The sequence below is a fragment of the Myxine glutinosa genome, chromosome 2 (genome assembly GCF_964187855.1).
Source record: "Myxine glutinosa chromosome 2, kmMyxGlut1.1, whole genome shotgun sequence".
NCBI classification, from domain to species: Eukaryota; Metazoa; Chordata; class Myxini; order Myxiniformes; family Myxinidae; genus Myxine; species Myxine glutinosa.
In genome coordinates this window covers 78,737,414-78,878,121 of record NC_136262.1, presented here as the reverse complement: position 1 = coordinate 78,878,121, position 140,708 = coordinate 78,737,414, and the positions used below count along the sequence as shown (strand labels likewise).

The 140,708-nt window shown below is 44.7% G+C and overlaps 2 protein-coding genes and 1 long non-coding RNA gene across 9 annotated transcripts; all 3 read right to left on the bottom strand.

Moving 5' to 3' along the window:
* Positions 1-19,118: 19,118 nt before the first annotated feature.
* On the bottom strand, positions 19,119-24,707 carry LOC144890897 (uncharacterized). Of its 2 annotated transcripts, none has more exons than XR_013622568.1 (4): positions 24,577-24,707; positions 23,907-23,984; positions 23,318-23,426; positions 19,119-19,661 (listed from the first exon to the last, which is right to left on the bottom strand). It is a non-coding gene; the product is annotated as an uncharacterized LOC144890897 (long non-coding RNA). The 2 variants fall into 2 exon arrangements; XR_013622569.1 differs by having other exon boundaries at positions 23,907-23,966; positions 24,577-24,700.
* Positions 24,708-28,789: 4,082 nt separating this feature from the next.
* On the bottom strand, positions 28,790-62,847 carry SMAD2 (SMAD family member 2). 4 transcript variants are annotated; one of them, XM_068107936.2, is made up of 9 exons: positions 62,355-62,847; positions 41,038-41,231; positions 36,719-36,841; positions 35,994-36,068; positions 35,708-35,764; positions 32,356-32,571; positions 30,763-30,900; positions 30,335-30,479; positions 28,790-29,850 (listed from the first exon to the last, which is right to left on the bottom strand). In XM_068107936.2, exons 1-9 carry the CDS (start codon positions 62,576-62,578, stop codon positions 29,727-29,729), a joined length of 1,296 nt encoding a protein of 431 aa, XP_067964037.1. In that variant the 5' UTR covers positions 62,579-62,847; the 3' UTR covers positions 28,790-29,726. The 4 variants fall into 4 exon arrangements, with proteins under 4 accessions (XP_067964037.1, XP_067964039.1, XP_067964040.1 ...); XM_068107938.2 differs by having other exon boundaries at positions 62,370-62,847; XM_068107939.2 differs by lacking the exon at positions 62,355-62,847 and adding an exon at positions 60,765-60,838.
* A 2,068-nt stretch (positions 62,848-64,915) lies between these two features.
* LOC137421663 (zinc finger and BTB domain-containing protein 7A-like) lies at positions 64,916-81,216 on the bottom strand. Of its 3 annotated transcripts, none has more exons than XM_068107933.2 (4): positions 80,948-81,216; positions 72,547-72,632; positions 71,168-72,382; positions 64,916-66,189 (listed from the first exon to the last, which is right to left on the bottom strand). In XM_068107933.2, the coding sequence occupies exons 3-4, from the start codon at positions 72,284-72,286 to the stop codon at positions 66,067-66,069; spliced, it is 1,242 nt and encodes a 413-aa protein (XP_067964034.1). In that variant the 5' UTR covers positions 72,287-72,382; positions 72,547-72,632; positions 80,948-81,216; the 3' UTR covers positions 64,916-66,066. The 3 variants fall into 3 exon arrangements, with proteins under 3 accessions (XP_067964034.1, XP_067964035.1, XP_067964036.1); XM_068107934.2 differs by lacking the exon at positions 80,948-81,216 and adding an exon at positions 80,316-80,887; XM_068107935.2 differs by lacking the exon at positions 80,948-81,216 and adding an exon at positions 80,378-80,469.
* Between the last annotated feature and the right edge of the window lie 59,492 nt (positions 81,217-140,708).

Here is a 140,708-nt window from a genome sequence, read left to right as displayed (position 1 = left end):
GTGTTAGCTCTTACACGAGCCTCGACCTTGTATACAACAAAGAAAAACAAAAAAACAACCCGTTGGTCCGATTGATATGAAATTTTCACCATGGGAGGGCCTCCTCCTGTAGAATATTTTAATGATTATTATGACGTCATAGGTCACCTGGTACAGGCGCCATCTTGGAAAAACTTCGCACCTCCACATCTCTGAAACCACTGAATGGAAAAAATTGAGACCTGACTCATTGTCAAGTTCTCCCAATGAGGAATAAGATATGTTAATGATGATGACATCGGTGCCTTTGTTATGACGTCAAAATTCGACAAATACAACACTTATCCATCCGATCATTATTTTTATTTTTTTCAGCAACTGTTGGTCTGATGGACACTGAATCACCATAGGAGTGCCTCCTCCTTTAGAATATTTTAATGATAAATCATGACGTCATAGGTCATGTGTTACAGGCGCCATCTTGGAAAAACCGAAAAATGTTGCACCTCCATATCTCCAAAACCGTTGCATGGAAAAAATTGAAACATGGCTCATTGTAAAGAACTTCATAATTATGGGGAATAGGTGTTAACGATGACTTCATTTGTGCCATAATTATGACGTCATAATTCGACAAGGACACTTAGTCTGATCAGTTTGAAATGTATTGTGTGATCTATGCAACAATTATTTAAGAGAATATTAATTTATGACGTCATCGCTCGTGGTCTGGCAGCCATATTGGAAAAAATAAAAAATAAATGTTTTAAAACAGAAGAGTTGGTTCATAAGTTCACTGCGCAGGGTAAGTATTCCATGAATACCATCTTGTTTACCATGAAATGGCCCCGACATAACGACATTAGATAGACAGCTGAATCGTACGTATCTCCTCCCCTCCCTGTTTGCCCATTTGGACTTGGAGTCAGCACCGCCCACGGCAGAGCGAGGATCCCGCACATCCGCAGCCATCAGGTTCGCCGCATCCGCTGTAATTAAAATCTCTCGGAGGCGACACGAGGCTCCGAGGCACGTAATTACCTGTCGAATGTGGAGGCGGCGGGAGCGCAGCCGAGCTATCGATTGCGCCTCTCAGGCTGGGGGCAGAATCTCCCGCATTAACTCCCGTCGCGCCGCGACTCGTGCGCGCCATTTAATATCAGTAATGAGTACCTGTGTGGGATCGATTTCGGGGAAAATAAGACGTTCGTACACTTTTACAAAGTCGTTCTGACGGCATTCTCTCAGGAACACGTATTTAAAGCTCAGTGTAAACGAGGTATATGTGGGGGCGAACGTGTGCGGCGTCAAACCGCAAAAATAACCAACCGACTGTGAAAACAATAAAAAAAACCTCCCCTGCATATACACCGCTTCATTAGTAGTTTTCGTTTACCACCGCTTCATATACACCGCTTCATTAGTAGTTTTCGTTTACCACAACCCATTCGCCGTGTAAACGCGGCAAAACTCGATTTGTAAAGCGAATAAAACAAGGACGTGCATTTTTCGTGCAGGTCATTTTCCTCTCGTGACGAAAACATCCATTTATAACCCTGATTGACATTCCCCGCAACTGATCTGGGATGCTTCTGAGGTAATAATTCCAAATGTTGTTTTGATTTATCTATTCGCTACTAATGTCCTTAAAGTTGTTATTTATACCCTGCAATGCATTATTGGTGTCCGTAGAGATTTCCCTCCATCCCTCCTCCGAATCCCCGGCCACAAGCGCCGATTAAACCCAGACGAGCCCAGGTCACGGCTCGGAGTTCGCCCCGGGCCTGGGTGCGGTGTGTTATGGTGCTGCACGGGCTGGTCTCGCCAGGGTCGCGCCCGAGAGCCGTCTGACATTGCCGCCGGTGTAAAAACAAACTGGGGGCGGATATTCAGTACCCCCAGATAATATCAGGTTGATTCACACCTGGAAAAACCGAACCGGCACCTCCGGGCATTTCACAACAAACAGGTAAATGAATAAATAAACAAGAAGACGTCATGCAGAGCACGATACTTTCAAAATCCGCCCCCCTCCCCCAAAAAGTATTCCATTGATACAGCAAATTGTCCATTTCATGAATTTTAAAATTTACGATCTTGATCAAAGCTCGGGTCAACAGGATGAAAAGTGACGATTTTTCAGATGGAAATTTATGATTTTAGAAGTTTGACCTTGAGTTGACCTTTGACGTTTTGACCTCATTAATAGTTGATTTCCCAATTCAGTAAGGCAATACGCAAATGCTGTTCTATTTTCAATTCAATCGATGAAAATTGATGGGTTTTCAGATGAAAATTGATTATTTTTAAAATTTGACCTTGTTGACCTTTGACCTTTTGACCTAAAAAAATAGTATGTTTCCCAAGTTAATGACTGGATATGCAAATGCTGTTCAATTTTCAAGTCAATCGGTTGAAAATTGACGGCTTTTCAGATGAAAATTGATGATTTTGAAAATTTTATCTTGAGTTGACCTTTGACCTTTTGACCTCAAAAATAGTTCATTTCCCAATTTAGTGACTCAATATACAAATGTTATTCAATTTTCTAGTCAATCGCATTTAAAATGGCGATTTTAGAAATGTGACCTCCAGTTGACCTTTGACCCCAAAAACAATAGGCTTCTCAACTATTGGGACGACCTATACAACTTGGTAAAGTTTCGTGACGATCGGTTTAGAATTGTGACCTGTAGGCCGGTGACAAACAGATAGACAAACAGACAAACAGACAGAACCACAAATGCAACCGACCAATATACTTGAAAAATCTTCGATTTTGCAAGTAACAAATATGTTAAACGTTGATTGGTCGAGCGAGAATACCGTATGTTCGATGTAAATGAGGTTCCACCTGCAAGGTGTGAAAAGAGATCGCTTTCTTGTACAGTGCATACTGTATAATGACAGGTAGGTATATCCAAAGCCCAATATTTACCTTTGAGCTCTCTGCGTTCGATTCCCAAACTGTCGGAATGATGCTTCGCAGGTAGGACAGTTACGTTACTGCTGAGAAGGCAAAAGCAAACCCCTCAGTGTATCCCGTGCCGCGGGGCTTCTTTGGCAGCATCAAACCTGTTACCTGTCTTCTGGCATATGACGCCAGAAGGCATATGACGAACACCTCCACTCCAGGCATATGACGTAAAAGGACGAGCGATCGTCACAGATGTCACTGAAACGTCACAACCGCAGATTATTTCTGTACACGCACCACTCGGAGCTTTAAATAGGTGATGATTTGTGATTCCGATCTGAACAGGTGATGATTTGTGATTCTGATCTGAATAGGTGATGATTTGGGATTCTAATCTGAACAGGTGATTATTTGTGATTCTGATCTGAATAGGTGATGATTTGGGATTCCGATCTGAACAGGTGATTATTTGTGATTCTGATCTGAATAGGTGATGATTTGGGATTCCGATCTGAACAGGTGATGATTTGGGATTGCGATCTGAACAGGTGATGATTTGGGATTCCGATCTGAACAGGTGATGATTTGGGATTCCGATCTGAACAGGTGATTATTTGGGATTCTGATCTACACAGGTGCTTATTTGTGATTCTGATATGAATAGGTGATGATTTGGGATTCCGATCTGAACAGGTGATTATTTGGGATTCTGATCTACACAGGTGCTTATTTGTGATTCTGATATGAATAGGTGATGATTTGGGATTCCGATCTGAACAGGTGATGATTTTGGATTCTGATCTGAACAGGTGATTATTTGGGATTCTGATCTACACAGGTGCTTATTTGTGATTCTGATCTGAATAGGTGCTTATTTGTGATTCCGATCTGAACAGGTGATGATTTGGGATTCCGATCTGAACAGGTGATGATTTGGGATTCCGATCTGAACAGGTGATTATTTGTGATTCCGATCTAAACAGATGATTATTTTGGATTCCGATCTAAACAGGTGCTTATTTTGGATTCCGATCTAAACAGGTGCTTATTTGTGATGCCAATCGACACAGATGCTTATTTGGGATTCCGATCGAAACAGGTGCTTATTTGCCATTCCGAGCTACACGAGAGCTTATTTGTGATGCCTATCTACACAGGTGCTTATTTGTGATGCCTATCTACACAGGTGCTTATTTGCGATTCCGATCTCAACAGGTGATTATTTGAGAGGAGAAACAACAGTATGGGGGTTAGAACCTGAGATATCGTCATGGACTCAGATGGAAACCCCAAACAGCCGGACTGGCCAAGTAGGGTGTTTTCCCAAAACAGTAGACTTGTCACGTGATGCAGGTTTTTATTTCGTCATATCCGTTTCCTTTGAACCGAAATTCCAGTGGATCTTACTATAATTCACCAAATGTCCATCCGTCCGTTCGAAGGTACCACAAAAACGGCTCAACCGATCACAACGATATTTTGGGTGGGTATTCCTGTGACCCCTGGGAGTAAAATCGGCCAAATTGTTTTTCCAATTTTCCAGTTTTTCCAAACACGATGGAATAATATTTACCGATATGAACAGTGATGTGGCTTTTGTTGAAATTCTACAAATACTGTTTAGATTTTGATGAGAATTGCGAACCTGCCACGAATGCGGAAGTGGACAGATGACGGCAATGCGTGGGTTTGATAATATCCCAATACAACTGTCATTCAATTGTAATGTTTAAACGTTAATCATGTTAATCGTTTTGTTAATGTATCAATTGATGATTGGAATTGAGTGAATACAATTACGATTTTGAATTCGTAATTGTGTTCACCCAACCGTATGGAACTTCACATCAGGATTTAAATATTTGTTTATGTCACGAATGTTGTTAAAAGTTTATTATATTAATGTGTATTTGTGATTGGAGTTATGCTGTTTGGAATGATAAAAGAGATATCGAGTTCAAGTGAATGACGAAATGCGTGATGGTTTCCACTTTCTAAATGTGAAATTCGCGGATCGCCACATGCAGATTCGCCATTGACTGGGTGTGGAACACACGTATCTGTTTGTTTGCGAACGGGTACGTTTTTCATGGAAGTCCTTCACGAACTTGCTGTCCATGTCTGACGTGCGACTGAAGGTGCTACAGGAATGTGGAATTTATTGGTTTCATGCTTTAGCATTCGCCGTTTCTGCATTGTTAGCTTGCTTCTGGCCTCTCACCCGTGCGTAGCACGGGTACCTCACTAGTATGCACTAATAAGAGATACCCCGAGAAACAGGTAGGTATCTGAAGACAGGAGCTGTAAACTACCACTCTGGTATTTCATATGCAGGCGAGGTGTGTGTGTGTGTGTGTGTGTGAGTGTGTGTGTGTGTGTGTGTGTGTGTGTGTGTGTGTGTGTGTGTGTGTCGTCCCTCGGATGGATATTCAGCCGAAGGACCCATCTGCGAGCAATAGTCATTGGTGGAGCTTAACGAGATTGTCATTTGCTCAAAGTGCGGGTGATAAACTCCTGCCGCCCCCAGTCCAAAGGCAGGCCTGGTCAACCAGTTTGTGAACGGCCTGGAACAAAAACGTTCCCAAGGCAACCCATAAAAGTGCCGGCACGCGAGAATTATTGACACCCTTTGAGTAGAAGTGGTAGACTAGTAGTAGCAGCAGTTGTAGTAGTAGTGGCAGCAACAGAAGTAGTAGTCGTAGACGAGTAGTAGCAGAAGTAGTAGTCACAGAAATAGTAGTCATAGACTAGTAGTAGCAGAAGTAGTAGTCATAGACTAGTAGTAGCAGAAACTCTCTCTTTCAAAAAAAACCTTCTTTCTCCATCTCCTCGCACTGTCCTCTCTCCACCCCACCCCAGGAGTACCTCTGGCTACGGCTTCCTCTCCACTCCTACCTTTTGTTCATATGTGTTTTGTGCTGTCCTCCAAACAGTGATGACTCCATTTACATCTCCCTGTCTGACAACATGGACCAACTTATATCCACTCATCCCAACTCTCTCTTCCTCATATGTGGCCACTTCAACTGTCATCATGCCAGCTGGCTGGGTGTGGGTACCTCTCTCACCAGCCATGGCACCTCAGCAAAGGTGTTCTGCGTCTCATTGGGACTGACACAATCTGTCAATTTCCTGACCCAGATCTCAGTCAATGGAGCATTTTCTCTTCGAGACTTGGTTATGACTAACTTCCCTGCAAATGTCTGCTGCTCTTCTTCTGCTCCAATCGGTTCTTCTGATCATTTCCTTGTTAAAGTGGACATCTCTCTGACCATTCTCAGCCTTTCAGCATCGACAAGTCTGGCATTTCACTCAGGCTGACTGGCACGGTCTTCAAGCAGCCACCAATCATCTGAACTGGTCTCCCATCACTACTGCCTCTGACATCAACTCTTCCTGAGAATTCTTCCAAAGTAAACTGCTCTCTCTCATGCACAGTTTTATCCCATCTCGTTTTCAGGTGTCATACCCTTCCTCCTGTCCATGGTACACTGAATCTTGTGGTGAGGCAGTTGCCATGAAGCAACTTGCCTTCACCTCATGGAAGGCTCATCCAACTGAAGGCAATCTCAGTTCCTTTCACAAAGCTCGAAACAAGTGTGTGTCTACCCTCAGGAGAGTCAGGAATCACTACCTCTCTACTCTCAAGACTGAACTCTCAAACCTGTCTCCCTCCTCCAAATTCTGGTGGCGTCTGGTCAAATCTGTTTCTGGTGTTTGTTCCCCTTCCATCCCCTCCCTTACCTCAAACGGCTACACAGCTGATTCCGCACGTGAAAAAGCTGAATGCTTAAACTCTGTGTTTGCCTCAAAATCTTGTGTTCCGAACCCATCTCTCTCTGTACCCACCTTACCCAGTCTAACCCAGCTGCTCCTGGACTCTGTGTCCTTCTCTCCTGACAAGGTGGAGAAATTTCTGTCAAACCTCAACTCTGATTCTGCCACTGGACCAGACGGCATCAGACCATGGGTCCTAAAATCCTGCTCTGCCGTTCTATCTCACCCTCTCTCTGTTCTCTTCACCCTCTCTTTTGCTTAAGGTCATCTGCCAACTGCTTGGAAATCAGCCAACATGACTGCTTTACACAAAAAGATGCTAAAACAGATCCTTGCAACTACAGACCAATCAGCCTGCTCCAAATAATCAGCAAGGTCATGGAATCAATCATCGTTTCTGACATCAAATCCTTCCTCTTCTCCAATGGCTTGATCTCGGATCATCAATTTGGAGTCAGACCAGGTCATTCTACTCTGGACATGCTGCTTTAGCTGTCAACAATGGATGGAGGTCCTCAATGCCAAACAGGAAATCAGAGCTGTCTCCCTTGACATATCACATGCCTTCGATATGGCCTGGCACCCTGCTCTGCCCACCAAACTCTCCTCCTATGATATCCATGGAAATCTCCATGCATGGCTTACGGACTTCCTCTCTGGTCGTAGTCAACGTGTGGCCCTGAATGGATTTCTCTCATCTCCCCTGCCTGTTCAGGTTGGAGTTTCCCCAAGGTCGTGTTCGTGGCCCTGTGCTTTTTCTGGTCTCCATCAATGATCTCTCCGACTCTCTGGAAAATCCTCTCTATCTCTTTGCTGATGACTCCACTCTCTGCCGCTCCATTACTCATCCCTCAGATCAGCAGTCTGCAGCCTCCTCACTCTCTGCAGACCTGCACAAAATCACAGACTGGTCAAACAAGTGGAACATGTCTTTCAATCCTGACAAATCTCACACTCTCACTATGTTTCTCCGAAAAGACAGAGTGGACAACCCTCCCATGTACTTTCTGAACAATCCCCCCCAATAATCCAAGAAGTTCTGTCACTTAAGCTTTTGGGTCTCACTATCTGCCATTATCTTTCCTGGGAAAACCACATTTTCAAGCTGGCCCACAAAGCCAATCGCCGACTGGGCATCCTCCATTGTGTGAAGTCCTTCCTTGGCACATCTGAGCTCCTCACCACATACAAGGCTTTCATCCGCAGCTCAATGGATTACTGCTCTCCCTTCTGGGCCGGTGTTCCTGCCTCACACCTAGCTTGTCTTCACGCTGTTGAAACCAAAGCTTTTGGAATCGTTGGAATCTCCCGCGATGAAGCTAACTCCAAGGGCCTTTCACTCACTCACCGCAGGCAGGTAGGTGGTCTTTGTCTTCTACCGACTCCTATCCGGCCTAGCGCCCCCAGTTCTATCTGTGCTCTGTCCCCCAAATACTCCTGCAGGTCGCACAAGATCTGCCTGCAACCCTCTTATGGTTAAACTGCCAAAATCAAGACTCTCTGCTCACCTTCACTCCTCTTTTCTCCCGCCTCTGGAACAAACTCCCTCACTCTCTTCAATCCCACTCCTCCCTCCAGGTCTTTAAAACAGCTGTTCACCACCATCTCTTATCTTCCCCCATCCAAAACCTTGATATTTTCTGCCCCTGCTAATTCACCCCAGATCCACTTTTTTGAAATACCAACTTCATTCCTGGAACTCCTAGCTGTGTCCTTGTGTTTTATACCTCTCCCACCCCACCCCCTTCCCGTTCCCCTTCACCCCAAACCCTCTCCCCCCCACAGATCTCCCGATGTCCCTGCTCTCAAATGCTGTACTTGTGTGCTTCCCTCTCTCTCTCCCCATCTTGTCTCTCGCTCTCTTTATCTTATGTTTTATGTGTCCGTTTTTATATATTTTTAAATAAAATGTTAGCTCTTACAGGAGTCTCGATATTGTATACAAAAAATATATATAAACTCTGGCGTCCACCAACTTCCATTGCTGGTCGACTGGTCTTCCGGCTTAGCGTCCGTTGGAGAGACGGTGCACACATTGTCTCTCCCTCCAGGTAAAGCACAGTTTCGAGATGGGTCGGGATTCGAACCCAAGCGAGACGGCTTCGACGCGAGGCCACGTATACCTGAAGATCATCCCGCCAGCCCACGTCGTTGTAAAAAAAAAGATTCATTTATTAATTTTATTAATTTGTTTACTTGAACAGGATGTGAGTCAGCGCTGTTACCATACAGAACAAATTCCGTCGCTGTTACTGTTACCCCAGAGCGAGCGCAAAGGTCTGGTGGGTGTGACCGGGGAAACTCACCTGTCTCGGAATTCTTGCGACACCCAACGAGTTCGACCAAGCGGAAAAGTATTTGTGCAAGCTTGCTTTTAATCTCCAATCTGCAGCCGTGTTTATGGTGTCGATGGGTTGGGGTAAATACTTATTTTTTACGGTACCAAGTTGGGGTAACGGTTGGGGTAAATTTTACGGTATTTTTTACGGTTTACATGTTACCAAGTACATTTGGTGGTAGTTATATTGCATGATGTTAAATGAAGTCGGTAGTCGGTATATTCGACGAAGTTATCGCGTCTCATGTTTTTAAAAGGCTGGTATCATATTCTTACGTTGGAGGGCTCCAGAATTGCGAATAAAACAGTTCGTTTAAAAAATCTACTTTTACTACTACTGCTTCTACGACTACTGCTACTACTACTACTAGTCTACTACTACTTCTGCTGCTACTACTACCAGTGTACGACTACTACTACTACTACTGCTGCTACTACTACCAGTCTACGACTACTACTGCTGATACTACTACTACTAACCTACAACTACTACTGCTGCTACTACTACTTGTCTACAACTACTACTGCTGCTACTACTACTACCAGTCTACGACTACTACTGCTGATACTACTACTACCAGTCTACGACTACTACTGCTGATACTACTACTAGTCTACAACTACTACTACTGCTGCTACTACTACCAGTCTACGACTACTACGGCTGCTACTACTACCAGTCTACCTACCACTACCAGTCTACAACTACTACTGCTGCTGCTACTACTACCAGTCTACGACTACTACGGCTGCTACTACTACCAGTCTACGACTACTACTGCTGATACTACTACTACCAGTCTACGACTACTACTGCTGATACTACTACTAGTCTACAACTACTACTGTTGCTACTACTACCAGTCTACGACTACTACTGCTGCTACTACTACCAGTCTACGACTACGACTGCTGATACTACTACTAGTCTACGACTACTACTGCTGATACTACTACTAGTCTACAACTACTGCTGCTACTACTACTACCAGTCTACGACTACTACTGCTGATACTACTACTAGTCTACAACTACTACTGCTACTACTACTAGTCTACAACTACTACTGCTGCTACTACTACTACCAGTCTACGACTACTACTGCTGATACTACTACTAGTCTACAACTACTACTGCTACTACTACTAGTCTACAACTACTACTACTACTACCAGTCTACGACTACTACTGCTGATACTACTACTAGTCTACAACTACTACTGCTGATACTACTACTAGTCTACAACTACTACTGCTGCTACTACTACCAGTCTACGACTACTACTGCTGATACTACTACTAGTCTACGACTACTACTGCTACTACTACTACTAGTCTACGACTACTACTGCTACTACTACTACCAGTCTACGACTACTACTGCTACTACTACTACCAGTCTACGACTACTACTGCTGATACTACTACTAGTCTACGACTACTACTGCTGCTACTACTACCAGTCTACGACTACTACTGCTGATACTACTACTAGTCTACAACTACTACTACTACTACCAGTCTATGACTACTACTGCTGATACTACTACTAGTCTACAACTACTACTGCTACTACTACTACCAGTCTACGACTACTACTGCTGATACTACTACTACTAGTCTACAACTACTACTGCTACTACTACCAGTCTACGACTACTACTGCTGATACTACTACTAGTCTACAACTACTACTGCTGCTACTACTACCAGTCTACGACTACTACTGCTGATACTACTACTAGTCTACAACTACTACTGCTGCTACTACTACCAGTCTATGACTACTACTGCTGATACTACTACTAGTCTACAACTACTACTGCTACTACTACTACTGCTGATACTACTACTAGTCTACAACTACTACTGCTGCTACTACTACTACTACCAGTCTACGACTACTACTGCTGATACTACTACTAGTCTACAACTACTACTGCTGCTACTACTACCAGTCTACGACTACTACTGCTGATAGTACTACTAGTCTACAACTACTACTGCTACTACTACTACCAGTCTACGACTACTACTGCTGATACTACTACTAGTCTACAACTACTACTGCTGCTACTACTACTACCAGTCTACGACTACTACTGCTGATACTACTACTAGTCTACAACTACTACTGCTGATACTACTACTAGTCTACAACTACTACTGCTGCTACTACTACCAGTCTGACTACTACTGCTGCTACTACTACCAGTCTATGACTACTACTGCTGCTACTACTACTAGTCTACGACAACTACTCTGCTGCTACTACTACTACTACTGCTGCTGATACTACTACTAGTCTACAACTACTACTGCTGCTGCTACTACTACCAGTCTACAACTACTACTGCTGCTACTACTACCAGTCTACGACTACTACTGCTGATACTACTACCAGTCTACGACTACTACTGCTGATACTACTACTAGTCTACGACTACTACTGCTGATACTACTACTAGTCTACAACTACTACTGCTGCTACTACTACTACTACCAGTCTACGACTACTACTGCTGATACTACTACTAGTCTACAACTACTACTGCTGCTACTACTACCAGTCTACGACTACTACTGCTGATACTACTACTAGTCTACGACTACTACTGCTGCTACTACTACTACCAGTCTGACTACTACTGCTGCTACTACTACCAGTCTATGACTACTACTGCTGCTACTACTACTAGTCTATGACTACTACTACTGCTGCTACTACTACTAGTCTACGACAACTACTCTGCTGCTACTACTACTACTACTGCTACTACTACTAGTCTACAACTACTACTGCTGATACTACTACTAGTCTACAACTACTACTGCCGCTACTACTACTAGTCTACAACTACTACTGCTACTACTACTACCAGTCTACGACTACTACTGCTGATACTACTACTAGTCTACAACTACTACTACTGCTACTACTACTACCAGTCTACGACTACTACTGCTGATACTACTACTAGTCTACGACTACTACTGCTGCTACTACTACCAGTCTATGACTACTACTGCTGCTACGACTACCAGTCTACGACAACTACTCTGCTGCTACTACTACTACTGCTGCTGCTGCTACTACTAGTCTACGACAACTACCCTGCTGCTACTACTACGACTACTGCTGCTACTACTACTACTAGTCTACGACTACTACTTTTTTTTTTACTTTTTTTTTGTATACAAGGTCGAGGCTCGTGTAAGAGCTAACATTAATCACAAAAAGACAAACTGACACATAAAACATAAGATGGGGAGAGAGAGGGAAGCACACAAGTACAACATTTGAGAGCAGGGACATCGGGAGATCTGTGGGAGGGAGAGGGCTTGGGGGGAGGCGGGGTGGGAAGGGGGGGGGGGGAGGGGAGGTGGGAATCCCGCGGGGTGGGAAGGGGGGGGGAGGGGAGGTGGGAATCCCACGGGGTCCTTCACAAAGAGTAAGCGAGTTATCTCTGGCACCATGAACAGATTCCAAATCACTGCCACCTTCAGTTGACTATCGTGGGATATAACGAGGTGGGGCTGTTAAGGTAGTCTGGTTCTTTCGTGTGCAGCACAAGGCTGCGGGGTAGCGTCATTGGCTCAGCTGTGCCGTTAATGCAGCACCTCCTGCAGCCAGGTGTTGGTATGCAGATAGATGGGACGTCCAGTTTAACGTTTAACGTTCATCGTTCATTCGAGGGAAGGCACACACATTGATGAATCACCTTGCCTGTGACCCACCGGGATGACAGTTTGCAGCTGGTGTTGGGATTCGAACCCAGGTTAGACAGCTGAGGCAAGTATGCGTACCTCTTGGCTTTCCTGCCAGCCCATTGAAGTAGTCGTAGTAGCGTAATTCCAACTGGCAGGAGTTTGATAACTTTGTTTTGCTGCCAGAGCAGCAGCAGTTGAAATTAGAAAATTGTAATAAGTTTCCACAACTTCGGAAGCTGCAATTTCACAGGGAATGCACAAAACTGTTTATCCACGGCCAAGTGTGCATTTTATTTGGCTCTCGCTTGTCGGTGGCTAAGCAAAAGTTTACAAAAACGAAATAACCAGACTTGTAAAACGTACCTTTTTACCAAGTACAGAAAAACGCATTTGACTTTAAATAAATGAATAAAACGCTTTATTGGGGGAACAACAGTTTTGCATCGCCTCCCAAATCACTGGTCGCAGCACGAAGTTGAAAATGGCACTACAGTATAACATGAATCACCAAGGACCTGTATAGTGCTATCACCAAGGACCTGGGAAGGTGAAGAACAATTGATTTAGGCAAAAACATTGCCATTACTACATAGACATCGATAAATGCTCAAAACATGCGTACGTAATTTGTAGACGAGTCAGCTATATGTAGACGCCCACCAAGATTGCCAACGCAAGGCGTCTTCGAGCGCTTTGCCGTTTGCTCTATGGGGTTAAAGCAGAGTTGTATGTATTAAATAGATTCACAAGGAACTTAGCCGCAGGAAGAGGCCATTTGGCCCATCAAAGCTGTGCTGCATCACCACTAGTTTAATTCAATATCAAAATTTATCAACTTGGATTCACTGGGGATGGAGGAGTGAGGAGCACAGTGTGGTTCACCCACCATGGACACCCACCCTCAGGGTGTTTGTAGTAGCAGCAGCAGTAGTGATGGTAATAGTAGACTAGTAGTAGCAGCAGGGTGTTTTGTGCATAAGATAAGCATGGACACCCACCCTCAGGGTTTTTTTTTTTTTTTTTTTAACATATAAGAGGATCCAGTGTCTGCCATTTTTACCCTCGCCAGAGAGGGTATTGCATTTGAGTCCATTTGTCTGTTTGTCCGCACAGAATAAATATGATCTTCTCTGCAACCGTTTGTCCGATTGACAATAAATTTTCACCATAAGTGCACCTCCTGTAGATTTTTTAAATGATAATTATGACGTCATAGGTCACGTTGTATGGGCGCCATCTTGGAAAATCTTTGCACCTCTATCTCCGAAAGCGCTGCATTGAAAAAATTGAGACATGGCTCATTGTAAAGAATTCTCCATGGGGAACTAGAACGGCCCTCAGTGGAGAGCATACCTGCGCCTGGTGACCAGTTTACATTTTGTATCTCACAGTAGACCAGAAAATCACAATACAGAATCACATTTAATCAAAATCAATCAATGGTGAAGAATCACTTTTAAATTCTCTGATCCGCATCCGGACCCAGATCTTCACCCAAATATAATCATTTCATCTGTCACATACCCAACTTATCACCAAATTTCAACTTTTTGAGATAACCTATTCACAAACAGACAAACAAAAACAGACAGGGGCGAAAACATAACCTCCATCCACCTTCGGTGTCGGAGGTAAAAAAAAAAAAAAAATGTGTATGGACAAAAACATTTTCATTATTCACATTGATAAATGCACAAAACAAACCACGTGATTTGGCGACAAGTCGAGAGATGCTGCCGATTGGCTGTGCGAGGCTAGATGCACAAATCGACTCCTGACATGTCATACATCAAAATACATAAATTAGAGCTACAAACAGCAACAAAAAGTGGGCCAGGAGCCCATGGGCTTGCTCGTAAATAAATATTCACCTCCACACACATATTCACACACGGATGATACACAAGCATGACACTAGGTCCATATCAATATTTTCGCACAAAAAAAGAATGGAGCAATTTTTTTAAAAATAATCAAATTAATAAATAACAAGTACAAAAAGTTTTAATTAAAACAAAAGCTGCGTCGATGTTACACAATGCCTAGATGCAGCTGTGCCTATAACGTCGATGTTATAGGCACAGGACATTCCTATTGATTCGATTACTTGATGTTATTTTTGTGCAAAGTGAAAATATATCTCGGCAATTTCCCGTGTGTGGCGACGAATTTTTAATATATCTCGGCATTTTCCCGTCTGTTATTTCAGGCGGTGTATGACTGACCATGCCGCGATTTAAAAAAAAAAATCTCGCCAATTTCCCGTGTGTGGCGACACGTGAACGAAGCTATGCTCCTCTCTCCACATTATTGTGACGACGTATAAATTAAATATTTAATCGTGACGATTGTCATCAAATGGACGAATTTTTAATATATCTCGGCATTTTCCCATCTGTTATTTCGGGCGGTGTATGACTGACCATGCCGCGATTTAAACAAAATATATATATCTCGGCATTTTCCCATCTCTTATTTCGGGCGGTGTATGACTGAGCATGCCGCGATTTAAAAAAAAAAAATCTCAATGGACTTGAAGTTACAGGCCTTTGAGAATTCATTTCGTTCTATAAAGGGCAACTTTCATCAGATTTTCTTCCCGTTTTTTTCAACCGAGTCTAAAACTATGTTAGCGACTGTGAAAAATGAAATGATATATCGAATTTGATTTGAAATAAAACTGTGTGAGAGAGGAAGACACCACGGGCCTACAAAACAGGCCTCAAAGCTATGCGAGTTAATAAAATCGTGGATATTTGTTTATATGAAGCCTCTCCCACAATGGGTGGATGGTTCCCAGAATGGGTGGAGCTTTGAGGTTTTGTCTTCTCTGCAAGAACAAGAACAAGAAGAAGAACAACAACAACAGCAGAGGGCACTCTATGACCAGCGTCTTGCGACGCGGCTAAAAAACATTTTTTAAAAGAAAATTTGCATCAGGTGATCACAAAGTGTCACGTGACCAAGGACAATGACACTACATGATCTTGCATGAGCATGATCTCTTGCAGGTGTTTATAGGTTTTATGGTGGTACGATTAGAGAAGTGTCTGCAGGTTTTTTTGTCATTTATGGATGGTGTACAGAAGTAGGAAGTCAAAAAGATCGATTGTTCACAGACAGTGTATTGATATATTATGTTAGTGCATATTTTAAGTAACAGTATTTCATGTTTACATATTCAGTCGGACATCTGTCTAAGGCACGATGGTTATAACTAGCCCCCACTTATGATGATCACGTCATTCAGAACATGTTTTAGTCAATGGATATTTACCATGTTCAACAATCGACATTGCAGGAAAACCCCAATTTAACAATCGCTTTGTCCCAACAAGTTGAACGCAAACACAATGTCCTATGTTAGGAAATCGTCCAAATACAGATGAGATTGCCAAAAATGATTAAACAAAAACCCACACACACTGATGAATCACCCAGCCTGCGAAACACCAGGACTCAACGGTTATGGTTGTTCATGTGGTTGTGGTTGTTCATGGTACCGGAACTGTCCCTCGGATGGACGTTGAAATTGGGCGTCTCGTGTCCCATCTACCGGCATTAGTTGGTGGACGTTAAAATATCCCACGGTAGGTGAGCTATCGCCGGCACCATGAACAAATTCCAAATTCCTGCCAAACCTTAGTTGAACGTCAGCCCTGGCCAGCCGGTTCGTGAAAGACTTGGGTCAATCTTTCACCAGTTAACCCCAGAAGAACGTGGGAATAACTATCTATTGAAGAATTAGAACTCGATTATAAAAGCTTCTATTTATTATCTGCACGTAGGATAGTTAATGATTTTATTTGACATTTTGACTTTAATTGTCCTTTAAAGAGCATTCGAGGTTTGAGCCCAGAGAGGAGTGTGGCTTCATCAGGCGCGTCCTGTTTTGAACCCCATATGAACATCAACTGCAAATTGGTTCACAAGTAAAGTTTACGTGTGATTACGTGAGAGGCAATGAAGTGACGACACAATGCACAATATGGAATTTGTTTCCATGACAACGGGGTGGTCATCGTTCTCAAAAATACAGTCACAAAGGTAGTTTCATTACGATGGTGACTGCAGTAATGTCTTGTTTCATCATGGTGCTCTTGGGGTTCTTGGGGTAAATAAAGGTCTTGAGTTTGGAGGAAACTTGAGAGAAGTTCATCAAGTACATTAATGAAGTGTGTTTTTGAGTTTGGATGTTTGATTGTTGTGCTCTTGGAGTTCTTGGAGTTAAATATGGGTCTTGAGTTTGGAGAAAACTTGATAGAAATTCACCAAGTTCGTCTCATGGAGTTTGGGTGTTTGATTGTGGTGCTCTTGGAGTTAAATATGGGTCTTGAGTTTGGAGAAAACTTGATAGAAATTCATCAGTTTGCGTGTTTGATCGGTTTGATCCGGAGACCGCGAAACGTAGAGGTCAGTTTGGAGGAGAAAGGGTGAAAGATCGAATTTTGTACAAACATAAATAATAGACAAAAAGCAGATTTATATGTTCATAAGGATAATTTATTGTTCCGACCAAACGATACATTGATTCCTGAGAGGAGGTAGTTAGATCCGGTACGAGCGATCTGTGGATGGCCCACCATTAACCGTCACCCCTGTGGGTTAAAACCTCAGGTCTAAACATCGGATTAGGATCCTTTCAGTAAAGGAGAAAGACATGTGGATTCATCACCACGACAATTTTTTTTTTTTTTTTTTTGTATACTGAATCGAGGCTCGTGAAAGAGCTAACATTTACTTCACAAACAAATCAACCAGACAAACAAAACACACAAAAAGAGGGAGCGGAAAACAAGATGGGGAGAGAAGGGGAAGCACACAAACAACATTTGAGAGCAGGGAGATGTGTGGAAGGGAGAGGGCTTGGGGGGAGGAGGCGTGGGAAGTGGGGGGGGGGGGGGGGGTGGAGGGAGAAGTATAAAACACAAGGACACCAAGGACTTCCAGGACAGAAGTTGGTATTTCAAAAAAGTGGAATTGGGGTGAAATTAGCGGGGGTAGAAAAGATCAGGGTTTTGGATGGGGGAAGATTTGTATTTCCGATCCGATTTGTATTCGATCCGATCCGATTCCGATTTGTATTTGTATTTCCAAACAATTATTTGTATTTCCGATCTTATCCAATCCTCGTCTGCAGATCGTTCACCAGGTGTATATTTTTGGGACCGTGCATGTTGCAGGTGTCATGGGGACTCTACAGGGACTTGAATTTGCGATCCATTATATCGCTGCATCCCTGAGACTGGCCGACCTACTCTGGACAATAATTTCCAGGTTATATAAGCAGGACAGCCAGCTTAACGGGTACACAACCAAATCGGATTTTAATTTTTATGACAAATCCATTTCAGTTCTTTTAGTTCCACTTCAAACATTTCTGCTGCAGCCCATTCCGAAGCTCAATAACACGTGTTCATATTCTTCATGCATTTTAATTTTACTGATCCGTTTTTGTTTTTATTTATATATTTAACTAACACACAAACATAAACACGTTTAGGAACCTTTGCAGTCTCCAGTCCGGCCAGACGTAACATCAAAATATATGAACACGAGGACAAGTACCTGTCCCAAGTGATGAGAAAAACTAGCAAAAGTATCCCCCTTTCGTTCTCTCTCTCCCCCACTCCCCTGTCCCTTCCACCATTCCCCTATCCTTCCCCTGTCTCCTCCACTCCCCTCTCCCTCTCTTGTCTCCCTGACTGACTCTCTCCCCACTCCCCCATCCCCATCTCTCCCCCACTCCCTTGTTACAGAATGTTACAAAATGTCGGTGCCATCAAAGCAGCTTCCTGAGCAAGGGTTTTACTGGGTGGTTTGCCATTGCCTTCCCAGCAGGAGTTCGGGCAGGAATTTGTAATTTGTTCAGGGTTCCGGCGATGGCTCAACCAATGACGTTACCCCACGTGAAATGATGATGCACCCACCTTGTGTTATTTACGATGTCAATGGAATGACAGGGGCTTGAACTCAGGACCATAAGATCTCAAGCCAGACCACCTGAACCGTTAGACCATATGATTCCTATCATTTTCGGCCCGATCACTCAATGGTGAAGAATCACTTAAAAAAAAAAAAAAAATTCTCAGATCCAGATCTTCACCAAAACCTAATTATTTCGTCCTTGTCACATACCAAACCCCTCCATAAAATTTTGGCCGCATCCGTCCACAACTTTGAAATACGACAGGGGTGAAAACATAGCCTCCATCCACCTTGGATGGCGGAGGGAAAATACGCCATAGACAGCACAAAGATATGGATATGGGGTAATCTATTCGGAATAACATGTTCTCTGCAAGTATAATATATTATTTGAGTCTTTTATGTGTTAAACAGAAAATTCGAAACAAATGTGAAAAACGTTTAGCAGATCCAAGTCACTTGAACATTCATATTTTTTTATTACCCAGGACAATTACAATGCAAAGATGAGATCAATAAGTCCAAATTGATGGCAGTTAGCATGACAATGCTCAAATCAATTGTGTTAATATTACGTTTGAACGAGTATTACATAAAATATCTCACTAAGCTTCCAAAAGAAGCTGAAAATACTTGGAAAAGTACCTGAGAGAGTGAGAGAGAGGGAGAGAGCTGGGGTATGCACGAGGGATTGCAAAGACACCAAAGGAGAGTGAAGACGGTAGAAAAACAGGAGTCTTTAGCTCAGAGTAGTTGGTGGTTTGTATGCAGCATGTGCAGCTGCTGGTTGCATCATTTTCTGGTGGCGTGTTTGTGCCACTGATACAATGCCTCCATTACCAGTAAGCTGGTACTCATTTTGCCAACCATGGAAGGATGACAGGGTGTCACCCAACCTGGTGTTACTTCAACATGGCAGGGGCTCAAACTCAGGACCCGAAGATCTCAAGCCAGCCACCTAAACCGTTAGCGACTGAGCCTGGTGTTCGCTTAACACATGGAATGGTGTTCCTGGAAAGGCAGTGGCAGCAATAACAGTAGATAAGGTTAAATTGAAATTCGATAGGTACTGAGGTATTGGAGATAGAAGGTATAGGAATATTGGGTTTTAGGTAGCTTGAGTATGGATGGGTGACTGTGTGCATGTGTGTGGAGTGTCGTGTCTGTAGGGTCTTGGCAAGGAGTGGTTAGCGGTTGTCGTTTCTCACACAAGAACCACCTTCGCCCAACCCCCTCCCCAGAAAAAAAATTGCTTTTTTAATTAAAATAATTTAAATATATTTCCCCATTTTTATATTGACACCCTTAGGATATGCCTGGGCATGCCAAAGTCTCATCCACATTCCTCCAATGAAATTGCATTGTTTTAACATATAACTGGTCTGGTGCTGATGCAGCACAGGCATGATGGGCCAAATGGCCTCCTGCGTCTAGTTTCCTTAGTTCTTGTGAGTTGTGTAACATGAATTTTGAGGAATTAGCCCAGTTAAATTGGTCCCATTTGAACTCTCCACCTATGATGTACACCATGCGTTCCTGTCCACAGTCTACAAACGTCGTTATAATTCATGCGAAAGTACACCGATATCTACCAACGCTTGTCATGCATGCGATTCGTGTACAACCTCTGGCAAAATCATGAGGCTTCCATAAATCTGAAAAATAAAATAAAACAAGAGACTGAACGATGCACAGACGACACATGCTTTTGGGAGTAATCAATTTAAAGTCTTAGTACACCTACAATACCTACACCTGCACACCTGCAGTACAGTCACAAATGTTTAATTTTTTTTTGTTTACAGAGTCGAGGCTCGTGAAAGAGCTAACATTTATCAAACAAACAAATCAAACAAACAAGTAAACAAACAAGTAAACAAAGTATATAAAAAGGGGAGCGGTCGACAAGATGGGGAGAGAAGGGGAGGAAGCACACAAACACAACATTTGAGAGCAGGGACATCGGGAGATGTGTGGGAGGGAGAGGGCCTGGGGGGGGGGGGGGCAGGATAGGTATAAAACGCAAGGACACCAAGGACTTCCAGGAAAGAAGTCGGCACCTCAAAAAGTGGATTTGGGGTGAAATTAGCCGGGGTAGAAAAGATCAAGGTTTTGGATTGGGGAAGATAAGAGATGGTGGTGAACAGCCGTTTTAAAGACCTGGAGGGAGGAGTGGGATTGAAGAGAGTGAGGGAGTTTGTTCCAGAGGTGGGAGAAAAGAGGAATGAAGGAGTGAAGGTGAGCAGAGAGTCTTGATTTTTTCTTTTTTGTATACTGAATCGAGGCTCGTGAAAGAGCTAACATTTATTTCACAAACAAATGAACCAGACAAACAAAATATACAAAAAGAGGGAGCGGAAGACAAGATGGGGAGAGAAGGGGAAGCACACAACCACAACATTTGAGAGCAGGGAGAAGTGTGGGAGGGAGAGGGCTTGGGGCCAGGAGGTGTGGGAAGGGGGGGGGGGGGGTGGGAGAAGTATAAAACACAAGGGGACCGAAATTAGCGGGGGTAGAAAAGATCAAGGTTTTGGATGGGGGAGGATAAGAGATGGTGGTGAACAGCTGTTTTAAAGACCTGGAGGGTGGAGTGGGATCGAAGAGAGTGAGGGAGTTTGTTCCAGAGGCGGAGAAAAGCGGAATGAAGGAGTGAAGGTGAGCAGAAAGTCTTGATTTTGGCAGTTTAACCATAAGAGGGTTGCAGGCAGATCTTGTGCGACCTGTAGGAATATTTGGGGGACAAAGCCCAGAGAGGGCTGGGGGGGCAAGGCCAGAGAGGAGTCGGTAGAAGACGGAAAGACCACCAACCTGCCTGCGGTGAGTAAGTGAAAGGCCCTCGGAGATAGCGTCATCGCGGGAGATTCCAATGATTCTGAACGCTTTGGTTTCAACAGCGTGAAGACGAGCTAGGTGTGAGGCAGGAGCACCAGACCAATCAAATTTTGGCAGTTTAACCATAAGAGGGTTGCAGGCAGATCTTGTGCAACCTGTAGGAATATTTGCGGGACAGAGCCCAGAGAGAGCTGGGGGAGCAAGGCCGGAGAGGAGTCGGTAGAAGACGGAAAGACCACAAACCTGCCTGCGGTGAGTAAGTGAAAGGCCCTCGGAGATAGCGTCATCGCGGGAGATTCCAATGATTCTGAACGCTTTGGTTTCAACAGCGTGAAGACGAGCTAGGTGTGAGGCAGGAGCACCAGCCCAGAGGGGAGAGCAGTATTCCATTGAGCTGCGGATGAAAGCCTTGTATGTGGTGAGGAGCTCAGGTGTGCCAAGGAAGGACTTCGCACGATGGAGGATGCCCAGTCGGCGACTGGCTTTGGAGGCCAGGTTGGAAAAATGCATGGAATTATGCATCAATTCGGATTTGTCAGCATCAAATTGCAATCCAATGTGCAATCAAATATAAAAAACCACACAATTAATGCCAAATGATCAATGGAAAACTACACTATAATCCGTATAGCTTGCCCAATTGAGATGTACATTCAAAAGTAGTCGGCAACATCACAAATGCCATTTTTTGTTTTGGATACATAATCGAGGCTCGTGAAAGAGCTAACATTTATCACACAAACAAATCAAACAGACAAACAAAGTGTATTAAAAGGGGAGCGGTAGACAAGATGGGGAGAGAAGGGGAAGCACATAAACACAACATTTGTGAGGGACATCGGGAAAGTGTGGGAGGGAGAGGGCTTGGGGGGAGGAGGCATGGGAAGGGGGGGGGGGGTGGGAAAAGTATAAACACATGGACACTGCAAGGACTTCCAGGAAAGAAGTTGGTATTTCAAAAAAGAGGATTTGGGGTGAAATTAGCAGGGGTAGAACAGATCAAGGTTTTGGATGGGGGAAGATAAGAGATGGTGGTGACAGCTGTTTTAAAGACCTGGAGGGAGGAGTGGGATTGAAGGGAGTGGGGGAGTTTGTTCCAGAGGCGGGAGAAAAGAGGAATGAAGGAGTGAAGGTGAGCAGAGAGTCTTGATTTTGGCAGTTTAACCATAAGAGGGTTGCAGGCAGATCTTGTGCGACCTGTAGGAATATTTGGGGGACAGAGCCCAGAGAGAGCTGGGGGAGCAAGGCCGGAGAGGAGTCGGTAGAAGACAGAAAGACCACCAACCTGCCTGCGGTGAGTGAGTGAAAGGCCCTCGGATGTAGCTTCATCACGGGAGATTCCAATGATTCTGAATGATTTTCTTTGCTATTTCAAATGAAGAGTGCCAATAAGACCTGAAATGAATTAACAAACACCTGCAGACCTCGATTTTAAATTCACCAGAATCCAATTTATGTTGGAACTAAAAGCAACATCATCGAGCGGATAGACCGTGCAAATTTCGTACGAATTTTTGATAAACTACAAAATCCAGATCTTGAGGAATTTGTTTTTGGCACAACTATCATCAAAACTGGGATTATAGCAAATTGCTCGCTGCCTTGTAGTCGTCATCCATGGTTGACCTCCGTAGTTGAAGATAGCCACTCACAGGTAATGTATGAAACACCTGGGCATGTGCATTTGTTTATAGTGTAGGAGAAGCTGCCCAGCCAACTACACACAGAGATAAGCAAGCAATGTCAGCTGGTGTCAAGTGTTCAAGAGCAGGACACTTGCTGCTGGTAGTTTAGGAATAAATTGCAATTTATTTCCAGGGTGTCTGCAATCTCACCTCTTCTTTGCAAAGAAAATCTTTGGAGTCCACAAACAAGCAGTACTCTTCGATGTGGCCTCCAGTTGAATATCAATCCGATGGATGGTGCACATATTGATACATTGCCCTGCATGGGAAAGACTAGGGTGAGTTCAACATTTGAAACCAGGCTAGATAGCACAGAAGGAAGTAGGCCAGCCCATGCCTTCTGATTGTCCTGTAGTCCACAGGAGGGGGAAGAGGGTAACAAGTACCAGTGAGTGTCTACGTAAATATGACAAGTGCAAAAAAAATAAAAAAATTACACCCACCCTAAAAAGGGGGCAAATTACTTCCCAGTACACCTATTCCCCTGCCCCCCCCCCCAAGAACATTTAAACCCACATTATTCCTTTTCCAGAAGGAATTGTTCTAATTTTATTCCCACCAAACTCCTTGAGGATACATAAAGGAAACAAAACGAAGAAATCCCATAATTCGTCTATCATGCAGTCCATCACTTTTTGGTCAAAACCGTCTTAAAGTCTTTACCAAGAATGCAGAGTGCACACAAGGATTCATCCAGACAAATCCTCTAAACCCACTTGCTTTAAAATGTCTCACTCACATTCAGCAAGATGTGCAAGGTGTCCTCGAGCCAAAACACGCACCTCACGACTCCCGATTCCTGACAAAGCACAGGAACCTATAGATGGGTACACAGGTGTAGCAGCCCCGAAGTTGGGTACAGGTGTAGTGGGGAAGAAAAAAAAAAAACTCCAGCAGTATCAGCAAAATGTAGTGAGAAACAAAAATCAAATTGGCTCCAATAATTTGAATTGGTGCCGGATTACTGGAGATCTGAGATCAGAAACTAGAAGTCTCCTTGGTGACATTAACTTTGATCCCAGACATTCCCAAAGCATCAATTTCCTTAACAGAATCCCTGCCCTGTTTTAAATTAATCCAAAGTTAAAAGCAGTAATTATTTTTTCAGGATGTTATCAAAACCCACTTGTACTGCTACCCCCTCTGCCCCCAACCTCCCTCAAAGGCCTCAGTCACTTCTGGCAGCAAAGACAGAATAATAAATTGGCCATTTTCAATGTGCAGCCCTAGAATATAAGTAACTATGAAGCATCTCAAAATTCCGGGACAAACAAATCGAAGCTGGTAAACTAGAATGCACTCAAGTAAAGCGCGAACCTCCGCCCGGCTGAACATTTTGTATCCCATTGATGGCTGGATATTCATCTGGAGCTGAACCAAAATCGAATCGGCTTGTTCTCGTCACTTACCCAACTCATCCACCAACTTGTTAACTCGTTCACAGCGTTTTCAAATTCCATGCTATGTATCTGAAGGTTCGGATCGGGACACCGGGATTCATTCCGGTCGCCCGGTCGGCCCGGAGGTGGGGGTGCGGGGCCTGTCACGGAACGTCAAAACAAACTCCTCCCTCCCATCCCATCACCCTCCCATCACCCTGCCCCATCACCCTCCCCCATCACCCTCCCATCACCCTGCCATCACCCTCCCATCACCCTGCCATCACCCTCCCATCACCCTCCCCCATCACCCTCTGCCATCACCCTCCCATCACCCTGCCATCACCCTTTATTGGACCATTTGACTTCTGTAGGGTTGGTTTTCTAAGGCTTATATCAAAATATCAATTTATATCAAATAAATCTTTTAAGGTGAAAGCGCGATGACGTCACCACGTCACGCGGCACGAATGCGCGCCTGTGTCGTTGGAGGTATTGACTTATATAGGGTTGGTTTTCTAAGGCTGTAGGCCGCACCTCATTTTGTCGAATAAAGTGGCATGCGGGTGGTTCCGGTATTTGGGACCGCAGGGACGGAAAGTGCAGCCAGCCCGCTCTGAAGGTTCGGATCGGGACACCGGGATTCATTCCGGTCGCCCGGTCGGCCCGGAGGTGGGGGTGCGGGGCTTGTCACGGAACGTCAAAACAAACGGCCTGCCGGGGCCGCCCAAAAGTCGGGCATGAGGGGCGCGTCCACTAATGGAACGCCTCTCGCTTCCCAGATCGAGGGCCACGTGGTCAGGAGAACCTCGTCCCTTCTGGTTGCCCTGCCGTCCCACCGGGAGCGCTGGCAGGGTGTACTTCAAACTAAGCTTAAGTGTCAAGTGTTAAGTTCCTCCTTGCCCTCGCAAGGGAAAGGCTAGGGTCAAGCTCTTCCAAATACTAGGAATCGGACATCTCAAATTAATTAATTAATTTGTTAAAACATCTCAGTCGCCCGTGACCTCTCTAGCGCGGGCGTCGAACCAGTTCATTCCCGGTGCGGCCGGGCCGAATATCGGCCCGGACGTGGCTGAAGCCATTGATCCCGCCGTAGCCCGCTAACGCGTAGGCTCGCGCGTCCCCGGTCCGCCTGGGCTCCGCGGGTGCCCTACCGTGCCCGGCACTGCTGATCTCTCTTGCTTCCGGGAGTAGGTGCCGGTGCCCGGGGACGGAGTTCGCTGTCTAAACATGGTAGCGCTAGGCCAGTGGGACCGCCGGGACCCACGTGCACTCACAAGTTGTTCTGCGCGTGGGCGGCAGTATCAGACTGGGGCGCCCAAACGCTCCCCGGCTAAAGTTCATCCTGAAAGCGCCCACATTGTGCGGACAAACCAAGTCAAGGGCCACGTGGTCAGGAGAACCTCGTCCCTTCCGGTCACACTGTGCCTATCGGCCGGCCTCGAAGACCGAAATTGTGACGGTGGCACCCGAAAAAGGATTTGGTCTTTGGCCCCATCTCTGGAAAAAAAAAAATTCAGATCCGGATCTTCACCAAAATCTAATCAATTCGTCCTTGTCACACACCCAACCTGTGTAACAAAGTTTCGTCCGAATCTGTCCATAACTTTGATACCCTGTTGACAGACAAAGACAGAAGTGAAAACATAAGCTCCATCCACCTTCGGTGATGGAGGGAATAAATGGAGATACTGAAGCAATTAAAATGCCATCCATCTTGCGCTGATGTGCACATAGGGGAAGGGCAGATAAGCCCCATTTCTACTTATGGACTTTGCCCTTTGACATTTTGACCCAATTATTCGTCTTCTCCATATTGTGCCTTTTAATTAGGGTTCCATGAAAATGTGATAACAGCCCAATTTGATAATAGCCCAAGTGGCTGTTTTTCGGGAAAAATTAGATGGACAGACGGACATGCAAAACGCCATATCCCACATGGACATGCAGTTGCAAAACCCCATGTCCCACTCTGTGGGAGGATAAATCAATACAGCCATATTAGAGGTTTGCCTCTTCACATCAGTACCATGCTGGACCCTGCCCAACACACTGTAATAGATCGGACACTTGGATTTGAGCAGTCGAGTCTGCGTTTGATTCTTGACTGAAAATCTCACTCACAGGCAAGACATCGACAATACATCAAAGAATGAGGCGCTTCGTGGTTGGACATCAACCTTAGGACCTGTGCGCTTTCATTTATGGATGTGAAAGAGCCCATTGTTTTTAATTGAGTCAGAAAGTTGTCAACGCCACCGATACAAATGCCAGTACAGCACTCATAACATCTTCACAAATCTGGGAAGGATCAGAGCAGATGCTGTTCTCAACTGGCAATTACCACCACAATGCTTTTATTCGGCCGAGGCCGAGCAAAGAGGTCATTTAATAAGCTGTGGGTGAGCCCGTTCACTCCTGATAAATAAAACACCCTGTAACCCATGCTTACAGAAAACTAACACCAGACCTTTTGTAATGCTGGTCGCATTTCCATCCAAGCATATAACTTTGCTAAAACATATTCTCCATGGGTAAGCACTCATTTGTTGAAAGTCTCGTGTCAATCGATCAAGCGATTGTGGAGAAAACAAATTTAAAGCAAATACAGGCGTAAAAATGCTCAGAAAAAAAACAAAAATAAACAAGCATTCTGAGTATTGCGCTGCAATACATGTCCCCTACCGGCAGTCTGTCGTCCGGAAAACTGTTGGGGAAATTAGCAAAGTTCAAAGTGCCATAACTGTCAAAAATGATCGAAACGTCGTGAAGTTCGAACTTGATCTGTAACTTATCATGAGGAAACCATGCACCAAGTTTGAAATCATTAGCATTAACAGTTTAGAAAAAAAGTCCGGAAAACTGTTCTTTGTGTGACGGACGGACAGACTGACAGACGGAGGGACGGAGTGCAAACCTATAGTCCCTTCCGGTGTACACCGATAGGGGACTAATAATAAGTCAGCCCTGGTCGCTGCCTTGTTCCACAACATGGTCATGGCTGGTTGTAAACGCCCATTACTATTTATATTAATAGATGCTTCAATGACAGGTATTATTCTTTATTCACAACACAAAACATAATTGACATGATACGCATCATCAACATAGTCAGATCGTTTGGTTGACAAGACGTGATAAAGCATCAGTTTGGCCCAGAAATAACAAATATCTTAAAATCTCCTTTTTAAACAGTAATGAGGTCAACAAAGCAAACTCCACAAAGTTCGCATCTCACCGATTCAAAAGTTCAAGAGCCAATGTTGTGGCATCCACAAATGCAAAGCATTTACAGTGATCCTCCAATGCATATAAACATACAACATGTTATCTTAAACTGCATATTATCGATGAAGTAGTGAAATAAAGCCAATACAACAAAACATTTTGATCACGTTCATTTTGTTGCCAAAATGGTCATTTGAATCTGCTGCAGCTTCAACTCCTCCAACCTCAGCCACACACGATGGCCTTGAGAAGGCACAGATGTAATTAGCGAGATCCATTCTCAACTTTTCTTTGGGGAAAAATGTGGTTGGGGCTAATGTATCAATTCTGCAAGAGTTGGGGAAGAAGACAATAGCTCCTCCAAGCCTCCAATGGTATGCCTGCTTCTCTGTGTATGATACATAGGATGGCATCGTTTGTATGGTAAAAGCAGCCAGAAGTCAAACTGGATGTTTTTCTTTTCTTCGGAGAATTTTCCGAACAGTTAATAATGGTTAATAATTCAAATTCCAACAAGCGATCACTTGTATGCTTAGGTTCATTCAAAGAGCGTCTGCTTTCAATCCGGTAGGTCGGAGGTTCAAACCCAAATCCGATCCCGGCTGAGTCATACCAAAGACCAAAATTGGTACGTGCTCCTTTCTTGCTCAACCCTCAGCATTAAAAAAGGAATAGAGCACAGGCAAACCACCATAGGTTGGCAGTCATTGTGCAGGCTTGATGGGCATACTGGCCTCTTCCTGTATTGAAGTTCCTTGTGAGGGGACTATTATTATTATTATTATTATTATTATTATTATAATAGACTCTCCCCTCTAAAATTCTCTCCCAAGTGATTCCCAAAGCCTCTGGAACCAACCACCCCAACAGAAAAAACAAACAAACCATAAAACCTGAACAGTTATAAATCAATCAATTATCAAATCTTTTGTCCTTATACACTATACATATATAGTATTAATGAAAAAAAAAATGAAAAAATAAAAAAATGAAAAAAAAAAAATGAGAAGAAAAATGCACCAGAAGCACTTTTATTATTATTTTTTAAAATTGCCGCAAATTAAACTGTGATAAAACAAATAAATGCTTTTAACATCATTCCACAGTCAAAGTACAAAAATATTTACAAATTAAAAAAAAAATTCCAAGTGTTTTACTTTTTATAACTTTCATTTTCGGTATCAAAAATTTATTGAAAAACCTACTGATTATAGTACCGGTAATTGGGCAAAGGCAGTTCCTCGTAATCGAACATGAATTGGAGTCAGGCATATTGGCAACAAGCCAATTATGATAGATTATAATCAAGGTTTCCATCACCTATTAGGCCATCCAATGTCAGCTTCAGTAGCACGAAGCCTTCCCTACAACCGAGGGCAAACGGAATCCTTCAAATGTTTGCACGTGACTTACGCCTTGAGGAAAGTAGACGCTGGAAAACGAGAATCGGGATACAGCTTTTAATGAGAGATTTTTGGGAAAGCATTGCCAATTGGAAGGGTGATGATACAATATCCGAGTGATGATAGGCACCCATAAACCTAATACAGCAAGCCGGAACCTTTCAAATAGATTACAAAATGCAGGATCGAAAAATGGTTAAAATTATTTACATTATCTAAACAGCAAAGGAAATGTCACTACGGCACAACGGCACATGCCATAAAAAAAATTATATAATTGCTCCACCATTGATACCACAAACGGCTTCAAGAGTGGCCAACGGATTCCCCGACCAATCCTTTGTCTAATAATTCAGATATCAAGTTTTTCAGGAGAAAAGATCAGAAAAAACCGTGTCGGACGTTCAACCGCATTCAATATTTTGCAACTCATTAGGTAACGACAGAAATGAGCAAACGAGTGAGCAAACGGGGCCTCTGCATCGCATAATGGTTGTCGTCGTCATCGCCGCAAACTTATAACCTGGCCTATGAACATGAAACAGAGGTCTACGAAATGCTTGAACATCGAACAGAGGGCGAGCCCATCTGTGTAAGCACACGGTCCAGCCACTGAAGGGGGCCGTTGAGATGAAGCTCAATCCAGCATGGTGTACTCGTGATGGTCTGGCGCCTGGGAATTGGGAGAGGGCATTGGCACGGAGGCAAAGGAAAACTTACAAATGGTATTTTACATCCATACTTGGAAGCATAAAACAAAGCTGGATGACATCAATTTTCTTGATCAAGCATAATGCCATACTGCCTAATGGATCCTCGAGATGTGTTCTCATTCATAAAAAAACGAAAGTGCACTTTAAAATGCAAGTATCACTCCCGAAACAATAATACGATTTATTTATGGCAAGATAAAAGTGAACGGGCTGATGAAGCAGTTATCTTTCTTAAGAGTATGAAACTTAACGATAATTGTCAAAAAAAAACAAAAACCTAATAATAATAAACTACAGTGACCAAAATCTAAGGCCCTTCCATATCACTCATGATTCACCGCAAGTGTCACCATAAACAACCACTGCCGAGTTATGACATCATAACCTTTGCTCAAATTAGTCACACAAAACTCCAAAAATCAGCCCTCCAACGAGCACACCCACCTGTACTCCGCTCCCCAGCCCTTGACGAAGCTCATTCGAATGGTGCACATGCGAGTCAGCTGGTACACGGCCTCAAATCCTTGGTGAACGGACTGTGCGAGCAGGGCTGCAAACTCTTGGTTGTTGAATATTTTGAGGTTGCAACCTGCCCGGAAAGCACAACAATTGCGCACTAAGCTCACAGTGCATTTCATCATCCTCCTTGCACCTATCAAGGCAAGTGCACCTGTTTGTTAAACAGCAGGAAAAGGAAATGCAAAAGCACGGATCAATTGAAGAGACATTTCGAGCAGCTAGCACAAAACAAGACAGTTATGAATAGTTCCAACATCAGCGTTTTTCGTTTCCACAACTCAAAATGTTTATTTATTTATTTATTTGGACTCTTGCAAGCACACAACGCTGTCAGGGCCACAGCAGGAGCATACCTGGAGGGATCTTGCACACTGTGGCAGGATGCCAGCCATAGCGTTGGTTACAGTTGGGACTCTGTACAAAGATGGCGCTCTCACTGAGGCACTCGGCGAACACCTCACCCCCGATGTAATACAACCTCACACCTCGACCTGAGGAAAATTAGTAACAGATGCCATGAAGGTCGAAGGTCGAAAACATACAAAAAATGTATGTTTCAGGATCGTCCCGTTTTTATACTTTCCAGGGACGCCATTTGTGTCTGGTTGTGCTGCGTCGTGTACGTGCCATGACCCATGACCCATGTCTTTGCCCCAGTGGAGGGGGGAAATGTGGTGTTGGGTGTGGTGTTGTGGCAAGGTGAGATCGGTCTTTGCCCCAGTGGAGGGGGGAAATGTGGTGTTGGGTGTGGTGTTGTGGCAAGGTGAGATCGGTCTTTGCCCCAGTGGAGGGGGGAAATGTGGTGTTGGGTGTGGTGTTGTGGCAAGGTGAGATCGGTCGCTGGCAGGCCAACACAGGTGTTCGATTCACCGCTCGAATCGTGAGCTGGTAGCTCAACAGATTGTGCTACAGTTTTGAGTGACAGCTGTTTCTTCCCCTTAATCATGTGGATGGCATCCTCAATTGTGGCATATAACCACAACATCTATAGCCATCTCTGTCGTTTCATAACAGTGCTCTGTAAAATGTCACGAGCACAAAAGCAAACATCTTGTACGCCCAATGCACACTCAGGCAACAAACCTCGTACAATTTCTGGAAACGCTCGGATCTTTCAGCCATTTCAGATGTAGCATGGAACCATCTCGGTTTGTATTACTACAACCACCAAGGATGCATTGACCCAGCATATTTGTAGAAATTCGAAAATTATTCGCCGTTTGAGTTAAATTGTATCACGCTGTAACCCGTACACAGTACGGATTTGGCGGGGAATTCATGGTGTGACCTCACAGCCAATCGCGAGGGAAAAGAAAATTTACTTTTAATCACAAAATTACCGACTTTATAAAATGAATTCACTTTCGAAAAAGATATCTATTTTGTAGGCCATCAAGGGATAGATTAGCATCAGTCATCTGAGCATTTGGGTTTCCCTTTAACACCAAATATGTGCAAAGGACTAGCATTAGAATACATGTAAAGAAAGAAATTGTTCGCCACAGAACAAATGTTAACAGATTTTACCACCTGACTTGGCACCAGAAAAATTAATAAATAAACCATGCTGCATTACAAAAAAATTAAGAGAACGGCACATGGTAGAGTACCTGCACCAGGATGAATAGTTTACACTTTTTAATCCCACCGATTAGCAGGATGTGGACCTTAGCCAAAATCTAATCAATTCGTCCTTGTCACACACAATCTGTCCACCAGGTTTTATCCATATCCATCCATAACTGTTTGAGATATCGTGCTCACAGACAAACAGATAGACAGACAGATAGATAGATAGATAGATACAGACAGGGGTGAAAACAACCTCTGTCCACTTTCGGTGGTGCAAGTAATAAAAACAAATAAATAAATAAGAAGTAATGGTGTAACAAATCAAAATGCACCATGAAAAATCTTTCCCCACTCTGGAGAAACCACAAACATACCAATGTGTCGCCGCGTCATCTCGACGACTTGATTGCGGTTGACATTGGAAAGCAACCCCAGGCAGAAGCGCTCAGAGTTTGAGGGGTCTGTGAAGCCGTCGACGGTGAGAGATGGCTGTGAGGCGTGGAACGTCTCCCCAACGCGTTGGTTCAGCTCGTAGTAACCAATCGAGCACCAGAAGGCCGGCTCACAGTACATCACAGGCTGCAGGTCACCTGTTCGGCAATAATCATCGATCACATCAGCTACCTTGGCCAAATAAAGCTCCCTTCCCAAGAAACCAGAAGATAGGATTATGTGAACATCTCAAATATTTAAATATACACATATAAAAAAATATTGGCCATGACCGAGCCAGTTGAACACACATACTTAACCAGAACAACACTCCTTAGAGAGCACACCACCACCAAGCTGAACAGTTTGTTTTGTATCCCACTGAGAGGCCAGATCTGGATTCAGACCTGAATAAAAATCTAATCGGCCTGTTCTTGTTGCCTAACCAACTCATCCATCTAGTTTTATCACAAGTCGTCCACAACCTTTTGAAATACCATGCTAAATATCGTTTTTGGCCCTATCACTCAATGGTGAAGAATCACGAGTCAATTCTAAAAATTCTCGTATCTGGATCCGTATTCTGATATTCACCAAAATTGAATCGATTCATCCTTGTCACACACCCAACATGCCCACAAAGTTTTGTCTGAATCCATCAATAACGTTTTGAGATATCCTGCTATATATCAGTTTTAGCCCTATTACTCAATGGTGAGGAATCACTCAAAACTAGAACAGCACTCTTCAATGTCACGATTTCGACCGATATGCCTTCGTCCACATTATTACATCATTATACATATTTGCGCCAAGTTTGATTCAAATCCCTTCAGCTATTTGCCAGTATCGCATTTTTACCTGGCATGACCTCTAACCTTTGAGCTCTTGATGACGAAATCTAATCAGTTCAACTTTACATCATAATATACACTTCTACCAAGTTTGGTCAAAATCCCATCACGATCAAAAGTTAGCTCTGTAACAGAATTTTTTACCCAATGGGACCTCTTACCTTTTGACCCAATAATCTACTCAGTTCATCTATGCATCATTATAATACTTGTATCAAGTTTGACTTGGTTCCCTTCAGCTGTTCTCAAGTTATGGCGGTAACGAAAACCTGCTGCAGACTCTGACCTCTTGACCCCAAAATTAAATAGGTTCATATTGGCATCATAATCCATACTTGTACCAACTTTGGTCAAAATCCCATTACTGGTTCACAAGCTATCGCAGCAACAGGAATTTTACCCAACATGACCTCTGAACTTTGACCTCCACCTGAAAATCGAATCAGTTCATCTTTACCTCATTATACATAACCGCACCAAGTTTGACCTGGATCCCCTTATCCGTCCAAGTTATCGTGGTAACGAAAACCTATCACAGACGGACGGACAACATGCAAACATAATGCCTCTGGCAACATCCATCGGCAGTGGCATAACAATTCTTTGATCGGGATCCAGATTCGAATTTTCACCAAAATTGAATCGTCTTCCTTGGCGCACATCCAACCTGTCCACCAAGTTTCGTCCGAATCAATCCACAACTTTTTGAGATATCATGCTATATAAGTTTATCGGTTTTAGTCCTATCTCAATGGTAAAGAATCACTTAAAAATTCTCGGATACAGATCCGACTGGCAACGGAACCAGATCTTCACCAAAATTTCATCATTTTGTCTTTGTCACATACCCAACCTCCACCAAATTTTGTCTGAAACCTTGCACAACTTTGAGATATCCTGTTCACAGACAAACAAACAGACAGGGGTGAAAACAACCCCCATCCATCTTCGGTGGCGGAGGTAATGAAAGGTTTGAATGACACGCTTTATGATGAGCTCCTCAAACATATATTTTTCAATAACGTCGATTTCCAAACAAAATCATTCGTAATTCCTTGACTATCGGAGGAATTCAAAACAGTATATTAAACAAGTAAACGAAAAAACCTGTTTTAGGGCTACACACTTCTATATATTTTTAAAAGTTTTAAAACCTTCTTTTTTTTTTTAATTGTTTATTTTTTAATTAAATTTTGATCGATGAAAATGTACCAGAAAGAGGGCCGTGGGCCAAATTTCAGCTCTCCAAGATGTATGGAACCTATAAAACAAATGGCTCAAAGATTTGAAATGGGCCAAAAGCAAAGTTCAGATGAAGTTAAATAAAAGTGTGTAAAAAAGAATATGCACTGTACAAGAAAAAAAAAATTATATATATATATATATATATATATATATATATATATATATATATATATATATATATATATATATATATATATATATATATATGAATGAAAAGAAAAAGGCACCACTACGACCACTACGACTACCATTCCCACTTTCTTGTTTGGTTAGCTTGAACCGACTGGCAACTGGCACACGTTCAACTGGAATTTGGGCAAAAATTTAGAATTTGTTCATGGTGCCAGAGATAACTAGGCCTGCACTTGATATTTAATGTCCACCAGTTATTGTGAGCACACAGAACATCCAGCTTAATGTCCATCCAAGGGACAGTGTACTTTGTGATGCAACACCTCATCCACTAAACACCAATCAAGCAGTTTATAGTCCCGTCAAGAACCAAACCTTGACTCGACCACTTAAAGGTAAATTTACGACCTCCACCATTGTGTGTGACAGGGGCATTGTTGTTTCCAAGCAGGGGGTAAAAAAAATCCCAAGAAATCTGATGGCACATCAATAAGCGTGGAAGGCAGACCTTAACAACCCTTCGGGATGAGACCAACCACCCATCAACTCAAATATGTTGGGAAAACGTCACAGCCAAAGGCCATGATAATAACCTCATTAGGGGCCTGTGGTCAGGCTTACCAGGCAGAGTGATTACATGCCCTGTGTCTGGACAGACGTGTCCCTAATTGTACCAGACCAACTTACCAAGCCTGGCTTGGCAGAATCACATCAAAGGCTACAAATTAGACAGGATCAAGGTACTGTTGACCCTTTTATCCTTGTTACCCATTTATCACCCAACACCATGTGGTGAGCATAGATGCAGGCTGTGGCTTTTTAGATACAATTTTAGCATCGATTCAAATGCACATAAATCACATACAGGACAGACATTAGTGTTCAATGAAAAAATAATATAGTACATGGGGTTTGAATCTGGCTACCAAGCATCATGAGCAATCAGTCGCAATGTGAACACAAAACCAGCAAACCAAAAAAATAAAATAAAAAGTGGCACAGGTAAAGGTTAGGAAGGGAGGTAGATTTTGGGGCACAGGGAGGAGATTGCATGAGGACTTGCCTGTATTGCCATTTGTTTGTGCTAGAGGTTCCGGAGAAATGGCATCCGAAGAAGGACCTGATGACAAAAAGAATCCAATAGTTTGGCCAAGCAAAGCAGCAGACTTCAAAATTGTGCCGATATATAAAACTCAGGATAAGCATTTAGCAAATGAGAATGTTAAATAATACAGAGGTGGTGTGGAAACAAGAAATAAATCAAAACAGCTTAAAATTTTACATTAAAAAAGGCAAAGACATTTTAATGGGGGTAAAAAGGGCAATGAAGTGCGTAGAAACCGACGTACTCGAGTCCATGCTCCGAGGCATCTGTATGTCACTACCTTCTCCATCTTCACTCAAATATCCAGGAGGTGGTGTCTCTGTTGGATGGGAAGAAAACTTTAGGTGGAAAGGTAGTGGCGGCAGGGAATTTTAACAGAAGCCAACTATAACAAAGCAACATTGGCATGGTAAAAGAGGATGTTTATGGTTCTGTTTCCAAGAATTGGGCATCTGTTGCCTCATTGCACAAGAGTTTGCCGATTTATCTTGGTTAGTGGCATGTGGTTAGAGCATCCTGAAGGAAAGGACGTATGGGGAGGAAGGAGGAATGGAAGGGCGAGTCCAAAATAGCTACGACTTGCATTTCATGCAAACCAGGAAGCACAAAAATAATGCTCTCGCAACGTGCCTTCGAGCACGGGGAAGCGCAGGAGGTCAAATGCCCGAAAAAAAAATCATTCATTCCTACAGGAGTCCACTATGGGAAAACAAAACATGGCCGCAAGTATAAAATCCAATGTGTTGTGTGGGCTCAGAGGCCAAAGGACAAATGTCTGAAGTTGATCGGCGCAGTTAGGGCGCTACATTAGAATGGTAAGAGTACGCGGCGCACCAAGGCAACCAGTGAATGCACACCGCTATTATTGCTACACAACCGAGCTGTCATCGTAGGATTTAACAATTGCACGAGGAACAGTCCAGAAAAAAAATGTCCCGAGTGGTGTAGATGAGCACAACAGAAAAATACCTGGTATGTATGCACTCGGTATGCCTGTGGGGAAGTTTGTGTTCTCTGGCACAGACATGTAGTCATCCAGTGGAGGCAGTTCAGGAATGTCCATATGTCGAGGGACAAGCACGGGTGGGAGCACTGCGGTAAACACGATGGACAACGGTAAGGGTACAAGGTCCATCGTCATGCCCGGACAAGTCTTCAATCGGACGCACTTCGCTTTCTCCACAGAATCGTTTCGATTGGATACTGGATTACCTGTGGTTTACACCACATGGAGTTTGCAATTTGGTTTGAATATCAATGACAACCAATACCTTTTGTGACAACTCACTCCTTCAACAGAACCAAAAAACAAAATAAATAAATAAACAAAAGACAACCATATTCGTTTTTCTTGTAATTACGCAGTACGTCCAAAAACCATTATGTCATAACCATCGTATGCAAAGTTTTGTAAATTGTCCCCAGATCACGGCTAGCCCGTTATTTTATGCCTTCTATCATTTTGTATGCATTCATTTCATTATCATTTCTGGAGATTTAAACAAATAGATTACAAGACTGTTACTCATTGATGTGATGCCTCGCAGTCATTCGTTTGAGCGTTCAATGTGCTGTCGATGGTCTTATAGGAAGGTGCAGATTATGCAAGAACTCGTGTACTTATAAACTCCGGTAAATCAATATATACTCTGCAGCAGCTTTTGATATCTTCACCATAATTAAGGGCCAACAGGATGGCCAAGAGGTACGCACACTCACCTGTAAGCTGTCCAGTCCATGTTTGAATCCCCAATGGGGATCCCAGCTATGAACTGTTCACAGGCAAGGTGATTCAACAATGTGTGTGCCGTCCTTCGATTTGACGTTAAACTTGCGTCTCATCTGTCAGCATTCATCGATGGCTGTTAAATATCCCATGGTTTCCTTTGAGAAGAGTAAGCAAGCTATCGCCAGCACCATGAACAAATTACAACACCAGCAGTATATCGCTGGAAACTCGACAGTGTATGTCCCAATATGTTACAATTTTTTTTTGCAAGTGCACAATGTGTTCCAGCAGAAAGTATCACTGTGGCAATAGCACCACTTACAATTGCCCAACGAAGGTGGACCGAGACGGACACTCCTGCCCGGGCCTTCTGTACGTGAATGCTTATGCTAGTTTGTATAATCATACTATATTTTAAGTGTGTTTGTTTGATTTGCATGCACTCCTGAAGCACTGGACAGAAGGAGTTGAAAACGCATGGTTGTACTCACCAGGTGCACAAGAAAGTTTTAGCAGATTGAAAAAAAACATAGAACCAAATATTTAAGGTGAGGTTGGAGGAGGGGAGAAGACCCCAATTCTCGAGACATAGCCAGCCACCACGTGGTCAAAGCTGGTACTACAAGTCATAACAAGAGTTTTTCAGAATGTGAAGCCTGTCCACGTCCACTATGTACTTGAACTAAGCATGACAAACAACACCTAAATTATTTTTTGAGGAATAATTTACTAATCAGTGTTAGAACTTCATATTCTCATCATAAAGGTTTATTGAAAATTTGTTGACAAAAGTTAAAATTGTAAACTATAAAGCATCTCAAAAGGCAATGGATAAAACAAAGAAACAGAAGTGATTACAAAACCCGGCCATCTTGCACTGCGGACGAGCTAATAAAGGTTATTTGTAATTCTTGTAACTTTCCCTTTGACATTTTGAAAATATATATCAATTAGTTTTTTCCATGTTCTCATAATAAATGTGTTGAAAATTTGACGAAAAAAGTTCAAGTGGTAAAAAGGTTATGGCCTAGACCGAGAGACAGACAGACAAGCGATTGCAAAACGCTGTCTCCCACTTTGCGCGTGGACGGGCTAATAGAATACACCATATAGACATCATAAAAGTGGGGAAAAATCAACCTGTCAGGCAGGCGAATTACTTCCCAATAAACAGAATGGATTAAAAACTAAAAATTACGAATGCATGGAAGGCAATATAACATAGCCATAAATTGTAATATCATATTAAAGTACACCACTATTAATTTTTTTCTGCCATTTCCTATTTTATATATATATATATATATATATATATATATATATATATATATATATTGTTGCGGATATGGGATTTGGCCTCCATCCATATCCGCTTGTAAATATTCCCCTATTTCCCCAATACTCCCCAACTATCCCCAATCCCCCATTCCCTAGTCCCATTGTCTGTAAACAACACTCTGTAGAACCGACCTTCCCCTTTTTCCCCCATTAAATGTCGTGCCCAGGTTCACCGCATCTCACGTAGACAACTATAGGACATCTTGCTAGTTATTCTTAGTCTATGTCAGTTAAGGACTCGTTTCCATTAATTCTGACTCTTCGTTGCACCAGAATGTGATTGTATGGCACCAGTAGTGAGTTTAGGACCTCCCAATACCTCCCCACAACCTCATCTCCGCATCCTCCCATCATCTCATGGAACAACAACAACAACTACAACAACAGCGGGGGGGGGGGGGGCGGCGTCGGCGCGGGGAGTGTGCGTCCTCACTCCGGCTTGGTTAGCCGCCATTGCCCATGTGCTCCGGCGGGGTTACCACACAGGGGCTGACGGTCAGCTCCTCGTCAAGGGCGGAGCCCGGTAACCCCCCGCACCCAATAAGAAGCGGCGGGCCGATTCCATCTGGGGCGGAGCTAACGAGCCGAGGGCGTGTCACTCCCCGCTGGATATACGCAGCCACTTACCGGAGGTGACGTGAGATGCGCCCCCAGCTTGGAGAAAGAACGTCACCTTCTAGCGCTGAGAGAGACCTCCCGCATCTCTGGACCGGACCGGGTCGATTCTGCCCCTGAGCCAAGGTGCACCTTGAGCCATCGATTCTGCCCTTCCTTGCCATCAATCCCTGTGTGAGTCAGTCTTGTCCCATTTATCTGTGGTCTGTCAGGGCTAATATAAGACCGTGTTTAAGTGCCCACCTTCCTATGCTGTACCTCTTGTCAGTGTAATCTAAACGTTCTGCAAATCCATATTATAACCTCCTCCGGAGGTCTTGAGAACTGTACCCCTGGTGTCGTGTCATTTAACCCAGCCGTTGTGTCCTTTCCTTCATTGATCTAGCGTAGCGCGATTTGGCCAACGTTCGAGTGGAATCGGGTAAACTGTGCAGACGCGGTCATACCAAACCGCTCGGTAAACTAACATCCAAAACCGCGTCTGTAACAATATATATATACATACACAAAATCTAAAATAATGTAAGAGCAAGTAATGACAAGAAAATGTTGTACGCATTAAACAAAATTAGTAACAAATCGCTGAAAGCTCCATTTATTCAGGCCCAATCGGTAAAGTTCACTGAAGTCAGAGTGGAAGGTTGTCAATTTCTAAAAGTAAACTTTTCACACTGACATTTATTTATAAGGTAATGACCAAAATTTAACAAATTGCGGCAGTGGAAGGTTATTGTTGTGAAAATAGGTTAAGCTTCACCATGTAATACGACTCGGGCAAAAACCAAATCAAAACTTCACATAGGCCCTAGCTCTCCCCAGCTGAGCACTTGGTTCGTTTCAGGGATCCAAGGATCAAACACCATAAAGCGTTGATTCCTCAGTCGTCGTCTTCTAATGCCCTTGTAATTAATATTCAAATATAATGATGTTCACCACCGTCCTTGTCCTCCATCCTGATATCACGTTTAAAATACAACATCAGCCACATGGGCATGCTTTGCTATGCTGCCGTACTGCAGAAGACAAATTCAGGTCCGATAAATGTACCCAAGATAACATGGCAATAAGATAGTTTTTTTTCAATGGATTTACACCCAGAGCTGATAAGAGCACATTAACTACCATTGGAAGCGTGGTGCTGCTCACGTTCCGAGTGTTCGCCCAACATTACCGCCACCGGTTACCACCAGATTGGGTGCAGCTGGTTCGACCATCCAATCTGAGTACAGGAGGTCGGTGATTCAATTCTGACTCCGGCTGAGTCATGGTCCACACTGCTTCTTCACTTGAACCTTAACATTTAAAGGATAGAGCACGGAAACTCCATGGTTTGCTATCCATGGGAGAGGGGGGGGGGGGGGGGGCTAGTCTGCCTAATTGCATCACCGATTAGTAAGCAAAGAGAACCAATGCCCTTTTTACTCCGATGAAGGGCAAACACTCGAAATGGCAGCCACACCTGACTTCACATAGTGTTTGACCTACTCTTATCAGCTTTCAGCTCATTGTTTAACTTGTCTGATGATGCTCGTATTAGTATTCCATTAAAGTCCCACACCCATCTTATCCGAACCCTCAAGACAATTATTGTTTCCGATGTACTGACCTGGCGTCTCGACACGCTGGTAGTGATAAGGATTCACACAAACTTCCATTTTCTTGAGATGGAAGGCATATTGGCAAGCTTCGATGGCACGCAGTTCATGGTGGCTGTGCAGGTCGGGCCAGCGCCACAGCCGACAGTATATGACATGTGGAAGACCTTTTCGGTGAGACACTTGAAGACGTCCATCCAGTGACCTGCAAAAATGGAGGTCAGTATCAAATCCAAAGCAAAGGATGCTGGGATGTGGGCACTAGTGTCACACATTTTGTGACCACGAATCATCAAATTGCTTTGTCAGGTTGTGAGGTATACCAAAGTAGAAGATAATTGTTGGGAAGCGTTGATAATGAAATAAAATAAAACATCCCACCAGCTGAAAGATCTAATTGGTAATAATGGACATAACGTTCCGAGTGACGACGACCACAAAACCAAAATTGCACCCGAAGCGACACACCTAGACCAAATTAACTAACGCACGACATAAAAATGCCCGTTAAGCAACCTAGTTTGTAAAAGTAGAGTTTAAAAGGCTTAAGATGTGACATGAAGAATTTCACAACCCACAAAGAAAATAAATAAAACCGTCCAAACTCAGCTGCAGTTAAAATAAAAAAATTAAAAGACCACAGAAACCACCCTATTCAGGCAGGTAGCATGCACGACCAAGATATCCATCTGAGGGCTTCAACTGACAACTTCATAAATCGGTAGAGAAATCTGCAAACAACTGATAACGCATGGTGGGTGCAGTGTGCATACATCAAATCTGTTGTTTAAGGAATCGGGTCAAGATAAATTGCAGGTTTTGTGACACAGGTCTAATGGCCTTTTAACAAGTCCCATTTTCCGGAACAAAACGAACTGCGGAGGATGTTAAATTGGTGTAGACCATGTTACAAACACGGAAGGTAAAAGGTAGTGTGCAATGGCCTGCGAGTGACCTCGTCCAGGTACGATTCCCATTGAGACAAGATCCGACGATGAACCGTCGGTCCGGGGTGATCTGAGGGTGGAGAGTGTCCATCATGGAGCGCACCATCCTTCAGAAAGGAGCACGTCCGGAATCACCAGGCCGGTGGACTTCAAACATACTGCAGTAGCTTGTGAAGAGCAAGCCATCGCATGACTGACAGTTTGTTTCCGCTTGCGGCCATGCCGATTCAACAGCATCTGCATCGCTGAAGCAGTGACTGCACAAATAACACACTGGGTGGTCTGTAGTCACCATACCCGGCAGTAGTGCAGGCATGAATATATAATTAATCGGACCAAAGTACCAGCACGCAATGGCCTACTCATGATATTGATATCAATGCAAATGAATGGAGAAACAAACAATAAAATAGTCAGATCTTCACCAGAATCGATTCTTCCTCGTCACACAACCTGTCCACAAAGTTTCGTCCCTATCCATCCACAACTTTTTGAGATATCCTGCTATATGTTGGTTTTTGCCCCATCTCCAAATGTTGAAGAATCACTTTAAAAATATACTAGCCAGATCTTCACCAAAATCTAATCATTTCGTCCGTGTCACATGTATTACCTCTGCTAAATTTCGTCCGAATCCGTCCACAACTTTGAGATATCTTGTTCACAGACAGACAGACAAATAAGAAATGTCATGCATAGCACGATACTTGCAAAATCCCTAAAATAAGTTGTTGGCCTATGATGACCTCAAAAATAATTGGTTGTTGAATTTAGTGACCTGATATGCAAATCCTCTTAAAAGTTTAGGTCAATCAGATGAAAATTGAGGATTTTAGAAATGTGGCCTATGTTGACCTTTTGGCCTATGTTGACCTCAAAAGTATTTGGTGGTTGAATTCAGTGACCTGCTATGCAAATCCTATTAAAAGTTGCAGTCAATGAGATGAAAATTGAGGATTTTAGAAATGTGGCCTATGTTGACCTTTTGGCCTATGTTGACCTCAAAAGTATTTGGTGGTTGAATTCAGTGACCTGATATGCAAATCCTCTTAAAAGTTTAGGTCAATCCGATGAAAATTGAGGATTTTAGAAATGTGGCCTATGTTGACCTTTTGGCCTATGTTAAGCTCAAAAGTATTTGGTGGTTGAATTCAGTGACTTGATATGCAAATCCTCTTAAAAGTTTAGGTCAATCAGATGAAAATTGAGGATTTTAGAAATGTGGCCTATGTTGACCTCAAAAATACTTCGTGGTTGAATTTGACTACAAAATGACCACAGGTGTCCACAGGTCATGCATGGTGTGAGACATGCAAATACTCTTAAAATTTCAAGTCAGTCGGATGAAAATTGAGGATTTTAGAAATTTGACAAAGTTGGTGACCTTTGGCATATGTTGACCTACTGACCCCAAAAACAATAGGCTGCTTGCTTGTGACCAACTCTACCATTTGGTGAAGTTTCGTGAAGTTGGTTGAAAATTGTGACCTGTAGAATAACGACAGAATAACGCACAAGACCAACCAATATACATGAAAAATCTTAGATTTTCGCAAGTAACAAACAAATTTGGTGGCGGAGGTAACTCGGCATTTACCATGCCCATGGTATTTGAAGTGTTTTGAAGATGTGTGAACCGAGTACTTCAAAATACTAACATTTTCTTACCGACTGGAAGCATTACCGACATTGTGCGTGGCAATAAGTGGTACAATGGTATCATTTTTATTTAATACATTTTCCATTTGAGGGCTCATTTTTAATAATACCAAACTGTTACGAGCTACACTTTTTTTTTAACCATAGTTAATGCATTATTTTTTCCCCACCAAACCCAACACCATAGGTGAAAAACATTACGTAAAAATGCACAACACCTCCACAATTTCCATCACTCCTCTGCACACAACTTCCGTTTCCTCCGAACACAAGAAAGGAGAATTCAGAATAACCTCGTCGTACGAGGGAATAATAGTTATCATGTCGTCCAGTGAGACCCGTCGGAAGCAGGCAGATTATCTAACCCTGAAGGTCGTTAATGAGCCGACTGGGTTTTTTAACTGACAATTCAATTGTTGTGCGGTAGTTCTCCTGAAGCTTGGCGTTTGAATCTTTAATATTTCTGCCTTCAGGTAGTTTGGATCCCACAATCTCTGGAATGTTAGTTATATCTGGTGACAGACGACACGCTCAATACGGCCGAAGACAATATGAACCCATTGACCGATGGACCACCAATACCACTGTATCCAAAAGTAACAGTTCTGGGGTAACAAGTGCACGCTTGATAAATTATACTGAAGCTTTCCAAGGTCCTGTGGCTCTCCAAGTTACAAAATTTACCCCATTCCAATAAAAACAAAAATAGGCCTGGAAAGGGCAGTTCAGGAAAATGCCAGTATTTCATGTGAATAAGCTAAAAAAAATTACTTAATTATCTGACCAATCACAGGATTTGTTGACATCAATAATGACTTGATAAGAATAAATGGCCCATGCGGCATCTTGGCCAAGCTCTTACGAAGCTGGCATGGCGAGACGGGCATCACTTGCCGAGACCAGTCGGATGCATTAACCCTCAAGTCACGTTCCAGCTCTCGATGCACATGTGCAGAAAGTACTCTCCGATGAATCGGATGGAAGGAAATGAGTTGCCTTTATGAAAAAGCACAACTCACCGGAATGTCACTCCTCAATCGGCAGCCAATCTCCGCAGGCTCACTAAAAGACTTGCGTAAACAAACAAATGGCAGAAAAGCTAACCAGACTCGAGTCATTTTCTTAAAACGTCCTTTGGAGAACCTAAAGCAAATATTTGTTTTGCAAACTACAATCTCAAACCCATTCATGTCATAATGATACACACAAGGAAAAGGAGGCCATTTGGTCCATCATGTCTGTGCTTTAACACCACATCAATCAAACCATCAGTTTATTTATGCAAGTTCCCTGGGGACGGGTGGGAGAAGAGCAGGGAGGTAGGTACTGTATATACCAACATCAGAAGGGTGTTTATTTTTATTTTTTTTCTTAAGGGTGAAGTGATTAAAATGGCAAAAGGGATATAGGGGGAGGGGTGGGGGTAAGGAAGGAACAAACCGACATGCACAGGGTACCCCTCCCCTCTTTCCACCCCAACCTTGCCTGCATGCCATGAGCACATCACAACGCCACATACACCACCTATATGCTGCATAGCAAATTAGTTAGACACATTAAAATCCCATCTGGTCTACCTTGCTCTTGCATCCTTAGCCTCTACTCAATATGAAAAAGGAGGGGGTGCATCACACGACAGGCAAATGTCCCAGAACCCAACTCAGCCTTGATGAGACAACCTTGAGTAACCAAAGATCTGAGAAACTCAACAGATGGCACAGGAAGTTGCCACGTCTAACGATTCCTCATGGAATGTCTGTATATACTCACCAAAACACTAATGTATAACTAAACGGTGATATAAAGCAAAAGGCAAGCAATGAGATCAATATTTTCAAACCATTTTTGAAAAAAGCAAAAAAAGTAAAGCACAAGACAAATAAACCACAAGAATGACATGTGGATGATTGTCAGAATTTTTTTTTTTTGTCTGCAAACATGAACTGTACAAGTGTATTCCCGTTTCCCGGCAGACATGAACAAGTTAAATTATAACTGCGCACCATATACATCTACCGTTACTATTCCTGATCAACTGCCATGGAACACTGGCTCACATTTATGGGTTTTAACTTTCATGCACAATCAAAACCAACGGTTTCTGTGAACAATAAATGAGGAAGAAAACCCAAACCTCGACTCATGTTTGTTGACGATACCATTCAAATACAATATTTCAATATACATCTAACTTCACATTTTGACAGTTCCTATTGCCTACATACAAAATAAATAAACTTATAGTGGGAGACAAAAAAAATGAAAGAGAAAAGGAATGAGAGAGAGGGAAGGACAGCGAGAGAGAGGGAAGGAGAGAGAGAGAGAAAGAGAGAGAGAAAGAGAGAAAGAGAGAAAGAGAGAAGGACAGAGAGAGAGAAGGACAGAGAGAGAGAAGGACAGAGAGAGAGAAGGACAGAGAGAGAGAAGGACAGACAGAGAGAAGGACAGACAGAGAGAGAGAGAGAGACTGACTTTAGAGAGAGAGAGAGAGAGAGAGAGAGGGAAGGACAGAGAGAGAGAGGGAAGGACAGAGAGAGAGAGGGAAGGACAGAGAGAGAGAGAGAGAGAGGGAAGGACAGAGAGAGACAGAGACAGAGACAGAGAGAGAGAGAGAGAGAGAGAGAGAGAGACGGACAGAGAGAGAGAGACAGAGATGGACAGAGAGAGAGAGACAGAGACGGACAGAGAGAGAGAGAGAGAGAGAGAGAGAGAGAGAGAGACAGAGAGAGACAGAGACGGACAGAGAGAGAGAGAGAGATAGAGAGAGAGACAGAGACGGACAGAGACAGAGACGGACAGAGACAGAGACGGACAGAGAGAGAGATGGACAGAGAGAGAGAGAGAGAGAGAGAGAGAGACAGAGACGGACAGAGAGAGAGAGACAGAGACGGACAGAGAGAGAGAGGGAAGGACAGAGAGAGAGAGAGGGAAGGACAGAGAGAGAGAGAGAGGGAAGGACAGAGAGAGAGGGAAGGACAGAGAGAGGGGGAAGGACAGAGAGAGAGAGGGGGAAGGACAGAGAGAGAGGGAAGGACAGAAGGAGAGGGAGAGGGAGAGAGAAGGAAGGACAGAGAGAGAGAGAGTGAGGGGGAATGACAGAGACAGAGGGAAGGACAGAGAGAGAGGGAAGGGAAGGACAGAGAGAGAGGGAAGGACAGAGAGAGAGGGAGAGAGGGGGAGAGGGGGAGAGGGAGAGGGGGAGGAGATAGAGGGGGAATGAAAGCGAGAGAGGGGGGGAAGGAGAGAGAGAGAGAGAGAGAGAGAGGGGGGAAGGAGAGAGAGCAGGAAGGAGAGAGAGAGAGAGACAGAGAGAGACAGAGAGAGAGAGGAGAAAGAGAAAGAGAAGGAATGAGAGATAAAGAAAGATTGAAAGACTTCACTGTTATTATCAAAGGGTATCTAGATAGAACAGCACTCGGAAGAGTGCATCCCTCCACCAGGCTGAACAGTTTATGTTTGGATCGCACTGAGATTTTGGGAGTCAGATCCGGCCGATTCAGCTTGTTCTTGTCACCTAACCAACTCCTCCCCCAAGTTTTGTCACAATCTGTCCAGTGTTTTGCGATATCATGATATATATATATATATATACACACACACACACACACACACACACACACACACACACACACACACACACACACACACACACACACACACACACACACACACACACACACACACACACACACACACACACACACACACACACACACACACGTTCAAAACACACCTGGTCACAAGTGTGCTGCACTGACCGGGTCCTCAGTCGAGGTCCTCAGCGTCATCCCGTTTCGGCCCTTCAACCTCGATACGGTCAGCTAAGGTTGGCCAGCAGGGGCACATACACAACCACATGCAGCAACTACACCTAGATGCGTACATACCCCCACCCACAGCCAGTGCGAATGCCGACTACAATAACAAAATCGCCTCCACATCCAGAATCCACAGCACCAAACAAACATGGTGGAACACTCAAACACCCACCTTTATACCTCCCTTTCTCCCATACCTGGCCATTTCACTCTCCTCCTCACATCCTTTCCCTGCTGAAGTACAACCCCAGGACATACACCATGGCTTGCTACCTGGCTTTCTCCCGGCCGTCTTACGTGTCCCCTTTTCAAAGGCACTGCGTTGCTATATATATATATATATATATATATATATATATATATATATATATATATATATATATATATATATCAGAATCTATAATTTCAGTTCTCCAACCTAATTAGCGCACGCCGTGACTTCACCGCCACATAAGTACGCCTTGCCTGCCAGGCTCCGGAGAAGCCATCTATCAGTGCGTCATAATTTAGATCTTAGTCCAGATACTGTCACAAGTGGTTTCAGTTTTGGTTTCAACCGACCTGGTTTCACCCTTGTTGGGGCTTCACCAGGGCAATGCAGTGAGTCTTCCATACACTTGTGAATCTGAAAACCTTTCGGTTATAATATAGGCGACTCCATATAATGAGTGGATACCAGAGGTAATGTACCGAGTGGCAGGCGGTGCTTATCGCTCCCATTAAGGTGCAGTGATAGCTGGATGGGACACCTTAATGGCAGTTCATCACTGATCATATGGAATCGCATAATGACCGATATGATGTATTTGTGTATATATTGTTACGCAACCGTGATTAACACCACAGTTATGGATGGCCGATTGCGAGACTTTACACTCCCGAGGCGAAAACTCAATAGCGGATTCCAATCAAGCACAAACGCGCGGAATGGCGGGACACAGCGAAGGCTCCGCAACCTTACCTATTAAAATCAAACACCCAGGAAACTGCGTTCAGATATATACAAAAATAATACAAGGATTTATTAAATAAAAGCAAAGACAGTGACAAAGCAGCGCCGGTAAATCTAATATCCTAGATCGGGACGTCCCCACACGACTGACAGCAAACACAAAACGAGGGAGATGAATTACGAAAAGAATACGTCACATCGTTCAAAATGTACGCGGATGCGGGCTTATCTTGTCTGTCTTTCGTCGTCTTTGTGGCGGCCGTCCAACACCGCTCCTTTCGGCCCGATCGCACACCACGAGGTCCCTCGCTCCAAGTCCCACAAGGCCGAGCACCACGCACCAAAAAGCACCATGCGTCGACGACCTCCAACGCGGGCACAAACTCCCGAACCAAGAGGAATGGCGAAAAGGAGGAGAGAGCGCGCAGGTGCAACTGCACGCCTCGTCCTTCCAACTCGCTCCGGGACTGGTCTCGCCTGCACTCGGTTCAGCGCGCCTCCGAACTGCTCTGCTCTCAACTTACACCGGGATTGCTAGCAGCCAACTGCCAACGAACTGCCCACGAACTGGCGTCCGACCGTCGCTAATATCTCTGCCCGATGACGTCACATTGGCGCACTCCTCAGCCAATCAAAAGCCTCCCAACTCGCCGGCTCACCCAGGTCACGCCCTCTGCACAACCACTCCACTCTCCCGTCCGCGACCCCCGCGGTCCTTGTCTTATAACACGTGCCAGGCGAGGTTTGTAGGCCTTGGAGGTGTAAACGGTGGCGGCCAATTGTGGCGGTGTTTTTGGCCTGGTTTCCTGTCCATTTGTTCCGAAGTCATTGTCAGGGAAAGGAATTATTTAATGTTGCGCTAAGGACCTAACTAATGTTTATGTGGTTTGCAGTGCCATAATGGACAAAGGTTTGACTACTAGGTGAAACTCACAGGGGCGTTACCTTTAATCCCTCACTATTTAACACTCGAACCTCCAGGTAGATCCACAATCATACATCTTCCCCCGACAAACGCCTAAACATCAAGAACTTATTACATGTAGAGTCCCTGTCACGACAGCCGAATACCTACCTATTCAGATCTACCTAGCTCTAGATGTTGCTCTACCAAATTCATAACAATATATATATATATATATATCGTTACAGTTTTTAGAACCTTCACTTGTAAAATAATAAGCCTTGTAAATAATTCCCTGTAAATATCCCCATCTTCCCAAAGGTCAAAGATCGCACCCTAGCTGGGCCACAAGCAACACGTAGGACACCATAGGAACCTCTTCAGTTATTTCATTGGAATGTGTTTCAGGTAAGGATCTGTTCCCAATAGTTGAATCTATGTTGCATTAATGAAATAAGAGTAGGCCCCAAAGTCCCCTTCAAAAGCGGTGCGAGTGGTTTTCTATCTCCCCACAAGACGCCATTGCCCATGTGCTTCATCTCGGAGAAGAAGGGGGAGGAGTCCTCAGAGCTCCAGGAATAAGGCGTGGCCCGGTCAACGCACCATTAAGGGGCGGAGCTGGTGAGCCCTCGCGACCAATCCAGGCCAAGGCGTGTTCACCGGTAGGCGGAGCAAAGCGGACACGGCTTGATACACGAGGCATGTAATAAAAGCGCCGCCACGGACTACTTAGAGGGAGGAGCCGCAGACGAACAAGAGAGCCAAGGAGATGTCACGGCAGATGAGCCAGAGAGCCACGGAGGCGAGCGGCAGAGAGAAAGCCACGGAGATTGACCGGCAGAGTTGAATTACGTATGCAGCATACCAGCTTTCCCCCGCTATATAATTGTCCGGTCGCGTCCAACGACACGTGGAGCTGTTTGCCGGGTTTCGCCTCAAACCCAAAGCGTGGACCGGAGCGCAAGCTTGGAGCCAGACCTCGACGCCTGCCATCTGCTTGGACCCTTCTCCTCCTACCATTACCAACTCCCATGTAAGTCTTTGTTCTGTCCTGGGCGTGATAAGTAAGACTGTTTAAGCTTGCCCTGTGTCCTTTTACTTCCTCTACTTGTACATGCTTTTCCTTTCGTTTCCTCTTTTAGTGTAATTAATAAATCATATTTGTTCTTCCTACTCTGGTTTCCTCTCATCCGATCGCTTTCGTGATTTCCTCAATTGAGTACCGGTGGCACGATCAAAACCGCTCAGAATCAGGATTAGTCTTTTTGTTAACGGCTCGGATTTCGGACTACTACCTCCTCGGCAAACCATCTTGTCCAGGTCCGAGCAGGGAATTATATCCCTGCTTTGCGGAGGGATTGGCAAAGGTATTTGGAACCCATTGACCAATCACCCTGGCCAATCTCACCCCGCAAAGGAGCGTGTAATTTCCAGGACTGGGAGGACCGGCCAGTGCAAAAGACAAGGGGATTAACCCCCCCCCCCCCCCCCCCCTTGGTAAGGGGAGCGCCGACCCCCGGATCCGCAATTTTATATTTATATATATATATATATATATATATATATATATATATATATATATATTGTTTTTGGCCCCATTAATGGTGAAGAATCACAAAATTTTAGTATCTGAATCTTCACCAAAATCTAATAGTCCATGCCACACACCGAATTTGCCCACCAAGTTTCATCCAAACCCCTCCATAACTTGAGATAACCTGCACAGGGACCGACAGACAGAAAGGGGTGAAAACAACCTCCATCCACATTCACTGGCAGAGGTAATAAAACAATGAGTAAAACAGACAGAACAAAAACAGCCAATGGTTGTGGCTGCAGGACACCGATGGTTTACATTATTACAAAAAGGTAGAAACAAGAACAAATCGATAAATTTCACATTCATCAAAAACAATCCAGATCAATCGTTTGTATTCCAGCTTGTCGAATGAGGAAAGCAGTGGGCCTCCAGGCTAAGTCCGACGGACCATAAAGAAGCTGCCAAATTGAAAGCCAAAAGCCATTGTCCTACACACACCATCTACTCTCTGTGCACCTTCCTCCAAAGGAAGGGTCAGGATCTAAGGTCTTCTGTATTTCCATCAGAAAGTGTTCAAGAAGTGGTCCAGCTATAATTTCATGCCACAGTGGAGATCCTGCTAAATTGTTGATAACCTGTACTCCTCTATCCAAATTCTGAGCCATATATAAACACAGGTGTCGAAAGTAAAACCGTTATGGAGAAAACGAAACAAAGGAGCCAACTGTTGGCATTCAACATAAATGTGAAATAGATTTTCAAGCTTCTTACAAAATGGACATATCTGCGAAGAGATTTGAAAACTGGTGCAACAAATGATAAGGGAGAATCCAATTTACTATCCTCCATTGGTGGTCACCATGTCATGACAGCAAAGGGGGAGTTAAAACAAAACAAAACAAAAAAACCTTTCAATGAAGAAAATAAGGGGGAGAACAAGGCAAGAGGTTTCTCCATGGAACCTCACTCTGTACTATTTGTTGTTAGAAAAGGAATTTAACACAACCCAAATAAAGAAACGTTGGTGGTGTAATGGCGTCCGTTCTGCGTCTGGGAGGTCGGTGGTTCAAATCCCGTCCGTGTCATACCAAAGACATTTAAAGTGGTACGTGCTGCTTCATTGCTTGATGCGAAGCATTTGAAAGGTTGGAGCACGGACAAACAACCACAAGTTGGTAATAATAGCACAGGCTTTGATGGGCCCAATGGCAGCCTCCTGCATCGAAGTTTCTTGGACGGGAGCTCGTATCATATTACGATTTTTCTGTTTGGGGAAAACTTGGCTGTGCATTCGAGCCTCCACCAAGAGGTACAAGGAGAACAATTTACAAGAAAACTTGCCTAAAAGTTCAGAAGTATAATACATAAGGTATGTACCTACTCCATTACTTTATGGCCTTGTTCCCAAGCAGGTGCAAAGCATACTACATAATACATGCGGCACAAGTCTCGATGATTGAATGCCAACCAGACTTGCTAGGACATCAGCTACAAGCCAACTGCCACCAAGACTTAGAAGATCTGCAACTAATTTGATGTTTTTAATCAACAAAATGCTGAATAAAACATCAGCAGACATGCAATTAAGATACGAGTTGTAAAACAGACGACACGGAACATGTGCTCCATGTATAAATGTGCAGCTCTTGTTATCATCAAAGTTTGCCAGGTGTTTAATACACTCTGATAAAACCCAGAAAGGAGCTCGACGTATCAAGTTGAGAAAGATCCATCAAAAATAGAGCATGGTCATAACCCAGTCTCCCAGCCTGTTGCAACAGGTGAGAAAAAACATTGATCCATGGTGGAGAAGGGAGCGTACATAGCATGTGCAGAGCAATCGACAGACGAAAGGCCATTTAAGTGTAACCACACCTAGCTCCAAGCTATCTAGAGGGAGTAATTCCATTCAGATCGAACAAACTGTCAAGTTATGGTGAAAAATGTTAAAATGTCTACAATTAGGTCATGACCTTAAAAATAGGTCAAGGTCAAAAAAATGGAAGTGTTGGGAATGCAGGAAGAATTGTTTTTTTTAAATAGTGTTTTAGTATCTTAGGGGTCAAAGAAAATCTCTGGTACCCTTAAAAATTGGGGCCACTAATTGTAGTCAACCCTACAACAGTACAACAGCAATACGCCTTCCCCTATGCTTGTAGGACGCTTAAATAAGAATGAACATAGATTTGGTCAAACCTAGCAAGTCTTGAGAAAAAGGACATGGGTGGGATCTGCATACTTCAAATCTGATTGGTCAAGATGATGCAAAATGCAGTAATATTCTAAGTACTGCTAAACGAAAGGTTTTGGAAAGTGCCAATAAGGCAATTTTTGTGTTATACATTGTTCAAGTACATATGGGTTTCCTTCAATTTATGTTTTTTCACAACAACAAAACTGAGCCCTCCATCCCTCTCCCTCATCCCAACCTTCCCCTCCCCCATCCCACCTCAACCCCTGCCTCCTCACATTCCATCCCCTTCCTCCGGACTCCTTCACCTTCCACGTGACAGCTGGTGGCTTGTGTGTTTCTAAGTTATGAACTGTGAGAAAAATTGTGTTTGAATAAAAACCCTTTTCGTAAGGTTATCATGGTAAAAACAATCATCCTGTAAAGTGTTGTCACGATTAACGTTCGGAGAACAGCATCACAAACAAACGTCTCATTCGCTTTTATATAGAAGACACGCGAGGTACCCGTGCTACATACAGGTGGGAGAGGCCACAAAACATGTACCCAGTCTGAATGTTTCTACAGGGTGAGTCAAGTCCCATCACTGCTGCGGGTTATAGATCACCCTGATAAATGGTATAAACAAATCTTGTATAAGCAGCTAAGACCATGCCCTGGAACTTATAAGTTATAACACACCCTGTACATCCAAGTCAATGGCGAAACTGCAAACGGCCAAACTGCAAAATGTCACGGATGGAAACCCTCATCATTTCCTTTAAACTCAATCTCTCTATATTTTCATTCCATAAATTTGAGCATAACTCAAATCACAAATCAATACCATATCATTAATACAACAAAACACAATGTTGCGAACACTCCTGAAATAAACCAATATTTAAATCCATTCTGACGTATAACCAATACAGATGCATCTGCCGACGAGAAAGGGTCGATACAAAACACCTCGTACGAGTGGGAATTCAAAATGATAATTGCATCAAGGAATTTATGAAACATCCCACCCACCTTTGGATGGATAAAAGCTTCATCATAAGATTTTCTTTCCAGTACCATACGTACCATAAGAAACCACAGTACCATAAGATTTTCTTTCAGGATTTAAGTGGAGCTGCAACAGTTCAGAGATGTCTTTTTTTTTTGAAAAGGGAAGGAGATTGGAGATGATTACCTTAACGGGCAGCATATTGAGAGGGGAGATGAGCACAAAATGTCTGCAATCTGTTGATAACCCATTTGCTACGATTTTGTGGCCAGTTTTAACCTCAGATACAAAAATAACCAGAGGTTTACTCATTTGCCCAGGCTGCACAAGCTTTACCAATACCGATAATGTTGCCTGTTACTTGTAGCAATAATGATCATATCCTCGACATTGACTTCATTTGGCAGAATGCAAATGCCATGTTTACATGTTAATGCCTCAAAGGCCACGTAACAGGAATAGGAGGTCACCCATCAATATATATATACTAGCGGGGTCACCCGTGGGAATCCCACGGGCATGGACGTGTGTGACATTTCGACATATTGAGTTAGATGCTGCACCTGCACATTCAGTTATATAAGATGGTTACTGGTAATTGATCACATCCACAAATGATGTAATCCACACAATTTATGTACTTTACATAACGTTAATAGGAATACATGCCCGTGTAGCTGGGAAATACAGTTTGTTTGAAATAAATCACAAATATCAGAAGAAAGTTTTTTAAATTTAGAACTATTCTCAGAGTTAAACATCACCGTAATATTATGCGGTTGCTTCAACGTTTTCGGTGAATTATATGTCATTCCCATCTACACGGGCATGTATTCCTATTAACGTTATGTAAAGTACATAAATTGTGTGGATTACATCATTTGTGGATGTGATCAATTGCCAGTAACCATCTTATATAACTGAATGTGCAGGCGCAGCATGTAACTCAATATGTCGAAATGTCACACACATCCATGCCCGTGGGATTCCCGCATGGATGTGTATGGCGAATTTTAAATATATGTCGACTGTTATTTTAGGCGGTGTATTTTCGTTTATCATCATGGCGCGATTTAAAAAAATATATCTCTGCATTTTCCTCTCCAATACCTCCTCACACTTTACACACACACCGGCCCATGTTTACATATACACACACACACACATATACACCCACACACATATACACATACACACACACGTACATCGACACACATGCATGCACACACACACACACACACACACACACACACACACACACACACACACACACACACACACACGTACAGACACATATACACATATGCACATATGCAAATATGTATACACATATGTATCCACATATACACATATATACACATATATACATCTCCACACACACACACACACACACACACACACACACACACACACACACACACACACACACACACACACACACACACACACACAAAAACAGACACACACACACACACGTACAGACACATATACACACAAACACACACACACAGACATGTATATACACATACAACAACAACATGCATTTTAAGGCCATTTTCCCTGCTAGAGCGGGGGTTAGCCTACATACACATACACACACATATATACACACACACACATATTCACGCACACACACACACACACACACACACACGTACACACACGTACACATGTCCCACATGTATATACATGTTTAAAGTGTACGTGCCCTTCCCCCCTCCCCCGCCCGGCAACGCTGGGTACTTCTGCTGGTAACGAATAAAATAAAAACGAAGAAATAGGTGGAATTGGCTGAAATTCGCTCGGTGAATTCACGCGGTGTATTCGGTTCGGCTCGGTTCACTCGGTTTAAAGAAAAAGCGATAATGTCGACATGTTGCTGTCTGTGTCATGTTGGGCGGTGTATGATACTCGTTGGCTGTTGGGCGGTGTATGATACTTGTTGGCTGTTGGGCGGTGTTGTGCGGTGATATGGTGTATTTTAAAAAATATATCTCTGCATTTTCCCGCGTTGGTGACACCGAGTCGTTCTTCATCGATCGTCTCATTCATTTTGGAAATGGAAGTTTCCATGCAACGCATGAATTGTCACGATCCTCAAGAGGAATTTGTCTCGTAATCATCAAATGATAAATGGCAAGTAAATTATATTGTGGAAAATTAAAGATTTCAAATAAACCTATTTAAAGTGTATTCGCACATAACTAATTTTAAAAAACGAAGAAATATCTCTCGGTAATTTCCTGAAACATATTTTACTTCCGGCTAATATGTTGAATGAAATAAAAACGAAGAAATATATGTCGGCATCATTGTTGACGTTTTTGTGACGACTATCATCAAACGAAATAGTAATATATCTTAACGGAAAAGCAAAAGCGAATTTTTAATATATATCGACACATTGCCGGCGGTGTCATGTTGGGCGGTGTATGATACACCATGACGCGATTTTAAAAAATATATCTCTGCATTTTCCCGCGTGTGTGGATTGTTCTCAATTATTGCTGACACCGAGTCTAAAAGTAAAACCATCGATAAAAATGAAATCATATGGTGAGTTAGAACTTAGATTGGAGATAAAGGCGTGAGAGAGACTCAATGGCCTTGAAGTTACAGGCGTTTGAGAATTCATTTCGTTCTATAAACGGCAACTTTCATCGGATTTTCTTCCCGTTTTTTTTCAACCGAGTCTAAAACTATGTTAGCGACTGTGAAAAATGAAATGATTTATCGAATTTGATTTGAAATAAAACTGGGGGAGAGCAAGACACCACGGGCCTACAAAACAGGACTCAAAGCTATGCGAGTTAATAAAATGGTGGATATTTGTTTATAGCCACTCCCAGAATGGGTGGAGCTATGGGTGGAGCTACTCTGCAAACCGAGTAAGCCACACCCCGGACAGACACCCAACAGATAGACAGACAGACAGACAGACAGAATCATCTACGGCTATTATAATATAGATATATAAAATAGTAACCCTTCAATTATCTGGACAAGGATTAACCACGAGTGAAAACAGTTATTTTTTTTTTTTTAACGTGCCAAAAGGCAAGGCAAAAAGGCAACAGCCACAGTGAAAGTTAAAAAAGATATCTAAAAAATAAAAAATATCATCACCCAAAGACTGGTCCACCAACTGAAATATGTCCACAACAAAGCTACGGGCTCTCTGTCTTCGAGGAAAAAGAAGCAAAGAAAGGGGAATGGAGGGAGAGAGAGAAAAAAAAAAAGTAAATGCGCGCACGCACATGCACACCCGCCAGGCTGAACAGTTTACGTTTTGTATCCCAGGCAATGATAGGCCAGTTCTGGATCTGGGCCTGAACCACAATCGAATCAGCTTGTTCTTGTCACTTACCCAACTCATCCACCAAGTTGTCACAAGTAATCCACAACTTTTTTGAAATATGCTATATTTCGTTTTTAGCCCTATCACACAATGGTGAGGAATCACTGAAAATTAAAACAACTATTTTCGTATCCAGATTCGGATCTTACCCAAAATTGAATTGATATGTCCTTGTCACACACCCAATCTGTCCAACAGGTTGCATCCAAATCCATCCACAACTGAGATATTGAGCTATATATCTGTTTTAGCCCTTTCACTCAATGGTGACAAATCACTTAAAAACATTCTCGGATCCAGATTCAGTTCCAAATCTTCACCAAAACCTAATCATTTTGTCCTCGTCACATAACCCACATACACCAAATTTCGTCTGAATCAGTCCACAACTTTTAGCTATTCTGTTCACAGACACAGACAGACAGGGGTGAAAACATAACCTCCATCTCCCTTCGGTGGCAAAGGTAAAAATGAGAAGGCGGAGGGAGGAAAGGCAAAAGGTTTAATATTTAATCCAGGGAAAGGAAAAGAATGAGGGCACAGATTAGGAGTAACGTGCAGCTGGACAAAATGGGGTTAGGGGGATGAAACAGACATGAAAAAGATAGAAAAAACGACAAAGCAGAGCAACTCGTGACAACGCAAACATTGAAGAGGGAGACAGACAGACATTTGGTTCCTCTTCATTACACATAATTCCATAAGATTACAGGCAGTTATGTTGAAAAGGAAAGGCAATATATATAAAAATATATAAATATATATTTTTTTTTTACGTGCTCCTCCCCAAACCCCCTGGTCACGATGTACCTCCGAGCCCCGAGAGGAGTCACGGCAGAAAAAGTGTTATTCTGTGTCAAAAATCAATGGTGAAACCACACCAATTGTTACCAACAAACAAATATTGTATTAAGATCACACAAGAATAACAGTACAAAAACAATAGTAATCAGTTGTACACTCACTGTGCTCCAAGTGAGCGAAAAGAAGAAGATTCCCAATGTCTCTATTCCCGCATCATGCCAAAGTCGTATTCCGGCATCAAGCCAAAGTCGATCCACTCCAGCGATCGTCAGAAAGATGTCTAATCGAGACCAGAATCCCGTTCGGATGACAGCCACAGCCACGCGGCCAAAGCTGCGTAAAGGTGCCCTCAAGGCGACGGGGAAATCCAAAGGCGCCCTCCGGGCGACTGAGAAATCACACCCTCGGGTATGGACGTTTCACGGCTCCAAATCGGCGACCCGCAGATTTACCTTCAAAATCCAAGTTACACACACACCAGATAAACGTCTGAATGCGGTGAAAATGGCTGAAGCGAAGCAAAGACCTTGCGCGATGCACAAAGCGCGCGAGTCAAAATGGCCGACGGCCCGTTCTCGAAGCGTAACGGCCCGACGATGATTCTCCTCGGAATCCACCGCAAAACTTGACACGCAGGTTGATCTGTCACAGCGATAACCACTCTGTCGCAGCAATCCCTTTCCTGGGAAACCCAAAGTTCACTCGTGACTGTTGCTCGCCAACGTTCGCTCCAGACCACAAAGCAACTATGCTTCGACTCACTCGCTCCGCCTTCTTTTTCCTCTTCGTCGTTGTCGTCGTCCGGTTCCCGATCCGGTTTCCGGTTTCTTTTAACACTAACTTTTTCACCTTTTGAAAACAGTTCATACACAATAAACCTTTTGAAAACAATAATAGTACATGGAACCAAAAATGTTTCAAGTGGATGAAAACCACAACAACGGAAGTGACGAATCCGTAACATAACAATATATACATTTTTTTTTTTTTTTTTTTTTTTAAATGACGCAAAGCTCATAGTGGTACACAAACACCACACACACACCTCGGGAATTTCCTCTTCCCCATTGATGCCAACCTATGGAGATTGTCGGTGCTCACAACCTTTTAAATTGTCAACGTCAAAAAAAGGAAGCTGCACGCATTGTTTTTAAAGTCTTCGGTACAACTAAGCTGGGGTTTGAACCGCCAACCTCCCAGACTCGGAGCGGATGCTCTAACCATCAAACCACAGCATCTGGTAACAAAACAAAAGTAATTCATTGAGACGTATGTTAGGCAATAAAGAGGTAACATGGCAATGATAAATTCATAAATTGAATGTGAACTCCAGCAGTTAGGCTGCTTAGGGATTCCCTTAACCACCACTGTTGTAGGAGAGATTGAGATAAATATATAGAGACCAGAATAATTGCAAAAGAGGTCTTTGAGAACAATAGCTTATTGTTAGTGTTGCCTAGCAACTGAAGTATTACTTTTATATCCACCACCTTGCACATTTAATAGAAATCACCACAGCAATTAACATTTAAAATGATCAAAACTATCATCCACAAGTTGAGGCTAAGCTTCACATGCATATCAGCCCTCCTCCCCAACTCATCCTGCCTTGCTCCCCTTTTGCCCAATAAATAAGCAAACTACATCATCACCGACCAAAAGCACAGACATCAATAGGCCACTCGGCCTGTAGTTTGATTTTCTCGCATTTTATCGCTGCTCAAAATGTCTGCCTTTCCTCAGCGCGTCGCCTGCTTTTTAAGATCCAACAGCACTTGGACAAACTTTACTCAGCACCAAAGCACCAGAATCTTTGGGAGAATATTTACATGACCAGACCTGTGGGTGACCAAACATCAAATGGTAGTCGAGAAAAAAAATTTCAACAAAAACGTGAGGCAAAAGTCAGAACTTGCTCGTTTGAATCTTTCAATACAGAATATACTCGTAGTATACATTTAAAATGTACGATTTAGAAAAGACGACTTTCAGAGTATGTGGTCCAAGTTCAATTCCAACCCACGAATAGAAAGACTCCATGGAGAGATCTCCCACACATGGCTCTCACAGCATCCAGGACCACCCACGTAGGCACAGCTGTTCTCTCTCTCTCTCTCTCTCCCTCCGCACAACCTGCCTGGCCTAGACAACACTCAGATCCTCCACAGATTGGCCAAGACCTTCATATATGATGGCTGTTCTGCTCGAACCAAAATCATAGGTCGCACAAGTAAATAGATACCAAGCAGTTCACATCGGAAAATACACATACGGAGGCTCGGACTTGAGGACTACAATGTACGTAGACCAAGCGGCCAAATCAAAATAGATTGGTGCAACTTATGTTCGAGCATCATCTACTTTCATTTCAGGCACTGAGAGGCAATGCTTTAAAAGCACAGTCAACTTGACTAATTCATATACAGACACACTTACAATGGCAGATGGTTCATGTATATGGAACCAGTTACAAACAATGCCTTGAAAGAAGAAAAAAAATATTCAAATGCCCCATGAAGTGGCTGACACTGTTAAGAAAGCCCTCGCACACATCCCTCCCCTTCTCGCACTTACAATCCATCCCTGCCACCACCAACTAAAGCTATTCTCCCATCTTCCCAGGCACAAAGCATGATCCAAATTTGAGACTACGATCGGATAGTAACGAGCTCACGATGGTGCTTCACGCTAACACATTGTTTGCATTAAGACTGCAGTTGGTGGAAGGGTAAGGGAGTTGCTGCAGTCACAGAACACTGCGGGGATTGTTCAAAAGAGAGACATGACTTGTAGCGGACAGCAACCAAATACGAAAGTGCTGAGCCAGCCGTGGACGTGTCCATGTTAACCGTGAACTTTCAGAGGTAATTGAGAAGTAGGATCAAGTCATGATGGCAGGCGTGAGGTTATCCTATTCAAGTCATCAATCGATGGAGCATGGTGTAAACCAGTATGCAGTGGTAATAGAGCACCCATGTATCAAATGCACATCTCGGTCTTGTCCACACATCCACCAGCAAACCCTCCAACCACCCTGCCCACTACCCAGATTTTTACCACCATTATCACAAAGCCCTCATTTGGCTGCTTAAAAACAATTCAATATTAGATTTATTAAAAACATAAATAGTGCAAGCATCACTACCATACCCAATGTCATGACTCAAGTACCACAGTCGACATTTCCAAATCACAATACCTATCCAACACAAGCAAATCACTGTCACTCCCAAACTAGTTACCTCTAGCCACACACTCTCCCAAACTTCTAGCTACAATCACTCTCCCAAACTAGTTACCTCTAGCCACAATCACTCTCCCAAACTAGTTACCTCGAGACACTCTCCCAAACTAGTTACCTCTAGCCACACTCTCCCAAACTTCTAGCCACAATCACTCTCCCAAACTAGTTACCTCTAGCCACAATCACTCGCCCAAACTAGTTACCTCTAGCCACAATCACTCTCCCAAACGAGTTACCTCCAACCACAATCACCCTCTCGAACTAGTTACCTCTAGCCACATACACTCTCCCAAACTAGTTACCTCGAGACACTCTCCCAAACTAGTTACCTCCAGACACTCCCAAACTAGGTTACCTCTAGCCACAATCACTCTCCCAAACTAGTTACCTCTAGCCACAATCACTCTCCCAAACGAGTTACCTCTAACCACAATCACCCTCTCAAACTAGTTACCTCTAGCCACTCTCCCAAACTAGTTACCTCTAGCCACACACACTCCCAAACTTCTAGCCACAATCACTCTCCCAAACGAGATAACTCGACACATTAACTCTCCCAAACGAGTTACCTCTAACCACAATCACTCTCTCGAACTAGTTACCTCGAGACGCACTCACTCTCCCAAACTAGTTACCTCTAGCCACAATCACTCTCCCAAACGAGTTACCTCTAACCACAATCACTCGCGAACTAGTTACCTCCAGCCACATTTACTCTCCCGAAGTACTTCGGTACTTACCTCGAGACACACTCGTCCCGAACTAGTTACCTCGAACCACACAACATAATTAGTCCTCCTGACCGAGTTAACCCCAATTACTAACCCCCACATCACTGGTACACGCCACATATATCCACATCAATGTTACCCCCGAACCAATTACGTACCCCGCAGAAAAAGGTGAGTTACTTAACTTACTTCCCAACAACAAACCTAGGAATGGTGATACACTTGCTCGCACCGCTTTGCCCGGTGACCGCCTGCTCGAGGTCTTCCAGCTGTCCGGTCTTCTTGAGTCGTTTGACGAGGCTCTTGACGGCTTTCTCGCACCATTTCTCCTCCTGATTGCTTTGCATGTCCCCCCTCTTCCAACCAAGAAGCCTCTTGACTATGGGCGGCGTGAACGGGAGTATTGAGGACATGGCTACTTGGAATCCAATCAACCTCTGTACCGGGAAATCCTTTCCGCCTTCACCAGCACCCTCTCGCGTGGTTAACGGACCTTCCGAGTATGGAGATCGGGATCGCCGATCAGTGTGGACCAGAGCTCGCGGTTAGCAACTCGAAACGCCAGCGGGCTTCCAGGGCGCACACAAACTTCCCTAACGAGCTGCCTCTTCCGTCCTGCCTCGATCCGCTCCAGATGTTACACTAACTTTACAAACTTTCCAAAAGTTTTCATGCCACGCGCGGCCCCGCCCTCCGGCGGCTATATATAAACACACAGGAGGGCCGCATCACACCGTCCCGCGCACGGCTCAGTGCGCAGCGAAATGTAGTTCCGGCGCAGCGCATGGACTATATAATCTTCAGAAACGGCTGAAATGATCCGTTCTCCGTTAGCGCCGCTTGTGTACATGTCGCGCACACCTTCCCTCCTCGGGGTCACCTGGCATGGCCGTGTACTCGGCCCGTTTACTGTATGTATCGGTCCGCAAACCTGGCACCACTTTGCTCGATGCGAATACAGTTCACGCAGGGTCAAAACCCTCCTCCCGCACCCGTCTTACTCACCCCCACCTTCTCGGTGACCCCACTCACTATCCGTGCTGTGAAGCACTCATTGTGCACCTCACCCATCTTCACTCTCAACCCCAACTCACTATAAACCAGACTTCCATTTTATCCCCAAGATTTGCTTTTTGAACCGATTGTGGTTGAAAACCTCAAATGTGCCCCCCCCCCCCCCCCCCCAATTATCAGTCTGTGTTGTTACTGTTAGGGTCATTCCCCCCACATGATCCGCTCCGATGTCCCGGACTATGACTGTAACACTGTAACAGGCCGTTGGTTGTGCCGAAGCAGTTTCTTGCCCAGGGGTCTCTCCCAACACTAGTTCGGGCAGGAATTTGTCATTTGTTTCAACATGCCGGCGATAACTCGCCTGCTCTTTCCGAAGGATACCGTGAAGTCCTTAACATCCACCAACTGATGTTAGCAGACAGTGCCAGTTTAATGTCCATGAGAAGGACGGCACAAACATTGATGAATCACCAGCATGTGAAACAGCAGGATGACAGTTTGTAGCATGTCAGACACCTTAGAGGTGTGCACCTCCAGGCCATCCTGCCAGCCCTTCACGCAGGTGAACGACAAAACTGTATACATGAGGCAGGTGTTGATACGAAGGGAAAAATGCATCGAAATATGATGGACTTATTTCGAGAAGTGTCACAAGGGAAGAAAGTATGTTTGTTTGCATAAGATGGGATTAACTGGATATAAATAATTGAGGGTGGGGGTGACGGAGATCTACAATCCAGTTTGCATACGTAATAAATAGATGGTCCGTAGATTTTCCTCCTGCGTCCATCCCGTTCCCCACAGAGCAACGACCAATCAATGAGATGTACATTTTTGTTTATCTCAACCCCTTATAATTGCCTCGGTTCTTCTCACTCATCAGTGTGTGTGTGTGTGTGTGTGTGTGTGTGTTTACAATTTAAATTTGAATATGGGATGTTGTAAAATTAACATCATTTACAACAATCCTTTAAATTATTTAAGTTTAGGAACAACCGATACTGTACAATTAATTAAGAGTGTGTGTGTGTGTGTGTGTGTGTGTGTGTGTGTGTGTGTGTGTGTGTGAATGAAAGAGAGGGATAGAATTGTAAGGAACAGAAATGAAAAAAACGAGATGTGTGTGTGTGTGTGTGTGCGCGCGCCAAGTGTGTATGTGCCGTGTGTGTATGTGTGCCAAGAGTGTGTGTTTGTGTGCCAAGTGTGTGTGTGTGCGAGTGTGTGTGTGAGTGTGCCAATAGTGTGTGTGTGTGTGTGCCAAGTGTGTGTGCGAGTGTGTGTGCCGAGTGTGTGTGTGTGTGCGTGTGCCAAGTGTATGTGTGTGTGCCAAATGTGTGTGTGAGAGAGCACGCGTTTGTGTATATGTGTGTGAAATGCATGTGTGTGTGCGAAGTGTGTATGCATGTGTGGTGTGTGTGTGTGTGTGTGTAGGGCGTCTGTGTGCGTAGGGTGTATGTGTGTGTACGTAGGGTGTGTGTGTGTGTGCAGGGTGTCTGTGTGTGTGTGCATAGGGTGTATGTGTGTGTGTACGTAGGGTGTGTGTGTGTGTGTGGGGGGGGGGGGGGTGTCTGTGTGTGTGTGCATAGGGTGTATGTGTGTGTGTACGTAGGGTGTGTGTGTGTGTGTGTGTGTGTGCGTATGTGCCAAGTATGTGTGTGTGTGTGAAGTGTGAGTGTATCAAGTGTGGTAACATGCATGAGCATAATTACAACAGCAAACTCACAATCAACAAAAGATCACATCCTTCTGTATTTATTGTCGCGACAAACGACGTTGAGTCGAGAACAGGAAGAAAACATGACGCCAGACATTGGGATTTGAACCTCCCTCCCCTCCCCCCCGCTCACCAGAGCATCTTAGAAAACCTTAACGACGTCCCAGCATTAAGAACATATTTCCACCATATATACATACATTGTAAACTACCCACAAATCACAACAGTTCAAAATGCAAGCACACGTTCATCTCTATTCCAACATATTCTTCGAAAAATGTTGCATAGAGACCATTTCAAGTTACAGTCATGATTGTACTGCGTCGGATATACCAAGAGTGCAAAATATAAATCAAGCAAAGCCATTAAAGTCACTTTATCAAAAATTGCAGCATCGTCTGGAATTTATTTTCAGTGCAAATACAAAATTTCAACAGTAACCATCTAATCCAACTAGGCCGCCCAACTAGGCCGCAGCGCTTCACTTCCAGAACGATGAACAGAACAAACAGTATGTTTACACCAAGACCGAGCGAACACATTCCTGTTGTGGAAGCCTACTTGTTGTTTGTGTTTTGAATTATTTCATGGATTCGGTGCTGCGGGCTCGTGTGCCACCCGTGCCACCCGGCAACCGTCGTCGCGAAGCTCCCACCTCGCCCGCGCGCGAAAAGTTCGACGTCTATGACGTCACACTGGAATGCATCCACAGAACATGTAAAGCTAGAGTAAGGAGAATAAATACGCTTGAAAAATAAGGAACGGATACATGGTGTGTGCACGTGGTCAGGGTGCACCGGTGTACAAGTAGGAACGGAATTAACCACTTTGGTTAGAATCCAGAGGAGGAATATTAATAATAATAACAATAACAATTATTATAATAATTAAAAATCAGTGCAACAGACTTCGAAGCATAGGCATTTGAATTTGAAACCGACGTTGGCAGCCTCGCTGCCAACAAGCCCAAGCATCTGCATATCAAAATCCTAACCAAGAATGGAGGCAAACGTTGGACGGAGATAGCGATTAACCCATGTACATGTGCACCGACAACAACCATTGCTCGTGGTCCTGCTTTAAGGTTACGAGAGGTGACTGCCGGTGCCAGAAAGCGCGTCGCCATCGCTATGTTTGGAGATCAATTCGGGAAGCAACTCGGGAAGACCTTTTTACAGCATGTCGGTAGTTATCGACTTTTCCGTTGGGCACACCGTTGCCTGCTTCTGCGCGCTGTGTCGTCTGTGAGTCGGCCTTTCGCAGTCCTGCTTCTTTAAATGCAGCTTCAACTTGTCCTGCCTGAAAGAAAAAAAAACCCCCAGAAAGAAGCAAAACAGTCATGTTAGCAAAAGGTAAAAAGCCTCCTATCAGGAAACATTCCACTGTTCTTTCAAAAAAATTGTGGTTATTTGGTTTGAACTGAAGGATTTTAACAAAGATCAAGAGAGGGAAAGTGGGAAACCAGGCTCGGAGCCATCGTGGTTATGAGTGTCCGCTGTTAGTTTGGGAGGTGGGTGCTTCAACCTCGGCCGAGTCATCACAAAGACTTTAAACAAAGGGGAAATACCCCTGTTGCTCACCTGGTAGAATAAACAGTATACTGCACTGACTAAAGGTATTTTAAACCAATTTGAATGGTTTCTAGAAGACAGGGCAGCATGAAGAATCATACTAACATAATCATAAGACTTTAAACAAACAAACCCCCAAAAATACCTATTTTGGGGGGCAACTCCACCCCCCCCCACCCCCCCCCCCACCACCACGCCCCGTGTACCTCCTCAGACCACAATTTTTTTAATGTCTTGAACAAACATTGTTACATCACGGATGATGAAGGTTGCGGTGAAGTTTAATCGAAATTGTGTGTGTTGATTCTGAGAAAAAAGCAAATACCTATTTTTTTTTGGGGGGGGGGGGGGCAAGTCCCCACCATAGACCACCTTATACCCCAATTTTTTAAATGCCAGGAGCAAACTTTGGTACAATACGGGTGATTAAGGTTGTGGTAAAGTTTCATCAGAATTGCAAATACCTATTTTGGGGGGAACCCCCCCCCCCCATAAACCCCTAAAGGGGCAGATTTTTTAAAATGCCTTGAACAAACTTTGGTACAGCTTGGGTGATGAAGGTTGTGGTGAAGTTTCATCTAAATAGTGTGTGTAGTTTCAGAGGAAAAAGCAAATTCCTATTTTAGGGGTGAAACCTGGACCCACTTTGACCCCCGGTAAACCCCCTTAGAACGTGATTTTTTAAAATACCGTAAACAAACTTCAGTCACAACACAACAAATATAATTTGTGCCAAATGGTCGCAATCCGTTAAGCGGTTTCGGAGAAGTTTCAAGTGTTTACGGACGACTCGCCATCGCATAAGCTCCCCTGAACTTAGTTCCAGGTGAGCGAAAAATGGAACTGCTGCTTCCTTGCTTGATGCTCAGCATTTAAGGACAGGGCACAGCTAAATAGCCATATGTTGGCAACCGTTGCGCAGGCTTTGGCGGACATAATGGCCTCCTCTTGCATTGAAATTCCAAGGGACTTAAAGTAATGTCGACACGAAGGTATCAATTGGTGACAAACAAGAAAGAAGCGAAATGCCCTCATCACCACCAATGTACCATGCTCACAGTCTCTCGGCAAAGCTTACGCTGGGTGGTTTGCCGTTGCCTTCCCAGGAAATATTCTCAGCTGTTCCTTTCAGAACATTTCTTTTTCCCTGCGACCATGCAAATTCCAACTTCCCAAAACGCTGTCAGCGGTCCCAGATAAGCACCTTCTGCCCACCAATCTCTTCCAAAGAAGCTTCGCTTTGCAAATTTGCAAGAAGTGCTCATCGTCCACAATCGACTAACAAATGTCTTTCTTAAGAAGAGTCACTACAATATACCTTCCACAAATCCAATTTCGGGAACAAGATAGTTGTTATCAAAAGTTGACCTGTTTGAAGTCGCCTTGTTTGTCAGGTTTCCTTCCAGGAGCACATATAGCTCATGGCTCGAAGCCCATGCTCAGGTCCGGTTTACTCTGTTTGTATATTTTCCACTAATTTCCTTGTAATTCAGGAACATGATACCAATTTATCCTATTGTCCCATTACAAGGCATAAAATCCAGCTACAAAGTTGACATTGCAATAGAGATTTACTTTGCTGCCCACAACCACCTACACCTGAGTAAACAGCAAGACTGTGGATGAGACATTCTAACTCCACGAATATTGGGGCTCAAGCAAGAGCAAAATTCATAAATCAAATTAAATAAACGGTTTATACTATACGTGGATGCTAATGAGATATCGATTTGAGGCTTTGCCCAAACGAAGGTGTAAGAATAGATTGTGAAACACAAATAAGTCGTAATCAGAATGTGCGGTACTGTATGGTCACCTGCGCATAAACCTACATGTTCCTGTAACGGAAGCATCGTGAAAATGTAGAAACTGGTTTGTATCCATGCTGGGAGTGGGAAGGTACCACTGATGCAGTGCCCCCTGTAGGTTACGGGATGAATTTGCAATTTGGCCAGAACACCGGCAATAGTTCGCCTACTCTTCATGAAGGACTTCATGGAATCTTTAACGTCCACTAACGAATGCTAGCAGACAGGATTCCCGTTTAACGGCACTCGCATTGATGAATGACGCTGCCTGTGAAACGCCGGAATGATAGTTGACAGCTTGGATGGGATTCAAACCCAGGCTAGACAGATTTGAAGCGAGTGTTCGTACCTCTGGGTTATCCTGCCAGCTCTTCAACAAGCGTACAAACAGACATTAGCCTACGCATTATAAAATAGTTCCGACATCAGAAACGTTAACTTTAAAGGAAGACTCCAGACCCCAAATTTTTTTTTTAGTTAAATGCTTCTACATAATCTTTGATCAGTACATAACAACATCATCTAAAAAAAAAATCAACCCGCGAAGTCGTTTCCTTATAATCCGACCTTAAATGCATCAATATAATAGACCATCGATGAAAACGCTTCTGCAAATCTTAGACCACGTGCCCGTGCACAGTATGACGTCACACGAGGTGATCGGGGAAGCCGGAAATACTTTACAAATGGTTTATATTGTCCTGCATATCGGATTCTAAATGGTTTATAGTTGTGTTTTGTATGGGTGCAGCAAGGTCTCGGAGCCTTTTGTGCGAACACTGCATGAATTCCCGAAGGATGTTGCCAGTAATAACACTTGGAAGAGGTTTGTCCGACGAACTCGAGCATGATGGAAAGGTCCTACCAAGTCGACGAGGGCGAGGAAGTGGCCTAAAGGGCCATAACATTTGGCTGGGCACTATGTTAGTACTAGGAGTGCAGTCCGAGAAACAAAATATAATGTATAATAGGTAGCCAATTTATTTTGCTGGTTTATACCAATATTTGCATGTAAAGTGAAAACAACGTTTCATGATTGAAGAGCCCCTTTAAAGTATGTACGCAACCATAAATTGAGAGATTATGAACCCCCCTTTCATTCAAGAAAAACAATGGTATTATAATCATAAACACAGGCTCGAATGCGAGTGTACTGTCACTGTGTTTCTCCAAAGACAACTGCAATGCATAGGCCTAGGCCGACACTAAATCGTAAATGACGTTTGTGTCATGTATAAAATGTGGGCTATCCTCCCCCCCTCCCCTCCCTGGGATGCGAGCATAATTGTTTATGTATCGACTTATTTCGGGGTCTAGCGGAACATGCCTGCCATAAATATAAATAAATTGGCCAAAATTCTACGAAACGCCGACGTACAGTGACGAGTGCATTTGTACACTACACTCAGGCTGCAGCCTGCGTGTCTGTGGCTACGCCATGATACAGGCACAAGGCGATCAGGTTTTTACCGTTTTATCGATCAAACAAAGTCACTACTGCAATAACACTCGCTTGATATAAATATTCCTCGCATATTTAACCGAAACTATCAACAAGTAGGCTAGCCCAACACGTACCAGTAATCTAAATCTGCGAGCCGTTCAGCATCATCTTCGTCGTTTTCCACTTCGACCTCCATATTGGCCTCTGGATCTTCCTCGGCGTATTCCGGCTCAAACTGATATGGTTGAACACCAAATTCTCTCCGTTCTATATCAAATTCTTCTACAATACTTTCCTCAGCCTCTGATACGTATTCATCGGCTGAAAAGTCCGACAGATCGGAGGAAATATCGAGCGATTCGGAGTCAGAAACTTCTTCTTCTGCTATGTCTGCCATGTTTATGCACTGTGTGCACCGCGATCAGCTGAGATCTATACCTCGTGTGACGTCACAGTGACGTCACAAGGATTCCAGAACTAGCTTTTTTTTTTTAATCGTGCCTTTTTAAAAACGCATTTTACGACTAATTTAACGTCGAATTTTTTTTTCCTTTTAAAAATTAAACATTACCTAATTCTAAAGATTTAAATAATTTAAATTTTTTTGGGGTCTGGAGTCTTCCTTTAAACGCAAATTACAGTCAGCACAAGAGGACTTCTAGTGGACGGAATGTTCAGTCGTGCAATCAAGATACCAAGGAGATATATTCAGGACCGATGGCTCAGCTATCAAAGTAAATGTGCAAGAAAATAGGGCAAACCTTAATAAGTGGTTGAAGTTGCTTGAGGTTCCTGCAATCATACATTGACAGCTGTGTGGCATCAAATCCACAATTTGTATCTATCCGAGTTTGACTGAAAGCTGTAGGCCACTTGAAAAACGGACGACTATTGTTGGCTTAACGGCTAAGGTGGCTGGCTTAAGATCTTAGGCTATTGCATTTGAGCCCCTGTCGCTCCGTTAAATAACACCAGGTGGGTTGACTGAGCCTGTCATCCTTCCGAGGTCGGCAAAACGAGTACAAGCTTACTAGAAACAGGGGGAACTGCATCAGCGGTGCAGACGTGCTCCCAGCAATGATGCAACCAGCAACCACAGGCTGCATACAAATTAACAATTTGAAAAAGGGACAGCAGGAAAATGAATAATTCACATAAACAAGTCCTAACGTTAGCCCCCACTACAATCCTCACAGTGTAAAAGTTTTGGTATGTGCAAAACAATCGGGCAGAAGTGGAAAAACGTGTTCCAATGAAAGTCTTGGAGGCATGAGGCGGCATGAGTGCAGAGGCAAGTAAAAATTTGCCACTCGTAAAGCAAACTTGTTCTCAAGACTGTTACGGTGTTTAGGAAAAGGAAGCATGATGAAGGGATGCAATGATGATGCAATGACAAACGAAGAGGGGAACATCCACGTTGGCCTGATAATTCTGGGGACCTTCACGACACTTGCCTGGTGAAACGCACACTGCAGCGTGGACAGGCGTAAGGGCGTTCTCCCGTGTGTGTTCGGATGTGACGGGGCAGCTTGCCAGCTCCCCGGATGACCTTGTGACAAATTGGACATTGCTGGAAAGCTTGGCGGGAACGAGGTCTCCTCAAGCTATCGGGGGGTGTGGACAGGTATCCCCATCCGTGTGTCGTCAAGCCAGTGTGCCTGTGGTCTGCTTGTAGGCCCTCCATAAAAGGCCCACTTTTTTCCACAGTCGATTCCAAATTGCGTCCTTCGTCACTATGAAATAAGCCAAAGTGGGCACGGCTTAAGTCTATAACTGCAGCACCATTTTTTACATGTGTCCGATGGCAATCAAATTCGTGCCTCTCCGGCTGCAGATAATTGTAGGTGGGTGAGAACAAGTGGTCAGCAGCATCATCGTCTTGTTTTTCTCCATGTGGAGTGCCAAAATGCAAATGCTTTCCACCCACAACCATCCCAGAAACATTTGCTGCAGAACTCTCTTCATCCACATTGTCATCTTTAAGAGAGTATTCTATTTCATGTGCTTCTTGCTGTGCCTCTGGGCCTTCCAAAGCTCGCCCTTGGACATTTGAAACTTCACTGTTGTCTGGAGAGGCTCTCCCTGAACTGCTACCATTGCAGGACCAATATTTCTGGGAAGGGACATTACCGGAGCAGTCCGAATCAGGGGATGGGATCTGGGAGTTGCGCAAAGCCTCCCCTGACTCCCGTAGAACGTCGGCACAGACCTCGGCCACCTGAGTGAATTCCAGGAAGCGTGCTGCATCGAGAAGGCGCCGGAGGGAGTTTGGGCTGACCGTAACAGTGGCCGTGTAGACAAACTCGAGGAGTGCTGCGAAAGTGTCTGAGCAAATGCCATCGATGTGCATGCGTGTACGAGGAAGCATCTCATCTGTGAAGGCACGGCGAAAAAATCCACTGCAAGAGGCAAGTAGAGCCCGGTGGATCGGAAACTCCTGTCCGCCCGCACACACGACTATGCCATCACAGAGCAACCCTGCTTGCCGTTGCTCATTGAGGCTGCACAGCATGTTGTTTCCATGTTCGGGGAATGGGATGCCAATGAGACCGTTGTCAACAACCGCCATGACAGCACAGCCACCACGTGGAGCTTCTACCACTTCCTGTACCCAGAGACTGGGATCCGGTCACATGACAGGAGAGGCGTAGGAAGGAAATAACACCTGCAAGGAACCATAATGCAGAAAACACAGTGGTGGCAAAGTTAATAACTACCAAAAACAAGGAAAACTCACAACTATTAATCTCCTGAAATCAATATGAAGCAAGGAAAGCACATCGAAATTTAAAAAGTAAACGAAGCATTGATGTTGCTGGCAACCATTACCGAAACAATCGCTGTGATCTGTGGTCTTGCCGTTGCTACTGGAGGAGAGAAATGGTAACCGGTAATCCTCAAGTCAGGTTCAGCACCTGGGAAAGAAACACATGGGAGAACAAAAGGTAGTGAACAATTCAGTTGGACATTCAAAACCGATGTAAGTAAATGGAATACGATGCAAATTGCAAGAGTAAACTTATTGCTCACAATATGACAAATATGTTCTGCAAAATATGTCATGTGATTTTGTACGATTAAAGGAAGCCACCGTGCCCGATGCATTATCAGTTGAGGACTGCTTTTCATGCATTCCCATATGGCCGCAAATGACAACAATGCTCAGGGTATGGTTTGTACCACAAGCAATGGAAAGATGATTGGATAAGAGTACGTTTGTGGAAAATATGAAAGTCCGTTTCTCTGTTCATGAAACCTGTCTACCACGCGGAAAAAACCTAGGGCGCAAGTGGTAAAAAAAAGAAAAAAGAAGTATTAAAAAAAAAAACTAAGACAATCATGAAAATAAATAGCTCTTGTACATTTTGTTTTAATATATACATACAACTTAACTGTGTATAAAGTAAGTAAGAGACACAATAGTCCAAGACAGGGCAAAAAAGCACAACAAGACATGCATAATGTGCACTGGTAGCTCTCTGTTCCATCCTGAAACCCACCCATGCACACACATGCACACACATGCACACACGTACACACACATACACACACACGTACACACACACACACACACACACACACACACACACACACACACACACACACACACACACACACACACACACACCTCCATTCGTCTTTTTCAAACTGGCCCACCAGGCCTAATGGACAACTGAAGATGATTAGAGCAGGAATTTGCAATTTGTTCAAGGTGAAGGTGATAACTTGCAGACTCTTCATGAGACGTTTTTTTATTTATCATCCACAAACTAATACTAGCCGAAGGGACACTGAGTTTAAAGTCCATCCGAGGGACAGCACACACATTGATGCATCCTTTGCCTGCGAAACACCAGCGTGACAGTTTATAGCTGGATCGGGATTCAAACTCAGGCTATAGTCGAGACAGATCAGTGGTGAGTGTGCATAATTGTAGTCTATCCTGACAACCCATAACATATATTCGTTAACACCCATAACATAACATATATACATATATATACATACATACATATATTAGGGTGCATCAAACGCCCTTAGGTTCTTGGATTTTAATGTCTATTCTCTCAAATGTTACACTTGTTGGTAGAAGTATGTATGCAAAAAATAAATGAAATCAGAGGTGGTCCTGGGTGGCCACCGGCCACTTTTATATATTTAGGGCCATTTTCGGGGCCGCACTATGTAAAAATGTTTGATTTTGTTATTTTACACCCAAACCTAGTCATGTTTGGTATCAAATTGAAGGTCTTGATGAGAGGAATACAAATATAACAATTTTATGCAAAAAACGATGGTTTGATAATTAGTTTGTATTTTTACATGAATGAAATCGGAGGTCTAATCGTGGGTCCCATACTAGTAGTCTAATAATATCCTTTATTTTCTTTCAGATGGCAGATAAGAAGACCAGATTAGCAAGTGCCATTTTTGGTCTTGGCAATGCTTTTACAGAAGCAGATGGTACATTGACAGGAGTCCGCCTCCCAACTTGCCGGCAGGTTCTTCGATGCGTGATGTGGTACATCCAGAAAGAAATATGTGAAGGCAAACAAACTCAGCCACTGAAATGGAAATCTGCCAGCATCGTCCTTATCCAGCTGAAAAAATTCTACACTAAAGCAAATATTCCTATGCTTTCAGACCATCAATGCTGCAAACTAATACTTGACCTTCTTAATGACAATAACAAATTGCGTCAAATACCTGTTTCTCGCCGAGAATCTCCAAGCACTTTGGCTAAGTTGCAAACCATGAATGAACGTCTTGATAAGACCTTTGGTGTATGGACAAAAGATGCAATGACAAACATTAAGAATGAGGAAGATAGAGTATTTTTAGAGTCAATGAAATCTGACAGAGTAGCCTCATTTGGTGGTGTTGACAAGAAGAAAGTTGATAAAGATCATAGAAAAGAAAAACGCCTCTTAGCGGAAGCTTCAAGACGAGAACGTCATGAATCATCCAGTGTACAAGAGATGACAATTAGTTCTGTATGCTCTGATGATAGTGACTCTGCAGATAGCTTGGAAGAAACTGAAGAAGAGGCGATTCCAGAGTTTCAAAGGAAGCGTAGTCACCACAGATCAACATATGCAGGTACATCTGCCTTTATTCCTCATGATATTCTGAAAAGACATTCAGTTGTGTCTGTTGCTACTCGACTAAACATAACTCCTGTTCAACAGGTTGCGCTCACCAAAGCTGTAATTCAAGAGGCAGGAGGTGATCCACGTCGTGTGGCCAAGTCGTACTCAACTGCTGATAAGGCTCGACGATCAATAACAAGTGCTATCGCCAAAGATATTCAAGAAAATTGGATCGCCCCAACAGCTGCAACACTTCACTGGGATGGCAAGCAGATACCAACGCTCACAAACAAGAATGTCAAGGAAGAAAGATTGCCAGTGTTGGTTGGGAATGCCACTGATGTAAAGCTACTGGGGGTGGCTAGATATCCTCCTGGAAGTGATAGGTCATCAGGTGACATCATTGCCGAGCACACTTACACGTATCTACATTCATGGAAGTGCAAACAATCAGTTGTCAACTTATGTTTTGACACAACAGCATCAAACACTGGACACGTTACAGCTGCCTGTGTTACCATTCAATCAAAACTGGACCGTGCTCTTCTGTGGTGTGCATGTCGCCATCATGTTGGAGAGGTAATCCTGGATCATGTGTTTGACGTTCTCAAAATTGAGGCATCAAAGTCTCCAGAAGTATCTTTGTTCCAAAAATTCCAGAAGAATTGGGAACGCATATCGCATGCAAAGAATGAAAGTTTAACCAAAATTGACATTTCCATGTACAATGACTATGCACAACAGCTGCTTTTATCCTGCAAAAACAAGGTTTTAAGCACAATCCGCACAAGCGCTTCATACTGTAGGGAAGACTACAAGGAAATGGCACAACTCTGCCAGGTAGTCCTCGATGATGATGTCACAAAACAAGGAACACTCCACAGACCAGGGGCCATGCATAAAGCAAGGTGGATGTCAAAGATTCTTTATTCCATCAAAATATGCCTACTTGAAGAGCAAATTTCTCTACTACCTCGAGGAACTGTAACAACACAACATCAACAGAAAAAACTGAAGGAGTTTGTTGTTTTTGTTGTTTATATTTATTGTGATTGGTGGCTCATATGTCAGTCTGCTTCAAATGCCCCATGGTTTGATTTGTGCTTTTACAAGACTCTGCTCAACTATAAAGCTGTCAACTCAACCATTTCAGTCAGCGCTGTGAAAGCCTTTGATAGACATTTGTGGTATTTAACCCTAGAACTGGTTGTTTTGGCACTGTTCAGCAATGCAATTCCTCAAAAGGATCGTCGTGCCCTTGCAGATGTGTTACTGGCCATACAACCAGATGAAATGCCAAGCACTCCAAAACACCGCTACGGTTCTGGATATGGCAAACCGTCATTTCCAAAAATTACAGAAGCGACAACCCTGGCTGATCTTGTGAACGAGGACTCGTGGTTTACAGTAAACCTTCTTCACCTAGATATGACCTTCCTAACAGAGGATGTTGACACTTGGCAGAACAATGAGCACTTCAAGGCAGCCAAGTCCATTGTGGATGGGCTTAATGTTGTGAATGACCCTGCGGAGAGAACAGTAAAGCTCGCAACTGATTTTGTCTCAACTGCAAGAAGAGAAGACCACTTCCAAAATCTTCTTCAAGTGGTTGAATGTGACCGCAAAGCGAGGCCAAATTTGCGGAAACGAGCAAAGTTGGAGTAGTGACATTGGCGTTGTGCTTAATACATTTTCAAACTTTTAATCAATGAAAGTACAATACTACAACACTGTACTACAACTTTGTAATATGAAGAACGATTTTGGTTAATTTTACATTGACATGTAAGGTTGTTTTAACTGTTTGATATTAGGCATTTAGTAAAAGTAGGACTTTACTTTTGTATATAGGTATAATGGTTAATTTTACATTATCTTGTAGTTAATTTTACATTATCTTGTAAAGTAGTTTAGCTGTGGCCCTAAATGGCCCTAAATATATAAAAGTGGCCGGTGGCCACCCAGGACCATCTCTGATTTCATCTATTTTTTGCATACATACTTCTACCAACAAGTGTAACATTTGAGGGAATAGACATTAAAATACAACAACTTTTTGAAAATCATGGGGCGTTTGATGCACCCTAACATATATACACACACACATACATATATATTTGTTTTGTTGTTGTTGCAGGTTTTGTTGTTGTAGTCTGTGTTCTCACTGGCTGGGGGTGGGGGTATGTACGCATCCAGATGTAGCTGCTGCATGTGGAGGCGAATGTGCCCCTTCTGGCCCACCTTAGCTGACCGTATCGAGGTTGAAGGGCCGAAACGGGATGATGCTGAGGACCTCGACTGAGGACCCGGTCAGTGAGGCACACTTGTGACCAGGTGTGTTTTGAAATTTTATATATATATACATAAATATATACACAACATGGCCAAAAGTATGTGGACACCCGAACATCACACCCGTATGTGCTCGTCGAACATCTCATTCCATGGGTATTAATGGGTATTAATATCAAAATCATGGGTATTAATATAGAGTTGGTCCTTTACACCACTCCAGCCGACGCTTGGTATTGCGCATGGTGATCTTAGGATTGTGTGCGGCTGTTCAGCCATGGAAACCAATTTCATGAAGCTCCCGACGAAAAGTTGTTGTGCTGACGTTGCTTCCAGAGACAGTTTGGAATTCGGTAGTGAGTGTTGAAACCAAGGACAGACGATTTTTAAGCGCAACGCGCTTAAGCACTCGGCGATCCAGTGCTGTGAGCTTGTGTGGCCTACTACTTCGCGACTGAGCTGTTGTTGCTCCTAGACGTTTCCACTTCACAATAACAGCACTTACAGTTGAACGGGGCAGCTCTAGCAGGGCAGAAATTTGATGAACTGACTTGTTGGAAAGGTGGCATCATATGAGGGTGCCACGGTGAAAGTCACTGAGCTCTTCAGTATGGCCAAGTCGACTGCCAATGTTTGTCTCTGGTGATTACATGGCTGTGTGCTTGATTATATATACCTGACAGCAATAGGTGTGGCTGAAACAGCCGAATCCACTAATTAGAAGTGGTGTCCGCATACTTTTGGCCATGTAGTGTACATACAGTCGTGGAAAAAAGTATTGGCACCATGGCACTTTTTTCAATTAATGCACCATTTCTTCCAGAATATTGTTGAAAAAAATTAATATTTTGGTATCCACATATGGTCCTAGGATCCTGGGTTCGAATCTCGGTCGATCGCCGAATTAATGCCAGGGGGGTTGACTCAGCCTGTCATCCTTCCGAGGTCGGCCAATTGAGTACCAGTTCACTGGTAATTCCCTGTTTGTCGTTGAAGGCGGCAAAAAGGGTTGGCGTCAGGAAGGGCATCCGGCCGTAAAACATTGCTTCAAAAAGGGGACCAAAAAAAACAACAACTACCACGGTCCCCGAAAAGGCCAACCCCCGCTTTGCGGGGAAAAATGGCCTCTAAACGGTGGGCTCTAAACGGTGGGCAGTGGAACAAAACAAAAAAAAGCTGAAAAAAATACTAAATCTTAGCTTATTCCACACAGAGATCCTAAAATGGCCTGGACAATATTATTGGCACCTTTTAGATGTTCTTCGAAATAATTAGATTCACAATAACAGCACTTTACTTTGGAATTGAACTCACCTAGGGTGAGTTGCAGGTGCCTGCAATATAAAATTCACTCATTCAACCAGTTTGAACAGAGAAAAGGAGTCATTCTGCTGTTTTGTGTCACTGTGTGTACCTCAATGAGCATGGAGAATAGAAACGAAACAAGAGAATTGTCTGAGGAGGTCAGACACAAGAATGTAGCCAAGCATGGACAATCTCAAGGCTACAAGTCCATCTCCAGAGACCTTGATGTTCCTGTGTCCACCGTACACAATGGTATCAGGAAGTTTAAGGCCCAAGGCACTGTAGCCGACCTCCCTGGACGTGGCCGCAAGAGAAAACCTGATCGAAGATTGCAGCGAAGGATTGTTCAAATGGTGGAGAAAGCACCTCGATCAACTGCCAAACAGATTCAAGCTGACCTTCAAACACAAGGTACGATAGTTTCAACTCACCCCATCCATCACCAACTCAATGAAAGGGGGTTCTATGGTAGGAGTTCACTGCTGAGAGACACAAGAAATCCAGACTGGAGTTTGCCAAAACACACCTGAACAAGCCAAAATCCTTCTGGGAGAATGTCCTGTGGATAGATGAGACCAAATTAGAGGTTTTTGGTAAAGCACATCATCATCTCTATTTTTACAGAAAACAAAATGAAGCCTTCAAAGAAAAGAACACCTTTCCTACAGTCAAACATGGAGGAGGTTCAGTAATGTTTTGGGGTTGCCGCGCTGTCTCTGGTACTGGGTGCCTTGAATGTGCGCATGGTATCATGAAATCAGGAGATCACCAAGGCATTTTGGAGCACAATGTTCAACCCAGTGTCAGAAAGCTGGGTCTCTGTCGAAGGTCATGGGTCTTGCAGCAGGACAGTGACCCCAGACACATTTCAAAAAGTACCCAGGAATGGTTCAAGACAAAACTCTGAACTGTTCTGAAGTGGCCAGCAATGAGTCCAGATCTAAATCCCATTGAACACCTGTGGGGAGATCTGAAAACAGCAGTTGGGAGAAGGCACCCTTCAAATCTGGGAGAACTGGAGCAATTTGCACAAGAAGAGTGGGCCAAACTGCCTGGAGAGAGGTGGAGGAAGCTCATTCATGGCTATAGGAAGCGCTTGACTGCAGTTATTTTGTCCAAATTCTGTGCTGCCAAATATTAAGTCGAGGTTGTCAATAATTTTGTCAATGCAATTTCTTTTCATTTTCTGATTTAAAAGGCACGGCGGCTGTGCCTTTTATGTCTGACTGAATGACCGCTTTATGTCTGATCATATATAAAGTTCTGAATCAAAAACAAAGGTTCTGTAATATTAACAGTGAAATAAAGAATTGTGGAGACCAAATACTTTTATCAATTTCAACTTGTTTTTGGAGACAATTGTGAGTTATTTGAAAAAAGTGCAAGGGTGCCAATAATTTATTATATATAGGATAATTAACTCCAAATAATCCTGAAGAATTCCCATGTTTCTAAACGCACACCATGTTAAGGTGTATAGAGCAGCTTAATAGGTGCTTCCACGGAATGGCATTATAATTACACAATAAATAACAAAAATAATGATAACATAGCAACGAAGAATATATTAATTAATACTAATAATATTAACAACAATCGTAATATTTGTATCTTTGGCAATAATTATAACGAACGTATAACCCCGTTCTGGCCAAAACACACCTGGATTGGTGAAAGCTGAAGCACTGCTGCAGGCAGGTATGTATGCTACAAGGCCGTGAACCACAATTATACATCAAGCATGAGTTCCTACATTGAGTAGACCAATGAACCATCGGGTCCACTCGTGTTCCAAAGGATCAAAGGATATAAATAAGAGGGGGAAATGTGTAAATACATACTGTATACAGGTATATATAAAGGTACAGTGCGACTAACGAGCAGTTAGACCGTCGCCTTAACATGACAAACCTGCGTGATGGCGGGAATGGCGGGTTCTCTGTGGGTGGGGGGCAATGGGGTCGTTTCCTCACATTTAATGCGTTGTAGCACTCGGCTGGTACCCAAAGGCAATGATCGTGGTCACCGCTTGACAGACTTGGGACTATGGAGACCAGACAAAGAGAAGCTTCGAGATAGCGACCATTTTTAGACTGGACAGTGACCAGAGCTCGAGGAGTCACATAACTGAAACAGTTACCATAACAACCATGGAGGTGCAATGACCATCCGGGGTCCATATTATATCACGTCGACAGTTCCAAGAGGCTCTCTGGGCCCGACGCCCTCTGCAGGCGCCGCCGTCGGACAGGCGCTTCCTCCCGGTACGGTAGGAGGAAATAGACCGGATCAAGGCCGGACCATGTCGGACGAGTCTCTGGCGGACGAGGTCGAACAAAACCAGCGAGCCCGTGTCGGAGTACGAGACCGGCGTGGAAACCAGCTCTCCTACCCGTGCTTGCTTATTGTAGTTCCGCGTTCGAGGATCCGTGCCCAGGACGCACGGCACGGCGCTCGTACAAGTACAGTTGTATTTTAATATATTATATAAATATTGTAATGTAAAGGAAACATTGGTAGGTAATATTGCGCGTGAGGCGTACCTGGCCTTGTTTCCACCTCGCAGCCCCGCCAAGCTGCCTTCCCGGGGGAGCGGCGATGGCCCGGATGTCTCTGCCTGCCATGCCCACCCGGGCGGGCTCTGGGCGCGGTGGTGGCGACTGGCGGGAGATGCCCGCGGGGGGCGGGGGCACAGGGAGGGGCCATTTTCACACCAGAATCGCTTCTCGCCCACTGCCCGGGCCCTCTGACTGGCGAGCGATCCGCGTGACTTACTTCATGTCCTCATCACGTGTGCCTGCTTGCCCTCTCTAAATGCCTGAATACGACTGGTGCACTGTATGCCTCCGTGGACCTCGCCGTTCCCAGCTGGCCCTTTACATGGCTGACTGCTCTCTTTACTTACATTGCTGGCTGACTCCTCATATCATTGACTATCTCTTTACATGCCTGACCGTCGCTGTACATGCCTGACTATCACTGTACATGTCTGACTATCACTGTACAAGCCTGACTATCACTGCAGCCTACATGTCTGACTATCACTGTACATGTCAGACTAGCACTGTACATGCCTGCGTGTCACTGTAAATGCCTGACCGTCACTGTACATGCCTGACCATCATTGTACATGCCTGACTATCACTGTACATGCCTGACTAGCACTGTACATGTCTGACTAGCACTGTAGGCATACATGGCTGACTATCACTGTACATGTCTGATCACTGTACATGCCTAACCATCACTGTATACACCTGGGTGTCACTGTAAATGCCTGACTATCACTGTACATGCCTGACTGTCACTGTACATGCCCGACCGGCACTGTACATGCCTGACCGTCACTGTACAAGCCTGACTATAATTGTACATGCCTGACCGTCACTGTACATTCCCGACCCTCACTGTACAGGCCTGACCATCACTGTATATGCCTGACTGTCACTGTACATGCCTGTCACTACATACCTGACTGTCACTGTACATGCCTGACCGGCACGGTACATGCCTGACCATCACTGTACAAGCCTGACTATAACTGTACATGCCAGACCGGTACTGTACATGCCTGACTATCACTGTACATGCCTGACTATCACTGTACATGCCTGACTAGTACTGTACATATTCGACTAGCACTGTACATGCCTGACTATCACTGTACATGCCTGACTATCACTGTACATGCCTAACCATCACTGTATATGCCTGAGTGTCACTGCAAATGCCTGATTATCACTGTAAATGCCTAACCATCACTGTACATGCCTGACTGTCACTGTACATGCCTGACTATAATTGTACATGCCTGACCGTCACTGTACATTCCCGACCCTCACTGTACAGGCCTGGCCATCACTGTATATGCCTGACTGTCACTGTACATGCCTGTCACTACATACCTGACTGTCACTGTACATGCCTGACCGGCACGGTACATGCCTGACCATCACTGTACAAGCCTGACTATAACTGTACATGCCAGACCGGTACTGTACATGCCTGACTATCACTGTACATGCCTGACTATCACTGTACATGCCTGACTAGTACTGTACATATTCGACTAGCACTGTACATGCCTGACTATCACTGTACATGCCTAACCATCACTGTATATGCCTGAGTGTCACTGCAAATGCCTGATTATCACTGTAAATGCCTAACCATCACTGTACATGCCTGACTATAACTGTACATGCCTGACCATCACTATACAAGCCTGACTATAACTGTACATTCCTGACCCTCACTGTACAGGCCTGACTGTCACTGTATATGCTTGACTGTCTCTTTACATGTTCAACACTTTCCACATGCCTGACTGTCCCTCCACCTGCCTGTCTGTCACTCCACATGCCTGTCACTAACTTTACATGTTTAACTGTTCCACTACATGCTCAACACAATCTACATGCCTGACTATCCCTTTCCATGTAAGATTGCCCTCTGACATCACTGAATGACCGCTTTATGTCTGATTGTTTGTCCATCTATATGGTTGACTGATGATCCACTGCATACACATAATATACCTATATCATTATGACATTATATGCAGCTTCACTCCCCACGCTACATGGTGACTGACAGTCTTTATACATTCCTGACTTACTGCTAACTCTATATACCTCACTTTCCTTCTACATGACTGACTTTGTCCATGTGCCATGATTTATTACTCCATATTGACAAGGCCTGTCTGTCCATGAACCTAAATTATTTCCCATTCTTGTACTTTACTCATTGCCTACTTCACATCCCTGTATAACTGTCCATTTTGGATGCCTGACTGTTCATATTGTCTCTAATAAATTATTCCTTGTGGCATTTCCAGTATACTAGTCTCTGATGGCGAGTATACTTCACTTTGCTGATGGGTTTAATCAAAAGAAAACATGTTGTACTTCACAAAATATACTACTCACAATAAGTTAGGGATATTGTGGGAGTGAGTTTATTTTTTTTATAGGGGTTAGGGTTATGGTATTGAAATCAAGAATGCTGTGTTTTTTCACACTCATTAATAACCATAGAATTAGGACCAACAACTTTTTTCAACATAATTAATACACAAAATCAACCACACCGAAGAACCTGCCAATATCCCTAACCTATTGTGAGTAGTGTAATGTAAGTCAACCTGTGAATCTCAATGATGATGTAAAATGAAGTGAAACACGTGAGAAAATGATATCTTATAAGATGTTGTTGTTGTTGTTGTTGTTGTTGTTGTTGTTGTCCTTCCATGTACTTTTATATCTTTTTTCTATTAATTTGAGAGGTATTACCAAATATAATTTTGTGTGCTCCCTCCGTGTCCTTCTAAAAGGTTCCTACTGTCATGGAATCTATCTATCGAAATATCTATAAAGCTCAATTGACTTTTTGCTCCACCAAATAACGGCGAAACGGAGTTCAGTAAAAGGGTGAAAATTATACAGATGCTGTGATAAATAACTACCTCTGTCAGTTTGAATGTTTGAAAGAGAATAGACGTCTGGATCAATTTTTGAATTAAATTTAAATCCCGATTTATATATCTATATAAATAAAGGAGGAGTGTCTGTGTGTGTGTGTGTGTGTGTGTCTGTCTGGATGTCCGCTTATAACCCAAGAACTGCACACCGGAGAAACGTTTTAGACACAGATTCGGAATCAGCATAAAATTCTGGTGGTTATAGGCTACTTTTTATTTTAATATCAATGGTTTAAAAAACCGGGCCAGCTGCAATTCCATGGTGTAGTTTGTGGCGGCGCTATTGCCCCTTTCCGATCCCATGACGCATTGCGGTTCCGATTCGCGATAAGGTCTATGCACTATCACCGACACTTTTCCACCTTTTCCATACCTTTTAATCAGATTTACCTTATCGTCCATCGTAACCACATTACGCTTGGAAACACTAGCATTATCCTTCTTCGGACCCATGGCTAACACAGACACAGTAAAGGAATACTGTACGTCGCCTCTGTTTTGAATGAGAATCAGCGGTTGCGCGTACGTACAGTATACTGTACGTACATATTTATATATTTTTAATGTGCTTTTTATTGTATTTTAAATTGTTTTTTAGCTTCTTTTATTGTTAATTTATGTACTATTTTATTTATTTTAAATATATTTTTAAGGAAAACAAATGTTTTCACGTCCGTAGGAGTGACGTAATGTCGCACATAATGACGTTCGCTGCCCGGTCATGAAAGAAATTATGATTCTCTTGCCAAAGTGACATGAAGATCAGGCAGTAAACCTCCCAACTGAGTTTCTCAACAGTCGTCAGCCTCAAGGACTCCCAACACACAGGTTGATTCTCAAGGTGGGAGCACCAATCATGCTTCTAGGGAATCTTGATCCACCAAAGCTGTGTAATGGAACACGATTGACAATCCAGCAAATGATGCCGCATGTCCTAGAGGCAACCATCCTCTCAGGACAATACAGAGGAGAGAAAGTATTCATTCCAAGGATACCACTTATTCCACCTGACCTTCCATTCTCCTTCAAGAGGATTCAGTTCCCCATCAGGCTATGTTTTGCTATGTCCATCAACAGGGCGCAGGGGCAATCAATGAAGGTTGTAGGCCTGAACTTCACAGAACAAGTGTTTGCCCATGGCCAGCTGTACGTGGGCTGCTCGAGGGTTGGAAAACCAAGCAATCTTTAATCTTTATGTTGTGGCACCAAGTAAGAAAACCAGAAATGTTGTATACCCAGAGGTTTTGAGAAATTGAAAATTGAAAAAACGTCATGCAGGAAATGTACTGTGATATTGCTCTAAAATATACATGTTCTTTTCATCATATATTTGTATTATTCTATTTCAACCCGGGCGAAGCCGGGTACCTCAGCTAGTACTATATATAAACGCGAGTTGTCTGTGTGTGTGTCCGCGTTTTATTCAGAGATGGCTGAACGGATCTTCATCAAACTTTCAGAGGTTCATCAGTGGGTGCCTGGGAGTGTTCTAGGCAAAAATAAATTGGAAAAAAAAAAGGGTCGTTTTTTTGGAGTTAAAAAAAAAGACATAAAAATAAATCGCTCAATAGTGCCGAAGCATTTTTAAATTAATAACAGTTATATACAAGTACACATTCGCATAAATAAATACAAAACAATTACCAGACATTTGAATACAAATACATCAAACAATTCCAGAAGTGTACGAATTTGGTAGTACGGCTTCTTCTTCTTCCTGATCGGCATCACACTTAACTCAGAAACGTGAGCCACATTCACTCAGAAATGTAAGCCACATTCACTCAGAAACGTGAGCCACTCCCCTTCCTCTCCTGCCTCCCCCCTCCCCTCCCATTCCCCCCTCCGCCCCCTCCCCTTTAATAAGGCTTTTAAAACCGGCAATTTTATGATTAAACAGACATTAAATATTAACTGAGCCATGTCGCAGGTCGAGAAGAGCTCTGCATGGTTGTTGTTGTTGGGGTTAATTTTTGAAATGTGCACCCATTGGTTGGACAGCTGCCAAACCCCACCCCCATTTTTCACTTGACTCAACCCACCATGGCACCCAGCTAAAATAATATGGCCTCCATCTTGGTTTTCTGGTGGGCATAAGACATCAGGCCTGTAGGCCTCCGCTGATATTGATTATACGCTGCCCGGGTTTGTTGCGTCAAATTTACATTGGCTTTGCTTGGGTCGAGTGTTATTCATGATGAGGGACCCTGAAAATCGAATCAATGTTGAATAAAAATTATTAGTAAGGTTGAATCAGCCCGTTAGCATGCCCAGTGGGCACCTCCATTAAAAAAATGTGGGCCGGAGACATCAGGTCTGTAGGGCTGTGCTGATTATACACTGCCCGAGTTTGTTGCGTCAGATTTCCATTTGGATTTGTTTGTGTCAAGTGTTACTCATGATGAGCGAGCCTGAAAAATCTAATCAATGTCGAATAAAAATTATTAGTAAGGTTTAATCAAGCCAGTCACTACGCATGGTACACGCCTCCATAAAAATAGCGTTACCTAATTTTTTAATGGCCAAATATTGGGGTTAAATTCAATCATGACCGTGTGACGAATCAGCTCGTTCTGATACAACCGTGGCAGAGGGTGACATGGTTGAGAGGTGTTGAGTTAATCATTTAATAGGGCATCAAATGTGCGTTTCCCAATCGGCCCGTCAACGTATTTTGTCACAGGTTGTGACCACTGTGTGGTTATTCCTTGTGTTCCAAGTAAACAGATTATTAGCTTTCCAATGGTGCCATTTTTAGCTCACTTGGAACTTTAGTCCGGTGAGCTTATGTGATCGAGCAGTTTCCGTAGGTAAGTCAATCAGTGAGTGAGTGAGTCAGTCTGTAAACACTTCAGTCATTATCGGTTGAACCAAACACACAATTTTGATGAAACTTGTCCACAAGCTGCATATCTGATGCCTAATGAAGTTGTATTCACTGCATCAAAATCTGCGCTCATTAGAGGGGCTTACAGGGGAGGGGGGTTTGACTCCCCAAAATAGGTATTTGCTCTCTTCGAAACTACAGGCACAATTTTGATGAAGCTTAGCCACAAGCTGCATATCTGATGCCTAATGAAGTTGTATTCACCATCAAAATCTGCGCTCATGAGGGGGTTACATGAGAGGGAGGGTTTGACCCCCAAAATAAGTAATTGCTCTTGCTCTTCTCCCACACGAATTCGTAATTCTCCCAAATTCTTCTCCCAGTAATTGCTCTTCTCCCAAACTACACACACGTTTTCGATGAAACTTGACCACAAGCTTCATCACCCATGAAGTACCAATCTTTGTTCATGACATAACAAAATCATCAAGGTCTAAGGTGGTTTGTGGGGGGGTTCGAGTGACTGTTGCTCCTGATCCTTCAGCAGCTGCGGTCCTATTTTTATTATTCCACTACAGCAGAAACAGTTACATTAAAGCTTAAGGTCCTGCTTCTTCTTCAATTATGAAAAGTCTGGCTTTCGAAACAGTCATTAGCTCATCTACAACGAAGTCTCGATGGGCTGTTAAAGCCAATAACAATTATTATGTCCTTCAGTCAATCCTTCTGGCAGTCAGTCAAGAAATAGGTCCATTGTAGCGGCTACCGCTGGGTTTTCACAATCGCCTTGCACCTATCAAGGACGCGGAGCGATCACCATGCCGGGCTCGTCCAGGACGCCCGGGCAGGCCCGCGCTCAACTTGCCAGGCCTCGGTCGGGACACCCGGGCAGGCTCGCCCTCAACTTGCCAGGCCGCAGCCAGGACGCTGGGCCACGCCCCCTCTCGCCTTTCCTGGGCAAACGCTCCGGGATAATATGTATATATATATTGCTGCCCGATAAACGGGCTTTTCAGAGTGCCTGAGTGTTTGGTTTGATTAAAGCAACTCGGATGAATTCCAGCTTTTTGTCGCGTCCATTCTTCCGATCGACGTGGGAGCCCCAGCTCCTTCATTGGTGACCTACCGACATGGACACGGCAGTCGCCCTTAAACTGCCTACCTTCTGGGAGGCTCACGCGGCGGTTTGGTTCGCACAGGCGGATTCCCTGTTCGCCCTGCGAGGCATCACGGCCGACGACACCCGCCTCCACCATGTGGTAGCAGCGCTCGGTTCGGCCACCGCGGCCCGCGCCCTGAGCCTCCTCGAGAGCCCGCCAGACGCTGACAAATACGGCGCGATTAAGAAGCTTCTCCTCGACGCTTTCGCCCTCCCATCGGCGGAACGCGCACGGCGCCTGCTCGACCTGCCCGAGCTCGGCGACACGCGCCCTTCCGAGCGAATGGACTACATGCTTTCACTGCTCGGCGAGCACTCTCCGGCATTCCTGTTCCGGGAGCTGTTCCTCCGTCAGCTGCCTAACCCGGTACGCCTCGCCCTGGCAAGCACGACGATCACAGATCCCCAGGCCCTTGCCAGAGAAGCCGACAAGATCTCCGCCGCAGGACAGCGCATCGCAGCGGCGACATGGGACCCACCGCCGTCCGACGCAACACCCATGGCGCCCGAGCACCCGGCACGGTCGACGACCGAACTGCCGACGCAATTGGCGGCCGCTACACCGAGCCGACCACCTCCAGCACGACGACCGGGGCCTCCACCTGACCAAGCGTGGTGTTACTATCATGCCAGGTTCGTACAGAAGGCCCGGACATGCCGACCCCCGTGCACCTTCGGCAGGCCGGGAAACGGCCGGGCCGGCGTTCATTACCAGCCATGAGCGCCGGCCACATGGGCAACTTACTGTTCATCACGGATAAAGCGTCCGGACGGCGCTTCCTGTGCGACACCGGCGCCCAACTGAGCGTCATACCCGCCTCTGACCAGGACAGGCAATCCGCGGTTTGCGGCCCCTCCTTGGTTGCGGCCAACGGATCGACCATCCGCACCTTCGGCCCGCGCAACGTCACCCTCTGCTTCGGCGGCCAACGCTTTGCTTGGACGTTTGTAACCGCAAACGTGCCCATGGCTCTGCTAGGCGCCGACTTCCTCTGCGCACACGGACTGCTGGTGGACGTCCAACGGCGTCGTTTAATCAACGCCGAAACCTTCAGCTCCCTGGTATGCACATTGAGCAGCTCCGCGCCGACCGAGCTGGCATGCGCCGTCCCGGCGGCGAACGAGTTTGCTCGCCTGCTCACGGAGTTCCCGGCCCTCACGCGGCCGACTTTTTCGGCCGTCGCAGTACGGCATGGGATCGAGCACCACATACCAACCACGGGCCCGCCGGTCTACGCCAGGGCCCGCCGCCTCGACCCAGCCAAGCTCGCCGTGGCGAAGGCCGAATTCGACGCGTTGGAGCACCTCTGCATCGTGCGGCGCTCCGATAGCGCGTGGGCCTCGCCACTGCACATCGTGCCAAAGCCGGGGGGTGGATGGCGCCCATGTGGCGACTACCGCCGTCTCAATGACGCTACCACCCCCGACAGGTACCCAATCCCGCATATCCAAGACTTCTCCGCCCGTCTGGCGGGACGGGTGATTTTTTCGAAAATTGATCTCATACGGGGATATCACCAGGTACCTGTCAGGGCGGCCGACGTCCCTAAAACGGCAGTCATCATGCCGTTCGGCTTATTCGAATTCTTGCGGATGCCGTTTGGTCTCAAGAACGCGGCTCAGGCGTTCCAGCGCTTGATGGACGGCGTGCTGCGTGACCTGCCGTTCCTTTTCGTTTACCTGGACGACATCCTCGTCGCCAGCACGTCCCGGGCCGAGCACCTCCTCCACCTCCGAACACTGTTCGGGCGCCTCAGCGAGCACGGCCTCTTCGTCAACCCGGCCAAATGCCACTTCGGCACGACGGCCGTTGATTTTTTGGGCCACCACATCACCAAGAACGGGGCCGTGCCGCTGCCAACCAAGGTCGAGGCCATCACCACGTTCCCGCGTCCCCGCACCATAAAGGCCCTGCAGGAATTCCTGGGAATGGTGAATTTTTATCACCGCTTCGTGCCCCGCGCTGCTCAACTCATGCGGCCCCTCTACGAAGCCCTCCGGGGCAAGCCGGCCAAGCACGACATCGCCTGGTCCGCAGCAATGGATGCGGCCTTCCAAAGCTCAAAGCGGGCCCTCGCCGACGCAACACTGCTCGCTCACCCGGTGCTCAACGCTCCCATCGCCCTCACCACGGATGCCTCCGACTACGCGGTGGGCGCCGTACATGAGCAATGGGTGAACGGGGTTTGGCAGCCACTCGCTTTTTTCAGCCGGCAGCTCCGGCCGAACGAGCTCAAATACAGCACGTTTGACCGGGAGCTCCTCGGTCTACACCTGGCCGTCCGCCATTTCCGCCACCTCCTGGAGGGCCGACCTTTCACGGCGTTCGTCGACCACAAGCCGTTGGTTTACGCCATGGCCAAGGTCACGGAGCCGTGGTCGGCCCGCCAACAGCGCCACCTCTCCGCTGTGTCGGAATTTACCACGGACATCCGGCACGTCGCCGGCAAAAACAACGCCGTGGCCGACTGTCTTTCCCGGGCCAGCGCGAACGCGGTCCACCTGGGCGTGGACTTTGCGCTTATGGCGGCGGACCAAACCACCGACACCACGGTGCAAGCCCTCCGGGCGGCGGACACGGGCCTCCGCCTGGCCGACATCCCCTTCGCGGACACTGTCCTGCTCTGCGACGTCTCCCAAGGCCAGCCTCGCCCCATCGTGCCCGTCACCTGGCAACGCCGCATCTTCGCCTCCCTCCACGGCCTTTCCCACCCGGGCCGGAAAGCTTCCCAGAAGCTGGTGTCGGCGCGATTCGTCTGGCACGGCCTTCGTCGGGACGTCCGCGATTGGACCAGCACCTGCACGGCCTGCCAACGGGCCAAGGTCCACCGACACACCCAGGCCCCACTGGCACCTTTCACCGTGCCCGAACGACGTTTCGACCACGTCAACGTGGATCTGGTGGGCCCCCTCCCCCCGTCACGGGGGTTCACACACCTGCTCACCATGGTGGACAGGACCACCAGGTGGCCGGAGGCCGTTCCCCTCGTCTCCACCACCACCGCCGACGTGGCGCAGGCTTTCATCGCCACCTGGGTCGCCCGCTTCGGCGCACCGGCGGACATCTCGTCAGACCGCGGACCACAGTTCACCTCCGAGCTGTGTGGCGCGGTCGCCCGCAACCTGGGGGTCAAGCTCCACCGTACTACGGCCTACCACCCCCAAGCAAACGGGTTGTGCGAGCGATTCCACCGCTCCATGAAGGCCGCGCTCATGGCCGGCCTTCAAGACGGCGGTTGGGCCGACCGGCTGCCGTGGGTCCTTTTGGGCCTCCACACGGCCCCCAAGGAGGACCTCCAGGCATCCACCGCCGAGCTTGTCTATGGCCAGGCGCTACGCGTCCCGGGCGAATTCGTGCTCGACGCTACCAGTCCCTGGTCCGCAGCTCACCAGCGCTCGGACCTCCAGGAGGCCGCCCGACGGTTTGCCCCCGTGCCAACATCCCACCACGGTGACCCCCAGTCCTACGTCCCCCCAGCACTTCGCACAGCGGAGTATGTTTTTGTGCGTCACGACGCACATCGGGGGCCACTCCGGCCGCCGTACGACGGGCCCTTCCGGGTGCTGCGACGGGACGACAAGTCGTTCGTCATCGACATCGGCAGCAGATCGGACCGGATTGCGGTGGACCGCCTGAAGCCGGCGCACGTGGACGTCGACCACCCACCACGGGTGGCCCTTCCGCCGTGGCGAGGCCGCCCCCCGTCCACGGTGCCCCCCACTCGACCGCCCACCACCACACCGGACCCCCTCCCACGACCCACCAGGGGTCGCTTCGGCCGGGTCATCAGGACCCCCCTCAAATTGACCCTGCCGGTGCAAGTCGATTCTGGGGGGACGTGTGTAGCGGCTACCGCTGGGTTTTCACAATCGCCTTGCACCTATCAAGGACGCGGAGCGATCACCATGCCGGGCTCGTCCCGGACGCCCGGGCAGGCTCGCCCTCAACTTGCCAGGCCGCAGCCAGGACGCTGGGCCACGCCCCCTCTCGCCTTTCCTGGGCAAACGCTCCGGGATAATATGTATATATATTGCTGCCCGATAAACGGGCTTTTCAGAGTGCCTGAGTGTTTGGTTTGATTAAAGCAACTCGGATGAATTCCAGCTTTTTGTCGCGTCCATTCTTCCGATCGACGTGGGAGCCCCAGCTCCTTCACCATCAACATTTTTTCGTTTTTTCCCCCCCTTCTCTGCCGAGGTGGCTCAACAGATTGTTTTGAAACTTGATATGATGATTCATGACAACTGCACATCCAGGTGGTGAGATAATTAGCTAATTAACTCAAAATGCAATCTATGTTTGTATGTGTTCATCACATATCTCGAGATTCCGTCGTCTCACGAGATTGTGACTTCAATAAAATAACGATGTTTCATCACTCTCTACAACAACAACAACATGCATTTTAAGGCCATTTTCCCGGTGTGTACCCCGGTTTAGAATAGGTACACTGTATCCCTGCACATCGTAAGAGGGGACTAAGGGTTGGCGTCAGGAAGGGCATCCGGCAATAAAAACATTGCCTCAAAACAGGGAACCATGATTGTCATGGGGCCCGCAAGTTTAACCCCCGCTCTGGCAGGGAAAATGGCCTTAAAACGATCATTCATATTATTTATTTCCCTGCTAGAGCGGGGGTTAGCCTTGCGGTCCCCATGACAATCTTCTCCATTTTGCCCTATTTTCTGCATCTCCCCTTGTTAACCCCCTTGCCCGCATTTCTTCTTCCACCATCTTTAGCCAAGTCTTTCTCGGTCTTCCCCGTCCTCTACTTCCTTCTACATTTATTTCCATCACTCTTCTCAACCAGTCACTTTCATCCTTCCCCAACACATGACCAAACCAACTCAACCTGTTTCTCTTCACAGCATCCATCACAGGCTCTATTCCCATCATCTTTCGTAATTCATCATTTGTCTCCCTCTCTCTCAACGATACTCCGCACATCCACCGAACCATTCGCATTTCCACCCTTTCCAGCCTTCGTTGCTGCTCTACGTTCATTACCCATGTCTCACTCCCATACATCATAACACTTCTCACACATGCAGCATACACCTTTCCCTTCAGCTTCAACGACATGCCCCTCCTCGTCAGCACGCCACTCAGTTCCCGAAACTTATTCCATGCACATCTCACTCTAGCAACCGTTGTCGAGTCTGATCCACCTTCTCCATTCAGCATGTCTCCTTGGTAGCAAAATGTCACTCTCTACAGACCTGGATAAAATTACAACCTGTCAAATACATGCAACATACTGTATGTCTTTCGATCCTGACAAATCTCACACTCTCACTATGTCTCTCCGAAAAGACCATCTGGGAAATCCTCCCATCTACTTTCTCAACAATTCTCGAGGAAAAAGTTCTGTCACTCAAGCTTTTGGGTCTCACTATCTGCCATGAGATATTTCCTGGGAAAGCCATATTTTGAAGCTGGCCTCCAAAGCTAGTCGCCGATTGGGCATCCTCTGTCATGCGAAGTCCTTCATTGGCACTCCTGAGCTACTCACCATTTACAAGGCTTTCATCCACAGCTTAATGGAGTACTGCTTTTCCCTCTGTGTTGGTGCTCCTGCCTCACACCTAGCTCGTCTTCACGCTGTTGAAACCAAAGCGTTCAGAATCAATGGAATCTCCCGCGATGACGCGATCTCCGAGGGCCTTTCACTTACTCACCGCAGGCAGGTTGGTGGTCTTTCTGTCTTCTACCGACTCCTCTCCAGCCTAGCTCCCCCTGTTCTGTCTATGCTCTGTCCCCAAAATATTCCTGCAGGTTGCACAAGATCTGCCTGCAACCCTCTTCTGGTGAAACCGCCAAAATCAAGACTCTCAGCTCACCTTCACTCTTTCATTCCTCTTTTTTTTCCTGCCTCTGGAACAAACTCCCTCACTCTCTTCAATCCCACTCCTCCTTCCAGGTTTTCTAAACAGCTGTTCACCACTATCTCATATCTTCCCCCATCCAAAACCTTGATCTTTTCTATCCACCCCCACCCACTGTTAATCCACCCCAAACCCACCTCCTTCAAATTCCCTGTTTTCTTTCCTGAATGCCCCTGTAGTGTCCATCTTGTTTTTCACGTATACCCAGCCCAAGCCCTCTATCTTCCACTGATCTACCACTGTCTGTGTTCTCTACTGTTGTTGTGCTTCACTCTCTCTCTCTCCCCCTCTTGTCTCCCACTCCCTGTATTATTTGTTCTATGTGTTAGCTTGAACCCCTATAGATCCCTTACAACTGCGGAGCCTTTGGACCTTTTGATTGTTTAGAGTCGTTAGACCCTTTAGACCCTTACACCCTTTAGACCCTCTACATCCTTTAGAATTTAGATGCTAACTACTATGGGAATGTACCCTTTAAACCCCTTAGTTCTCATAGGCTCCTTAAACCATTTAGACCTTTTAGTCCTGTTAAGACCCTTTCAACATTTATACCCTTTGACCCCTTAGGTTAGGGTCTAAAAGGGGTTAAAGGTCCTTTCACTGGTCAAAATTGAATGGAACATTTTTCATCATTTCAGAACCTGCTCATTCTACCGTTTTCATTACGCGAACACAATCGGGTTATGAGGCCTTTCAGCCTACAGGTCCCTTATTTTCCATCGAATCAAACTGAAAATCAACTTTAAACATCAAATTCACCCAAACTGCGACTGCCCTAAATCAGGAGACGAGCGTCTGTCCCACTTGGGACTATTCATTATTATTATTATACGACAGCAGGAAGCCTTAATTTAGAATGAAGCATGACACAGACAGATGGATGCTTCTTCTTTTAGTAATAGATGCCAGATTTTTGTCCTGGAAGTGACTCTGCTGCCAATCTGTCCCTTTCTACGTCCTTGCTTAACTCTTTTCTCGATACACATTCTTGTATTTCTTCGTATGTGATCGTCTGTACTATAGAGGATGTGTCAGATAACTGAATAATTTGCCTCATCCCATCCTAATATTTAAGAATCCTAACTTTATGGATGTAATGTAACAGAATCCCAGATTTTCTTAGTCACCAGGTCTGATCAAAAGGCAGAAAGTGCTGTCCAGGAATGGTGTCAGTGAGATCTCGAAAATGTATTTGGTGACCATTGTACACTGCCTGTTTTGGGTGGTTGTCCAAGGTAGATCCTTCCACCACCCACCCCCCCCCCCCCCCCCCACTGCCCTCACCTGTCTCACACTGTACCTGTGAAAGTCAAATTATTTCTACCCATTAATTGACTAACCAACCACCAAGCCTGGTGTTGGCTTTCCAGTTAAGGTGGCTGGCTTAAGATGTTAGGATCTTGAGATGGAGCCCCTGTCATGCCGATGAAATACCTGGTGACTCAGCCTATCATCCTTTCGAGGTCAGCAAAATGAGTAGGTACCAGCTTCTTGGTAACAAGGGCACTTTATCAGCAGCACAACCACACTTCCATAAAATGATGCAACCAGAAGCCATAGGTTGCATACAAAACACCACCAACAACTAACCAACAAAACACTGTTCCCTAATTTGCTCCCATTCCATGCTCCCTCATATCATTCCTTGCTTTACAACTCCCTGATAAGATTTTTTTTTATACAAGATGAAAGCTCCTGGAAGAGCAATGTGATGGAGGGTATGATGTGACAGTCAGATAATGGGGCAACTCTTGGACATAATAAGTAAGGGAATGAATGAACAGGAAAAGAGGAGAGAGACAGAGACTTTTGAGGTCCTTTTATTAAAAATTATAAAAGTGTGTGTATGTACAATTTACAAATCAAAATTCCAAACAAAACAGGAGAGAATATGAAAGCGATGAAACGAGGAGAGCATAACAATTAATCAGTTCATTTTTACAAAAACATAAAATCAAGCAATACTACGAAAATATAGAAAGACTTGATTATTTAAGAAAGAGCTAATAACAACTCATTTTGGTGAACTGCCCAGACATTTTCCAAACACCATTTTCCACAAACACATCAAGTCTAGCCATGGTCTTGGAAAAATTAAATTCAAGTTTTAACTTAAGCCTGGATAAAGGTTCTCAAGGATTTAACAAGAGCATCAATATCCTGTTTGCTTCCGATTATGACGCACACATCATCGGCACATGTTGATATAGTCAGTGGCGGACTCCTTGGGAAACACGTCAGGCTAGAGATTTTCTCCCTGAGCGTACAAAGTAATGGTTTCATTGCTACCGCAAAAAGCAATCCTGAGAATGGGCAACCCTGCCATACCCCTCTGAACCTGTATAGGGGAAACGAGATCATTGTTCACCTTAATTACACTAGAGATGTCAGTGTACAACAGAGATATGAAGGCTCAGAAATTAACCCCACAGACACATGCTTCCAGAACACGCCACAAAAAAACATGATCAATACTGTCAAAGGCTTTTTCAAGGTCGAGAAAAATTATTCCAAAAGCATTTTCATCGTGTTAAGTGCCCATTAAATCCCGAACTAAAAAAATGTTGTCATAAATGGATCGACTGGGAATGCAGAAAGTCTGATCAGGTAGGACCAGGTCACCAATGACTTTCGTCAAACGATTTGCCATCGCTTTTGAAAAAAGTTTGTAGTCAGTGCACAATGCTGAAACTGGTCTCCAATTCTCCATCTGCTGGAGATCTCCTGACTTTGGGAGGAGACTCACCACTGCTCTCCTTAGGCTTAATGGCATTGCACCAGTTCGCAGGGATTCTTGGATTACATTTAAGAGTTCTGGACCTTAAAGGTCCCAAAATGCCAAGTACAACTCGGTTGGTAGGCCATCAATTCCTGGAACTTTTCCAGATGCCATTTCAGCCAGAGCACATTCTAATTCAGGAAGGGTTAACGGCACATCCAGCTCCAGCCGTTGAGTCTCAGTCAGGGATGGGAGATGGGAGATAAAGTTTCATTTTATCCTCATAAACATTTTTTTAGAAACAGTTCTGAATAGTACTTTCTAATAGTATTTTTTACCCCATCAGAATTTGCAATTGCATTTTCACTGGGGTCCATAACTGATAAGATAAGCCAAGCTGGCTTCGTTTCGGATTTGAGGTGAAAAAAGGATTTGCTCGGGCTATCTGATACTTTAATATTTTTTTTATTCTTAATCTAACTAATAACCCTGCAGCCGTCTCCTGCAATAGTTCTCTAGTTGGGTCTTTCTTTCAAGGAGTAACTTACAGTTTGTCTCATTCTCTTGTTTCGCCAGTTTGTTCTCCAGTTTTAGAATTTCAGTTTCTAACCGAGCCAGAGTGACTCGACTTTCATGAGTGACAGGGGCGGATCCAGGGGGGGGGTGCAAGGGGTGCGCACCCCCCTCCCCCTTCGATCCAGGATGAGGGTGTAGGTGGTGCGAATCTGCTGAACTGTTGGACCAGGGAAGAACACGAGGAACTGCAGAAACTTCCAAGAACGCACGAAATGCCGTTTCTGACGATCAATTTTTTAAAATTTCCTGGGGGAGGTGGGACATCACATCCATCACATCACAGGTGGGACATCAGTCACATCGGTGGGATTTATCATGGAGGTGAAAAAGGCCTTTCGATCCCTGCTCTCACTGGGTGCGTACACATTGAAAATGGTGCAGTGGAAGTTTCGATGTACTAACTGAAGGGAAATAAGCCGGCCTTTTATGACTTCATGAAAATAGCAAGACTCAAAAGCTAGACCTGGCTTTAGAAAAAGACCAACCCCAGCAGATGAGGCTGACAGATTGCTAAAATAGCATTGTCCTTTAAAAGTTTGGCACCAGTCATGTTCCACGTTAGGTGTGATGTGGGTCTCTTGCAATAAAAGAACATTTGCCTTTTTACGATCAAACAAGTTTTTAACTTGGGCCTGACGGACGTGACTTGCACCCCCACCATTCATATTTAAGGTCGCAAAGGAAATGTTTTTCATTCCGTGTTAATGAAATCGCCCTGTGCTTGGGAACACTCCGTACCTGCTCGGGTAACAAACTTTCTTAACCTGTGGAATTGAGATTTCGTCAGGTCAAAATCCTCATGCGCTTTGATTATTGACTTTGCGGTGCAAATGAATGCTGCCAAGTCAGGGAAATAGTCTTTAATGACAATGTTGCGGTGACGATACGTTTCGTTAAGGAAGGTAAAAATGAGTTGAGGGGGTACCTGTGAGTGACCTGTCATCGCTTGTGACAGCTCGGTTGCCTCAGTGTCATCCTCGGACTCAGACACATCAGATAACATGTCGTCAGGTTCTGGGGTATTACCCGCTGCCCCCACGGTCTTGTCTGGAGGCACCTTCACAAGTTTCCCAAGGTGTTCCCGAGAGCACTCGTTAACACTTTGGTGGATATTTGTATCTGGGGTTGGAGCTTGGGTTTGAGATCCCAGCAAACTCAGATTTACCGGCCCCGTTTGTACAGTGGGAACGTTTATTGAATCCATTATCTGCTCGGTATTTGAAGGGGGGACAAGCGGAAAAACATTTCCCAGCTCGGAAATGGTAATACTTTCACTGGAGGTTTCGCACACGGAAACTTCCAGGTAAGAGGTACAACTTATATTTTTAGGCTCATTTACGTAATGAAACTCGTTAGTATCGTTGGCAACGGTATTTATATACTTGGTTAGTGAGGGAATGTCAGAGGGACACTCGGACACATGTGCACCGGGAATGGTGCCGCCTATGACCGCCTTCTTTGCAGCACCAGCGAAATTGCTTGGCACTGGTGCTCTTCGCTTTTTAGAATACACTATGGATTCTTCGTTCATGGGTTCGGGAAAGGGGGCAATGCTAGTTGTGTCAGTCACCGGTGGGTGTCATCACATTGGAATCGGAAAGCACCGGTGTGTCAGACGACTCAGTCGGGGTGTCAGAAGGTACAGTCGGGATGTCAGAAGGCACGGTTGGGGTGTCAGAAGGTACAGTCGGGATGTCAGAATGTATGGTCGGGGTGTCCGAAGGTGCGGCCGGGGTGTCAGAGGGTACGGTCTGGGTGACGGAAGGCGCGGTGGGGGGATTGACCTTTTTACAATCTCTTTCGTTATGTCCCGATTCACCACACTTTGGACAAGAGGTCTTAGGACAAAACCTTTTAACGTGTCCGAATTCTCCACACTTTGGACAAGAGATCTTAGGACAAAACCTTTTAACGTGTCCGAATTCTCCACAATTAAAGCATGTTAAGGAGGCTGAGGACGCATACATGTGGTATTCCCGATCGTCCATCGATACTTTGAAGGATATATTTAAACCTGTATCGGCTCCGCGATCCGGGAGATCATGTACACCTGTCTCCTAAAGCTCATTACGTGTTTGACACGATCGCTGCGACACCCGAGCAGAATCATTGAGATTCGGGAAACAATTTTACCGTAACGAGACAGAACGGATAGGAGTTTCTCGCCTGGCATGAATGGTGGAACGTTGGATATTGTTATCTTGGTCGCCGGCGTATCCATAGGGGATACCGTAATATAATGACCCCCTTTTATGGTTAGACCGGTACTAACGACGTCATGAACGAACTTTTCTTCTGACACGAAGACAACAAATTTCTGGTTCATTCGTGATGCCGCTCGAACATTACCGTCTCCTATGATGGATCCCACGGCCAGGATAATGTCCTCAGTAGAAGTTCCTTCAGGCGGAACACATGCGAATGCATGCTTAAGGTGGGTTTTCACGGGACACGCGAACGGTTCGCGAAGGATGCGAATGTCGAAAAAATGGCAAAGTCCAACACTCGTATTTTAGGCTCCAAAAGTTCGCCAAACATGCGCGGGGGTTCGGAAGCATCGTCAATTGTTCGCAGGAGTCGTTTTTTGTTCGGCGGGAATTTCAAACTTTTTTGAAATTCCCGCCGAACAAAAAACGACTCATTGTCGAACAAAAAACGACTTAAAAGTGACCGTTTCAAATTTTTCCAAAACGCCGCATCTACAATCTGCTGCGCCTCACAAATCATTCCCTCTACAGGTAGAGGCTTCTCCCTTACATTTGCTGACTCATCGGTTGCACGATGGCCAGCTGTACTGGATGACTCATCGCTTACACGAAGCACATCCGTATGGGTCTTATCAGCACCACTCTTAGCCATACCTTGATGGTCCGACGTAGATTCCCACACTGAAGGCGAATCGCAAAGGTTTCCTCCTGGCACACCTCCCATGTAGATCAAATTTGTGCAGCCTCTTTCTAAAGGTAGACTCGTGCAGTTTGACATCAACAGTGGCAAGAGCTACCTGTAGGTCCCGTGATGACATTCTGGGGTTCTTCGAGACTTCTTTCAGCATCTTGCGGTCTGTTCTCGGGCTGAACTTGCTGGGGCGGCCTGGCCTGAACAAGTTGGCAGTTGTTTGGAATCTTCTCCACTTGTAGATGATCTTCCCGGACAGTCGAATGATTGATTTCATATTGTTTGGAGATCTTTTTAAATCCCTTCCCAGACACGTAGGCATCTATAACCTTCTTTCTGAAGGCCTCAGAGAGCTCTTTTGATCTAGGCTTGGTGACGCCGCACACTTCAACAACAAAGAGCAAACCAAACTAAATGTCTGAGGTTTAAATAAGACAGGTTCCTTCAAGATCCTCTCTAACGATGTTCTAATCATTTGCACCTGAGCTGGTGCACCTGATTATAATTTTAGGTATTTGGGTATTTTAGGTATTTAGGTATTTAGGAATTTTAGGTATTTGTGCTCAACAGGATTATAATTTTAGGTATTAGGTAACAACTCGGCTTTGTTTAGCCAAAAAGGGGGCAACTGCCAACTGCAGTAGTGATAAATGTAGGGTGTACTTACTTTTTCCACATGCGAAATTTGCATTTATGTTTATTTAAATTATACAATGGACTACAAAATGTAAATGTTTCATGATATTTGTTATATTATATCACCTTTATCTATCAATATTGTTGAAATGCAGATCAAATAGCTGTATGTTGAAATATGTTGAAAAAGTCAAAACTTTACATGGGGTGTACTCACTTTTTCACGTGACTGTACATCTTGTTTTTTTAATTTTTGTTCCTCACAATTCTATCTCTTTTGATTTTCAATTCTTATTTCTCTTTTCAATTTTTATTTTAAAATGCATTTAATTAATTGGTTGTTCTTAAACTTAAATATAAATAATTTAAAGGATTGCTGTAAATGATGTTAATTTTACAACATCCCATATTCAACATTATTTAAATTGTAAACCTCAAAACATAGTCCCCCTACCTAAAGCAAGAACCTTAACCTGTAAGCAGTTGACTAGTTTCCCGACTGCACGGATCATCAGCTGGGCACCGTTCTTCCTCGAGGTTTCGATCCTTTCAGCCCAGGACCTCTCCAAACGGCAGATCCACAACCTCAATCATGGATCCACATCAATAGATGGTACATCAGTAGATCCACAACCTCAGTTGCGTCCAGGCAGTCAGTCAACCCATCAATGAAACATCATTTATTCCAACTTTACTCGCTATATGATTTAATGTATCATCATATACTGTTTTTATAACTCTCCTTACACCCTCCATAATATGATAATATCATTAAATCATGCACATCTTGCCTTAAATACACCAATCTACCAACTAGCACGACCACACCACCTACCTCTGGATCAAACTGTATTTTGCATGTTCAAACTGTCACCTATAATGGTTTTTGGCATGCTGCCGTATCCAAGCAACTGCTGATTTCTAGCAACATTGATTTGTAGTATATTTAATTATTATATTGTACTGTATTTACATAAAAATCTCAAGAATAATATTTTTACTATTCGTGTTTTATTTTACTAATTCGATTTGGTGTCGTTTTGTGATATTAAAGAAAACTTGATTTAATCTACCAACTGTAGCTCCCTGCGCTAACATACGTCTGACTAGTTGTTGTAATTTATTGACCAGTTCAGAGCTGTGTGTGGTTGCTCTCACAGTCCGAATTATTTCACCTGTAACCGTACCATAAAATAGCTTTTTGGGAATGTTGCTGTCTAAGAAAGGCATTCGGACAATGTGGAATGGAAATGCATCTCGTTTATCAAATAATTTGGTGTGAAATTTATTATTATGGATATCAATTTGTAATTCTAAAAAGGAAACTGAAGTGGAAGTTTGGTTTTCCTTTTTTAATTCAAGTTCTTTTGGATATACGTATATAATCATGACGCTGCTCAAATATAAATCCATCATTAATTGCCAACAAATCATCAATGAACCTGAAGATGTTTCCGCATCTTCGTGCAGTTGTTAATTTATTCCTGCACATGTTCTGGACCCAATCAAACTCGTACATGTGCAGAAACAAATTTGCAAAGAAAGGGGCCGGATCCGAACCCATGGCTATGCCCACTGTCTGCTGGAGTATCTTGTTGCCAAATGTAAATAAACTGTTGTTCAGCAGAAATCGAATACTTTCTTTGAGTTTACTTCAAAAAAAACTGCATGAATATTGATTATCCTTTACAGACCAGTGTGCTCTGTTTTGATATACATTAATGTATACCATATTACCTCCTGCAAATGCTTTATCTATTGCTCTGTCCAATGCGGTTACTAGCTTGTCATGTGGAATGTTTGTGTACAATGTGGAAAACCAAAAGTTGAAAGACATTTTGCCTTACCCTTGTTGTTAATGTTATGGATACTGCCGATTACCGGTTTGGAATTGTCAATGATCCAGAATTTCTTAATACCAGAATAAAACTTCATGTTTCCATGGTAGTTTTTAAAGCATTTATAGATTAGTTTCATCGCCGCTATTATACTACCCGAGAAAGGTTTCAAACTACATTCTCTACTTGCGATGATGAACCTCATCTTACAAGGGTGTTTGTGCATTTTTGGGATCCAGTAACTGAATGGTAATTTATGGTGTTTATCCGGAACTAACAGTCTTCTCACCTTTGAATGATTTGAGTGACATACACACAAACACACACACACACACACACACACACACACACACACACACACACACACACACACACACACACACACACACACATACATAGTGTCTTTTCTAATTGGCATCACAGAATGGAACCAAATCTGGAACCAGATAATGTATAGTATGGCTACTATTCCTACAACTATATCTGGAACCAAATAATGTATAGTATGGCTACTATTCCTACAACTAAATCTGGAACCAAATAATGTATAGTATGGCTACTATTCCTACAACTAAATCTGGAACCAAATAATGTATAGTATGGCTACTATTCCTACAACTAAATCTGGAACCAGATAATGTATAGTATGGCTACTATTCCTACAACTAAATCTGGAACCAGATAATGTATAGTATGGCTACTATTCCTACAACTAAATCTGGAACCAGATAATGTATAGTATGGCTACTATTCCTACAACTAAATCTGGAACCAGATAATGTATAGTATGGCTACTATTCCTACAACTAAATCTGGAACCAGATAATGTATAGTATGGCTACTATTCCTACAACTAAATCTGGAGCCAGATAATGAATGGATAATGTTCCTACTACTAAATCTGGAACCAGATAATGTATAGTATGGCTACTATTCCTACAACTAAATCTGGAACCAGATAATGTATAGTATGGCTACTATTCCTACAACTAAATCTGGAACCAGATAATGTATAGTATGGCTACTATTCCTACAACTAAATCTGGAACCAGATAATGTATAGTATGGCTACTATTCCTACAACTAAATCTGGAGCCAGATAATGAATGGATAATGTTCCTACTACTAAATCTGGAACCAGATAATGAATGGATACTGCTGAACTATCTGTTGGCAATTGTGGAGACCAATTTCAGTTGAATATTCTTCAACTTTTCACTGTCGCTTTCCTACTTTATACAGTCACACAAAACTCAAAAGCTTATTGTATTTATATATCAAAGTCACGTGTCATATTACGATCAGCCGTCAGGGGGCAGCATAACGCCATTGATGGGATACATCGTTGGTTTATAATCTGTAGGTGTTAAAGCACGTGTAAGCCACGTGTTTGCAATCACGAAGCTGTTAAATAATTCACGGTACCTTTCTGTTCACAGCAGACCTTTTGGTCCAATGAATTCTGCCTTTGAGTTTATTTTCATGGACCATGGTCCTGTGCATGTAGGTGCTGCATCATTAAGTATACCGACGTTAAATGGAGAAAGAGAGGACTTTTGCATTTGCACAAGGACTTTAAACAGTGCATAGTCTTTATTGACAATAGTGGACCACTGTGTACCGGATCTGAGCAAATTTATAACTTGCTGTCATTATCTATGAAGACACGGCATCTGTGACCCAGCCGTGCCATGCTGCAACCAATCGATTCAAGTCATGGCTGAATACTCGATATGCATTGACCCCAGATAGAGACATGATGCTGGAATGAAATACAATGGTCAAAGTAAAAGGAAGTGAATGAAATGCAAAGTAGAGAATAAAATAATAAATGTCGACCGAAAGGACAAGTTCCGTACAAGCTCTACGCAGGATGAAGATGATCATATATCTTATGGAGGCTCTATGCAGGATGAAGATGATCATATATCTTATGGAGGCTCTACGCAGGATGAAGATGATCATATATCTTATGGAGGCTCTACGCAGGATGAAGATGATCACATATCTTATGGAGGCTCCACGCAGGATGAAGATGTTCATATACAGTTATCTCATAGAGGCTCTACGCAGGATGAAGATGATCATATATCTTATGGAGGCTCTATGCAGGATGAAGATGATCATATATCTTATGGAGGCTCTACGCAAGATGAAGATGATCATATATCTTATGGAGGCTCTACACAGCATGAAGATGATCATATATCTAATGGAGGCTCTACGCAGGATGAAGATGATCATATATCTTCTGGAGGCTCTACGCAGGATGAAGATGATCATATATCTTATGGAGGCTCTACGCAAGATGAAGATGATCATATATCTTATGGAGGCTCTACGCAGGACGAAGATGATCATATATCTTATGGAGGCTCTACGCAGGATGAAGATGATCACATATCTTATGGAGGCTCCACGCAGGATGAAGATGTTCATATACAGTTATCTCATAGAGGCTCTACGCAGGATGAAGATGATCATATATCTTATGGAAGCTCTATGCAGGATGAAGATGATCATATATCTTATGGAGGCTCTATGCAAGATGAAGATGATCATATATCTTATGGAGGCTCTACACAGCATGAAGATGATCATATATCTAATGAAGGCTCTACGCAGGATGAAGATGATCATATATCTTCTGGAGGCTCTACGCAGGATGAAGATGATCACATATCTTATGGAGGCTCCACGCAGGATGAAGATGTTCATATACAGTTATCTCATAGAGGCTCTACGCAGGATGAAGATGATCATATATCTTATGGAAGCTCTATGCAGGATGAAGATGATCATATATCTTATGGAGGCTCTACGCAAGATGAAGATGATCATATATCTTATGGAGGCTCTACACAGCATGAAGATGATCATATATCTAATGGAGGCTCTACGCAGGATGAAGATGATCATATATCTTCTGGAGGCTCTACGCAGGATGAAGATGATCATATATCTTATGGAGGCTCTACGCAAGATGAAGATGATCATATATCTCATGGAGGCTCTACGCAGGACGAAGATGATCATATATCTTATGGAGGCTCTACGCAGGATGAAGATGATCATATATCTTATGGAGGCTCTACGCAGGATGAAGATGATCATATATCTTATGGAGGCTCTACGCAGGATGAAGATGATAATATACAGTTATCTCATAGAGGCTCTACCGCAGGATGAAGATGATCATATATATTATGGAGGCTCTACGCAGGATGAAGATGATCATATATCTTATGGAGGCTCTATGCAGGACGAAGATGATCATATACAATTATCTCATAGAGGCTCTACCGCAGGATGAAGATGATCATATATCTTATGGAGGCTCTATGCAGGATGAAGATGATCATATATCTTATGGAGGCTCTACGCAGGATGAAGATGATCATATATCTTATGGAGGCTCTACGCAGGATGAAGATGATAATATACAGTTATCTCATCGAGGCTGTACCGCAGGATGAAGATGATCACATATCTTATGGAGGCTCTACGCAGGATGAAGATGATCATATATCATCTCTACGCCGGATGAAGATGATCATATATCTTATGGAGGCTCTACGCAGGATGAAGATGATCATATATCTTATGGAGGCTCTACGCAGGATGAAGATGATAATATACAGTTATCTCATCGAGGCTGTACCGCAGGATGAAGATGATCACATATCTTATGGAGGCTCTACGCAGGATGAAGATGATCATATATCTTATGGAGGCTCTACGCAGGATGAAGATGATCATATATCTTATGGAGGCTCTACACAGCATGAAGATGATCATATATCTTATGGAGGCTCTACGCAGGATGAAGATGATCATATACAGTTATCTCATAGAGGCTCTACCGCAGGATGAAGATGATCATATATCTTATGGAGGCTCTACGCAGGATGAAGATGATCATATATCTTATGGAGGCTCTAGGCAGGATGAAGATGATCATATACAGTTATCTCATAGAGGCTCCACCGCAGGATGAAGATGATCAAATATTTTATGGAGGCTCTACGCAGGATGAAGATGATCATATATCTTATGGAGGCTCTACGCAGGATGAAAATGATCATATATCTCATGGAGGCTCCACGCAGGATGAAGATGATCATATACAGTTATCTCATAGAGGCTCCACTGCAGGATGAAGATGATCATATATCTTATGGAGGCTCCACACAGAATGAAGATGATCATATTCAGGTATCTGCATCGATACATCGAGGTTCTATGTAGGATGAAGATGATCATATATCTTATGGAGGTTCTATGTAAGATGAAGATGATTATATACAGGTATCTGCATAGATACATAGAGGTTCTATGTAGGATGAAGATGATCATATATCTTATGGAGGTTCCATGTAAGATGAAGATGATCATATACAGGTATCTGCATAGATACATCGAGGTGCTATGTCGGATGAAGATGATCATATATCTTATGGAGGTTCTATGTAAGATGAAGATGATCATATACAGGTATCTCATAGAGGCTCTACGCATGGTGAAGATGATCATATATATGTATAAATATGCAATTTGCATATATGCATATATATAATTATATACATATACAGTATGTACAAAATGTATACATCAGAGATACAAAATGGTGACTCGGCCCATAAAGCCTGTGTTCCTTTCCTGCACCAGCAAGCGCTCAAGCATGGTTCAAAGTTATAATACATGCTCACATTGCCACGAATCTGGAGGCTATTGAAAAACTGACATTCATTTCCGGTTATCTTCATGACCTCGTGAGGACCTTTCCTTGTCTATCAGCCTCGAGTGTAAGATCAGATCATATGTATGTCCTTTTGCTGAGAGAAAACGAAATTTTGGACATGTGGACTGCAACAGAGGTATTTAAGGCCTAAATGCCTCTTTGTCTGTCAACCTTTACCTGACTTCGTATCCAACAGAATAACCCTGAAGTTGTATAAATACCTGACTCGTCCAAAAGATCTAACCCAATAGGTTTTGCATGAATAGAATTTTAATTATTATTGTTTTCTTCAATAAAAGTTACCTACAGGGTGAGTCATAAGTCCCAGGAGTAATAACATATTACAGTAATAACAATAATACATAATAACAGGGGTAACTGGATTATGACACACGGCAGAGCGAATACCTCCGCCAGGCTGAACAGTTTACATTTTGTATCCGACTGATAGGCCAGATGTGCATCCGGACCTGAACCAAAATCAAATCGGATTGTTCTTGTCACATACCCAACTCATCCACCAAGTTTTTGAAATATCTTGCGATACTGCTTATAGTTTTTGTCCCTATCACTCAATGGTGAAGAATCACTTTGCAGAATTAAATAATTCTCGTATCCGGATCCGTATTCAGATCTTCACAAAAGTGTAATCAAATTTTCATTGTTACACACCCAACCTGTCCACCAAGTTCCGTCCGATCCGTCCACAACTTTTTGAGATATCGTGCTATATACGGTCATGTGAAAAAGTGAGTACACCACATGTAAAGTTTTGACTTTTTCAACATATTTCAACATACAGCTATTTGAACTTCATTTCGACAATATTGATAGATAAAGGTGATTATAATATAACAAATATCATGAAACATTTACATTTTGTAGTCCATTGTGTAATTTAAATAAACATAAATGCAAATTTCGCATATGGAAAAAGTAAGTACACCCTACATTTATCACTACTTCAAATACCTAAAATTAGAATCAGGTGCAAATGATTAGAACATCGTTAGAGAGGATCTTGGAGGAACCTGTCTTATTTAAACCTCAGACATTTAGTTTGGTTTGCTCTTTGTTGTTGAAGTGTGCGGCGTCACCATGCCGAGATCAAAAGAGCTCTCTGAGGCCTACAGAAAGAAGGTTATATATGCGTACGAGTCTGGGAGGGGTTTTAAAAAGATCTCCAAACAATTTGAAATCAATCATTCGACTGTCCGGAAGATCATCTACAAGTGAAGAAGATTCCAAACAACTGCCAACTTGTTCAAGCCAGGCCGCCCCAGCAAGTTCAGCCCGAGAGCAGACCGCAAGATGCTGAAAGAAGTCTCTAAGAACCCCAGAATGTCATCACAGGACCTACAGGTAGCTCTTGCCACTGTTGATGTCAAAGTGCACGAGTCTACCATTAGAAAGAGGCTGCACAAATTTGATCTACATGGGAGGTGTACCAGGACGAAACCTTTGCTCTCCAGAAAGAACATTATGGCAAGACTAAAGTTTGCCAATGAACACCGAGGCAAAGACCAGCACTTCTGGAACAATGTACTCTGGACAGATGAGTCAAAGGTAGAGCTATTTGGCCACAGTACCAGAAGACATGTTTGGCGAAAACCAAAGACAGCATTTGACCACAAGAACGTGATACCAACTGTAAAGCATGGTGGTGGAAATATTATGGTTTGGGGCAGCTTTGCTGCATCAGGGACTGGGCAGCTCACCATCATAGAATCCACTATGAATTCTTCATTGTACCAGAGGCTGCTTGAGGATAATGTGGGGCCATCTGTCAGAGAGTTGAAGCTCAACTGAAGGTGGACCTTGCAACATGACAATGACCCTAAACATACCAGTAAATCCATCAAGGAATGGCTGAAAAGAAAGAAATGGAGGGTTCTGGAATGGCCAAGTCAAAGCCCGGATCTAAATCCCATCAAGATGTTGTGGGGGGATTTGAAATGAGCTGTGCATGCAAGAAACCCCTCAAACATCGCACAGCTGAAAGAATTCTGCATGGAGGAGTGGGCAAAAATTTCTCCCAGTCGATGTCAGAGACTGGTAGACAGTTATAAGAAATGCCTAATTAGGTTTACTCTCCATAAATGGAGAGTAACCTATTATTACTGCTAGAGTTTTTCTTATTATTATTATTCCTCCACCCTATTTTGCACCTCCGAAAACTTCATAATTAATGTTCTCAGCAACCGCTGGTCGGATTGACAGGAAATTTTCATCAAATGATCCTCTCGCCTCCTAGAATTTTTTCATGCTAATTATGACGTCATAGGTCACGTGGTATGGGCGCCATCTTGTAAAACAAATTCAACTTTTCCCCTCTGTATCTCCGCAACGGCTCAATGGAAAAATTTGAGGAATGGCTCATTCTAAAGAACTCTTCAATGGGAACAAAAGACATGTTTATCGAGTATATTAAAAATGCTAACGTTAAGAGGTAAGAATTCGTCAAACAAAAAATGTTCTCCCCCGAAAATGGGATTTTTTTCCCAGATGCTTAGTTAAAAAAAACTCAGAATGCGAAAATTTTCGAAGTCATACGTCACATGGTTCGGTCGCCATCTTGTTTTCCGTGAAAAACACAAAAAACCCTTTTTCTCCGCAACGGCTGAACGGATCGAGCCCAAACTTGGCATGCATATTCACATACCCATGACGAACAAAAAAGTCAGCGAACACGACGTCATCCGACACGTGGTTTCAGAGTTATGACGTTTTAAAATTTCAAACTAGAAATGGAATCACCTCCATAATTTGTGGAGATGTCGAGTGGAAACTTTACACCAATGTTCCTCATGGGGGGTTGTTTCATCCTTACTTGAGACGTTTTGATAAGTCACATGGTTTGGCCGCAATAAATAATGGAAGTTTAAATTTTAAAAAGCTTGTAACTCTTGAACCACTGCATGGATCGACTTGAATTTTTAATGCAATGTGGCTCTCATCAAGCGAAACAAGTGTGCAAACTTTCAAGATGATTGGATGTACGGTCGCGAAGCTATAAGTCTTTATTGTTGAAAGAAGAAGAAACACCATTTTGTCTTTCCAGAACGTGCTCACGATAACGCGATCTCCCGCGGTCATTTGAACTTCAAAAAAAATTATAATTGCAGATTTGTCAATAGATGAGGCATATTAACAAACGAATGAAACAGATTTGATCAAATTCTGACTATTTTTAACTCGATCGTATTTCACTGAAAGTAAGCCCATCAAAGCGCGTACGTAATACACGAAAATACAGTGGCCCATTTGCGCATGTGCAAACATCCATCCACATATTACGTACGTGTCCACACGTGACCTTGCGCTCCAGCGCTACCATTTGCGCATGCGCGATTTTTTCAGCGTTTGTGCTTCGTTGCACCACCTGCACATGCGCAGGGTTGGCGGGATTGACGCATTAGAATGTTTGGTGCTGTGCGAGAAGGAAATGGCTGTCATGGTCGTAATTGGTCTTGAAATTTGCGCAAATAAATGCCCTACACGATGCCGTTTAGTTCGTCAAAATCCATCCAGCCGATCTGAAGTTATATGAAGAAATGCATTTACGTCGTGACGTCATCACGCGATTTTCGAATGCAGACGTCTTTTCGGAAATTAAATAAAGATAGAAATCGAAATGATTCATGTCCGCGATCTGCGCATGCGCGGTTTTCTCAGTCGCTTTTCAGTGGCATCGCAGTGCAACCCATCTGCGCATGCGCCAGCTATTGAAAATTGGGTCGCCACTGCAAAATCCAAGATGGCCGCCACCATATATATGTCTGACCTTGCAACCTGCATATCCTGAAAAATAAGCGAAGTAGCAACGTCTAATTTGGTGTGTGGGTGTACCTAGGCACAAGGAAGAACGCTATCGAAAATTGGGTCGCCACGTCAAAATCCAAGATGGCCGCCACCATATATATGTCTGAACCTTGTGAGCGGAATATCTTGAAAAATAAGCAAAGCACCAACTTCTAATTTGGTGTGTGGGTGTATCTAGGCATAAGGAAGAACGCTATCGTAAATTGGGTCGCCACGTCAAAATCCAAGATGGCCGCCACCATATCTATGTCTGAACTTTGTGAGCGGAATATCTTGAAAAATAAGCAAAGAACCAACTTCTAATTTGGTGTGTGGGTGTATCTAGGCATAAGGAAGAACGCTATTGAAAATTGGGTCGCCACGTCAAATCCAAGATGGCCGCCACCATATATATGTCTGACCTTGCAACCTGCATATCTTGAAAAATAAGCGTGTGTGTGTGTAGGGGGGGTGTGTGTGTGTGTGTGTGCGTGTGGGGGGAGGGGTGTGCGGGTGTTTGTGTGTGTGTGCATGTGTGTTAGGGTTGGGGGGTGGGGGGATGTGTGCATGTGTTTGTGTGTGTGTTAGGGGGGGGTATGTATGTGTGTGTGTTTGTGTGTGTGTGTGTGTGTGTGTGTGTGTTGGGGGTGGGGGGATGTGTGCATGTGTGTGTGTTGGGGGTGGGGGGATATGTGTGTGTGTGTGTGTGTGTGTGTGTGTGTGTGTGTGTGTGTGTGTGTGTGTGTGTGTGTGTGTGTGTGTGTTGGGGGTGGGGGTGGGAGGACGTGTGCATGTGTTTGTGTGTGTGTATGTGTGTGTATGTGGATGGGGGGTAGGGGGAATGTGTGTGTGTGTGGGTGGGGGGGTGTGGGGGTGTGTGTCAGGGGATGTGTGTGTGGGATGTGTCTTGGGGGGTGGGGGGAGGGGGTTGTGCATTTGTCTGGATATGTGTGTGCGTGTGGGGGGAGGTGTGTGCGCGTGTTTGTGTGTGTGTGTGTGTGTGGATATGTGTGTGTGTGTGTGTGTGTGTGTGTGTGTGTGTGTGTGTGTGTGTGTGTGTGTGTGTGTGTTGGGGGTGGGGTGTATGTGTGTGTGTGTGTAGGGGGGATGTGTGTGTGTGGGGGGTTGGTGTGTGTGTGTGTGTGTGTGTGTGTGTGTTTGGGGGGAGGGGTGTGGGTGGGGGTAGGGGGGATGTGTGTGTGTTGTGTGTGTGCATGTGTGTGTGTGTGTGTGTGTGTTGGGGGTGTGGGGATGTATGCGTGTGTTTGTGTGTGTGTTAGGGGTGGGGGTATATGTGTGTGTGTGTGTGTGTGTAGGTGGGGGGGGGGTTGGTGTGTGTGTGTGTGTGTGTGTGTGTGTGTGTGTGTTTAGAGGGGTGTGCGTATGGGGGGAGGGGTGTGGTGGGGGTAGGGGGGATGTGTGCGTGTGTTAGGGGTGGGGGGATTTGTGTGTGCATTTGTGTGTGTGTTGGGGTGGGGGGGGGTGTAGAGATGTGTGTGTGTGTGTTTGTGTGTGTGTGTGTATGTGGGGGAGGGGGTGGGGTGGAAGGGGATGTGCGTTTGTGTGGATATGTCTGGGTGTGTGGAGGGAGGGGTGTGGGGGTGTTTGTGTGTGGGTGTGTGTGTGGATATGTGTGTTTGTGTGTGGGTGTGGATGTGTGTGTGTGTGTGTGTGTGTGTGTGTGTGTGTGTGTGTGTGTGTGTGTGTGTGTTGGGGGTGGGGTGTGTTTGTGTATGTGGAGGGGGGGGGGTTGGTGTGTGTGTGTGTGTGTGTGTGTGTGGAGGGGTGTGCGTGTGGGGGGAGGGGTGTGGGTGTGTGTGTGGGAGGGGGTAGGGGGGATGTGTGTGTGTGTGTGTGTGTGTGTGTGTGTGTGTGTGTCGGGGTTGTATCCAAGGGGGTTGTGTCAAAGCATGTCCAATGAAAGTGGGGTTGTATCACAAGTGGGGTTGTATCAAAAGTGGGGTTGTATCAACAGTGGGGTTGCATCAAAAGTGGGTGCGAGTAAACCGGTCATCACTGCCAGCAGTTTTAAAGTGGCAGTTCTAGTTGAGGTTGTTTCTGCCAAAGGGGGCAATACCATCTATTAGAGCCAAGGGTGTACTTACTTTTTCCACGTGCGAAATTTGCATTTATGTTTATTTAAATTATACAATGGACTACAAAAATGATCATCATGCTTTACAGTTTGATATCAGGTTGGTATCAGGTTCTTGTGGTCAAATGCTGTCTTTGGTTTTCGCCAAACATGTCTTCTGGTACTGTGGCCAAATAACTCTACCTTTGACTCATCTGTCCAGAGCACATTGTTTCAAAAGTGCTGGTCTTTGCCTAGGTGATCATTGGCAAACTTTAGTCTTGCCCTGAGGTTCTTTCTGGACAGCAAAGGTTTCCTCCTGGCACACCTCCCATGCAGATATAATTTTTGCAGCCTCTTTCTTATGGTAGGCTCGTGCACTTTGACATCGACAGTGGCAAGAGCTACCTGTGGGTCCCTTGATGACATTCTGGGGTTCTTCGAGACTTCTTTCAGCATGTTGCGGTCTGCTCTCAGGCTGAACTTGCTGGGGCGGCAAGGCCTGAACAAGTTGGCAGTTGTTTGGAATCTTCTCCACTTGTAGATGATCTTCCGGACAGTCAGAATGATTGATTTCTAATTGTTTGGAGATCTTTCTAAATCCCTTCCCAGACTCGTAGGCATCTATAACCTTCTTTCTGAAGGCCTCAGAGAGCTCTTTTGATCTAGGCATGGTGACACCGCACTCTTCAACCATAAAGAGCAAACCAAACTAAATGTCTTAATGTTTAAATAAAATATGTTCCTCCAAGATCCTCTCTGACGATGTTCTAATCATTTGCACCTAAGCTGGTGCACCTGACCTGACATGCGAAATTTGCATTTATGTTTATTTAAATTATACAATGGACTACAAAATGTAAATGTTTCATGATATTTGTTATATTATATCACCTCTATCTATCAATATTGTTGAAATGAAGATCAAATAGCTGTATGTTGAAATGTGTTGAAAAAGTCAAATCTTCACATGGGGTGTACTTACTTTTTCACGTGACTGTATCAGTATTAGCCCCATCACTCAATGGTGAAGAATCACTCAAAAATTCTCAAATCCAGATCCGAATCCGGATATTCACAAAAATATATAAGAATTTCCTCCCTGTCAAATATGCAACCTCTCCACCAAATTTCGTCCGAATCCATCCACAACTTTTTGAGATATCCTGTTCACAAACAGACAAACAGACAGACAGGGGTGACAACATAACCTCCGTGCATTCTCCTTCGTGGCGGAGGTAATAATAATATATTACAGAAATACAACAATTACAATACCTCCTTAGCCATCGAGTGCATCCGTATGACGTCCGCCATTGTCACGACACAAGATAATCTTTCCCCATGTGTGATGTGAAAACCGACACAAAATGCACTACATGACCAAAAGTATGTGGACACTCGAACATCTCATTCCAAAATCATAGCCATTAATATGGAGTTGGTCCCCCCTTTGCTGCTACAACAGCCTCCACTCTTCTGGGAAGTCTTTCCACCAGATGTTGCAACATTGCTGCGGGGATTTGCTTCCATTCAGCCACAAGGGGATTAGTGAGGTCGGGCACTGATGTTGGGAGATTAGGCCTGGCCCGCAGTCGGCGTTCCAATTCATCCCAAAGGTGTTCGATGGGGTTGAGGTCAGGGCTCTGTGCAGTCCAGTCAAGTTCTTCCACACCGATCTCAAAAAAACCATTTCTGTATGGACCTCGCTTTGTGCACAGGGGCATTGTCATGCTCAAACAGGAAAGGGCCTTCCTCATTTCTCCCATTGGCCAACGCATTCGGAGTTGCACTAGTCCGACTCCGCTCCTGATTTTTCCTTTTCAGGGTGTAACATTGGGACATCAAATGCCCAGGTTTCTTGCAAAAAGCATAAGGAGGCCCGGAGGAAAAACTCGTGGTCTGCCTCGGGCCCCCCGGAAGATAGGTCTGCCTTGGAACTGCAGTCTTCTGATCCCTAAAAGTCACGGTATCAGATTTGTCCCCATAGTCCTCTCTAGGTCGCCCCCATGAAAATTTGTTCTCCGAACCTGATTTACCGTAACTCCCCTGGCTAACTCTAAGCAGGAAGTTAGGTTTGTGGAACCCCATCTGGTGTGTCAAGGCATAGTCATCTGCCACTGTTGCTGCCTCATAGAACTCCGGTACCTTTTTTTCATGCAGATGCACTTTAATGTCCACGTGGACACACTGTTTGAAATCCTCCACCAAGATCAATTGTCGTAAACGGTTGAAGTCTTTCCCAATCTCCTTCGAGTCACACCACCTATCAAACATAGTTTCCTTCATTCTGGCAAACTCCACATGGGTCCCACTCTCCCTCTTCCTAGCATTCCTGAATTTTTGTCGGTAAGCTTCAGGGACCAATTCATAGGCTTTGAGAATGGCTTTCTTCACTATGTCATAATCTGCACATTGGTCAATCGGTGAAGCCGAATAGATATCTTGAGCTTTACCCACCAGAACACTTTGTACTAACATAGTCCATGACCCCACAGGCCATTTTAACATTTGAGCCACCTTCTCAAAGTGTAAAAAGAACTTGGCTACCTCCTTTTCATTAAAGGGTGGAACCAACCTCACATGCCCACCAACATCCCAAGAGTTCTGACTGGTTGTCGAACTAGCCGGCATGGATACTACTTCTCTCCATTCCCCAGTAATTCAAGCTCCTTGAGTGTAAGTTCCCTCTGATACTCCATGTCACGTTCCTTTAACTCCCTTTCGGCTCTCCTTTCCTCTGCTCTTTCCTCTGCTCTTCTCTCCTCGAGTTCTTGTTCCCGTTCTGCTCTTTCCTCTGCTCTTTCCTTTTCCGCTTTCCATTCCAACTCTTTTAACATTTCCTGGCTCTGCAGTTGCATCTCCATTTTCTGGAGCTCCAGATTTCCTTTTTCCTCTGGTAACCAATCCAAGGCTACCTCTTCCCATGTTCCTTGTCCCACTAGAGATTCTACCACCAATGTCTGCATCTCTGCTTTCTTCATACTAACTCGGACCTCCAAGTTAGAATATTTGGCCAATATCATGAGTTCCGATCTTTTTAACGCCTGGAACTGTGCCTCGTTAGGGGACGTAGCAAACCTTTATACATCAAACACCATGGTGACTATTAGTTAGCACCTGTTAACCTTCACACAAAAAATTTGCCAAATTTTCAGAAAAATTTGGGAATGTTAGAAAATTCAAAATTTGGGAATTTTGGGAATGTTAGGGAATTCAATACCGGACGAGCCCCCAATTTCTGTTACATGCTCCTCCCCAAACCCTGGTCACGGTGTACCTCCGAGCCCCGAAAGGAGTCACGGCAGAAAGATGTGCTATTATGTGTGCCAATGACCAATGGTGAAACCACACCAATCAATTGTTGCAAGAAAAACCAAGTATTGTATTAATATCACAGAAGAATAACAACTTGCACAAGTACAATATAACTTCAATTGCACAACAAAATACCATATAATTCCTATGATGGTACCACCAGTTTCTTAACTCGATAACTCACGGTTCTCCACGTGAGCGAAATGTAACACCCCCAAAGTCACTGTCACGGCACCAGTCCCAAAGTCGATCCACGCCCCAGTGGTCACAAGAAAAAGGTTGTATTGAGACCAGAACCCAGGACGGCTGACAGTCGACGCTGCTGAAGAGCCACTGGGTGGGTGTCGGGCCAACGTTGGTCAGGCCAAAAGTTCACCCAAAAGGCGACTGGGAATTCACACCTTCGGTTCACCAGACAAAGACGCTGATATGAACGAGCAGCGGCTCCCAAGCAGAACACCGCGAATTCCAAATCGAAATCCAAGACACACACGAGAACCAGGCTAACGGCTGGTGCGTGGTGAAAAGGCTGGCACGAGGTGAACTGGCGGACGGGCCCGTAATGGAGGCGTACCGGCTCTCCCGCGATGATTCACTTTCAGAAACAACCGCAAACCCGTCACGCAGGTTTATCTGCCACAGCGATAACTACACTGTCAGAGGCACCCCTTTCCTGGGGAAACCAATATTTGCTTGTGACCAACGTTCACCAACGTCCGCTCGACACCTCCAAGCAGATCGGCCTTTCTTTCCCGATCTCACTTGATCCACTTCTTCTCCTCCTCCTCTTCTGGTTTCCCCCAATCCATTTCGTTTTTCTTTTAAAACACTAATTTTTACCTTTGAAGACAGTTATCTCCATTTCACTCAAACTATAACAATAATAGTATATATGAAACTAAAAATGCTTCCAGTCGATGAAAACCACAAAGACGGAAGTGACGAATCCGTAACAGTAGTGAGTGTTGCAACTGAGGACAGACGATTTTTACGCACTACGCGCTTCAGCACTCGGCAGTCCCGTTCTGTGAGCTTGTGTGGCCTACCATGTTGAGGCTGAGCTGCTGTTGCTCCTAGACGTTTCCACTTCACAATAACAGCACTTACAGTTGACTGGGGCAGCTCTAGCAGGGCAGAAATTTGACGAACTGACTTGTTGGAAAGGAGGTATCCTGTGACTGTGCCACGTTGAAAGTCACTGAGCTCTTCAGCACGGCCCATTCTACTGGCAATGTTTGTCTATGGAGATTGCATGGCTGTGTGCTTGATTATATATACCTGTCAGCAATAGGTGTGGCTGAAACAGCCGAATCCACTAATTAGACGGGGTGTCCGCATACTTTTGATCATGTAGTGTACCATGTGTTATGGTTCCAAATGCTTCCTGAATGCGTTGTTTCAGTTCATAAATAGATGCCATGCGATGTTCTGCAACCCTAACTTTGATGTATCCCCACAGAGCATTGTTACAAGTGGTCAAGACTGTGCGATGACAATAGAAGCTGTCAACCTGTTTTCATGATCTGCATCTGACAATTCGTAAATGACTGAGTTTCTAAGGTTTCATGTGAAGGTCTTCTATCATTGTGCGTCTTAAGGATGAATACGAAACACCCAACTCTGCAGAACATTTTCGTAATGATTTTTTCGGACATACACTACCGGTCAAAAGTTTTAGAACACCTCAAATTTTCCAGTTTTTAATTGAAATTTACACAGTTTAATGTCCAGTGAATAACCTAAAATGGTACAAAGGTATGCAGTAAACTGCTCGAGGTTTAAAAAAAGTTTAGGTTTGCAAAAACGGGAAAATAATGTAAATTGCAGTTAAATTGTGGGGGAAAAAAGGCCTTCTTCAGGGAACAAGTAATGGGTTAACAACTTACAGCTGTTCTGCAGCCATGTAAGTAAATTCAGCCTTGAAAGTTGATGCAAACAATTCCTACAGGTGTCCCAACCTCTGCTGATAACTTGATTACAAACCCCCTGTCTGTATAAAGCAGTATTGGAACAGACTGCTATTACACCATCTGAAGCATTATTTGGACAATATTGCACTGCAGGAAGTAGTATATTGGAAACTGGAGCAAACTCTGACAGGAAGAAGTCTGGCAGACCCAAAGCCACAACAGAATCAGAAGACAAGTTTCTGAGAGTCAACAGCCTGCGTGATCGGCGGCTCACAGGACAACAGCTTCAAGCACAGCTTAACACTGGTCGAAGTAAGCAAGTGTCAGTTTCAACTGTGAAGAGAAGACTTCGAGCTGCAGGTTTGACAGGTTGAGTGGCAGTAAGAAAGCCATTGCTAAGATGGCAAAATAAGAAAAAGAGGCTTGCCTGGGCCATGAAGCACCGCCAGTGGACTACTGAAGAGTGGAAGAAGGTCTTATGGACTGATTAATCAGAATTTGAAATCTTTGGTTCATCACGTAGGGTTTTTGTACGCCGTCGAGTCGGGAAAAAGATGGTTCCTCAGTGTGTGACACCAACTGTCAAACATGGAGGAGGAAGTGTGATGGTCTGGGGCTCTTTTGCTGCATCCAGAGTCGGCGACTTGTACAGAGTGACTGGCACCCTGAACCAGAAGGGCTACCACATCATTTTGCAGCACCATGCAATACCCCCTGGTATATGCCGAGTTGGTCAGGGGTTCATGCTACAGCAAGATAATGACCCTAAACACACCTCCAGGCTATATCAAAACTACCTTCGTGGAAAAGAACAAGACGGTAGGCTTCAAATCATGGAATGGCCAGCACAGTCTCCAGACTTAAACCCCATCGAGCTGGTTTGGGATGAACTGCACAGAAGGGGAGGGCAAAGCAACCTACAAGTGCAACACATTTGTGGGAACTTCTGCAACAGTGTTGGGAAGAACTTCCTGAACAATATTTGATTTCCATTGTAGAAAGAATGCCACGAGTGTGTTCGGCGGTTATATCTGCAAAAGGTGGCTACTTTGCCGAGTCAAAAATTAAAATTGAATTTTGTTAAACAAAATGATTCTATGATTTCTTTTTTATCTCCAATTGTTTATTTGTTCTATGCTTAATTTCAGAGTACATTGAGACATTAAACTGCATAAATTTCAATAAAAACTGGAAAAATTGAGGTGTTCTAAAACTTTTGACCGGTAGTGTATGAGTACGGATGTTTTGATATTTTGAATTCCCAAATCACGAATTTTTGGTCGTCCGCTGCGCTTGCTGTCAAATACACTTCCAGTCTGAAATGCCCATTTCTCCCCCAACGATGAAGATTTGATTTTAATGGTGCTGGTTTTCCAAAACGCTCCTCGAAGTCTTCTCGCACCTGTTTCATCGTCTTGTTTGTGTTTCTCTTCTTGTGGTACCACACCACTGCTACCAGCTTCTCTTCCACTGTAAATGGACTGGTGTTGGAAATCTTTGTTTAATGTAATATTTGTATTTCCGGTATGTGAAAAAGAAAGCAGTGTAAATAAATTCAATAAAAATTTTTGTAGCAGCAGCTAAAACTGTGTCTTGGGACTTATGAATCACCCTATAGAAGCAGTGCTGGGTTTGCAATGGGCCAGGCCCACAAAAGATTAATCCAGTCCTGCCTAGAAGCATTGGGCATAGACAGGCACATGGACATTGGCAGGACTAGTTAGGTAACAGGTATGGATGAGTCATGAGTGATACTTTACACGTGTAGTGATTGTGATGCCTGTGTGAGGGTCTCTTGAAAAGGTAAATGTTCTGTGGTCATGTGGATACCTACATTTTGATTGTGATGTAGTTATACCTACCAGTCCTACCAGTTTGTTCATTCCTCACTCCACAAAACATTTTCATCCCTAAAAACAAAAAGAAAAAATACCCTGATGAAGTTCATGTGCCTTCATCCCACCCACGTCTTATCTACTCCTGCCTCCAAACCCCTCCAGTGAAATTGGAAAATTAAACAGATTTAATGGATTAGTGTGGTGTTGATAAATCACAGGTTGATAAAGCACAGGGCCAAATAGCCTCCTTCTGTGTCCAAGTTCCTTCCATATCCTTGTATCCTCTATGGACAGTCCCCCTCTACACCCCAAACACACCCATACATACACAAATCAACAGTAAATCACATGTCTTGCTCACAGTGGTTCATCCATCTTCTTCATATATATATATTGTTACATTTCTCAGTCGTCGGCCTTTTCCCCTTACCAAGGGGGAGTTAGCCCCTTGTCTGTTACTGACCGACGTGAGTCCTGGAAATCCCAACGCTCCTTCCGGTCGAGAGCAGCCAGGGTAATTGGTCAATGAAAAGTCCCAAGGACCTGAGTGCCACTCCTGACCGTGAAGCAGGGAAGAGACTCCCGCTCGAACCACGGTTTTAGATAGACTAGTTGCCGAGCGGTTTTTAGCAACCCGGAGTTCGAGCCATTTAACAAAGACTAACCCGATTATAAACGTTGGCCGAAATCGCACCACAGGAACTCAATGGGGAAATCTCTAAAACGATCGGATGAGCATGAAGAAGGAGGAAAAGGTAGGAAGAACAAATATTTATTATTATTTACACAAGACTAAAGGAAGAAAAGAAGAACGAAGTAATTTACAGGGAATGGAAGGAGCAGAAGGACACAGAGCAATTCTTAAAACAAGCTTAACTTATACCCCAGACAACACAGAGGACAGACGATGAGCAGACTCACACAAATGGGGAACTTGAAGGCAGGAACGAATGGCTGGAAGGGGAGGAAGGTTCAGCTGGACGCAGGGCTGGAGCTTGATCCCGCACGGGACGTCGGGGCTGGAAGTGAGCGGCCACCGACTCCACCGCAATCTGGTTCACGCGTAGCAGCGCGTCAAAGCTGCGCGCGTGCAGGGGCTGGTTGAACAGCATCGTCTCTCTCGGCAGAACCGCAAGCATGACTTGGTTCAGCGCACCTCCCTTCAAACTCAGCTCACCTCTCCACAGGATTCCTCCACTCCTCAAACCTTCAAACCTCCAACTCAACTCAACTCAACTCCTCCTCAACTGAGGTGGGGGCTCTGCGCGACGGGTTATATATCCACGCCCATGGAACTTTCACGAACCTCCTCGATCGTTCCCTCTCCGCCCTCTCAGGCCAAACCCCTCATTCTGGGTTGGTTGATCGGGGCTGGCTCACTCCTCCTCCTGATGACGAGGTGGGGCCACACCCTTCTTCCACGAGTTGACTGCGTGCGTAATGGAGGGCGAATGCAGTTGGAAATACAGTTGGCAATGGAGGTTTTGGGCAATTGAAAGGGGATCTATGTTATTTGATTTGGTGCAGCGCAAGCTCAACTCGTAGAAAACAGAGCCTCATACTGATACACAGACTAAAGAAATAACTATAGAGAGGTTCTATGATTGGCTAAGTGTTTGTACATGGACTAACTAAGGTGCAACAATTAACAGCCAATTAAGGGGAAATGTACACGGGGGGTTATTAGGGATTTTAATACTAAATTTGATAAAGTGAACGTTCAAAAACCGCAACAATATATATATATATATATATATATATATATATATATATATATATATACAGTCACGTGAAAAAGTAAGTACACCCCATGTAAAGTTTTGACTTTTTCAACATATTTCAACATACAGCTATTTGATCTTCATTTCAACAATATTGAGAGATAAAGGTGATATAATGTAACAAATATCATGAAACATTTACATTTTGTCGTCCATTGTACAATTTAAATAAACACAAATGCAAATTTCGCATGTGGAAAAAGTAAGTACACCCTTGGCTCTAATAGGTGGTATTGCCCCCTTTGGCAGAAACAAACTGTTGTTATAACTGTCTACCAGTCTCTGACATTAACTGGGAGAAATTTTTGCCCACTCCTCCATGCAGAATGCTTTCAGCTGTACGATGTTTGAAGGGTTTCTTGCATGCACAGCTCGTTTCAAATCCCCCACAACATCTCGATGTGATTTAGATCCTGGCTTTGACTTGGCCATTCCAGAACCCTGCATTTCTTTCTTTTCAGCCATTCCTTGGTGGATTTACTGGTATGTTTAGGGTCATTGTCATGTTGCAAGGTCCACCTTCAGTTGAGTTTCAACTCTGACAGATGGCCTCACATTATCCTCAAGCACCCTCTGTTACAATGAAGAATTCATACTGGATTCTATGATAGTGAGTTGCCCAGGCCCTGATGCAGCAAAGCTGCCCCAAACCATAATATTTCCACCACCATGCTTTACAGTTGGTATCAGGTCAAATGCTGTCTTGTGGTCAAATGCTGTCTTTGGTTTTCGCCAAACATGTCTTCTGGTACTCTGGCCAAATAGCTCTACCTTTGACTCATCTGTCCAGAGCACATTGGTCCAGAAGTGCTGGTCTTTGCCTAGGTGTTCATTGGCAAACTTTAGTCTTGCCCTGATGTTCTTTCTGGACAGCAAAGGTTTCCTTCTGGCACACCTCCCATGTAGATCAAATTTGTGCAGGCCCTTTCTAATGGTAGACTCGTGCACTTTGACATCAACAGTGGAAAGAGCTACCTGTAGGTCCCGTGGTGACATTCGGGGGTTCTTAGAGACTTCTTTCAGCATATTGCGGTCTGCTCTCGGGCTGAACTTCCTGGGGCGGCCTGGCCTGAACAGGTTGGCAGTTGTTTGGAATCTTCTCCACTTGTAGATGATCTTCCGGACAGTCGAATGATTGATTTCAAATTGTTTGGAGATCTTTTTAAATCCCTTCCCAGACTCGTAGGCATCTATAACCTTCTTTCTGAAGGCCTCAGATAGCTCTTTTGATCTAGGCATGGTGACACCGCACACTTCAACAACAAAGAGCAAACCAAACTAAATGTCTGAGGTTTAAATAAGACACATTAAGACAGGTTCCTCCAAAATCCTCTCTAACGATGTTCTAATCACTTGCACCTGAGCTGGTGCACCTGATTCTAATTTTAGGTATTTGAAGTAGTGATAAATGTAGGGGTGTACTTACTTTTTCCACATGCGAAATTTGCATTTATGTTTATTTAAATTATACAATGGACTACAAAATGTAAATGTTTCAGGATATTTGTTATATTATATCACCTTTATCTATCAATATTGTTGAAATGAAGATCAAATAGCTGTATGTTGAAATATGTTGAAAAAGTCAAAACTTTACATGGGGTGTACACTTTTGCACGTGACTGCATATATACACAAAGAATTAAGTTAAGCACCCCCCCCGTTTTTTTACAACCTCGCACATTACAAGTTTGTTGTCGTCAAAACAGTGTAATATACCCATGATATTGCTATATTTTCTGGAGAAGTGATATTATGGTCACATAATAACATAACAATCATGCCGTTTTCAATATTTTATTCAGAATAATTTAAGGTGAAATTTTTTGGGAATTTTAGGCATATTTTCACCTCAATTTAAGTATGGAGCTATAGGTCCATCACGGACAGTGTGGATGACGTTTATGTTTTCTAACGTACAGTCATTGTTCTGAGAAGACCTCTAGCGATCTTTGCGTCAATCCCATCTTCATGGATGACAACGCCAGGCCTCACCGTGCGAGACGCGTCCGAGCCTTGCTGGAGCAAGGTGCTGTGACAACCATCCCCTGGCCTGCGTACAGTCCTGACCTGAACCCCCTCGAGCACGTTTGGGACATGTTGGGACGACAAATTGCGAAGATGGTCCCTCCAATAGCCAATCTGGATGAATTGGAACGTGCATTACATCGGGAATGGAACAACCTGCCACAGCAACGCATACGACGGCTTACAGGGTCTATGAGACGTAGGGTTGAGTCAGTGATCCGATCACGTGGGTCCTACACACGTTATTGACGCAAAGATCGCTAGAGGTATATATATATTGTCTAGAGGTATATAGTGATTGTCTTTCACAGCAAGAAGTCAATAACAGGATTATATCACAGGTGGCGTGACAAAATGTAAGGACAGGTACATTTGACGATTGGCTTCACAATCGGGTATATAAGGGTTGTTGCGTTCTGTATTAGTGGAAAACAACTGCTGCACGTCCACAAAAGTTATTGCCGCTTCTTCTGGAGATGGTCCGTCAACTTGACAATGCTGTTTGTCATGGAATGGTGGCTTTACGAAATTCTGGCATGAAACAGCGTGCTATTGCTCGGCAGTATGGCATCACTCAAGGTCAGGTGTCAAAGATCCTGAAACGAAATGCTCAGAGGGGTGTCCCTAATCCAATACCGAGGCCAGGACGTCCACGCAGAACCACAAGGAGAGATGATCGCCAGCTGCACCGGTTAGTCTGCAATGGCCATACCAAGTCAGCTAATCGGCTTAGGGCTGAGTGGCAAAAACTGACAAATGTGCCTGTATCAAGAAGGCTAGTCAACCAACGACTGGTTCAAGCAGGCTATCGTGCCAGGCGTCCCCTAAGAAAGCCACGCCTGACCAGACAACACAGCCAGCGCCGATTGCAGTGGGCCAGAGAGCACCGTCAATGGCAGCCAGGACACTGGAATCACGTGACCTTCAGTGACGAGTCTAGATTTCTGGTCTATCGTCAAGATGGCCGTGTCGGAGTGTGCAGACAAGTGCATGAAGCCCACAATGAAGATTGTATAGTGCCAAGACTCCAAGCTGGAGGTGGTGGGGTGACCGTTTGGGCTGCTTTTCATGCAGGGGGTAAAACTGATCTGGTTGTTCTGAATGGAAACCTGAACCAGTTCAAGTACAGGGTCATTCTGGAAGAAACATTGCTTCCATTTGCTCGTGCAGCCTTTCGAGGAAACTTTGTCTTCCAAGATGACAATGCACGGCCTCATCGTGCTCGCATGATCCAAGACTTTCTTGCTGACCGTGGTGTAGAGCATATGGAGTGGCCTGCCATGTCCCCGGATATGAATCCGAAAGAGAACTTGTGGGCAGAATTAACGCGTCAAATCGACAACTTGGTCCAGCAGCCGACCTCTGTGCGTGAATTGCAGCAGACTATTGTCACTGCATGGCAAGCGATTCCTGTCCAAACCTTGGCAAATCTCGTGAACAGCATGCCTCAACATGTACATGCTCTCCTGAATGCTCGTGGGGGTTACACGAAGTACTGAACTGTAATTTTACTGTCCGTAATCCCAGTCATAATTTAGCTGTTGTTTTTGTTGAAAAATTTTTTGGCTAATGTGCAAAATAAAGAGATACTTCTGGAAAACGTACAGATGTTTAACACAGTACTGTCCGTGAATTGAGTTCGATATCAGTTTTCATCACCTTCAAGGATCAATTTATTTGCTTTGAAATGTCAAATGTGGTTTTTGTTTCTTTTAAAGGTCACATTAACAAAATCTAGAATAATTTCAACATCATTCCAATGAACTTTTGGTTCGAAGTCATCTTGAAAAGTAAGTTCACCCCCACAAAAAAAATATTCCATATTAAATGCCAAGTCTGTATATATATATTGTTACAGACACGACTTTGATGTTAAGGTGGGCCGAGCGGAATGGCCGTCGTGTCCGCACAAATTACCCGATTATACTCGACGTTGACGGAGCCGCGCTACGCTGGATCAATAAAGGAAAAGAAGACACCCGGCTGGATTATAATGACAGACACCAATGTTTCGATTCTCAATTATATTCGTACGGAAAGGTTAGATTACAGGGGCTAGAGGTATATCACAGGAAGACAGGCACTTAGACACACTCTTATATTGACCCCGGACAGACGACAGATAAACGGGACAACGGCTGACTCACACGGGGGTTGATGGCAGGGAAAGGCAGGTATCGGTGGCTCCAGGTGCACCTGGGCTCGGGGCAGAATCAACACGGTTCGGTCCGGTCCAAAGATGCGGGGAGGTCACAGCGCTCGGAGGTAACGTTCTTTCACAGGCGGGTTCTCTTCCTCTCAGCGATCGCAGGCAACGTTCTTTCTCAGGCGGGGCGCATCTGACTCAGCGCTCGCAGGTACCTCTTTCTCCAGCTGGGGGCGCATCTCTCGTCACTTCCGGTAAGTCGCCACGTATATCCGGCGGGGAGTGACACGCCCTCGGCTCGCTAGCGCCGCCCCAGATGGAATCGGTCCGCCCTTCTGATTGGGTGCGGGGGGTTACCAGGCTCCGCCCTTGAGGAGGAGCTGACAGCCAGCCCCTCCGTGGTAACCCCGTGGAGCGCGTGGTCAATGGCGCTAATCGAGCCGGTGTGAGGACGCATCCTCCCCCGCGCCGCCGCCATCTCCTCTGTTGTTGTTGTAATTGTTGGGGAAGAAGATGGAAGGAGGTATGGGAAAGGTCCTAAACTCACTACTGATGCCATATAATCACATTCTGGTGCAACGAAGAGTCAGAATTAATGGAAACGAGTCCTTAACTGACATAGATTAAGAATAACTAGGAAGACGTCCTATAGTTGTCTACGTGTGATGCGGTGGACCTGGGCACGACATTTAATGGGGGAAAAAGGGGAAGGTCGGCTCTACTGATTGTTGTTTACAGACAATGGGACTAGGGAATGGGGGATTGGGGATAGTTGGGGAGTATTGGGGAAAATAGGGGAATATTTACAAGCGGATATGGAGGCCAAATTCCATATTCGCAACATTGCACCCTTCTCTACCCTCGGGGCGTCCCGACCCGATAAATTTTTACCTACTTTAGTGTGGCACGCAATGTAGTTCCCTCTACTATTAACTCTACCCTGAGTGCGACAGTTTTACAGATATTCACAAATGAGTAAATATGTCCCCCTGCGACGTTGCACCCTTCTCCTCACAGAAACACACCCACAGGATAACCGAATCCGGAAAGAATTCGCAAACTAAACATACAGCCGGTAGGGAGCATTATTTACACGACTACGCTGCTATTTACACTACGATCCAGGACCTGTTTTTGGAGGAACACATGCAGATGTTATGCATAGAGAGAGCGCGCTTGCCAGCATCGATACACCAACCCACGAGTGCTCTGTGGCCGACGGCCTTTAATAACGTGCAGAGCACCCTTTCCCGAGCATCAAAAGCACCACCCCACCACCAATCGGTGCAGTCACCATTGTTCATTGGAATAAAAATAAATTCGACAACCCCTAACCCTGCAGGTGTCTCTTGCTCTTCTTGTGGTGCACTTGGTGTTAACTAAAAGTGGTTCACCTGTATGGCATAGGTGCCACGTTGACCCATAGGTCCATCCCCGGGTGGTGCTTGGCCGCAAACGAACTGCGGTCCATTGTGGGTGGCCACAAACATTGCGGTCCATATGGTGTATCGATCCCGGCAGCAAACAGCGAAAGTGCAGGCCCACAACTGCGCAGCCAGCACCTCTCTCTCCTCTCTCTCTACCCCAAAGCCAGATCCTCGGAGGTGGGAGACAAAAGAAGCAGACAAGTGAGTAAGTTGGTAAGGGCGCAAAAGTGCACGCAATATAAGGTAATGCACACTGGGGGCACATGGGAACCAGGTGAGACAGGTACGTTCCTATCGTACGCCCCCCCCCACCAGGTAACCTACATGGCCCCTCCCTTACCCCTTACTGTATCCACACAACACAACACTACTCATAAACATCTACTTTACAAATCAACAAACATCCCTACTGTCTTCCCCGTTCCTCCCATATACCAAATTCGTCTTCTCTCCCTCCTAACCAATCAAATTTGCCATTTTCAACTCTCATCAAAATTTGCCATCTCCAACTGAACATCAAAATTTGCCATTACCAATTCATCATCAGTCCCTCCTAGGGAGGGAGAGATGGAATCACCCCAATGTCTCATCCACGTCGTGATGCGTCTCACAAATCCACACAGCAATTCATCTCCTGCAACAAAACAAAGAAAACACCGGTGTGGAGTCATCATCATCACCACAGGTAAGTGGCTGCGTATGGTGCGACAGGTTCATCAATCCTAACTATTTCCTAAATGACTTTAACAACTTTACACTACCCGGGGTCTTTCTCCGGCCAAACCATTGGCCCTCTTACACTATGGGTTCTAAAAACCAATTCCCATTGGCCAAACTGTGGTGCGCTTCAATTTGGGGTCTCACTCCCCCGATTCATCTCCCGGTGCCCTCGTACAATTTCTGGGCTGCGAAGTGTACCTCTCCCAGCGGGTCTACCCACCTGCACACCTCCACCACTGCAGTTGCCTCCGAGCTTACCTGCTCCTCACCCTAACCTAACTACCTGGGGAAGGCCCTCTGGCTCTCTCCCCACTCGGTGCCCTCTCTGGCACTGGGCTACCCGGGTCCGTCCTCCGGATCCTCGGGCCCCATCCACAACTCTACCGGCTCCCAGAGCCCACCTGCGGCCTCACCTGGCCGACATCCTCACAGTGGTGGAGTGCCCAACCAACTACACGCACTAACAGGCTACACGCCCAGCCATTTCCACAACACTAATGCACCCATTCACAACACCATTCTGCAACCGCACCACAAGTGCCAATATCCAACCACAATTTACCTGTACCCTCTACCTAACACTTACACTACCCGCCCCGGGTACTCGTGAAAGGGGGTCCACTCTTCCCCCATCCACACCTTCGCACCATGCACACCACTCCGTACCACTTACTCCAACTCTCTCCACACACCTGTACCTGCACACCTGTGCTCTCACACCTGGTGCCACCTGCACCCTTCTCTCCCCAAGCGCATTCGCGCTGATCCACAACACTCACTACTCATACACTGCTCCTCACACCTGTCCAGTTGCACACCTGTGCAATCACACCTGTTCAATTCTCACACCTGTTCAATCCTCACACGCACGGCATCATCTCAGCTAACTACTCCCTTCTAAAACTTGCGCTTCCCAGTCGTCCCTTTAAACTATTGCGCTCCCACGTCATTATCATCCACACTAATCTACCTGCGTCCCCACTACAGGTATCAGTCACTAACTAAACTTAACGTTACCTAATGTCAATCTCTTCTAGATCCCTACAATATAACCTAACCCACCCGGGCTAGTTTTCACTGCCATCAACCCCATAAGCTATAGCGCATTTGCCCCACCATGGGAAGGGTGGCAGGGATGCCACCCTTACCCACTGGGCCTATCGCTCACTACCAATTTTGCACATCAGATTTCAACAAATCAAAAATTTGCCAATCACTACCCATCATCTGCCAATCACTACTGCCAATCCCTTGCCAATCATCAAATTTTGTTTTTCTCTAATTTGGGGTCCAAAACACTAACCTCATCACCCAGTCGACTCACTAATACCTCTCGGTGCGCCAATCCCTGTCCAAAGCCCGGCTTCGTAAAGCCAAGCAATGGATGCTGGTTGTTTGGTGCCAGCGGCTGGATACGTCCCGCATTCGGGGCAGGGACGGGGGCTTACCCGGGCCGAGCTCCCACGCACCACCTCGGCGTGGAGCCATCCAATGCCCCGATCTCGACCTGCCGGACTGCCTCAACAAAAAGTGGTCGCCATGACGACTCTTTCTATCGGGCTGCCTGCTCCGCTTATTGGAGCACGGACGCGGCCGTTCAAAGCGAGGCCCAGCGTGGGTCGCGCACGGCGGTCCTTTCGAACCCGCCGTGGCTCGGATCCCCGCTGGTTCTCGCGGCACGCGAAACCCGGCACGCACCGAGGGCCCGCTTCGGCTAAAAGTCGACCTAACCTTTAACCTGTGTAACGTCGATGCTTCACCTGGACGCTTACACCCCGCAGCCCGTTCCTTGCTCACACATCCAGCCGTTTCCATGCTCCTCGTACCGTTCCTTACACACCCAGGCACACCCATTCCACTCACAGCCTTGGTCACACACCTGACCACCGAACACTTTGGCACACATTCGTTGGTAGCACACCTCACCAAAACACCTCTTCGCGCCCCCTCCTCTGTCACCTCCTCTGTGACAATCACAGGTGTGCCCTCATTCGCACACCCAACCACGTGCCTCACCACCAACTCCAGCGTGCATTCCCACTCACGCTCTACCATTCCAGGTGTACATCCTTCCATCCCAGGTGTACATCCTCGCTCACCTGTCACAACCAGCTCACTCTCCTTGTCACTCTCACTACTCTCACCTCCACTCGTGACAACGCACTCACCCTTACTCTTGACAGCACACTCTTTCCCCATGCACCTGTCCGTCACACACCTTTCTCGCGCACACTCTCCCGTTACACCCTCTGTAACACTCACCACAGGTGGACACTCTTCCTTACTTCTGACAGCGCACTCTTTCCTCATGCACCTGTCCGTCACACACCTTTCTCGCGCACACTCCTGCGCACACTCTCCCGTCACACCCTCTGTAACACTCACCACAGGTGGACACTCTTCCTTACTTCTGACAGCGCACTCTTTCCTCATGCACCTGTCCGTCACACACCTTTCTCGCGCACACTCCTGCGCACACTCTCCCGTCACACCCTCTGTAACACTTACCACACCGCGCTTCCATGTGCTCCCTCGCACACTCGCTACGACCGACTCACTCTCGCCAGCACCCTCACTCCTTGGCGTGCACTTTTTCCTCACACACCCCAGAGTCGGACTTTCTCGCACACCTCCTTTTTCGCACACCAGACCTGTCGCACACTTCACCAGTGGCCTCTCACGAACACCCGGGTCTATCTCGACCCCCAAGCTTCTTAAATCCCCTGGCGCATCATACGCACGACCATATTGGTCACCACTTACACCGGGTCCTCTTCCTCTTCGCTTCTCCTCCATCACCTGCGAATCCCTCATCCGGTTAATGAGCACATCATCACGATCCAAACACAGACTTTGGACCAATTCTTTTATCTCCTCTTTTATTTCTTTCTTATCCCCTCTCCGTCGCTTCTTAATTTCGCTCATCCCTTCTTCCACTTCTTCTAGTTTCTGCTTCACCTCCTTTATTCCCCGGTACGTCTCCTCAAGCTCATCCTCTATGGCTACCTTGACCGTTTCCAGGTGCGTCCTCACCTGCCGGTCCTTCGTCTCCATTACCTCTATCACCTCGTCCAACCTCGTTGTCAGTCCCTCACGTACCATCTGACATTCCCTCTTTGTCGCTATCAAGTCGTTTTTTATGTCGTTTTGTGTCGTTTTTAAACCTCCTAATACCGCAGTGTTCCTTTGAACCTGCTCCACTAACTCCGTTTGTCCCACCGTCAGCTGCTCCACCTCCTGCGTCAGGTCCTCTATGCCCCCTTGTAACTTTACAGTCCCCTTTCTCACCTCCTTCTCCATGTGCTCCTCACAGTGCCTCACCTCCTCGCGCACTCCTCCGACCTCCTCACTCACTCCTCTTCTGATCTCCTCTCCCATCACTTGCATCTCCTGCCCAGATGCCACCCTCATCTGCTCCATTTCCTCCCTGTGAGCATCCAGTTTGGTTTCTACCCCCATTCTGACCCCCTCTATCTGCTGCCCCATTTGGTTAACTTCCCTTTCCGCTTGGTCCCTCATGTTCCTCAATTTGCCTTCCATGGTGTTTTCTAACCCCTCTAACCCTTTTTGCATCCCTTCCATTTGATTCTCTTGAGCGGCCATTCTGTTTTCTACCCCCATTAACCCATGTTTCACTCCCTCTATCTGATTCTCTTGAGCGGCCATTCTGTTTTCTACCCCCATTAACCCATTTCTCACCTCTTTTATCCCGTTGTCTAACCCCTCAAAATTTTTGTCTACCTTCTCACCAGTACCCCTCCCTTCGTCCCTCATTACCCCCAATTGCTCACTCCGAGCCCTCGCTTCGTCCCTCATTACCCCCAATTGCTCACTCCGAGCCCTCGCTTCGTCCCTCATTACCCCCAGTTGGCCCTCCAATCGCTCACTCTGAGCATCCATCCGATTCCCCATTCTGTTTTCCATTTCTTCATTATTCTGGGCCATAAGGGCCTTCATTTGTATAAAAAACAGTTCCAAATCCACCGGGGGCGCTGCCACGGTTGCCGGCGCGGTGACCAGCGAGGCGCCATTTTGCGTGCTTGCTACCCTCGCTGTTTCGCTCTCCTCACGTGTCTCAATTTGGTCCTGGACCGACCCTGCTTCACTCTCCCCTACCGGACCCCAGCCGTCTTGATCCGCCATAGCGCGACTTGCAAAATTCGAGTTTCGTAAAACAAATCCAAAATTTTTTTTTTTCGTTATAATTTCGGCGAGCGCAGTAACCGCGGGGCCCGCGCTCCGAATCGATTCGGTCGAGCGCCGTACGCGCTCCGGCTCGATTTTCCCTCCCAAAATTTGGGCCTACTAATTTAGTCCCGGGTCCGAATCTCACTCCTCGACACCAATTGTTACTCTAATAGTACAATTGGTGTTCCAAAATTTGGGCTAAATAAATTTAGTCCCAGGTTCGAATCCAACTCCTGACAACCAATTGTTACAGACACGACTTTGATGTTAAGGTGGGCCGAGCGGAATGGCCGTCGTGTCCGCACAAATTACCCGATTATACTCGACGTTGACGGAGCCGCGCTACGCTGGATCAATAAAGGAAAAGAAGACACCCGGCTGGATTATAATGACAGACACCAATGTTTCGATTCTCAATTATATTCGTACGGAAAGGTTAGATTACAGGGGCTAGAGGTATATCACAGGAAGACAGGCACTTAGACACACTCTTATATTGACCCCGGACAGACGACAGATAAACGGGACAACGGCTGACTCACACGGGGGTTGATGGCAGGGAAAGGCAGGTATCGGTGGCTCCAGGTGCACCTGGGCTCGGGGCAGAATCAACACGGTTCGGTCCGGTCCAAAGATGCGGGGAGGTCACAGCGCTCGGAGGTAACGTTCTTTCACAGGCGGGTTCTCTTCCTCTCAGCGATCGCAGGCAACGTTCTTTCTCAGGCGGGGCGCATCTGACTCAGCGCTCGCAGGTACCTCTTTCTCCAGCTGGGGGCGCATCTCTCGTCACTTCCGGTAAGTCGCCACGTATATCCGGCGGGGAGTGACACGCCCTCGGCTCGCTAGCGCCGCCCCAGATGGAATCGGTCCGCCCTTCTGATTGGGTGCGGGGGGTTACCAGGCTCCGCCCTTGAGGAGGAGCTGACAGCCAGCCCCTCCGTGGTAACCCCGTGGAGCGCGTGGTCAATGGTGCTAATCGAGCCGGTGTGAGGACGCATCCTCCCCCGCGCCGCCGCCATCTCCTCTGTTGTTGTTGTAATTGTTGGGGAAGAAGATGGAAGGAGGTATGGAAAAGGTCCTAAACTCACTACTGATGCCATATAATCACATTCTGGTGCAACGAAGAGTCAGAATTAATGGAAACGAGTCCTTAACTGACATAGATTAAGAATAACTAGGAAGACGTCCTATAGTTGTCTACGTGTGATGCGGTGGACCTGGGCACGACATTTAATGGGGGAAAAGGGGGAAGGTCGGCTCTACTGATTGTTGTTTACAGACAATGGGACTAGGGAATGGGGGATTGGGGATAGTTGGGGAGTATTGGGGAAAATAGGGGAATATTTACAAGCGGATATGGAGGCCAAATTCCATATTCGCAACAATATATATATATATATATATATATATATATATATACATATATATATATATATATATATATATATATATATATATATATATATATATATATATATATATATATATATGAATGATCGTTTTAAGGCCATTTTCCCCGCTAGAGCAGGTGTTAGCCTTGCGGGCCCCATGACAATCATGGTTCCCTGTTTGAGGCAATGTTTTTTATGGCCGGATGCCCTTCCTGACGCCAACCCTTGGTCGCCTCTTACGATGTGCAGGGATACGGTGTACCTATTCTAAGCCGGGGTACACACCGGGATCATTCATCCCAGAAAGCTGGTACTCCATTTGCCGACCTCGGAAGGATGTCAGGCTGAGTCAACCCCCCTGGTGTTAATTTAGCGATCGACCGGGATTCAAACCCAGGATCCTAGGATCCCAAGCCAGCACCCTAACCGCTAAACCAACACCAGGCTCCTTCTGGTTGCTTGTTTGTCTGCAGGCGCTAATCTCCTAAACGGTGAAAGATAGGTGAAAAACCTCTGAAACAAAAAATGTCGGGACGGGCTAGGTGGAAGGTTTTAGGCTAGGTGGTGAAGTCGGTCGAGACCGCTTCGGCCAGCCTGGGCCTATTTCGCAATTAAAAGCTGAGCTGAATTATAGTAGTCAATCTTCCACCACCGCGAGTAAAAGCTGAATTATAGTAGTAAATTCATTCAAAAAGAACCCGGGCAATGCCGGGTGCATTCAGCTAGTCTACTATATAAGAGAGATGTCTGTCTGTCTGTCTGTTTGTTTGTGTGTCGCCATTTTTCTCAGAGTGGGCTCAACGGAGCTTCGTCAAACTTTCAGAGGTTCATCAGTGAGTGCCTGGGAGTGTTTTAGGAAATAATAATAATCTATCTATAATTCCAGTAATCTCTGTGTGTTTGTTTGTACGTTTGTTTGTTTGTCTGTGACCGCTGTTTCTCGACAACCACGGGTCCGATATACTTGAAACTTGCCAGGTATATTGCTGGGGACCCGAGGATGTGCCTTTTCAAGGTTTTAAATTAATCGGACAAGTACTTACCGAGCTATGGCGATTTAGCCGTTCGCCGTTCGCTTTGGCGTTGCGAATGGACCAAACCATTGCATGTAAATAGAGGGGGGGGGGGGGTTCTGTGGTCGTTGCGAATGGACCAAACCATTCATGTAAATAGAGGGGGGGGGGGGGTTCTGTGGTCGTTACTGCCACGTGGTTTCAAAGTTTTTTTTTGCTGTTGTTGTTTGCACGCATGTTTTTTTGCACCCACGTACGGGCACGCCCTAGGATGTTTACACACACACACCCCTACACAAATTTTTTTTTTTTTTTTTTTTTGGCAAGGAACGGGCACCCACGTACGGGCACGTCCTAGCTTATATATAGTACGGGCATGCCCTAGTAATAATAATAATAGAAAAAAAACAAACGTTTTTTTGGAGTTAAAAAAACATTATCGCTCGATAGTGCCTACGCCTTTTAAAATTAATGACAGTTATATACATTATACAAGTACACATTCACATAAATAAATACAAAACAATCACCAGACATTTGAACACAAATAAATCAAACAATTCCGGAAGTGTACGAAGTTGGTAGTACGGCTTCTTCTTCTTCCTGATCGGCATCACACTTAACTCAGAAACGTGAGGAACGCCACATTCATCCACCAGCATATATATGAACCCCCTTCCTCTCCTGCCTCCCCCCTCCCCTCCCCTCCCCTGCCCCCTTTCCCCCTCCCCCCTTCCCCTCTCTCCCTCCTTCCTCCCTCCCCTCCCCTTCCCCCCCTTCACCTCCTCCCCCCCTTCACCTCCTCCCCCCCTTCACCTCCTCCCCCCCTTCACCTCCTCCCCACTTCCCCCTCCCCCCCTATCCCTGCCTCCTTCCCTCCCCTCCCCTTCCCTATCCCTCCCCTCCCCTTCCCTATCCCTCCCCTCCTCCCCCCCACCCGGCAACGCCGGGTACTTCTGCTAGTTTATTGATAAGGAGAGGAATTAATGTCTCTTTAAACTTGAGAATTAGTTATATTAATAGAAGTTTGCTCCACAAGTCTCTTTTAAACATGTATAACAGCATGATGGTTCCATTTTATACTGTTTCACTATTTGTCAGTTTGGGACTAGGGTGACGTCATAGCAAACAAACAATAGTTCTCATGTGTATGGGATGTCTTTAAAACTTTGATTTTGATTTACTCTCAGATGATTGCATCATCCATCAAAAGATGAGGTTCTCCAGTGGTGGGGATGCTATCAGATCATCCAAGTACAATGCGATCTGTTTTGTCCAGAACGACTTGACGTTTAATGTCGTTGGACGTGTGTGGGACCTTGCGTTGACCGGTTTCATTGCATCATTGATTTTATTGGTAGGGTGTGGTGAGTTGGTGGGGCTGATTTGTGGGGATGTTATATGGTCTCCATCTAAGGATGGAGATGATGAGGATGTGTTGTACAGGTTTCCTTTTCCTGTGCATAGCCCCCATATACCGAAGCACTTGAGAACCCAAGTGCTTCCTGCTGAAGGATGTTGGTGTGCGACAAACAGCTCGAAACAGCCAGGCAAACATATGTGGAGCCGTCACTTTAAAAAAAACAACAAAACCAGACTTGGATGAGGATTTTATACTGTCTGATCTGATCTGCTCTAATCAATATCTCTATATATATGGCCACACATGTTATGTTAGAATTCATTACTGTCTCATATGATGGTAACCCTAGCTTTTCCCAAGGAGTCTTTTCCTTTTTGCCGACTCATCCTGGAACACATTGTTGACATGATTGCATGACTGTTCCACAATGAAGGACACAATATGTTGCATGTAAATTACCTTTGTAGTACACAATGTTCCCATAATGCTATTTATCCTGCCTGCCTCTCTCTATCTCTATAAGTTCAATACACAATGTTCACCTCCCGGCCATGAGATCCTCTCTTTTGCTTTGAAGAAGGGCCCATGCCCAAAACGTCACTTCACCATCTCTACCACGGCAGGTAGTATACACCTCTCGACAAATAAGAAACAAGAAAACGTCATGCACAGCACGATACTTGCAAAATCCACCCCCCACCCCGAAGAAAAGAAATTCCATTGATAAAGCAAATTGTCCATTTCATCAAGATTAAAATTGACAATATTGATCAAAGCTCGGGTCAACAGGAAGAAAAATGATGATTTTGGAAGGTTGTTGACCTTTTGACCTCAAAAATAGTTAGTTTCCCTGTTTAGTGACTCAATGTGCAAATGCTGTTCAATTTTCAAGTCAATTGGATGAAAATTGAGGATTTTAGAAATGTGGCCTATGTTGACCTTTTGGCCTATGTTGACCTCAAAAATACTTGGTGGTTGATTTCAGTGACCAGATATGGAAGTCCTCTTCAAATTTCAAGTCAATCAGATGAAAATTTAGGATTTTAAAAATTTGGCCTATGTTGACCTCAAACATACTTGGTGGTTGATTTCAGTGACCAGATATGCAAGTCCTCTTCAAATTTCAAGTCAATCGGATGAAAATTGAGGATTTTAGAAATTTAGCAAAGTTGGTGACCTTTGGCCTATGTTGACCTTTTGACCTTTTGACTCCCACAAACAATAGGCTTCTTGCTTTTGACCAACTCTACCATTTGGTGAAGTTTCGTGAAGATCAGTTGAAAATTGTGACCTGTAGGCCGGTGACAAACAAACAAACAAGAAAACGTCATGCATAGCACGATACTTGCAAAATACGCCGTCCCCCAAAAGTTTACCATTGATACAGCAAATTGTCCATTTCATGAAGATTTAAATTTACAATCTTGATCAAAGCTCGGGTCAACAGGATGAAAAGTGACGATTTTTCAGATGAAAAATGATGATTTTGGAAGGTTGACCTTGAGTTGACCTTTGACCTTTTGACCTCAAAAATAGTTAGTTTCCCTATTTAGTGACTCAATGTGCAAATGCTGTTCAATTTTCAAGTGAATTCGATGAAAATAGAGGATTTTAGAAATTTGGCCTATGTTGACCTTTTGGCCTAAGTTGACCTCAAGAATACTTGGTGGTTGAATTCAGTGACCAGATATGCAAGTCCTCTCCAAATTTCAAGTCAATTGGATAAAAATTGAGGATTTTAGAAATTTGGCCTATGTTGACCATTTGGCCTATGTTGACTTCAAAAATTCTTGGTGGTTGAATTCAATGACCAGATATGCAAGTGGTCTTCAAATTTCAAGTCAATCGGATGAAAATGGAGGATTTTAGAAATTTAGCAAAGTTGGTGACCTTTGGCCTATGTTGACCTTTTGACCTATTGACCCCAAAAACAATAGGCTTCTGGCATTTGACCAACTCTACCACTTGGTGAAGTTTGGTGAAGATCGGTTGAAAATTGTGACCTGTAGGCCGGTGACAAACTAACAGAGTCACAAATACAACCGACCCATATACTTGAAAAATCTTCGATTTTGCAAGTACCAAAATACCTTAAATGGTGATTGATCCACCGTGGAGAGAAGAGAAGCTGACTTTTCAGGCCTTACCCTTTGTCGGAGCAAAAAAGCAGCCCTCTCATTGGACCCTTTTTTCTCCGACAAAGGGTAAGGCCCGAAGTATCAATCACCATTGAAGGTATGTTATTTCCCATTTGTTTTGACTTTTTTTGCCACCCACACACATGACTAATTTTGTGTTGAGATTAGCGATTACATTCTTTCTTACATATCTCTACATTTGGTTAAGAAAATGCATTCTCCTTATTTTTCTTTCTAAAGCATACCTTTATATTACCAGTTATATATATATATATATTATAGACTATTGTTATAGAAAATTGTTTTAGGCCACCACAAAAAATAGACTGGGCAATGCCGGGTACCCCTGCTAGTCCTTATGGAGCACAAATCAATGACCTTCCAGCTGAGTTCACGCAAAGAAGCGACGCAGGCAGAGGACGGGCTGGGGATAAATGAAGAGAATTGAAATGGAAAAAGGAATAGAGAGGATTACAGGCGACAATATCCTGGTAAATGTGATAAATAGGGATTGACGTATTTGTATAAAATAAGGCAGTGGAGTGGCGAAAGAAGGTAAAGAGGTTTTAGAGGGAAAAGGAGGGCGTGTTGAAGTATACAGGGGGGCTGGGGGGGCAAGCGGAGGGGGGGGGGGGAGGCGGAGGGTGGGAGGGTTGGAGTCGAAACTTCGACATATTTACATATGTAGGTAATAGTAAATAGATCGCCCCTAAATCAAAACCGATCGACAACTTGACAAGACACAAAAGAGGCGGAGCATTGAAGGGGAGGAGCAAAGGGCGTGCTTTATCTGACCACGCCTTGCAGGTTTTGAAATTGCATCAATTTTACGAGTTCAGCTGTTGTGTTGACGACACCTTAACCTGTTTGCGTGCAAAGTCACATACAAATAGCTGAAAAAAACGAAATATATAAACCAAATATGACTGGATTTTAAATTTTTCTTTTTTTTCAATTTAAAAACCGCCAATAAACCAGTCCACTTCAAGTGGACCATGTGCTTCATGCCTTCTGGACCCAATAAACAACTCTTGAAATATAAAGAATCTCGCATGGAAATAATGCGAGCGAGCTGGAGACATGAAGACGGCAGAGGAAATGCAAAAGTCATAGGATGAGAGGCACAGGACGTGCAGTTGAGAATATGAGACACAGGGTCGTGTTTTGAAAATGGCTACATGCAATAATAGGAGATAAGAGACCTGCCAAATGGCACCTCGAAGATAACTCCTGCTGCAGTTAGACTGTCACTCACTCGAACTCTTTTACATCTGCAATCGTTTTCAGCCTGTTTTATTAGCAGCAGATGAAACCGGGACAGAGCTGGGCTGGAGATAAAAGGACGCAGTGGCAGGACTTGCTTTAGATGGATTCACGATGTAAAAATATCACTCCAAAAGGATTTTTTCATCAAAGGTTTTTACACAAACATTTCAGTATCGGATGAAATGGTGTGAGTGCAAGAGACGTTTTACTCATGAAAATGATATACACTGAAAGGTAGACAGGGAAATTGGCAGTTTGGCCCATAACACATGGCGTATACACTGGCACAGCATTTTTCACTTTCTGGTAAAGTTTTCTAATATATATATATATATATATATGGAGTACACTGCCCCAATGACATGAAGCTGACGTCATGCACATAAATTATACCAACACATCACCTCCAACCGAGGAGGTATCTGTGTGGTACTTCAATCTTTGCAGACTGAGATTAAGCTCTGATTCTGATTGATCAGAATCTGATTCTGATTGATTCTGATTCTGATCCAGAATCAGACCGGACCACACCCCCTCAAATGGGACAAAACCGGCATCATCATCGAGGTTCGCCAGTTTGACCAATATGTGGTAAGAGTTGACGGTTCAGGAAGGGTTACTCTGCGCAATAGGAAATTCCTGCGAAAGTACATTCCTGTGCTAACACACTTACCAAGATTGACGATAGATGGTGATATTGGAGTGCAGAGACCAATGGTTCGGCAGAACACCCCACACCCATGCATTGTGTACACCACAACCCCGGCCAGTCACAAGGAGGCTTTTGGCCCATCCATTACTAGTCCAATGCCACCGCAACATCCCACCATCAACTCTGACACCACTCCACCGCAGCCACCTGCTACGTTTCCTGTTGAATAACCCTGGGTCAACCGGAGCCCTCCTGGCCGCCATCAGCTCTTTGATGATGCTACATCCCCATCTATAGCTAAGTCATCGCAGGTAACTCTGCATATCAGCACAGCGCCTCCAATGTCACCTCCTCAAGTCAGTGGTCCCAAACCCAATACGGTTACCACACGCCCTGGGCTTGACAAACCAGCTGCTGCACTCAGACGGTCCGGCCGAAGCACTAGCAAGCCTGCCTGGCACTCTGACTATGACATGTGATTCTGGCAT

Coding starts and splice junctions, on each gene's coding strand:
- SMAD2 (XM_068107936.2), bottom strand. CDS start 62,578: ATGTCCTCAATACTCCCGTTCACGCCGCCCATAGTCAAGAGGCTTCTT. Junction 36,842..41,037: donor CCAGCGTGTCGAGACGCCAG/GTCAGTACATCG, acceptor TGTTTACCGCAG/TGCTCCCACCCGTGCTTGTC. Junction 30,901..32,355: donor GATGACGCGGCGACACATTG/GTATGTTTGTGG, acceptor AATTTTCCTCAG/GTCGAGGTGTGAGGTTGTAT.
- LOC137421663 (XM_068107933.2), bottom strand. CDS start 72,286: ATGGCGGTTGTTGACAACGGTCTCATTGGCATCCCATTCCCCGAACAT. Junction 66,190..71,167: donor GTGTGCGTTTCACCAGGCAA/GTGTCGTGAAGG, acceptor TCTTTCAGGCAG/GACAAGTTGAAGCTGCATTT.